The sequence below is a fragment of the Neolamprologus brichardi genome, chromosome 10 (genome assembly GCF_056152115.1).
Source record: "Neolamprologus brichardi isolate AB-2024 chromosome 10, ASM5615211v1, whole genome shotgun sequence".
Classification (NCBI taxonomy): Eukaryota; Metazoa; Chordata; class Actinopteri; order Cichliformes; family Cichlidae; genus Neolamprologus; species Neolamprologus brichardi.
The window spans coordinates 17,827,766-17,954,587 of record NC_142113.1 but is presented as its reverse complement, the minus strand read 5'-3'; the positions used below and the strand labels follow the sequence as shown (position 1 = coordinate 17,954,587).

Below are 126,822 nucleotides of genomic sequence, written 5' to 3'. Positions count from 1 at the left end.
CTGATTTTTCACCACAGAAACAGCCTATGAAAGAGTCCCTGGGAGCGGTGTAGCGCCCATACACACCGGGTTATAATCAAACACAGGAGCCACAGCATCCTGAGTCAGCTACTACTTCTACTGACAGCTGTGATGACTCAGGTTTTTCAAAGACATACTTGAATGTCATTTCCAGTAATGATTTATTATATATTGGGCACACTGGATTAGTCAGTTTCCCTGCTGAGTTTTTTAAAAGAGGGTTCGTCTTCATTAGCTATACCTGAATTAAGATTACAAAGACATAAAGGCAGGCCCATTGTGTATGGCATACACTGCTAGGTAAGTTTGTAATATCCTGTAATAGTATGTTATTATTTAGTATGGACCCAACTGTACAGTAAGTGTAATCAGTCTGACCAACAGTGGGCAAAATGGGGATCTCCAAGCAGAATTGTATTCTGTCGATGAGACAAACACTTAAATCAGAAGGGAAACAGTCTCGGCTACATTATTTAACCTCTTAAGCCCCAAGCCTACCTGATCTCCTGCCTTTTGCCCCCGTATCAGGGGGCGTTGGGGCTTAAGAAGTTAACATAGAAAAGTTAAGAGGGATAAACAGTTGAGTGTCCCACTTGCAAAAGGGACAGAACGGCCAGCTGTGCTGCAGGTCAGTCACCTTCTCTAGTATGCTGACAACCTCCACAGGGATCTGTGGGTCAGCCCAGCCTCAGCAGGCCAGCTCTGCCTCCCGACTGCAGCCTGTAGAAGGCCCTGGTCTACACAAAGAAACAGGAAAACAGTATTCAGCTGGATCTTGACTGTACGACTCAGAGGACCACAAAATAAGTGTCTGCTATGAAAGTATTGATTTTAATCTGAACAACCAGTCTAAACTGTATAACAGAACTGCAACGGGGAACCAGGAAAAGACCAGCCTGAGCACATCCATTCACTACTACTTAACAACACTTGTAAACATCTTGGAACTGAGGAGACCAGTTGCCTGGAGAGGAATCTTGTCCCATTCTTTTCTGATGTTGGAACCTAGCGGCTAAACAGTCCTGAGTTTTCTTTGTCATATATGTCATTTTGATACTATGCAAGCTAACACCATCCATCGATCTGTCCTCTTCCACTTATCAAAGTCAGGGTCACTGGAGGCTGAGAGGCAGGGAAACTGGTGATCTACCATGTATTCAACTGATATTTATGTTGTTTGAGTCTCTCTCTTAACTCTAAACTCAGTCATTTTGCAAAGGCCCATGATGTTGCTGTACATGTGTCTGTCATAATAAGTTTTGCTTGACTTGTAGTCAATTTATTTAAGTGCAAATGGTGTGGATATAAGCCCTGCTGCTTAGCAATACGTTCCTCCTCCAGCTTAATCTAAACAAAGCGTTGAGCAAGTTTTTCTGTGCCTAGAGTACTTAAGTGTTCCTGTGCTTTAAGCTGAAATGACAGGCAGTTGGCTTGTCTGAGTGATAAGTCCGATCCCCGTCTCTCCTTGGCTAAAATTCCCCCATACAACTGATCTCCCTCTTCCTATATTTTTCCTTAATTCCTTGTTTTTCTTCTCCACTTTGGACAGAATCCTCTAAAATGACATCTTGTATTAAGTGAAGAGAGAAAGACGCAACGGCTCTTCTCATTCAGCCATTAAAAAGTTTGCAGTAAGTTGCATTGAATATAAAATATAGCTTTTTTCTGGTTCAAGCACAGAAAGGACACTTGTGAGATGAATCTGCTAATAATCATTTTAAATTCTTAAAAAAAAAAAACAGCATCTTTGCTTTTTGATTGATACACAGAAATAATTTTATTTTGGAGAAACAAAAAAGGAAGTTTTCTAAAATCGTAAGTAACCTGTGTTCTGTGGAGAGAAACTAAACAATGGTCTGTCTTCCATCTAGACATGTCGTTTTGCTTTTCATTGTCAAAACATTGCACTCTATTCCAGCATTAAGCATAAAAATGCTTCTGCAGAATAGCTGCATATAAATGTAATTAATAGGAAGCGTGTTTTGAAGAAAGACAGGGTATTTGCTCTCACATTTAAACTCAGACTTGAATTGAAGAGAACCAGAAATGTCAGTGAAGCCACAGCCCTGCGGATGCTTGCATTTGACTGATTGGGGATTTCATTCTAGTTTTTCAATTTCAATTTTTGTTGATTAGAAATTTTTTTGTGAAAAAGTAAAGAACAATACAGGATGCAATGGTTTATTAAGCAAGCTAACTTTCCTTATCTTCAACATGCGTGGATATTTATCACACTTGTTAAATACGAGTACAGGATGGACAGTTCTGGTGAGCTACCTTTTTACTGTTTTTATCTAATTCCACTCATAAAATTCCACTCTGATTAGTCTCTCGGAGAGTGTCTGCTGATGGGTACATGTCCGCCAAGCAGAAAATTTACATGTTCAGAAGGACAGATGTTGTTTACAAATGCCAAGGAATAAAATTAAAATAATTGTAGGAAAGCCATAATAGACCAGGGCGAACAAAAGTTGCCACAAAAGAATTCTGAAGGCCGGTTAACTCAGTGGAAACTAATTATTTATGGCTTAAGTTCCTGAATAAATTTGTGTCAGATAATGGTCATGGGAGATTAGAATGAAAAGGGAATTTATTCAAAAGGGAACTTGCAGAAAACTCTGTGACTCTGTAAAAAAAACAAACACCTTCTGCAATTGTTTACACCGCATATGGCCAAAATGCAAAACAGCAAATGGGTGCACTGAGATCTGCTGTCCCCACTGATTTGCTCTGCTCTAATTGAATCCATTATGAAGATTTATATGCATGAGGTTTAGCTCAAGAGTTAGTATCGAAAATGCCTGAAAAGAAAAGTTTAAAAGTGAAACTAACTGTTTTGGATTTTATGGGGAAAATCTGTGGAGGACAATGCCTAACATTTCGTACAAAGAGAGGAATCACTGACTGTTATACCTCCGTGCAAAATCTGGGCTATCACAGAGCAGAATAAATAGCAGGTGTTCACGTGATCTGCAAAGCCGCTGGGAAATAAACCAACAACTGTGATGTTTTAACATGCTCTAAATATTCAATGCAGCAGTATAGACTGAATTTCTCCATGTAAGAAAAGGCTTGACCTGCAGTCTATCAATCTATCAATCATAAATCAGTATAATAGCTTGTAATGTGAAACATATTTTTGCTTCAACCATAATCGCAGTTTTTTCCTTTTATGGGACGGCGCGGGGCCTTTTTTGTTTGCGATACCAGAGAGAAGTGGTTTTGTTGTCCTCTTGCTTTGCCCCGCTGCCTATGGTGTTGGTTTAACCTTCATGATTGAGGGCCAAGAGTGTTTTCTTAAGTTCTGTATCTCTGTCAGACCTTTGGCTCACATCTTGCACGCAAAAAAGAAGGCAGAAAATAAATGGAGCTGTGAGAGAGAACAAGGGAGGAAGAAGGTAGTTTGACAGTGGAATAGATAGAGGAGAAGTAGATGGAGACTGCCACTTGACAATAGACTAAATGCAAGAAAAACTTTTGATAGGAAATTATACATGCATATATATGATTTTAGGAAAGCCCTTGTGGACTGACAGGGCTGTTAGCAGAAGAGCTAAAACCAGTATCAGTTCCCCTGCTGCTTTTAGGTGCTGTGGAAATATGCAGTCACGGACAGAGTGAAGACAATGAAGAGACAAGGTAGAGAGAGGTACGGAGCCCATTAGACCTTTTGCGAGAAAATAATCCCAGCAATCACTCAGCCAACCTCCCTCCCTTTTCCTCCGTGCTTTCCAACTGGAAGCCATCCACATTACCTTTGAACCCAGTCTAAGCAGCTGTGGCCTTTAATTCATGTAAATAAAGAATTACTAACCAAAAATGTACTCCACCCATAATGTCCTGGCCAGTGACACCAAATCATACGCATGTTCAAGTGTCCCTTTCTTGGTCAGAGCATGAGATCTTGAATATGTGCTTTATTCTTCATAATGAGTAAAAGCAGACAGAAGTCTTGGGGATAGTGTCAAATGATGAGTGTATTCTGACCTTCTGCTGTCTGGTGAGTGTCTCATTCAACTTGCATCACACCTCAGGTGGGAAAACCACAGGGAAATTTGTGAAACGTAAGTCAAAATGCTACCAGTTAAAAAATTATTAAAAGGATGGTTATTAGCAAAATATAAAAAGGGAGAATGGTTTGAAATAGCAAATTTATTTCGGTGTATTATATCATTACTAGGAAGTCTTGCAGTCATGCATAAGAAATGGTCAAAATCTAATAAGCTCATTGAGGGTTTTGCAGTATGTTACTGTATACTGTAATGTTGCATTTAAATATCCATCCATATGTACAACCAATTTAAAGTCACCTAACCCCATGCATATCTTTAGACTGTGGGAGGAAGCCAAAGTGCAAAAAGAGAACCAGTGCACAGCCCCAGCCAGCTGATTGATTAAAACCCTGGACCCTTTTTTTTGTGCGGCAACAGTGCTGATTACTGCACCACCACGCTGTCCTGCTTAACTTCAACTGTGTCTGCCAAATTTTAAATGCTTAATATGTTAGTTTTCCTACTTAAAGGTAAACTTGACATCTGAAACCTTTGATATGAAAAAACATCTTTGTTGAAGTAAAGAAGGGATTTGATTGGTTCAGCTTTGATGGCTCATGCTGGCAAACTTTAACTTGGTACAGATATGTGATGGAAATGGTCAATTTGCTGTCTTTATGACTACACTTTATGACACTTTATGGCTATAAAACACTTTCTATGAGGCACTAAAACACACTGTTACTACTCTCGTGCTTTAATCACGAGAACAGTAAAATTAAAATTGCATAAACTGTAAAAAAAACAAACAAAAAAAAGTGCTGTTTAAACAATGCGGTCTTGTTTTTTTGTTTTGTTTTTTCCAGGTTGACTATGGAGATTGTTAAACTTGGCTTGAATGGAAATCTTCCCATAACTGAGATCTACTCTTGCCTCGTTCCTTGTTTAGAAATGTGTGAAAGTGTTTCTGGAATCAGTGAACATGCAAATACATTTTTTTAAAGCTCACACATCATACGAGGAAAAAAAAATAGACTGTTAGGTTGTATTGTCACATAAATGTAACAGACATTTGCAAAGATTTCCTGGAACAGCTTGGCATAGTTCATGTATTATGCCTTGCTCAAGGTGCTTTCAGTCTTTTGAAAGCCAACAGATTGAATTACTAACCATAAAGGAAATGTTTGGACCCTCACCAGAATGTTTGACACCTGCACACTCTCACAAGGAAACATTCAGTTCAGGAGTTGGGGTGAAATGAGCTTTATTTCTCAGAAGCTCATTGTATTTTTCATACTTTATACTTTACAGACTGATTGCTCTACACTGCAATCTAGAGAAGAGTTTATTTTTTCAGCATTTAAAATTAATTATTGCTGCAATTTTAAAAATGTACAAACAACGTGCATTAAACACTCACTCAAAAATGTATTTAGAAAGGCTTGAACTGAACCCCAGTCTCTGTGGAATTATTCCCTTCAATCCTTGTAATTTCTTGCTAATTAAAAGAGTAGCAGAGTTCAATCGCTGGCTTGTTATTCTGACTCTGGAACACAAACTTTCATTTGGTTTTTATGACCAAACAGGTACTGTGAGGTTTTTTGTTTTTTGGACAGTCTCCCTTGCCATGTCCACAGCGCCCTCTCCTCCCCTCTACTTCACCCTCCTTTTTCCTGCAGTGTGAAGTGTGAGTGACACTAGTGAGGGAGTCCTGTAACACAAGGTCAGCACAAATGAGAACCAGGCTCACACTGACTCAGCTGGCTCATTTCTTCTGTCATTTTTCCTCTGCTTGACACCACAGAAAAAAAAAGTGGAAACTCACTATAAATAGCAATTTGGAGGCCAAGAGCCAAATAGCCCCGGCGACTGTTTTCCCTCCATGGATCCTGTTAGTCATGAAAGTGGCACGACATAAATAGGAGGGAGAAATGAACTCTGCATAAGCAACAGAAATGAGTTCAATGTTGGCAAATTTTGCACTTAAAGTTTCGAGAATTCTGCAACTGTTTGTGGCTAATGAAAACCAGGTGAGGCACAGCAACCGATCAAGCTGATATTTGAAAGTTGATCACATGACAATGTGCTCAGAGATGAAAAACTGGGAGACAAACATCCCAGCCTTTCAACACATATGGGCAGGACGCACATGCACAACGCTCCCTTACAGCAACAAGTGATGAACAGCATGAAACTGGATCTTGGAACCAAAGGAGCTCCTGTGAGGCTTCGAGTCACGAAACGTAGGGATGAGTGTGCGTTTACGGTAATTTCTCCAGGTCAGCCCTGACCTTGGAGTAAAAGCTGATTTAGCCAACTTCCACAACTCCTCTTTGTAGTTCTGGGACTGTGTTCAAAGAGATCTCTGGTTAGATTGGACAGAATCAATTGAGTTATTCTTATAAAACCTTACATGGGACGATCAAATTGTTGACTCCAGTGAAGTGAAATGGAAAATGATGAGCCGATTGTATTCTGAATGCATCTCTTTCAGTTCTATAAATGTCTTTTTAAACAGGATTTCTTTTAAAGGCCATTCCAATGAGGAGGAGAGGTTCCCAGTTTGGATTAAGCAGCAATAACATTTCCCACAATGCCATTAAAAAAAAGACTGCTTCTTATATAGTGCTTTTCTGCTGTTCACAAGCTCTCAAAGTGCTTATGTGCCCATTTACATGCATGGGCACATAGGCACATACAAACACTTTATTCTACATCTAAGTACTTTCTATCTAACATAGATACTCTAATGAATGCACTGGGAGAAACTCAGGGCTCAGTATTTGGCCCACACCCAAGGTACGCACACTGTACCACCAACCATCCTGCTCTACCTCCTGATCCACAGCCACAGTGGAGGTGTGAAGTTTGCTTCTTTCAAAACTCATGTTTCCATTTTATAATCTATGCTAAATTGTCCATGCAGAAATAATAAAAGCTTTGGCCTTAAAAAAAGCACAACATTACTCATTTAGACCTATGAAAGAAATCATAACTATGGTAAATGTTTTCATAGTCCGTCTGTTCACATTCGTGTTTCATGTGAAAAGTCGGCGCTGTGCTCCTTAAAATATCTGATCACCAAATATGTGAGTTGATTCACAATATAATAGGAAAGTAGTTTGTTACTTCTGGTCATAGGTTTTCATACTTTGCACTCATTTCCGAGTACAAGACAAAATAATTAATGTCTTTGAACTCTTCTCCCCCTTGGATGCCTGATTGGGGTAACCTGTGTTTTCACTATAATGCTCCACTTGAGCCACAGATGCCTTGTTTTGGTCTTAATTTTCATTTTTAATCTTTCTTTAGTAAATAATAGTTTATCCTGTAAATCCCTGAAAGAACTCAAAGCTAGTTAAAAGTTGCCCCTCTCTCTCTCTCTCTCTTTCTCTCTGCACTGACCTACATTCAAGAGTAATGCATCAACTGATAGAGTGCATTTATAGTGTCTCGTACTGTATACAGTACATCATCCTTACCAGCAGCATGCATATCTTATTTTGAGGTACCAGTACATTTAGGAACATGTACCGATTCATCACTTAATGAAACCGAACTGATCAAAGTCAAAATGAGAGCGCACCTGGGTTTTAACTACAGTGTGGGCCAAGTTTAATATGATGTTTACAGGCTTGATTCCCATTGAGTGCAGCTGCAGATTACCCAGACCCACTGGAAGGAAAACAAAGTCTTTAACAGTGTGTACTTTCTTGGAATGTAATGAGTGGAGAGAATAAGATTTATCAAAGTTCTCGTTCGCCAGAGCTTCCAAACACTTGGAAAACCTTATCTGGTAATTACAGTTTAATGTCAAAAAACCAGTCCAAATTTTCCTAAAACTTTTAGGCTTAAGCCTTAAGCTGGTCTCATTTTTTATGCATTGAATCTTAGAAGAAGAGATTAGGCAAGACTGTCTTTATAGACCATTAACTCACAGCGTGCCCAGTGTTCATTGTATACCTGTGAAGTTCTGAGGGGCCTTAAATCAATTTGAAGAGTAAATGTAAAGGAGGAAGTCAAATGGACATCAGTGATGATTCTGTGCATCTTTTAATTTTTATTTTCACGAGCTACTATTTCAGTTTTGATACTCTGAGATTTCTTGGGTTACAGGGCTTTCTTTTATCTAGTTTAAAGCATATTTAAATGCTGCATGTTGTTACGGCTACATAAAAGTCTAACAATATTTTATGACACAACAGTACTGTACCATGGATTTCAGACTTGGCTTACTTCTTGTCCTGCACTCGGCTCCGCGTAGATTTCTCCCAGATTTTGCAGCTTGAAGAACCAGCCAAGTATGTGCCTGTCGGAGCTGGATCGTAGCCAATATCAGCTGGGGCAGATTTGTTTTGGGCCATGCGTGTCACTGTGTAGTAGCCTCTAAGTACATGTGTGGTTGTGATTTTTTGAAGTTGTGTGGGGTTAGTGAAGGAGTCTTGGGAGAGCAGGCTGTACACACAGCTGTGTGTGGAGGTGAGCATGCAAGCTGGGGCAGCAAGCCCCTTTATTTTTCTGGCAAGGCCACAGTTTGGGTTATATGTTTCATTTGCAAAGCAGCCAGATGGGCTACAGTTGTCTGTTTAATATCAGAAGAATGCATTTATCTGTGTGTAATTGCCCCTGTGATATGTTCAAGTGATTATGAGCTGACTCTAAATTTAAGACTGCGTGTGTAATTCATCATCACCTCTCATTCGAGGCCTTGCATTTCTCTCCTACACTCAGGAGCTTCTGTCTCTGGCTCTTTCTCTTGGGCCTTGTCGTAATCCATGTCTAGCTCCTTCTGTACATAACAATAACAAAGAAATGCTGCGAGGCTGTGTGTGATGACCAAATGAGGCAGAAATCCCTAGCAGCTATGCAAACATGTCTATGCTTCATATGAAATAAACATTTTGCAATTATTCATTCAGATCAGTCGCTTCTCAGTTCTCCTCTCGCTGTCTTGACTCCTGAAAAAGATGAAGTACGACTCCAATTTGTCAAAAGAGATCAGTAGGAATTTATTATTTGCTTTAAAAAAAGAAATACAGCTTCTCCTTATTTTTGTCTTCCATTGCTCCACTGATCAGTCACTGGCAGTCATCTCAAACTGAACTCCAAACTGTGGTTCTCAAACAAAGAAATGTTTCTGAGACAGCCAAAGAGCATGTAGTGCTGGAGCTGGGCTCGTGACATGAGTCACTTTAAGCTGGACCAGTGCCAGCTTTGCATGATGGGGATTTGCACGGTTGAACACAGAACAGAGGTAGAAACCAAATCTTGAAAACATCAGGACATCCAATCACTGCAATTAAAATGATGAGTTTGATGATGAGTATATATAAAGAATGAAAAACAAAAACAACATTTTAAGATTGCTAAAACTGAGTCTGAGCGGTGGGTGTGGGTGGGGGGGGGGGGGGCTGGTGTAAAACACCTCATCATGCTACTGACATTCTCGATGTGTAAAGTCACAGACATAAAAAACAGCACTGGTGGCTAAATCCTTGTACATTCATTAGGGCTCATGTATTCAGCCTTTTGGTTGCCACTTGTCTGGTTCATGTGCTACATCTCTCCGGGTTTGGCCATTTGAGAATCTCATCCTGTTCATCGTTGTTTTCTTTGTACTGAGATGAACAACTTCACAGTAAAACGCATTCAGGTGAATGAGTGATGTAACTGATTTTAGGAAGCACTTTCTTTGAAAGACACAGAGGTGAACAGCAAACCGAGTTGTCCCTGAATAACAAAGGGAATCTTCTGTCACGGCGTGGCGCAAGTGCAAGTGCATGCCACGACAGTGCTGAACAGCTGCAAAGTGGAAATATAGACTGATCACAGATTTTTCTTCATCTGGTTTATATGTGTTTGATTTAGGATGATCAACAATTTGACAAAAAAAAACATCTCAACACAGCATAAAGTGAGCTGCTGATGGTTTCCAAAGCTTGTGGTTGAAATTCCTCTTTTCTTATAAATAATGCTAAAAACACAAACGCCTCCCTGTCACTCAATTCTGAACAATCACAAGTCTCTATAAACCTAGGAGACACACACAGTACACATAATGTAGCCCACATACATACAAATACACATATATTCAAATACTCAAAAACAATAACCTCTTCATGTGAAATAACGGATCTGAAATCATAAATTTATATAAAAATATAAAATAAAGGTTAAATCCAAACGAGTGTTGTCCGAAAGGTGAGAAAAATAATAATCTCAATTGTTTTTTCACTATGCGATGCATTGGCAAATCAATGAATCAGTGTCTCTGTGAACACACACCGTTTGTCTGTCCATGTGTTCCGACGGGTGTGTCCAGAGACCATTCTCAGAGTAGCCACTAGATGGGTTTAATACTGGAGGGTAAAAAAACAGAAGTCCACAGACACAAAGAGAGGAACGAGGTCCTTAGCTCTCTGGCCAGCCAGCGAGGTAACATGAAAACTACACATTTATCTATCTACACACTAAGGGATCTCTGACTGCAGGGCATGGTAAGTGCACATTTTCTATTTGGCTCTTAACCCCGATCAGTTCGTGGAGACCTGCGTCATTTTGTAGTGGATGGGTGGGCTGCTGCAGTCGAGCCCATCACACATATTCCTGCAAAGCTGCCGACACAATGGCAGTACAAATATTCTACCAGGAGACAGACGCTAAGTATTTTTTGTGGATATTGCCCACCAAATGTCACTAGCGGGGAATTTGAGAAACCTTGATTTCTTGTTGTGGAATAAGACAAATGTTTTTGAGAATGACAAAAAAACTGACACCATCACCGCTTGCTTTCTTTTGATCCATGCAAAAGAACATCCAAATGTTGGTCAGTCATGCTTTGTTCAGGTTGTCCGTCTTAGAGTTTCTCCTTAAATAGTAATGTCATGTTTCAAATGTTTCAATTATATTCTCATCTCATGATCGGGACTCTGTTCCAGTGAGGGCTCCCTGGTGCTGATCATGGACGCTGAGGGCCCTTGGTTGACTCCAAATGGAGAAACAGCTGGCGATCGAGCTGCCAGAGGGGACAGAGACGGGGAGAAGCTCGGTGACATCGCTGCTGATGAAATAGATCCCTCGTGACTGATGGGGGACCTGCGGAGTGAAGCCAAGTGGGGGAATGTCCGCCCAATTACAGGGACTTTGGGAGGAACTGACATGGCTCCTGGGTGAGCCACTGATGTGATGAGAGGTGGAGGGTCAATTCTAGGTTTAGGATCCATTTTGGGCTTGGGCTGGAAGGGCTGGCGAGGGTTCTGACTTTGCTGAGCAGTTTCATCTTTCAGCCTGGCAATCTCTGTGAAGACATTTGCAAGAGGCTGGAACTGAGGGCACCAGTTGAGTAGATAATCCCAGTTATAGCTTCCACGGAGCTCCTCATCACTGGCAACTATAGCTGTGAGGGAACCATCTACGGAAGGTTTACCATCCTCCGGAAAGGCATAATCCTTGGGGAGGGAAATATTGAGACCACGGCCTACTCCTAGGTAACCACCTCCCTCATCCCTGTAGACCGGGAGCTGTCCAGAGAGTAAGGTCCCACTGAGGCTGCCACCTAGCTTCTTTCCTTTGAACCAAGTGCTGCCCTCCAAAGCTGCAGGCTCACAGGAAATATCAGAAAGCTGGTCAGCATCCTGCTGGATTCCAGAGTCTGGTCCTCTGGCAGAGATGTGCTCTTGCATTGATGAGGTGATGGATGCAACGCGGGGATACTCATTTATCATCCTGATCTCATCATCCTCTGCTGCTTCAGCTGATCCTCTACCACTGGAGTGAGAAGGATCCAAAGACCCTCCTCTAGTGTAGGGGCCGCCACCAGCACCACCTTGGTCACCAGCATAGCCTGGCAAGGCCTGGTGGTAGATCCTTTCTCCCCCTGGCCCAGGGCTACAATCATCCAGTTTTTGCAAGGCAGTTCCCGAGGCAACAGTTCTGTTTCCCGTCTCCTGGCCTTTCTTTTTCCTGCGTGACTTGACCAGGAACACAACCACTGCCATGACCACAAGCAATATGATAAAACCAAGAGACACAGCAACTATGCTAATAACCAGGATGTTGACGTCAGCGGCCAGGCCAAAGTTGGTGTTTGTCACATCGATGGAGACCTCGGCTGTAGTAGTGCGAGATGTATCTAGAGGGCTGTGAGCTTGCACATCTAAAGTCATAACTCTGGTTTCCCGTTTACTCCGACCCGACCCACTGCTGCTACTGCTGCCTGAACTGTCCAGCTTGAGAAAGACCACCCCAGTGGTTTTGTTTACATCAAAATATGGAGAGCTGGCAGTAAGAGAATAAAGAACAATACCATCCACCCCTTCATCCTCATCACTTGCCTGGACCTGGCCAATGCTTTGTCCTTTCTTGGCTCCCTCTGGAACTTCAAAGGAGAAATCAGAGGATGTGAAGAGTGGGTCATACTCATCCTCACCTGTGACAAACACTTGTACAGTCACAGTGGCTGAATGGTTGCCTGAATCCGCTGCCACTGCGACAAAACTGAAGGTGTTGACCTTCTCGAAGTCAAATGGAATTTTGCTTCTGATTTCTCCTGAGTTCTGGTCCACAGCAAAGCTTTCTTTTCCTGCCCCAGACCGCTCCAACATGTAATACTTCAGCTGGCCAAAAACCCCCGTATCATGGTCTATTGCGTGCAGAACAGTCACCGCTGAGTTGGCTGGCTGGTTTTCTCTGATACTGGCTATCAGGACATCCACAGGGAAGAACGGATGGTTATCATTCACGTCTTTGACCTCAACAATGACTGGAGCTAGGGCGAAGTGACCCTGTCCATCTGTGGCTTGAACAATGACAACATGTGTGGGCTGGTGCTCGCGATCGAGTGCTCGCTGAAGCTTTAAGGCTCCACTCCACGGGTCCACGGTAAATAAGTTCACCTCATTCCCAGAGCTGATAGAATACTGGACTTCAGCATTAGGAGTTGAGTCAGGGTCTGTTAAAAAATACAACAACAGAGTTCAAGTATATAACTGAGAAACCAAACAAGACAGCGAGAAACATTTACAGGTGACTGGATGAAAGAAGGAACACCCACCTGTAGCAGTCAGTCGTATGATCTCAGTCCCAGCGGTAGCACCCTCAATCAGTGACACGGTGTATTCTGCTCTGGTGAACGCTGGAGGATTATCATTCACATCACCGATCGTTATCACCGCAGCAACACTAGAGCTCCTCTGTGGCACGCCGCGGTCTGACACTACCACAGTGAGGTTGTACAGTGACTTGGTTTCAAAGTCAACTCCCTCGGCCAACAGCAGAGTCCCAACCGTCTGAAAGCCCCGTCCCTCCAGGAAGCGCACGCTGCTTTCGATCTGGAATGCGTTTCCTTCGTTCCCGCTGGCAATGGCAAAGTCGAAGCCGCAGTTTTCTCGAGAGAGGTCGCTGTCGAAGGCTTCAAAAGTGAGAACTGTCGACCCTGGGATCGTGTCTTCAGAAACCGTGGCCCTGCAAACCAACCAAAGAGTATTATGTGAAGGCGGCTGTTCGGGTTGCACCTCAATATGTCCAAATTCTAATGAGCACAGACTGACCTGTACTCCGACTGGTGAAACACAGGAGCATTGTCGTTGACGTCGGATATTTGAACTTGGACTGTAGTAAGAGAGGAGAGCGGGGGCAGGCCTCTGTCGCGAGCTTCAATGACGATGCTGACTGATGGGCGCTCGGGGTCAAACTCAACTCTGTGATTGATGAACAGAGTTCCTGAAATCCGAAGGAAATGAGATGAACTTACTCATTGTGCCAAAAGTGTTATTAAAAATGAGTGCAGGGAAATAAAATAGAGCAGGAAGCAGCCAAGCTTATCTTTACCATTGCTCGGGTCAATGTAGAAACCCTCCTTGGTTGACGACATCACTTTATAGGTGATCCTGCCGTTCTCGCCGGAGTCCCTGTCAGTCGCTGTTACTGTGATAACTGCACTTCCTGGTGGTGTGTGCTCAGGAAGAGTAACCTAAGAGAAAAAGAGACATTAATTCTAACATTTGGATACAGGAAACAAACGCCCCAGCATTGGATCATATAAACCTATAACTCACTGTGTGGAGGGCAACAGGCACTGCCTTCACAGAGGGGAAAACACTTTTTATAATGTAGTTCCTTTATCCTGTGTGTGTTTTTCCTTATATTGAGGTCATTTCCTGAGACAGAGTAGTATATTTTTTACAGGCTCATCTCCACAATGGTCCCCAAGTTAATATTAGGCAGTTAAATTTTTATCACACCCACTGTGTGCAAGTTAGAAGTGTACAAATGTGTATTCAATGTGTTTCAAGCCCACGAGTGCATTTAATGTTGTCTACTAGAAATAAACTGTTTCTGAAAATAAATCACTTTGTTTTAAGATCTTATAATTTGTGAATACCTCAGACAAAAACACATTCAAGCAACTTTCTCTTTAGGTGCCTGTATGGATTGTTAGAAAATACCTGAGTCTGAGCAGTGGGTACCATACCTGATAAAGATCATGTGTAAATGCTGGTGCATTGTCATTAATATCTTCCACCAAAATTGTAATGTTGGCCTCAGTTTGGTGCTGGCTGTCAGTGGCTCTGACAGTCAGGGTGTACCACGTCTTCTCCTCAAAGTCCAGAGGGGCAGTGAGTGACACGCCTCCACTATAGCGGTGAATCCCAAACTTGCCTAGTGCTGTTGGGTCTAGCTGTAAAGAGTAGGAGAGGGCAGGACTGGAATCGACGTCGTTGCCCGTCACGAGAGTGATTTCAGTGCCTATCAAAGTATCTAACAGAGAAAGAAAGTGGAAATGAACTTATTAGTTGCATTCAAACACACCACATATATTGCACAGGCATGATTTGTTTGATGATGATCCTTACTGTTTGTAAATGTCAGCACTGGGTGTTAACCAGAAACTCCAACAATACCTTTTAAATTAAGCAAAACTTACTCTCTGGGATGCGGATTTCCTGGTGCATGGGAATAGTGGGACTGTTGTCATTCTGGTCAACAATAATGACCGTCAGTGTGGCTGAACCTGCGAGCCGTGGACTTCCTCTGTCAGTTGCTGTAACTACCAGCCTGTGGGTGAGAAGAGAAGGTGATAATCCAAACTGTCCTCTGTTATTACATTTTGGTGCTACATGAATAGAAATGAATTTAACTGAATTGAAAATTATGTGAATATTCTGTTTCAGACTGATCACATTTTGGTTACAAAAGCAAGAAAGTAAGTAAAAGTTGAACTTCTTACTTGGTTTGAGTAAAGATCTCACGGTCCATGATGGCTGCTGTGGTAATGCTTCCTGTCACAGGATCAATCTTGAAGAGGCCACTCATGCTTGATGACTGGATGGAGTAGGTCACCTGACCATTTTGGCCCTGATCCACATCCTCAGCAACAACCTGGAAAGAGAGGACAGAAAGGGAAACAAAGAGGAGGAAATTTATTTGTAGCCTTTGTAGAACTCCAATAGACCAAATATCTCTGTAACTCTGTATTATTATTATTATTATTTTAACATTTGTGAGCACCTGTATGATTGGCATTTCATATCCTTGCGCTTCCTTCATGTAGGCCACATAATTCTGCAGCTGGAAGCGAGGAAGGTTGTCATTGACATCCTGCAGGATCAAGTTGAAAGCCATGTAAGATGTAGAGGACACAGTTTCAGCCTTCACAACAAGACGGAGTCTTGGGGTGTCTTCAAAGTCTAGTTCATTGGAGGTCCGCACCCTTATTTCACCTGTGGAACAAACAGTAGGACGATTTGATTAAAAAATGAAGATCACAATATCCTCATACTAATTAAACATCTTGATAACACATTGCATGAGACATACTTTAAGAAACACTTAAAGGGTGAGGGTTACCTGTCGAAGTGCTGATACTGAAGGCTTGCTTTCTGTTCCCACTGAAGAGGCTATAGCTGATACCGTTACGAGAACCATCCGGGTACTGAGCTTGAGCCTGAGCCACAGTGGTGCCTGAATTTTTTCAGTGGAGCAGAGAAAAAAAAATTGTGTTTGTAATTGTTTTAAAAAATGATACAGGAGAATAAAAACCTGGTGCACTACTTGCTATTTCTGATAACACTGCCCAACCTTTTGCTGCGTTCTCCTGTATGCTGACATCTCTAGCATTCCTCGAGAAACGAATTCCGCTGTATTCCACCTCCTTCACATAAATGATCACAACACCCTGTGTCGACTGAGCTGGGCTGCCTTGGTCCATGGCCTCCACTATCAGGGTCCTTTGTGCTTGGGTGAGGTCCGCCAGTCGCTCAGTGGCCTGTATCTCCCCAGTTAGGGAGTTGATACTGAAGCCTTTCACTGGGGTGGCGAAACGGTAAAACACAGAACCATTTGCTCCAAAGTCCTTGTCCTCTGCCTTCATCGTAGCTAAAACCCGCTGGGAACGCCTGTTGGACACTTCAATGACCAGTGGATCTTGGATGAAGAAGGGGGTGTTGTCGTTGACATCCAGGACAGTTACCGTCACCTGTAAGGAAGACGTCATGTCTGAAATCAGATTTCAGATCAAAAATTCAAGCCCAATAAACACCTGAAACAGCTAACATCTCATTTACCTGAGCAGACGAGTTCCTAGGTGCAGCTGGTGAAAGGTCAACAGCAAAAACCTGGAAGCTGTATGACGCCAGTTTTTCGCGATCCAGAGGGGCTGACGTGGTGATGCGACCATTGTGCTCATCTACACTGAATGCACCATGCGCCTCTTGACTGAGGAAATACAGAACCTTCCCATTTAGGTCTTCATCAGCATCGGTGGCTGAAACCTAGATACATACAAAAAAAAGTTAGATTATTAACAACTTTTTTTCAAGTATTTCCAGTTTTTGAATATATTTATTTCCATTTTGATCCCACCTCAAGAACCTGTGCTCCCTCTGTAGCATCCTCTGAAATTTCCACCGAGTAGCTACTTTTGCTGAAGACGGGGTTGTTGTCATTGACGTCCAGCACGTTGACCTCCACTGCGACAGTAGCACTGAGAGCAGGGCTGCCTCGGTCTGTGGCCACCACCTCCAGAGTGTACTTTGCATGCGTCTCCCTGTCGAGCCCGCGAGACGTCGACAGGGCTCCTGTGCTGGCGTGGAGTTGAAAATCTCCATCAGGGTCCCCAGCTAGAAGAAGTGGATAGAAAAACCCCCCAAAAAAACCAACCTGAATTCAATGCTGAAAGATGGAGAGGAATGGAGACATCTGTGCCAGCTCTGCACTTAGTCCAGATTTTCTCTCTAGAGAGGTAGTAGTGCTTTTGATAAGACTATATCAGGAGCAAACATTTGGCCACTCTGTGCAGGTTTTATTTGAGATATGGGGGAAACAAGGTCTAGTAAAACACAATAGGGTCAATTAGTCTAAAATCTCTATACAACCTATCTCCAAGTCAGGACTAAACTCTTACAATAGAGTAGGTACAATATCAGCAAAAATGGGTCCAGGAGTCAATTTTAGTAACACATTAAAATCTCTAAATTCAAACTTTATGATTTTCTGGCCTCTAAAAAACACAACAAAAATGACAAAAATGTAATGTTTCTCCCAGTAAACAGCAATTACAGCAATTGTGGTGGCCTAAATCACTCTTTAAAATCTAATAAAATACTTGGATTGGACACACAATGCAGTTTCTCACCAGCAATTCTGTACTCCAGCTCTCCACCAGGACCTGAGTCAGGGTCTGTGGCCTTGAGGATGCAAAGCTCTACAGGAGCCTGGTTCTCTGGCACTTCAAGTCCATAAAACGGCTTTGCAAAGATTGGAGCGTTGTCATTCACGTCCTGCACCTCCACTCGGACTACAGTCTTGGCAAAGTTAGGAGGGAGGCCTCCATCCCTGGCATATACTAATATGAGACAGAAATAAAAGAGATGTTAGAGTGAGTAAAGCAAGTTTGAGCTGATGTATGCTTAAACGAACACATTAAGTAAAGCATTTAAATAAACTCGTAAGGGATTTAATACCTGTAAGAGTGTAGTGATCCTGTAGCTCTGTGTCCAGTTCCTTTGTGGTGGTGATGGCTCCTGTCACAGGGTTGATTATAAAGCCTTCCTCTGATACTCCTCCGTATGTTATTTGTCCATTAGAACCTTCATGAAAAAAACAAGACGCAAATAGAAATAAAGGCACAAAATGGATTTGGCTACATTAAATGTAATAAGGCAGTAATTTCAAAGAATTACAGCTGCAAGTGCCGGTGCCGTAAACTTATAAGGCTCTGGATGAAGATTGTGACCACACATTATCGTTAGCATCTGCATGTGATTGATTTAAAAAGATTTGGTTTCTCAAAACCATTTATGTGTGTGGTTCAGTTCTATGGTTTTGGGGGCTGATCGGCTTCCTTCTTACTCATTAAACCAGCACTGAAACTTGGAACCTTCTTTTCCTTCCATATCGTGACTTTCTTGGCATTATTGCTTTGGCCAAAAATAACAACTGTCTTCAATTTGTACAATTTGCTCTTCCTGAACTAAACGAGATCTTACTTTTTAAAGACGTTTTTGTCAAAGGAGCCATGTATTAGCAATCGGAAAATGGCTCATTTTTAGGACACATTTTATTTAATTTTAAAATACAATCCAAGCTGCAGCTGCACAGGTATCAAGCTAGTAGCTTACATAACACTCTGTCATATGTTAGTCACTGGGAGCCTTTGTTCCCATAGGTGGTCCCCTCAAATTCGCACCTCAAAGTTTAGAGTAGTTCATTTCAATACAAGCTCACTTAACATAAACACAGAGCACTTAAAAAAAAAGGTATAAAGATACGATACTCATGAAATATAAAGAAGAAGAAAATGATGAATTTCAGTGAATGTCTTTGTTTAGCAAGTTACTACTTCATGATTTTAGTTAGTGTTTAGTGTTTTAAAACATGATGATATAATAACTCGTATTTTACACAGTGTATATATTCTGTCATTAGAAATAGGTTTGTTGTTGTTATTGAGGTTTATATCAGTAAGGAAGCTGGATAAATACAAACTGATAACTTATGGAGAAGTGTCGAGATTAAAGAAAACCAATCAGAATAGATGGAGCAATATTGGGTGAATTTTACCTTATTTTTGTAAAGTATTTCTTTCTTTCTTTTTTTTACTAATTGATTTCTTTTTACTTTTACTAAATAAAACAAACTTTTTGCAGCTAATGCTTATGTTGGCTTATTTTAACATTCCTACTAGTCTAGTTCACTTAAAACATTAAACAGCAGTGAGAAAAATGTCACCCATCAGTCATGTGACTGAGATAAAGTGGTCTTGTCAAGTCATGATTGGTCTATCTTAGTCTCTTGCTCTCCAACTCAAGCACTTCTCCCACCTCTCAGCTCAGCAGTCATGACTGAGATTAAGCTGAGTCTCTTAAACTCTCATTTATTTGTTATAGGTTCATATGTTCTGTCTCAATTATTTAAAAGAAAATTCACTTTCATTATAACCTCATATATCCTGCTAGTGTTCACTTGCCATGTTTTTAGATGTCTAGCAAGTTGAGTGGACAAATTGAAGACATAAATTGCAGATATATTCTGCAGCAAACAGAACATATTTCTGCACATCCTCCCTGCCCTTTAAGCTCACTTCTTCTTATTGACTGCACATACTCTAAACTTAAAACTGTAATAAAACATTTAAACCAACCTTGGTCCCGGTCAGTGGCCGTTACTGTCAACACTGAGGCTCCTGGTCCTTGGTTTTCCATCACCTGTGCCTCGAACTCTGCCCGCAGGAACACTGGAGCCTCGTCATTCACGTCAATCACCTGCACGCACAGCACCTGAGAGGTGGAAAGCTGCGGTATTCCATGATCTTCTGCTACAATAGTGAGATTGAAGATTTCTTGCTCTTCACGGTCTAGGGATTTAAGGATGGAGAGAGAGCCTAGGAGGGAAAGAGAAGAATAATCAGAGAGTGCTGCATAACAGCTTTCGAAAACTTTCCCCCAAATACTTAAATTGAAACAGATACTCTACAACAGATTTTTTTTTTTGGCCTTTTTCTGTGTTTCTTGCTGTTTTTGTGTCTAAGTGTGTGTTTGGAGTATTTTTGTGAACGTGCAATTTTCTGTACCTGTGATTTTCTGTACCTTTTACGCCCAAAGGACTTGTAAAAGCAAAAACCTTCACAGCTTTGCTTTATGAGATTTTCCACTGAAAGCCCAGAAAGTACAGCTACTTCATACCAGCTATTCAATTCTGGCACTTTGAACATGCATTGAAATGTGTATCTACTTATTATCACTTAACGTGTATGATTACTGTAAACACTGTAAAACAGGCACACAGGTAAACACACGCTTCTGTTTGAGCTGCAATCCCAAATCAACTCATGGCCTTGCCTTAGGTCAATATGCTTTTTTTTAATGCAACACGATCATATGTTTGCATTTAAGTCTGCAAGCCATTAACCGAAATGTGTATATGGGTATTTTATGTAAATCATACCAGTTTACACAGCGTCTGTGATTCAGACTCTTACCTAGATGTCACAAACCAGTCATCACCCTGACGTTCAAGGCAAAGTAAGAGGCCATATGAAGTGTTTGTGTGTGTGTGTGTGTGTGTGTGTGTGTGTGTGTGTGTGTGTGTGTGTGTGTGTGCTTTTCTCAGGAGTCTACAAGCTTAGCCGGCATGCAGAAGCCTGAGAGACGTGTGTAATTTATAAATGTTACAGCTTGCCAAACATACACTGTGTGTAGAACTTTTTGTGAGGCTGAGGCTCTGATGTTTCTGTGAGGTCTCACTAGCTGCCCTGTTTTAGTTAAAAGAAAACAGATGCAAACCATCTAGCGAACTATTGCATTACACACTCGAGCCTATTTTGCTTTACTGATATAGTATCAACCATATGATAAAGGCGGTGTTACCCTTTATCATCAAATGCCATATTAAATTTAAGAAAATGTGCATTAAAGAAAATGCAGTGCTGTACAAAAGCCCTCATTTCTTTATATTTTGTTAGGAAAATGTGAAACAGGTGCAGCAATTTATTGAAACGTGTTGCCACACACAGAAACATATTATATAAGTAGGGCAAAAACAGTATATAAGGCAAAACTGTGTTTTCAACAGTTTTTATAGCTCTAACAAACTTGAAAGTTAATATTTGGTCTGACCACCTTTATTCTTCAACATAGCCTGAATTCACTTGGGCAAGCCTTCTTATAATTTCTTCAGTTAGTCTTGAATATTAGGCTTATTATCAGGCTTTAGAAAACACTAGTTTGATCAACTGAAGGGTCAGATGCAGGTCCTGTGTCAACTTTTTGTTGGATTTTTTCATATTGCTTTAAGACATGACTTTCATGTATTGTTCATATTCTATAACTAATTTTACAGGCCTGCCACATCTTTTTTATTTTATTCTTTAGGTTTTCACTGCACAGCATGGAAAGATATGGCAAGTTTTCAGCTAATAGCTCTTCGGGAGTCACATTGTTGTTGCAAAAATCTGATTTTATGTCTGTTGAAGTGTGTTATCTTTGGCATTTTTTGTAGATTCGACTAAAGAAATGGGGAAAAATATGTGTTATGTGACAGGCTGCTGGTAACAAAGCGCCTTAAGTTGTCTCATATGCTTAGACAAAAAACTACTTCAATCATGAGTTAGGTGCCTTTTGTGTGTTTGAATGATTCATAGGTCAGAGTTAAGTGTTTTAACAAAAACATTCCTTCGAAAATGCTCAGGCCCAAGACTTGGACTGAAAACGAGGGGGGAAAAAGCAGCCAGTGTCCAAAAATGAACTTTGAAAGACCCTCACAAACCCTGGAGAACTATTCCTCAACGCCACTTTAAAACGTTAGAAGAAAGTGGTGCTTCTTGGAAGCAAAATATAAAAAAATCAGGGGTGGCTCAAAAGTTTTGCAAAGTACTGTATACAGAATATTTAATCCACAGCGCATAAATCACCCAAGTATCCATTTATCCAAGCATATTACTTAAATCAGACCTTCTCAAAGCGTGGGGCGCTTTGAGAAGGGGGGAAAAAAACAAAACGCTTGGACACTGCTAGCACGGGCGCCTACAGAAACGCAAAGCAGAAGATGAAGCATAGCTGAATATGTTTCCAAACCAACTTCATTCTAAGCCAAAGACTAGAAAATATGGTGAAGCATATCTTCCCTTTGGCTTCACCTGCACGAGTGCCGAGGTAGGTCTCCACTGCAGAATTGGTTTTCCATTCATCCTACATTCGTGATTTTTAGTTCACAAACACTTGTTGTAATGAATAACTACTCCTGACATTTTGGAGATATACATACTATACTATACTTTATACAGTAACGTTACAGTGGGATACGAATATTATCAAGCTGATCCTGCCACAATTTGTTCCCCCGGTTCAAATCACAGACAAACAGTATCCCACAGTTGTTTATGTTTTTGAACCCCTTTTGCACAGAAAGGCATTTTTTGAAAAATGTATTGATAGCAATGTTGAATATTATTACACAGGAAAAAAAACAACTACACATAAAATAATCACATTGTGATGCCTCTGCCTTTCTGAATGGAGGGACATTAACTGCGTGTGTATGTAAGCGTGTAAAACCTGCAGATAGTCAGATTAACAGTATTTTGTCTCGATCTGTCATTCTGCAATTCATCTCATGTAAACAATAACGTGGCGCACAGCGTGACGTGAAGAAAGGCACATACCTTTGACGTTGCGTGACGAACTCTGTATTCCTCGTCCACACGTAAACGCAAAAAAGGAGCTTTAAAAAAATCTCAGTTTTCGGTGATTCGAAACGTCGTTTACGTGGACGAAACAGCTGCGTTTTCAAAAATACCCGTGTAGGTGTGGACGTAGCATAAAAGAGTTAGTAGTTTATTTTCTTACTACCTGTAATTTATTGCAGATTACTTGTATTTGCTTAATTGTTTACTAAATGTTTGAGGTGTGAAATAAACCACAATGGAGCAAAATATGGATGTGTGTGGTTGGAGGATGTGTGCGTGCGTGTGCGTGCGTGCAACATTTTTCTTGTAAAACAAAGGGGGGCCCAGCAAAAAAAGTTTGGGAACCACTGACTTAAATGATGCCCTAAATAGTCAGATATAGAACTTTATAGGCAATCAATAAAATGTAAATTGTAGTTCATAAAATAAAGTAATTGAAAATTAGAACAGCTTGCAGAGCAGATATATCACTTATAAGCAATAATAAATCTAGTGATACCCTTCACATTAGCCAGGGGGTTTGGTGCATGTCCTCACAATACATGCTAATGTGTCACTACAGCTATTAATAACCAAAAGCCTAACACCAACACGCCTGAGCAACAAACCAGAAGTGAAATCCCTCCCTGTTAAGGAGCCAGACACCGTAATGGCGTAAAGACTTTCTTCCATCTGGAAGCTACATTAAGTGTCTGTGTCGTAGTTGTTAATCTCATCCCAGAAAGCGCTGAGCACGCCCACACCACCACGCTCCAACAATGAAGAGATCACATATGAAGAAAAAAAATATCAAGAGCTATCCACATCTCGAGCCCAAATAAAGATTGGTTCCCATGAACAAATCCATCAAGAAAAGGACACCAAGTATGATTCCAAAGAAATATTACACAGCAGCACTTCAGTGTCTAATTATGATTTTCTGGAAAGTTTTGTTCATCCAGGCGGCTTCCATCAATCATTAAATCCCAAAGAAAAAGGCCACAGGCTAGTCCTGCTGTGTTAGATCACTTAAAGCACAAGAAACTATGTGGTGAATTTTACTCGTTTTTTGATGGAGTGTAAATTGGATAGTCGTGGAAAGTTCCCTACGTCTTGAGATATCGATTTCACATTACAGTATTTTCAAATGGTACGTCCCACCCTCAAAGCTCACCGGTGTCAGGGTTCAGGATGAAGCGACCAGCGCTGTTGCCCGCCTGAATTCTGTACGATACTCTGCCATTTTCTCCTTCGTCTGAATCTCGAGCCATGACGTACAAAATCACAAACCTGTCAACGAAGACACAAACCAAACATCATCACGGAAATGCACTTGAGGATTCCAAAGATATTTTATTACCGGCACTGCCGTGACACTCACCCTACAGGCTGGTCCTCCATGACGCTGACCGCAGATGGAGAGCTGAAGACCGGCGCGTTGTCGTTTTCGTCTGTCACGAACACTCGGGCGGTGACCGAACTCCAGCGTCTCTGAGAGATATCCACTGCCTGGTCTGTGGCTCGCACCACAAGGTAAAGGGACGGTGTGGACTCACGGTCTAACTTCTGCCCCAGGGTGAGGACTCCGCTTGAGGGGTCAAGGATGAGGAAGTCAGGAGTTTCAGGCCAGAAGTGCTCGATGGAATAGCGCAGCTCACTGTTGGGTCCACTGCCATCCTATAAAACAAAAAGAAAGAATGGATAAATTAGACAGGAAGTGGATAGATTATTCTCCTTCTACTTTTCTTCTGCAGGAAATTTAACAGCAACAACAATGATAATGAATTGATCATTAAATTAATAAAATACTTTATTAGGATAAAACGATCAATTTGAAGATGTCAGTTCTGTTAACAGATAACAGAATAACTGATATTTTAGGATTAAACAATGACAAAAAACAGTGAATACAAAGCTGAAAACAACATGAATAACAACACAACTCAGATTAACTGTGCTTTATTGAAAGCATATTGATCCCATACACTCTTTCCTACCTGATCCACAGCTTGGAAGGTGTATATGGAAGCCCCTGGTTCGATGTTCTCGTGGATCACAATGGTAACGGGGTCTTCAGTGAACTGAGGCGCATGGTCATTGCTGTCCTGCACGTTGATATCTAGTTTCACCAGGTGGCTGCTGGGAAATGCCTGAGAGAAGTCCGACACCTCGATGTTCAGGGTGTATCTTGAGCCCTTCTCATAGTCCAGCTCCCGGACCACGTACACATCGCCCTTTAAGTGGTCCACCATAAAGGTCCCATCGCGATCTGTCCCTCCCACGACCAGGTAGGTCACCTGGCCTTCATATAGAGCAGATTCATGCTGATCAGGTGGACGGAGTGAACCAATGACAGAGCCCGGAGCTGCCCCTTCGACTGTGTTCAGGGTCATAGAGAGAACGTTGGGCTTGGGGCTGGACCTGGAAGAGCTGAGAACCTAAAGAAAAGGAAACTAGGGTCAAACAAACATTTCCTGAGTATTTGTGGTAAAGTCTTTCCAATAATAATTGTGATTTAGATTGCAGTGTAATTCATCCTTGGATCTGTCCCAAAACAGACTGAAACAACACTTCTCAGTAACAAAAAGGAGGAAAGTGGCAAGAAGCTGTATACGTGTGTTAAAGGATCTGATTTCTTTTGATATTCTGCAGACAATGCATCTATATGGCTCTCACCCCAACTCATCCCTATACATAGCCTTGGGCTGTAGTCTGTTTCTGTTTTGTTGTTAATGCTATAATAACCTTCACAGGCACTCTCACTGTGCATGAAGGCATTACGTGTAATCCTTCCAGTAAATATCTTGAGACTGCCGCATTCTGGCTTCAACTTGAGAGTCAGGCTTTGTGACCTGTGACAAAATAATGAAGGGTGTGATAGTAGGGAAAACTGTAAGTGTTCCAGTTCAAATAATTCAGAGCAATAAGCAACCTCCACATATGCTACAGGCTGCTCCGATGGGAAACAAATACGAGCCAGAGGGCCTTTGACACTTTGAACCACCTCAGGGTTCAACACTGTTCTGGGACGGATCAAAGAGCTCTGAGGAAATATAAGCAGATTTTCTGGTTTCATCATCAAGAAATACACACACGGGCACACACACTCCTTTGTCCTCAATACCTATAGCGATTAGTGGAGGTTTTTCCTCCATTAATTGGACTCAAACTAAAACTAAAAGTGGAGGGACATGATGTGGTTAAGTCTGACCACTTTTTGCACGTATTTGCAGGTGAAATGCACTACTATCCACACATTATCAAGGTCCATTTGTTACTACCTCACCCCCACTCACTCACAACTTGACCCATGAGACCTTTACTAACAACCTTTTAACTCTTACTCGTAAGAGTTAAATTCTTGGGGACTTTCCATCAGTTTTTAGAACTGAAAAAGCCTCTATCCTCTATCCTTGAAGCCTCCGGTTTCTATAACTGAAGTGCCTATAGGAGTACATCACTACTTTTGATCACTTTTTATTAAAAAACAAAACAACAACAAAAAAAAAAAAACAGCAGTAGAAGCAGAAGTATGTTGCAGCTTTTCCTCCGTGCTTCATTGTAGTGCCGACACAAACAATAACTGATTGCACTGAAATTCTGGGCTCAAGCTCCAAATGGATGACTACAGCTGGTGAAAGTCTGTTTTTTAAGTAATTTGCTTAAATGCACTTCCTCAGATCACATAATTTAATGAGCTGGCAGCACTAACAAATGTGCTGCACTGCACTACTTATACTTTTTTGCCTCATTTGCCTTTTCTCTGTACAGGCTAACTATCATGTGTACTGTAGTACATGTGGTGTACAACGGTATCCGTGTGTCTGATTTTACGCGCAGCTAAGGGAAATGTTATCTCAAAATCATTAACTGGAAACGTTACCTCATGCAAGTGTTTGAACGTGTCATTACAGCGAGCGTGTCTCTGTGCGTGCATGTATCACTGCTTGCTACTGTACTGCGGTGTATTCCCTTTCTCTCTGTGTGATTTGATGCAGCTGGCTTTCATCAGATCTCATCTGGGAGCATTTGATTCCAAGGTGCCTGTTTCCCCTCTGTCTAATCTCAGAGCCGCACAAGCAGTGCACAGGCGAAATCTAAGGCAAGCACTCCCATCGTAATTAGCATCCTTTTCCTTTCTGAAACCACATCGCACAAAAACACTGAGCTCCTAAGCTTTTTTTTTCCTGCAGTTGAATTCCTGATATTGTATGTTGATATGGAGGACTGACCCTCCACCAGAAAGTTCACAGTATTAGCTCAGTCTTTCGCACCATGGGTTCTAGTTACCCCTCTAACCTTTGGATCAGGAAACACCCACTAGATTGGATAGAGCTCTTTGTTTATAAAGGCACAGGTTCAGTTTCTCTCTTTCTCATATTTACCTCTTTTCCAAATTCCTTTGACAGTCAAACTGCTCACTGTTTTCCTCAGATTGAGGAAATTACAGCTTGTGTTACAGAAAGAAACACAGAAGGACTGAGGTGAAGCACAGATGTTTAGGTTCGCTCACCAGACTTTGTGTCCAATCAGGAGACGTCACAGAATATTTTGGAAATTCAGTGCATATGAAGATGTTTGGCAGCTGGATGAGGATATGAAAATGTGCAGATTGTGTTTACTTGTATTCGTAGCTGGCAGGTGGAGCTGAGTGTCGGCGTGCCGTGGTCGGCAGCAGTCACAGTGAAGGCGTACTCGGCTCGCTCTGTCAATCTCAGAGGGGAAGCGCTTCTAAGCTCACCGGTGGTTGGATTGATGGAGAAACGCTCTGCTCTGGAGCCTGAAGTAAACGAAACAAACATTATCGATGTATGTTATGTGGATGCCGTGGCAGGTGGAAAAATCTGTAAATTTATGGCTATAAGACGAATTATGAGGCTCACCTGATAATGAGTAATAGATGGTGCCATTCTCTCCCTCGTCTGGATCTTTAGCTGCCAGCGTCCCTATGACTGTTCCTGATGGAAGCCCCTCAGTCACCTGCAAAGAAGTATTGTTACTCACCGGGAATGAACGCAACTGCAGATCCATTAAATCCTCACTTTTAGGGTAATTTGCTACGATACCACCTCTCTGTGGGTTTACGTCACACCCCACTAATAAAACCCCAGCATGCATAGAAGAAAATTTGATTCACTCATAGATAAAATTTATCCCCCAAAGCTGCTTGCTGATATAACTAATCTCCCCCTCCCTTCTCACCTGAAGCACCAGCTCCCTGTCAGGCCTGGCATGAATGAAACTGGGGGCGTGGTCATTTTCATCCAGCACAGTGATATGTGCCGTCCCTGTTGCACTGCGAGGGGGCGTACCCCCGTCCTGTACAACCACAATAACCTGATAGCTGGACTGCTGCTCTCTGTCCAGTGCAAGGCGGGTGCTAATCTCACCTAAAGCAAAAAAAAAAGACACGAGGGAAGCCGTTGAGTAATTACCGTGTTAATTTAATTTAATTGAGAAAGAGCAAATCATCAACTCCTCAAGGGAAATTATGCTGGTATTATCACTGCTTATGAAGTAACTACATTTCATGCTGTGCAGCACAGTTAAAAAAAAGTGTACTATTATCCCTATTTGTGTTATGGTTACGGTGTTTATTGTTACCTGTTTGCGAGTTAATCTGAAAATGCCTGTCTGTGTGCAGCAGCCTGTAGGTGAGTCGAGCATTTAGTCCTGCGTCTCTGTCCGTTGCAGAAACCCTGCCGAAGCCCGTTCCCGCGTGCAGGTTTTCTCTGACAGCCAGAAACACCCTCTCCTGGCTCAGTCGAGGGGAGTTGTCGTTTTCATCCGTCACTGTTACCCGGACGGTCGCGCTGCCGGTTCTTCCTGCACCTCCTGGGCCCGAGGTGGCAAGAACAGTCAACAGGAACATGTCTTTGACTTCTCGGTCCAAAGAGCTCCGAACAAACAGCCAACCGCTATCTGGCATGATGCCAAAACCTGCGGCATCACCATCAGGTCTGAGGCGGTAGGAAATAGAGGAGGAAGATGATGAGGAGGAGGAGCTTCCACCATTTCCAGAAGCTTCTCTGTTAAGTGCACGGACCTGAAGGAAACGCGTGTTTAGAGGGGTGTTTTCACGTAGCTCCACGCGGTACGTAAGGGTATCAAAGTTTGGGCCTTGTGCGTCTTGTGCTTGGATGTGGACCACAAGGGTGAAGGTGGAGCTAAGTTGAGGCGCTCCACCATCCTTGGCAACCACCTGAAGGTCATAGCGAGGGACACTTTCATATGATAAACTCCCAATTAGACGTACCTCCCCACTGCCCCTGTCAACGCCAAATGTCCTCTGGCCACTGCTGCCTGCAGCCCCAGCAGAGACTAGATCGAAGCTGAGCTGACCGTTATGGCCGGAGTCTTTGTCGGTGGCCTGAATACGGTAGATAATCGTCCCCATTTTGGTGATCTCGGGTAAAAGAAGGGACTCTGATGAGGATGGCAGGAAGGTAGGGGCATTGTCGTTGATGTCTGCAATGGTTATGTGTACCCGGCTGATTCCATATGCCGGAGGAGAGCCAAATCGTGCCTGGATCTCCAGGTCAAGACTGGGGCAGGTCTCGTGGTCCAGAGGAAGGGCTGTGCGAATGGTACCAGAGGCGCTGTCCACTGTAAAGTAGCCATGAGGGTCTCCAGATGAAATCGAGTAGAAAATATCCTTAGAGCCACCTGATGGAAGACAGAAGATGTAAGGAAATAGTGAGAAATTATGCCACAATGGAAATTGTGGGATTTTCAAATTAAAATACAATAAAACAGAAAACAACTGAGGTTGAAATATTAAATGTTTACTAAGAAATAATAATATGAAGACCAAGAATCTGATTCACTGAGAGCCTTGTATACCACCACAGCCATCTGTCCACTACACCACTGATTATTCTGACTCAAAATTACATCCCAATTAAAATCCATCATTAACCGTGAGCGAAAATAGGATTGCGAGTAGAAAATAATCGCCAGTAAATTGTGCACCGTGAGGCGGATGTGATTTCTTAATGGAGTGTGTACAATTGTTGCTTGGTTATTTCTACAACTACTCGAGAGATAAGGCATCATGCTGCAGCCCATTAGTGCATTTTTGTCCTGGTACTTGTCAGGAAGATGAAAATGGGCAAGCCGCACAGAACTGCTTCTCACTAGGGAAGTATGCAAGTGTTAAAAGCAAGCCTGAAATAACCAAAGCAGACCCAGGAATCCAATAAAGCATGTGAGCGTACAAGGGCCTCACCTGTCTTGGCAGAAGCACGAACCACGCCCACTGCCGTCCCCCTGAGAACATCCTCCGACACGGTAAAGAAGTACTGTGCCTGTTCAAACACCGGAGACGCCACTGAGCCCCCCACGATGCTCACGTTCACTCTGGCATTTACCGGTGCTGTAAGACCGCCCCCATCCTCAGCCGATATGACCATGGAGATTACCGTGTTGGCTTTGCCATGGAGTGAGCGAGAGAGAGAGATCACACCTGCAAAAAATAGATACATACAGACAACAAGTTCATTTTTATGTGAGTCATTTTCACATGTCTTGGTTACGGTCGTAACATACATGATTGTGCTGCACATGTAATAATAATAAAACACTACACACCGGTGTCCTTATTAAGGGTAAAGAAACTAGATCCTCCTCCAGGTACAGTGCGGTAGGTTACTCTTCCGTTTTCTCCGACATCAGGGTCATTGGCTGCTACCTTGACGACAGACGTTCCTGGAGCACTATGGGTACTGAGACTGACCGTGTACAGGACTGGATAGAAGATGGGCCGGTTATCATTGATGTCCACCACCGTGACCCTCACACGGGCTACTGAACTTAGACCACCCTGTAAAGGAAATGCTTGATCTAGTTTATTTGAATACAGAAAACTCTAAAGTATCAGCAAGCTAAGCCACCTTACATGAGGAGGCACAAAGAAGAAAAGGACAGTGCTAGACTGGATCAGCAGGAGGAATACTGTATTGTGCTGTGTAATCTGCTTTTTTAACCTGCTTTGCTGCTATCAACAGCCCGACAGCTCTAAAAGTTTCTGAAAGTTATTTACTGTAGGTTATCAGGATTATCCACACATCAGTTGGTGACATCACAGAAGCTACATCCATGTTTTATGTGCTGTCTTTAGCAGAAACCACAACTCGAATGATATATCAGAGCTCTGCTGACTTGACTATTGACCCATAACTGGATGCTAAACCATAAGAAGAGCTAGTTAAGTTAAACCAACGTCTCCCTGCCTTCTAGCACAGTGTAACAAGGAAAACAGCATTGACTCTGTGTATTACCCCCCAGTGAAAAGTAACAATGCAGGGCTTTTAAAGGTATTAAACTATTAGAACAGTTTTATCTCCATGCTGTTGAATGCATTAGTCAATGAATAGAGTTTGCACTCATTACACTATCTCTTTTTATGAGACCATTAAAAACAGAAACAGCTGAGACAAGGGGCAGACGCGAGCTGAGTATTTGGAAATGAGCAGGTAACACTACAGGACCACGATGACTAACAATAACAAATTTACAACAATTCTCGCGTTTCTATTACCTTATGTAAGCTAACAATGATCAAGAGATTCAATGGTATATTACATGTACTATCGAAATAGGAGTTTCAATTCCTATTTAACTCAATCCTTTGGGAATAACTGATAGTTTAACCTTATCCCTCTTGGAGTTCCCTCTGATTGTTTTGCCCAGCTGCCGAGGAACTGGATAGTGTCCTCATTAAACACGTCCTGTCACTTTGATCAGATTTACTCGAGTGCAGCTTTAGACTTCTTTAATTTGCTTTAACCCTGTCACTTTGATCAGGAGAAATATTACATATGCAACAGGCAACGTGTTTTGTCATGAAGCAACTTCAATCAGCTGAAATATCCCTCATCTAGCTACAGAACTAATGCCGTGACTTTCGTTGAAGTTCGAGCCTTTGACTTTTTCCATCTCCATCAGAAGTCTATTTCAGTTACAAATAATTAGGCTTTGATTGCAAAAACATGCAAAGCATGAGGGATTACTTCAGCATTTAATGTGCATTTGCTTTGATTCAAAGAGGTAGCTGAAATGCTCCATATGTAACTGTGGCTGGTTAGCTTAGCTTAGCACGAGGAACACATAAAAGCACATTTTATTTTCTCTGAAAACAGGAATTTCCAACGGAATCTCTAAGGATCACTAATTAACACATATGTCGTTACACTTTTTCTCACATTTAACATGCAGTTCTCACATCAGGAATGTAATTCTCACCAGTCTTAATGCAGTTCTTAAAACACCTACTGCTTCTTCTTCTTCCATCTGCTCCCTTTAAAGGATTATCTACCTTTGTTTTAACCTATCCCTAAGTCTCACTGCCATCCTATAAACTGATGTGAACATTGCATGAAAGCAATCGAGAAAAACTGGGATCTATCCAAATATAAGAAATACATATTGCAGTTTTGCAGGATGGTGCTACTAGTTTTCCCACATTAAAATTTATCATCCTGTCTCCTGTCTCTTTGCAAGAAAGTAATGAAGCATATTCCTCAAATGTCACTTGATGTTTCAAGGAGTATTCTGGTAAGATCTCAACCTTGCAGAGCTTACAACGATTTTCTGTAGTTACTTACTCCATCTATTGCTGTGACAGTCAGGTCAAACTTGTCCAGTCCCTCATCCCGGTCCAGAGCTGTGCTGGTGCAAAGTTGGCCAGTCTCCTTGTTGATGGTAAACTGGGTTGGCAATGTGTTTCCAGAGCTTGAACCCAGGTTGTAGCTTATAGTACCAAAAGAACCACGGTCCTCATCTGTGGCCGATACCTGAGGGGAAAAGAGACCAATGTAAGACAGATGCTTCGCCAGTGCCAACTAGCCTAAGAGACACATAAGGATTTCAAAAACCATCACATCCAGCAGGTCCCACAATCTGCATGAAATAAATCCTACATGTGTCATGACAAATATATACGAGCTAAGGGCCTTTCTGTTATCACAATAATGTCCCATAACACAATCACCTCATAGGCCCATACATCTGCGCTTGTCCAAATATCACACACCATAGCACTACTTGTTATGATTTCCAGACTACTATAAAAACGAGCATCTGTGAGAGCAATTCTTCTTTTATATACCGCAGATTGTGGTATGTAAAAAAAATAGATCTCCCCAATGGTGTGTTTGAAAAGCTGGCAAAGGAAACCATGCATATAGAGGGGAAGAGAAGAGAAGAGAAGAGAAGAGAAGAGAAGAGAAGAGAAGAGAAGAGAAGAGAAGAGAAGAGAAGAGAATGTGGATGTTTATGGCTTCAAACAAGGCACTAATGGATGTGAAAAAGTCAAGTGGCACACGATGGCTTTCATATCACACTGAACTATGATTCAGACTGATACACACACACCACGACTTGAAAACCACTTAGATACACCTCAGAAAATTTCTCTATTTCTTTCCTCTAAACAGGTCTGCATGGCCCAACCTCAGACCCATTTGCTCATATTTACCTAACATCCTTTTTGTTTCACCACACAAACTGAAAGGCACCCACCACATAAATATACATTAACCCGTATGTGCTGACAAATTCTATTAAAACATTTATAATACCACAAAGATTTCCTCACAAAAAGGAAACGGCCTGTGTTCTCTGGGGTGCTGCTTCTGACTGAAGTTCTGCACGGCTCCATAACTTTGTTTGGTGGCATTTATGGTCCTTGTTAAAAGTAACATTGTTGCTCAGATGTCCAAGCCTTGAAGGTGAGCCAAGATCCAGGAGGCCTCACGACATCGCTCCCTCTCAGTAGTACAGTTGCTTCTCTTACGGTAAATCAACAACAGTAACGTACAACATCTGAAATCTTGGATTTAGGCTTTTATTTTTTTCTGACAAAGGAAGCTTGTCTAAGACACAGTATTATATAGAAAAAAAACAGCTTTTATTTTCAGACTTGGAGAATATTGGATAGTTTCTGTTTAAGAAACAAACAGTAATTTTATAAGAAAACATTTTAGAAGTTACAGCCCTGGCTAACAGCTGGTCTTACCACACTCAGTGCAGCCAGCAGATTTTTGGGCTAACACTTCCTGTTCTATTCACTGCCTACTGATGAGGACAAAAAGCTATAAGAAAAAGCTAAACCAGTGTCAGATAATAGCTCATAATTTCAAAACTTAATTATGGTGGCTGCTATCATTCTTTTGTCTCCACACAGATCCAAGCAAATCCAGAACCCAGACTACAAACAGAAAACACACAGATTATCAAACATGGCTACAATGACCAGTCAATATACATGGTAAATGGATTGGTATTTATATAGTGCCTTTCAACTCAATTGCAGCACTCAAAGCACTTTCTACTACAAGTCTATTTCACCAGGTCCCACACATTCATACGGTGCTTTTTATCTTCACCTAAGGACTTTTATCTAACACTCACACACACACAAAACTCAGGAGTTCAGTATCTTGCCCAAGGATACAGCAACACGTGGACAGGAGGATCAATCCACCAAACTTCTGACTGGTGAACAGCCTGCTCTCCCATCTGAGCCACCACCATCCACAGCCATCAATTACAAATTTCATCGTATAAACATTTCTGCATTTTTTCAGATATGTATGTTTTTGTGTTGCCACAGGATTTTCCCTCCCTGCTAGCTTCTGAAAAGTCATTTCAAATCATAAAATATGCAAGTAAAAGACACGTTCCTTATGTCTGTGCTTGTTATTTAATGATTTTGTCACACATCTGAATCTTGCATTCTGGCCCAGAACCCCACAGAGGACAGGACCACCGTAGCAGACATCCGGCTCGTCTTCCTTCCAACTCAGCAACACATGTCTTCATCATTACACTTACCTATTAGCTACAGATGAACACTACCACCTTGACTCATACTGTTTCTCCTATAGGAAATTAAGACATGGTAATATTAGTAGAGCTCATTTACAGTTGCTGCATTACCATGGCGAGACAGTCGTGGATTTGAGGGGTTATAATGTGCCTCTTTTTTTGGGCTGTGTTTACACCTAAGGGGGATTTAGATCATCGCTGGGACTTCCTATTGAGTACAATGTTGAGACTATGCTATCTTCAGGATCTAGGTTCATGTCTGAATGTTCATCATATCTTCCCAGCTGTCTGTGATGGATTAGCCACCTGTGGTCACAATATTTGGGCCATTGTCCATGTGCTTGTATATATGATGACCCCAATTTTTTCACTAATTATAATTAAACATCCATGACCGCCCACTTGGACATGTCACCTCTATATTTACCCAAAAGGTATGTCTCCATAAAGACAGGGCAGAGGATGTTCTACCATAAGTGGGGCAACACAGGAGGTGTAATTAAATTTGCTGGGCTTATAAGACACACATGGGTTACAGTATTGAAATACTCTTTTTTTTTTTTTAATGGACTTGGACTGGGAAAAAAAAACCTGCACAGGGAGTCTGGGAAGAAAAAGAAGAGCAGCACATTGATTCTCCACGCACTAAAATGTAAAAACCCAAACAGTATGGTATGGATTCTTCATGCTGGAAAAATATGCAAGACAAAAACACAAGACTGTGGTAGAAAATGGCTCAAAAGCTCACTTTCACATAAACCACGGGAGCTATAAAACAAAGACAAAATGATTTGTGCTTTCATGATGCTACAAACCGTATACAGTACAGTGGCTGTGTTGTTCAAAAGCCAAAGTGCGACATAAAAAAAATGCAGAGTTAAAACTTTAAGAATGGAGCACATGACAATATCTTTAAAGGAGATGTGTAGCATCAAATCAACAATCCTGAAAACATGAGCTTACAGGGTCATCTAAATCAGTCATTTCTTCCTCTGTCAATCCATCTGACAGTATGGCACCAGTGTTTAGTTTACACTGCACAGGCCGGCAGGATGGATGCCATAAGATATCAGAAATTCCCCCTCCAATTTGTTGCCGTAACCTACAGCTCTTATCTCGACTTACAAAAAAAGTAGCACAGGTTTAAAGCCAATAAGGTAATCTTGTAAACACACACACTCGACATGTCTTCATAAATCAAGGGGTCTGGTAGGCCAGAAAAGGGTTGCTGCCAGGGACGAATCGCTCCAACGAGGGAGCCTGCTCTGTGCTCCATGAACAGCCTGCTTCGCCTCTGCTTAACTTCTCCTTATCGTACCTCCTGGAGGTAAACATGTAGCTACATAGTAACACAAAAACAGACACCCGTCTGTACCTTTTAACATCTGAGTCTCTCTGTGGGTTTGTGCATATTTATAGTCAAGTTATTAGAGAATCTGTTTTGTAAACAAAAAGTCCAAAAAGATTCATTTCCTTGTCCTCGATATGACATGAAAGGACAATAATAGTGGTTTTGCAAGTTGATCTTTTACATTTTAGTGGAGCAAAGAGAAACTAATGGCTGCCTGGAAGGTGGTAAATGCCTGAACTGTGGTTCACTTTGGCAGTAATGCTAAGTATACACAATTTGCAGTTAATGGGCTAAATCTTGCAAAACCACTAATGTGGTTACTTTCTTTGGGAACGCTGATATCACACCTGATGTATGAAAAGGCAGAAATTTTTAGAGAAAAGATCGATAAAAATAAGCCAGGAATGTACTGATAGCAGCGGGTTAAGATAACACAAATCAGCCATTAGTACGAGGAACCTCATACCAGGGCTCCGTGTGCAATAAAGCCATTTGGATGGAAATATTCAACTGAGTAAAAAAAGCAGGCAACATGGCTAAAATGTCATTTTATTGTAACTAACCTCTAGATCTTGTATGTGAAGTCCTAAATGCTTTCCAAAGTGCATCAACTGAAATTCCATATTTATAACTTCCTTTCTGGCTTAGCAGTGAAACACAAAATGACTTAAAAAAAAACAAAAGAAACAATGCTTCACTTAAGCATCTGAATTTGAAATGCATCAAACACTGTTACACATAAAAACACAGTTTTGATTTGCCTATGGTGCAGTCCATTGACTGACTGTATATCTGTTAAAAGGCACAGCTGAAGTTTGAAGTAAAAGCCTGCCGAGGGCAATGTGAAAAACAGTCGCGAAGAGCGTGCCGAGTATCAGATTCACCCAGGACTGAGGCTGGGAGTTTTTTTGTCCACAGAGAGCCATTCATCCTTGGCTGGGACAGTAGAAGAGCGATCACTCACCGGAGCATTAGCAAAGAGCCAGACCTCATCATTCATTTGCCTCACTCTTCTTCACAACTGTTCCCTTTTTTGTGTCCCCCGTCTCTCTACCTTTCCACTTAGCTTTTCTGTTATGTGCCTACTGTTACTCTAATTCTCTCTGAAAAAGACTGGATGTCTCACCAAGGGTCCACTTAGATGTCAGATACACGCCTCACGCTCTGCCATTCAGCGCAGGTCATGAGTGAAAGAGATTTATCTGTCAGTATTAGTTTGTGATGCAGAGACGGAGCGGTCTCCTGTCTAGGGTGTGGTGTAAGCTAACAGGTAATGTTTAATGATACCAGTGTCAAAGTCTTTTTCTTTAGAACTGCCCATACTTTACTTTCACGCCTCAATAGATACAAGTATTACATCAGCTGACCCCATTTCAGGTTTTATATGCTCTTACTTCTGTACTAGATTATGCTTTTCCTCTTTTCACCTTATTTTATGTCCTTTCTTTCATTATACTCATGACTTTATACCTTTTGCCATACTCTTTTTTTTTTTGCACTCTTTTCCAACCCATCTTTTTTCATCTTCTCCAGATGTGGGCGCAGGTCCAGATAGATCCTGCTGTTCTCTGCAGTTTGTCTCTGTAAAACATCAGCTAATGTCAAAGGGAGCTTGCGCACAGCTTCTCGGACACAGCTGCGGTTCTGCCGCAGCTCAGGTTCTTTTACAGCTTCTCATGAGAGAGACAGAGAGGGGGAGAGAGCATCTATAAGCTTTGATGGTAAAACCTGTAAAACACAGAGAGCTGTCCTGATCTAATCTACTTTTTTTTTCCTTCTGACTAGTGCCAGGCCTGAATGTTTATATAGCCATCATCAGTGGTTGAGTAAGACGGGCCAAGAAGAAGCCTAATATCGATGCTCTACGATGATATCACTACTACAGCTACAGTATAACTTATTAGCTTTGGCCACCATCTCCGTGGCATTTAACTGCCACTTATTCTTAGTCATGTTTACTTATTCTCTGACAGTTTTTTCCTCAGTTACATAAAAGAAAAACTGTTGTTCTTAAGATTGTTTTCTACTCTTCATTTTCTAGTTTGGCAAAAGTGAGATTTTATTTATTTAAAAAAAACAAAAAAAAAAACAGTTGACTGTTTACCATGACTTTCCATGGTCTTGCTCCTTTCCTTCATTAAACTTATTTTATGGATGTCACTGCACTGCCAGATTACAAAATTAGCTTTAATGAGCACGAGCATATTATAGTCACTTTAAATAATGGCCCCCACAAAAAACCCTCTAAAATTATACCCGTGCTTAATAAAATGGAATTTTTCTTTACATGAACAGCAGTGACCATAAAAGAGCATACTGGATCTGGAGCTAGCTAGTGAGCAGAATGCATCACTGCTGGGTAATTGCACATACGCCGAAGCTGTTTGATTTAAAAGTTATTTAAAGGTTACGGCGTGTCAGATGGAGAGAAAGCATTCATTTAACTTGTCTTGCTCTTTTTCCACTCGTACATTCCTTTGCTCGCTAGTGAGCTGCATTCCTCATATTAGGCATTCTCGAGTCTCAGAATCAATCTCTGACTTGCTGTTGCCAATGAGCTAAGGCACTATGGGTACAATTAAGATATATGGAAGGGAAGGAGCGCAAGGAGGGGAAGGTGGGAGAGGGAAATGAAGGAGGGGAAATATCCTGGCAGAAGAACAAAAGGCTGGGCTAACGATAACATGAGACCTTGAAATGGGAAAGAGGAGGATTGAGGCCTCATCTCCCTTCTCCTTCAATAGCTATTCCTCCCTTGACCTTTCCTTTTCCTTTATACAGTCTCGACTCTTTTCTGCCCTCTCTCTCTCTCTCCCTCTCTTTCACTCGTTCTTTCAGCACCCTATTACGCCAAGTACTTGTTGTCTTTCATGTGGAGTTCACGGCTGGAAATGATTAGGAACATCAAACCTCTGAAAGAAAGGAAAGGGGAGGGAGGTGAAAGAGACCGAGCAAGAGCGAGAGATTGATTTCTATATTTGGAAGAAAGAATGCTATTACTATTAATGAACATAATAAGGGGTGATGGTCACCAAAAACTCAGTTTTTCCTCTGTCTCCCACAAATGTGCATATACATACTTGTATACACGCACACAGCGAGGCACACAAGTGTAGCGTAGGTAGGGCTTTAGCCTGTGGAGTTTAACATGCGGACATGTGGTGTTTGTTAGGAAGTTTATCTTTGGGATGCTTCACATGTTAAAGGACACCAGGAACGCTTTACCAGTGTTGGTTTACCAACGTGCTGTCACTCCCTGCTCATATTTAAAGCTTAGCGGCAGATGGGTCAGAGCAGAAATCTGTTAATCTGAATGGGCGGCTCGCTTCAGCACTTTGAAACAACAGAATGGTGATAGGAGTGGCCATTTGGCTTCACTGAAGTGCAATTATACATTGCTTAAAATCGTGGAAAAGGCAGCGCAGCAGTAGGGTTCTGCTGACCAAAAGAGATCAAGACCACAGTAAGTGAAATGAGTTACGATCGAGCATATGATCACACCACTTTGTGGACATGATTACTCCAGATTTTCTTCAACTTCTCTTTCACTTAAGAAGCTAGAAACAAAGACTACTTACTATGATACATAAATTATAACAATCGGCAGTTAGTTCTGACTGCTCCGTTGACTATTTTTATATGAGGTTGTTTTTCCCCCTAAACACACTCAGAATATTACTTTAGATTTTGATTTTTAGTACCATATGACAACGTCAGCCATCAGAATCAAACTATCAGAATATGAGTCAAGAACAAATTCGCCATCTCTTTTCTGAAAAAAGGGTTGTGAATGGAGGTTAAAAGAGAGGTCAGCAGGAGATAAAAAGCTGTTTACAGGGATGGACAGTGATAGAGTGATAGAGGAGCCCAATGTGGGATGACATCACTTTACTGGGTTCTGTGGAGTGATAAGAAACGCAGGAGATTTAGATGGTAGCGATCCTATCTTGTGCAAAGCCCTGCAATCTGGCTACTCTTGTGCAATTTTACGTGCGCTGTGTATGTGTGTCTCTGTGCCTGCCTCTCCCCTCTTTTTCAAAGTGAATTCGCTGGGCTCTGACTGACAGCTGGCTTTATCAGACCTATTTTTTACTTATTGTTAAATATTTATAGCCGTTTAAACCCCATCTCAGGCCTCAGTGAACCGACTCTGACTGGTGCGGCAGCTGCTAGCAAAAGACCTGCATATCTGCGAAATACCAGACATTTTATTGTGGCTAGCTGCTAACAAGAAAGCTAATGAGGAGACCGAGGTCAGGTATTAAGATCAAAGAAGGAATGTTGTGTGTGCCACCCAGAGATAAAAAGTAACTTTAACTTTCAGGGATGTCACAGCCTCACACCAAAAATTCAGTAGTTAGTACCATAGAAAATATAAGAGATGGATGTAGCTACCATGACTTTACTCACTGGTTTCTAAAATCCATTATGAAGCCACTGGTTGCATTTTTAGCACATTTTTATACCACAGATAATCCTTAATTGTTGTTTGACTGATTGATGTTACTAGTCATTAAATTCATTTTGGCATTAAGGTACCATAACTATGGGTTCTGGTGACATCTGTTTTAACTTGTGGTCATTCAAATGAGCTTATTATGCTTTTTCTTTTTTTGTCATGTTTAAAACTGTGGATGCCCATATTAAGCCAGGACAGTGTTTTAAATAAAGAAGCCACCATATGTGCAAATAACCCATGTGCGCCAAAGGTTTAGGCTTCACATAGCTCTAAACCAGTGGTTCTTAACCTTGTTGGAGGTACCGAACCCCACCAGTTTCATATGCGAATTCACTGAACCCCTCCTTAGTGAAAAATAAAATGTGATTTTTTTCAAATTCAAAATGTAGATATGTTTTTTACTGGTGCACAAAACGAGCCGTGCATGTCACGGTGGAGGCTCTGCCCAAACCCCTGAGACCGACTCACCGAACCCCTAGGGTTCGATCAAACCCAGGTTAAGAACTACTGCTCTAAACATTTGATTTCTGATGTTGTCAGGTAGAGGAGATATTCTTAAGCAGCAACCTGCTGTTAAAGAGATTCTCTGTTTTTAGATGGTGAACTGAGGGGATGCACCAATACCTGCAGTAAAGAAGAAAAATAAGGATTATTGTGAACTGTGAATCATGCAACGCTACTGTAGTGGAGGCCATGAAGAAAAACATGAAGTTTAAAATAAGCATAATCGTTCCTATTTAAATGGTCCTAAGCCTGTGTACAATAGAAGCTGTATGTTCTGTAATTATCAAGAGTTTTCAATATTATAGCTGCTTTTAAGCATAATTAGGGAAATCAATATTGCACCCTTGCCAATAATCCTTATTCCACAATCAAATTCAGACATTTGTAAACTTAATGAGGCTGAGCACTGTTATGCTGCTGATCAACAGTGTAACTGTTCTGTTTTATCTCAAAGTTATCACACTACTGCACTCGAGTACACCCGATGCATGAAAGTAAATTCTTCAGGGCACCGTCTCTGATTTAAGCAGTAAGGTCTGTGATACAAAGCGACCAAAGATTGTCACTTGTTGTCTTTGAGTTGCAAGTTTGCTTCAAAGATGAGAAGAAAACAGTAATTAAAAAGTAGAGCACAAAGACGGATAGGCGCTGGACCGGCTCAGATGCGGGACTGCTGTCTGAGACTGTCTGAACTGTTGGGCTTTTGAATGAATGAAAGGATGAATGATTGAGAGTGAGCGGCTCACAGTTGCCTAAGGGACACCACTCTGGGTAATTTTAAATCCCCCAGCGATCAAAAACAGCAGTATGTGTTTAAGAGGATGCATCTGTGTTTCTGCTCCAGCCTTTGTCTCAGAATGGGAGCAGACGTGTGTGTATATATAAATTTTGGGCATTTCAGCGGTTTATCCAATAAAAACATGACAAAGAGAAAGATCTTGGAATTTCTTTCTTTCTTTTTTTTTCCTGAATTGCCACACCACAGGATTTTATTTTCTCGGGTGCTGAAGTCAGTGCCTGGAATTTGAGGTTTCGCATCTGCTTGTTGATTACTGTTTCCAATTTGTATTTTACATTCGTAGCGCATCTGCAAGGAAACAGAGAAACAGACAGAGGCACAGTAATAAAATTTGGAACTAGTCATATTACCACTTTCTTTACCCCTTTACGACATCTGCTATCATGTTAAAGTATATACACAGCAAAAAATAAAATCTATTATCAAGTGAAAACAGTATTTCGGTGCTTTGTGAGACTCCTAAAGTTATGTTAGTTCCACTCAGTAAAATCAGTTGTCTGTTCTGCTGGTCATTATTTCATTGTGTGGTTTTTGCAAACTAGAAGATGTGTATTCCTATATACAGTATTTTTGTGTGCCTGTGTTTTGTGGAAAGTCGCAGTGCACAGTGAGCAGTTCTGATTAAGGCTATTGATTAGTCCATCTGTGACAGCAAAAAGAAAGCACAGAAACGAGAAGATCAATAGGTGTGACTTGATCGATCTATCATGAAGACAGCTGCTGAGGGAGTAGAAAAGGATTTAAATCTTCTCCGGAGATCTAAAAACATTTCTAAATAAGACTCTGTCATCAACAAAGTGAAGACAAAACATCTGAAAAAAAAAATGTGGTACTAAGTCAGCCATGCTCTCTTGGAAGACCCATCTCCATGTTTATGTACTCCTGGTGAGCTTATCCTGACAAAGCTGATGTTTTACAGACTTAAAAAAAAATGTCTTTACCACCATCTTTTCATTAGTCTCAGATGTTTAGACAAACTTTTCTAATCTCGGGCCAGCAGGAAAAACTCCTGCCCTCTCAATAATACGGTTCAAGTTCATTCACAAATAGATACACACAATGACCTCTAAACACGCGACACAACGGTTCAGGCTTATCCTCGTTGATTGCACAGCTTCGCTCCACTTAACCAAAATAGTGTCTATAAGCCTCTGCAACCCTCCACCAATTTAGTCCAGCTTCCTGGATGTGATCCCTGTGGCCACTGGACAGATTCATCGTGGCCTCATCAGTCACGTGTCAACAGTGTTTCTGCAACACTAAGGACAATGGAGGTAAATTAATTAAGACCAGATGGCAGCCAAATAAGGCACAGTTTTGATTAAGGCAACTATATTTTAATCACAAGAGCACCTTACCGTCAACATTCATCCATCCTAATTAGGGCTGGGCCCTGATTCAATAGTGTCATGATGAATAAAACAATTTCCCATAAGTTTTCTTTACACACTGAAAAGCTTTGTCTGGTGAGAGACATCATTACAAAATGGTTTTTTGATTGTTTAACGCTGCATGTAACTTTGCATACATCTGACTGACTGTGAGATGAAGTATTAAAAAAAAACATGCCGTGTTAACGTTGTAATTTTTGACCACAGTGCCACAAACTTGCAAAACACTTATTTCAAAAAGGTTTTTTAAAATTTTAGAGCAACTTGGGAATTTTTGGATGTATCAACTGACTGTGACCACCCTATAAAAAAAATTGTGTTGTGAGCTTTTGTTTGAAAAGAGAACCCAAACATGACTCACTGAAACGCCACGCACGTCTTTCCACTGCTCCCCACTCTCCACCACAAAAAGAGTCAAAACAAGGCAGATAAAAATGGCTGGCCTCAAACAGCCACAGAGGTAAACTCCAAAAATCATTCATCACTGTCCCAGTGATTCCTAGTGTCACACGCCCACAGTGCCGCCTCATTGTCCCGCTTTGCCAGATGGAAGGCTTTAAAACAAAGGCTTACTACTACGCTATTTATCTATCACTATCTCCTGCCCGTGAGCTACGACTTGCTTAAATCTAGCCAAACTGGAGTTAAAGGATTCTATACTGACATGTTTCCAATTCAAACTAAATTGCGGGTGTGTAAAATAAATCTGATTGAACCCAAGTCCTCCCTTCGGTGGAGCAGCAGTCTTCGAATCCAGTCGAAGCCTGATTTTCTTCACATAAACATTTATGTTTCAGTGTCATTTTATTTCTCAATCTGTAAACCAACACGCAGCTATGTGGGAGGTTCGCTCTAATAAGGCGGAGTGTGTTTATCATTACAAGTGAGCTGGGTTTTATTGGGGACAGACTAAACCACCTCTGTTTGCCCTCCAGGAATGGTCGCTCATAGAGCCAATGCTCATTTGACAATATTAGTTTCAGAGACGAGGGTCATTACAAACTGTGCGCCTGTGCTCAAGTGTGCGCTAAGCGCTGTCTGTGATCAAATCAGCGAGCGTCTCAAGGGTCAAAGGTGAGACAGATTTCCAGCTGCGGCTCTCTTTTTTCTCTAACCTCCAGAGACCATGTGCATTCGTGTAACAGGTCAGCCGTAATGAGACTTGAATGTGTCACTGTCAAAACAGGGGAGAGAAACACCTGTTATCTTTGTACAAAAGGGGAAAAAATGGAGATTTGATTATATGGAAATATCAAATTGTGTCATATTGGGCAAAATAAGTGTGTAATCAAAAACACAGATGATGTAATTCTGTACAGTTAATCTCACTTTTATTTTTCATTTCTTTCTTTTATATTAGAGCCACACAAATCGCTCAAGAGTGCACATGCGGGTTCACTTTCCCTGAACCCCTCGTCTATGTCTGTGCTTTCTCCAAGTCGCTTCGTGTTTCCCTTGTTCTTCCTGAGGTCGGGCGGTTACTGACCTCCACCTCAGGGAGGTGATAATAGTAAAAGATAGCAGGAGCACCCCCTGAGCTTTGAGCTTACATCTGGTATTGGGTTACTCTGATAGTTGTTGACAGCAGAGAGAGATAGAGAGGGAGAGAAAATCAGAGGGTTTGTGCAAATGCTGTTGTGTGATTTTATACACAATTTTATACCAAGTATGCATAATTTATGTAGAAATCACAATAGAGAGGAAACATGTCTGTGCACGGGGTGATGTCACAGAACTGGGGACAATAAACATTGTTTAATATTATACAAAACAGCATTTAACAAAGGTGAAATCCAGGCCAGACATCAACTAACACTCCTGTATATGACAGCCACTGTAAAAGCTCACTCACGCTCTTCCTGTCTCTCTTTCACACACATACTATACGTACACCAGTATCCCTGTGCAGCCACAGGCAGAAATTAATACAAATCCTCTGATTTTTTTCCCATGTTCACATCAAGTTAAGTCCTGCATGGCATGCATGATAGTAAAAATTATGATTTATAAACCTTTTATAACACTTGTAGTTGCACACTACTAAAATATAAGCAATGTTCTCAGGTCTCATAAAGGCAATCTTGGAAACAACCAACAATGGGACTTTTGGGGGGGACACTGAAATACAACCAGATGTTCTGTAGTTGACAACATTAGTCACACATTTTACTGCACAGCTTAAACCTTGATGTCTTTTGTCCAATTTGGACATTTTCTGGCCACCTGGACCCAAAAACTACAAGTATTACTTCAGTTTTATTGCAATTCATCATTGCTCCTCAGGCTTCAAACAGATATCACCATATTGTTGAATTCTTACCGTGGTCGCTTGCCCGAAAATGTTTGTATTCTGAGGTCACGCAGACATCTGTTACTTGAGAGCTGATATGCAAAGAGGACGAGAACTTCACAAGCTAATAGTAAAATTGTGTAATGTGTGTGCATTCGTGCGGATCATTTCTGCAGCTAAATATAACCCTGACCTCGTGCAGTTACTGCCGTTACATTTGCATCATGCTTGTCAAACAACAGGCAGCAAAGGTCAACGGGTGTTAATACTGGACCTCAGACTGACAATGGAGCTAAGTTGATTGTGCAGTTAGTAGTAACAGACAGCTAGTATAACTGGATTAGCTTGTCAATGACCTAGCTTGAACCGCAGCCAGCATAAGAGATGGGTCACTTGCAGGTTACTATTGAGGGAAACAGAGACGTTCTTCTATCTTTGTTAATGCTCATCAGCATCTGAGTCTAAAGCTGAAACGAATCACGGTCTGCAAATTTAATACTGAGAAGGTTACACTATTTGGTCCCATGCAAGACTCCAAGGGTCACGGACTCTAACGACTGCAGATGGTGCTTGTTGGTCATTTAGAAAGTTAGACCCACAAGCACCCACACAAACACACAAACTGCTGAATGATCACCAAGCTATTACATCTTAATGAATTCTATTGATTAGCTTTTTTCTGCTGAAGGTTCAGGAGACAAACCCTGTCTGCTCTACACACACACCCACCCACACACACGCAGTTGTGCCTAATTGACCTGCAGAGACACAAGAAGCCTCCATGTGTCTGAGTAGACAGTATTAGACACCGCGATTACAAATTCATACACAGCCTGAGGGGGTGAAAAACTAGCTTATACTTGTTAAATTAATTTCCTGACTGTGCACGTGTGAGGTGAATATGAGGAAGTGGTGAGAAACACAGTCCTGATTCCTAAAGCACCTGTTAAACCACAGTTCGTGCAGAACCAAAGCCTGATCCGGCAGAAATGCCGTGCTTCGATGAGGCAGCCAAGTTACTCTTGGGATAAACTGTTCTGTCCAAAGGTATTTCAGCTGCTTAAATCTTCCTCGTCTTTCTGTTGTTTTCCCCTTGATTCAGTCCTCGTGTTTTTCATCTGTTCTCATGAGTTTCGTGAGAGGGGATTAAAGTTAATTGTTCCTTTGTGTCGGCAACTTTCTCTCTCATTTTTTTCTCAGTCCCTCTGATATTGCCGCTAACTAAAGACAGCCACTGATGACACTGATGGCTCTGTCAAGCAGCAGGGAACCTCGCAGACTGAAGCAAGCAGCAGAGGGCTTTTAATACCAAATCATACTCGGTAAACCAGGTTGTCAGTGCTGTAGAACATCTATCAAATGTGTAGAGGTGCACAAACATACATGTGGATGATGTTCCTCACAATTATCATCTCATCCTCCACGGTCAGCTCAGCCAACTCAAATTTCCAAGAAAAACAGGTTGGCTATGCATGATGCAGCCCTGGGGTCAGAGATGCAGCCAGCTCATGCTGGGAGCAAATCAGGCAAGAAAAGGGGGGGGTGGGGGGTTAGTACAGTACAGTAAATGGGGCTATTGCTGCACATCTACAGGCGTGCTGAAAGAAGACTTAAATCAGCTGCCATCCGCACTTCATCAATCAGCTCTCTGGGAAATAACTTCTCAACACAAAGACAGACCTGAAGCACAACACAGCAAAGCAGTAGCTTCAAACAAAAACACTGTGGACAAGAACTGGGGAGACGGAGTCTGAGCCACAGATTACTCCATTGTCTCCAATAAAACGCTATAAAAGCACACCACAGGTATTCAAAGGAATGCTGAATGCTTAGACAGTTACTTTATCTGAGTGTTGGGAAACTAAAAATCTTAATTGCTTGAACAGAAGTGTGGAAGCAAAGATAAGCGGGAATAAAGATTCATTTAAAGCTGACTAGTCTCTATACAGAGACACTTTGGCTTCAAACAAAGAAATAATAAGTCTCTGGCGACCGATAAGTTGAGGGGCTTTGTCTGTCTTCATCACTAAATCTTTCCTATTATTTGTATCTCAGCTGCTTTCATCCACAGCGCTAAATCATTTTCACGCCATCTCTGACATCATGATAAAAAAAACTTTGTTGATTACCTCATGTCTCAGGCTGAAAGTTTTAGCTAATTTACCCACACACAAGACGAAAAGAAAAAAGTCCTAATAGGAAACTAACTGATATGTTGTCATCTAAAAATCCCATATACCGGCCAATATTCTTTTCTTTCAGACACATAAACATAGATTTCCCTACCACTGTTATGAGTAGCTATTTATTTGAGTCCTTGAGAAGAAAATATGACAATACAGTTTAAAAACACTCTTCATTTGTGAACTTCTAGTCTGTTAATCAGCACTAACTGTCTCTGTATCTTGTATCCTTACAGTTTATGGAAGCAGCTTGCTAACCAAGCTTGTTAGCATTAGCTTATCACTTAGCACTCCGCTAATGCTAACCAAGCTTGTTAGCATTAGCTTATCACTTAGCACTCCTCCTTCTTGTTCACATGTGGCAACTTTTGTCTCTAAAAAGCCAACATTGTGCCAACCAGACTGGGTCATGATTTCTAAAGCAAGACATGTTTCTCAGATCTTTTTTGGCCTTTTAAATACCACAAAGCAACAGCAAGACTTTTTGTTTTCTTCATGCAGACAGTATGCTGTTTGAAACTAGGCGACTCACACCAATCTCAATGAATAAACAGCACTAAATGCCAGAAAAGCATGTGAACTTTTCCTTTGTGACTGTATAGAAAATGGTTTACATGGCTCATGGGTCAGGTAGGAGGGCCTCTACGCAGGAATTTGCTTAGCACTCCAGGGAGTTCGGGACAGGCTGAAGACCAAACAGAAATGTTGGACACGATCAGTTGCACTGTGCCGTATAAATCATAACGCACTCATCATTGCCATCCAAGATAGGAAGAAAGAAGGAGGTGTAAACAGAAGTCACTCAGGAGTTAAAGGGATGGAAGAGCGATTACACTAATGTATATGATGCTGAGAGATGAGGTGATGACGTGTAATGAAAGTGTCGGTGTCAGGATGCGTTCAGAGGAGTGGAAATTGTTACACTAAGTGTGCGTGAGGAAAAGTGCATAGGAAGGGAGGGAGAGAGAGAGATGAACTAATGTGGTGTTTTGAAGATATGAGACAGGGGGAAGAAAGACAAAGCAGCGGGGAAAGACCAGAAAGTCAAAAGAAACAGGAGAAAAGTTTGCCTAAGGAAAATGGTGGTAGGATAAACTGTTATCATTGTGTAGACTTTTATTTGAAATGTGCTTACTAAATGGGAAGACTTAACTCTTTCAGTTGTTCATTTCGGCATCAAGTTCACCCACAAAGGAGGCGATGAAGGTTAGGAGGTTTAGCTAAGAGTTAGAGGGGGGATTAGCTTCAAGTCACGGGGTAAACAGACCTCCAACACAGTGAGTCAAGGGGTTCAACGTAGGAGGCGCTGACTAAGATGCACTAAGCCACACAGTAATGGGAAATGACGGGGTCCCAGCTATCACATGGCTGGTCACACTAAAGCTGCCTAGGAGTGAGATGAGAGGGGGCGGCGGACTACGGGTGGCGCAGATTATTACCCAGATCAAAGCAAAGTTAGAGCAGATTTGGGTTTCAGTAATGAGAAAACAGAGCCAATATGTGAGACGAAGGCAGGATGAAGATGTAGAGATACAGTAAACAAGTTAACAGCTTAAATAATAACAACCTCTAGTCATTGCTCACCTCAGACTCCCACTTTTAGGTAAAGAAAACAGGTTTAAACAGGAAATGTGCATCTGCTGTGACAGATTTGCATCCCACTGCTCCCTACTTTCCCAACCCCCACTATACCATACTCCTGCCAAAAACAGCTTCTGCTCATGCTTCCTCTCTGTTAGCTCACCCTTAAGTGTATTTACTTGACCTCCAAAAGATATCAACATGATGATATTTTTCTCACTCCTAAACTCCCTCCCTACACACACGGCTCAGATAGCAGTATCGTGCCTTAGCCAGCAAAGCTTACCCTCGCCAGGGTCACATTTAGCTCAGCTCAGCACTTACAGAGGAGAACCACAGAGGGACAACTGATACAACTGCAGAAGAGAGACAGTGGCGAGAGCAGAATAAGATATAACAGCAGAAAGGTAAAAAAAAAAAAGACAGGGATGGAGGGGCGAAGCTTACAACAGGCTAGCTTTGGGCGAAAGGGGGATCTGTGTTATCTTAAAAGGCTTATTGGTTTTTCTCCTTTATTACACAGCACGCCCGCTCCCTGTATTAGCTGCAACACCTTAACCAACACATCCATGTATGAGGAATCATTAAGTGCTAGCATGCGCAAATGTATCTTTTTAGCGCGTTATGTAGCAGCTACATGTCCATGGGACGTTCTACTCAGCAGCAAAAGTCCAGCATGCAGCTTTATGCCCCCATGTGACAAAAGGCCATCTCTTGCAGGTATCAATGGAGCATGAAAGGAGGCTAATTTCAGTGACGGAAACGACGGCAGCTGCTTGAACATGTAGAAACAACATGCCACTGTAAATTTCCATCTCAAACACATTGCTCCCAAAGGGGCCAGTCAAAACAGACCCGTCAAACTCAGTTAGCAAGCCACTAAAGACACACAATGGCGCCTTGTGTGGAGGGCCAACCAAAACTTCTCCCAGGTTCCCCCTTTCTGGCCCATCTCTTCACTGACAGGGTATTCACCTTTTAAGCTGCTTCCTTTTATACCTCAGTTTCCCCTGTATTATATCCCACTCTCCTACTCGAGTCCATTTTTCGATCCTGGTCACCCCAGTCTTACTTTCATGGTCTCTCTGTCTTCTGACTCTCTTTTATTGGCAGCTTGTCTCCACTGCCTTGAGCTCTAAAGGCAGTGTGTGCAATATTCTTTGCTGCGAGTAAAACCCAGAAAGCCAGGGCAATTGCCTGTTAAACTACAAACTGATTTATTTTTCTTCACCCCATCCTTAAATCAATTTTATTTAAAGTGAATGCAATCCATCTGTATTTTTAAATCTTTACATTTCTGTCCAAGTCATCTTCATAGCAGTGTTTCAGGTTTTAACATTTTGTGCAATTTTTTTATTCTGTTTTCAGTTTTGGTTACAGTGACAGGGTGTGTCGCATTCATTTTTGGGTGGGTTTATTTTTTCAACTCTCATTTTGGTTTTGTCTGAGGAAGCGAACCCAAAAATATTTCTGGTTGAGTATTATTTTATTTTCAGGGTGCACTGTGTTTCCTCTGCTGTACATTCATCCAGCAGTGGCTGCACCACACTGCGGGAAAAAGTAAGCCAAGCTGTAAGGAAACCTGACAGATAAGATACTAATCATCATCACTGTCCTCCCACAAACACAGCACTTTTTATGATTTTCTGAACTCCTGTGTAGTTTCATTTTAATAAAACTTTAAGCTCGTTATGTTTCTGTACTGCAACAAGCTCTGAAAGCGAAAATGGGATTGTCATCTCATGTTTTTGTCTTAAACAGACCACAAGCTAAAATTGACTCCAACTCCTGCTGTTCCCAAAGACACAGCACACAACCACCGTGCACACATACTGTAAACAATGTTAGTGATGAACAGATGGGGATGTTCAGTTGTCCTCCTACAAAACACTAGTTAGAAAAACAGGAAAACAGCTTCAGAATTACAGTTACTTCTGAGAAGAATACTAAAATATTTAAAGCTTCTAACCATTAAATTATTCCCATGATAATAATTTTATTGTCATGATGGCACTAATATTATCTTTCAATCAATGTGACATTAACGAGGCCGTGAAAAGTCTAAGATTTAGCTTTTATGATGCACACAACTGTGCGCTGATGCCAACACTGATATGAATATTTGCATGTGACAGCATCTGGCCCTAACCCACAAAGGGACTGCCAGAAACCCTTAAAAGCAGGAAAAATCTATTAAAGCCTTCCTCAGTCATAACCTTGCCAGGTCTTTTCAACCCCCGGTAGTTTAAATCTTTGTTTTTATCTCTTCCATCTTCTGCATCCCACTCCCCTCCTCCTCCTCATTTTCTGCACACTTCAGTCAGTGCCAGCCTCTGCTCCCTTTGTTCTCTACTAGGTGTGGCCGATGACAGAAGGCTAGGGGGCAGTAGACTCAGGCACTGCTCGAACACCGCTTCACTGATTTGCTGCTTTGAAGCTTTCGCTAATCTCCAGCACTCGCTGTGGCACACACTGGCACAGAGATGTACAGCCCGTGAGTACATGCACGCAGGCCTTCAAACATCTTTGTGAACGTCTCTGAACAAAGTATGCAAATGGAGTTATGCTGTGGCGTGTACAATAAGAGTAAACATAGAGTTCTAAAGCAGACATCTGGAAAACTAAATCTGCAGGTGCACAATTAGGACTCATAATTAGGATTACAACAGCTTCCATTAAAGAAATAGCCCCATCATTGTGTTTTAGAAAAACGGCAAACTGAGCAGCGTCAGGTTCAGAAAACAAAGAAGGCTGAGTGAGGTCACACACACCCAAACTCAGCTGATTACTTCACTTAAAGGTATTCATCATTAACAGTGTCTCTGAATGGGCCAGCTAATAACAAAGCACAAAAATGAGGCATAATGGTTTGCTAAAGACTTCACTTTTCTCCTACACTTAACAAATCGCATGGATGGTGTAAGAAAGTTTTCTCCCAGATAAGCTGGGATTTCAGCAATTTCAAAATGTTTTCTGACAAAATTCTGAATAAAAATCTGAAGAATGGAAACTGACATCTCTTTTACTGGAACATGAGCAGAATTTACCACAGCCGAAAGCAAAATGCCAATCTGAAATAGAAACCATGAGCACCCTGTGAGTCACTGTTTCGGTATCCTTGGACACAAAAAGTGTTGCCTCGTGGCATTCTCACTTCAAAACCCGATGCTCTGATTTGCTCTTTGGCACTCAGCTGATGCAGATATCTGTCTGCAATCATCGCAGCAGTTAAATATAAATACTGTTTTTGGCTGTTTTTGTCTATGCTGACAGAAATAGACACATTCAATAAAATTCATACATATTTAGATTTGTGTCATATACAGAGCTATTTTGGTATCCGACATTCGAGTCTGATGAACCCATCCACGGTCAAGCCAACTGTTGTAATTAGAGTAAAGTCATTCTACATTTCTGCTATGCCAGACTTTTTGATTATATATGATAGGAGCTAAAATGAGCCCGAAAAGTTGCACTCAATCAATGCATCATTGCTGCATGGCACTGCACAGATTTTTCCATTACATATGTTTCCCAGGCTACGTAAAATGTATGACAAAAACAAAGTTCTGCAGAACAATGAGCCATTCCAGTTTCCTCCATAACCCTGACATGAATGTGAGTGGGTGTTGCATGAATTAAAGCACTAGATTAACTTGTCACCAATGTGCAAGCAAGATGATAACTGAATCTACAGAAAAATGGCGAAGATAATAGTTTGACAGGCATAAAATTGTAGCTTTTGCATCAACAAGATTGACATTTCTTTGCATGGTGTCCAGTGTATCCTTAAAACAATGAAGCACAACAAATTGGACAAGTGGAGGACAAAAAATAACAGATCTGAAATAAATTATCTACAGCTGATAAACAATATCAGAAAAAATATCTGACACAGGACCTGAGATTCATCTGGAGGTTCAGTCGATCCATCTGCTGTTCACTGAAGCCTCATCAGAAAAGGTCTCAGTGGAAGGTTTGCTGTCAAGAAGCCATACTTAAGGAAGGGAAACAGGCAGAAATGGACTGAAAATCAGTGGCAAACATGTCCTATAGAGTGATGAATTCAAAAATGTCTGAAGATTAGAGAGAGTTCAGGGTATGTTGACGAAACAAGTGATGTTTAGATGTGCTAGATATGCTGCTTGTAATGAGACCAAGAACAGGGAGTTCATGCTTTCCTGCAGGTTATTGGGTGAACTGAAAAAGTGATTTTTGGTGAATAAAATCATAATTCAAAAAGTTGGACTATCTTTCAAAGACCTTTCAGCTTTTGCCCTGGCCTTGATTCCTTTTTTGGGGTAGTGATGGATTTCCAGTTTCTTGGACCGGACACTGTGGTGTGAGGCTGTCTTAGAACTGAGACAGGAAATGATGCGATAACTCAGGAACTCGCCACTATTGTTAGGACCAAAAACCGGAAGCTCTGCTCAGGACGATATGCTCAAGAACTGGACGTCTGTGCTGAAATCACACAAGAAGCACATCCACATGGAGGCACCACAGAAAGAGAACAGACACACACCCTCAAATATTCTATGTGAACATAAAGATATGCTGCTGATGATATTTCCTCAAAAAATTATCAAGAAAGTCTTTTGCCAAACTGGATTTTGCACGTTTTCATCCCACAGACGTGCGGGGCGTCGTTGCTTTTCCTGAAACCTTGTGATTGAAGATGATAACCCCAGCAGTCACTTACTCGCTAGACTGACTCAACAATTGCAGTTTGCTGACATCCATTTCACACCTCTCCTGCACAGAATCAATTAAACCCTCTTACTGTATAGCCCCAGGAGAATATGCACAACCCTCCTTCTCTCATCCTTTCTGTCACATACACAATACGATTTCCAATGTCCAAGTCTCTGTGTTGCCCACAGCACTGGTTTACACATCTTAAACTCTTTATCAACATCCCAGATTCTCCAAATTTTCTCATACCAACCGAACATAGACGCGTAGGAAACAGAATTGGTAGACACAGCGTAGAGCCTTGAAATGGCCTCAAGGAAGCCAATGCTTAGCTACGTTGAGCATGCTCTCTTTGTATAGCTTTCTCTTTGCTCGTACAGATCTGCCATCTCCATTCACTCGGCGAGCCTCATTATAAACGAGAACAAAAAGATGCATGTCAGTCGGAACATGACGGAAAAAATGGAATTACTTCATGCTCCCCGCAGCTACAGAGACACTGTGTGCGTGCGTGAAAGTATAAATATGTGTACATAATTGAGCACCCAACAGTGACGGCGAGACTATATTAGGTCGTTAGGGATTACATGTGCAAACCAATCTCGCCCAGCCATGACCAGTGCTCTGTAAAATAATAAAGAATAAAATCTTTGCAGACAGAAGCTGAGGTGAAATGGACATATCGTTGGTTCATTATGGGAGTACACTCGCAGGAGGACACATCTGGATTCTTCATCCAGTCATATCAAGTGGTCTCTTTGCATTGGGACTTATATGCAGTTTGCAGTTTGTGTGTCCAAATCCATAATTTAAAAATGGTGACAATCAACTTTGAGATAGATAATAACTGACAAAGTTTTAATGGCCTTGCTGTGACATTAATAGGAATAATATTGTTATAATATTATTAGCACAAGGATTTAATAAACTGCCTTCCCATTGTTTGAATTAATCCATCTATCTTAATTAATGCAGCTGTTTTTCTATCCCCCGTTCCATCTTGGTCCTGTTATCCAAGTAAACAGTGGCGACAGCAGATAATATAAACCAAGCTTGTTGTTTGCTTGCGTCCATATCCCCATTGCGAAATGATTTGATTGCTCCCTTGATAAGGTAAAGCATAATATACAACAGCTCGTCGCTGTATGTGATATTCTCAGGCTCTCCAGTCACTGATTCAGAGAAGCTGGAAGGTTGCGCATAAGCTTTGAAAGTAAAACGAAAGAGCCTTGATCAACATGCTGCTCAGATATGACAGCATTAGACACAAAACAGAATTGTAAGGAAACTTTGATTTGATTCTGAAATATAAAGACCAGGTTTAGGGTACGGTCTGTTTCTGTTCCGTCAATACAACATCTAAAGTGTACCTCCTTCTGTCAGCTCAGGGAATGCACTGCCTGGAAGAAATGAATCCGTTGTCTTGACATTAGAGTGTAGGAGGGGGAAAAAAATCTCCGAAGGAATTCAACTCCAGAAAATTTTTTTCAGCATGGCAGAGTTCAGAAAGAGGGGGGATAACCCTGGTACTTGGCCAAAGTTAGAGCTAGGCGTGCTGTGATGTAGGTAAAGTCTGAACAGCACAGACAGACCGTACAGCAAGTGGACATGTAGTATAAACATCTAGGGCCAACGCTTTGATGCATTCTGTCTGGTTTTGGGAAAGTGGTCCTCTAAACAGCACCTTCATACCAGCACATGATCAATAGGCCTGTAAATGTTTTAGCACTGACGCTACAAGGGGCATAAAATATTGAGACGCAAGAGTGAAACACAATCTCCTGGGATATAGCATGGAGCAGGAGGGGGGTAACCCTAGAGAGCCAGGCAGCATTATAAACTACCCTCAGTTACTCTACACCAGCGTTTGAGGGAGGAGACAAAGACAGAGAACAGAGCCTGAGACTCTATCTCGATGATTTGATTGATCTTTAATTCAGTTTGTGATTGGTTCCCTGATATCATTTTCAGCACTTCATCAATAACACTTGTGACTGTCACGAGCAGTCGCTGGTAACATGATCTGTCCTCACAAGACAAAATACACATAAACAGACTCAAGGAGATTATGTGTAATTTGTTTACATATAAACCATTACATAGCTCGAACACTTCAACAACCGCTGACATGACAAATTACCTTTAAGCACTCCACTTCCTCTCACCCGCTTTCTTACAAACACTCTTCCCAACCCTGGCTCCACATGATTTACTTGCATGTATATACACCAAATGAAGTTGAACCCAATACACACTGTATGCACAATACATCTAGAGCATACACTTCAGGTAACTTCAAAATGCGGCCCATTGTGCAGTAGTGGAGCTGAACTCAGGTTACTGCGGGTGTTGAATGACAACTAGGCATGAATGAGCGAAAGTTAGGCCTGAATGCGAGTCCAGCTTTACGACACGAGTAACATGATAGGCTGTATTTACGACAAAGGAAGCTGACCTCTGCTCGGTAGGAAGCTGGGTCGAGGGAGAGGAGGCAATTCAAATATGACTGTTGGAATGAAGGTTATAGCTTGTTACAGCTTTAATCCAGTGTTTCGTATGTTTATGCAACTTTTTTTTGGTATGAAATAAACACAGAAACACTGATACAACAGGCAAGTTTCAATTTTTTTTAATTGGTTGAGAAGAGACAAACCTTCTGCCGCACATGTTCAACTCCAAATTACACCTTTCCTGATTTACGGACTTTGGAACTACACTATTAACCCGAATGACCCCGTGAGGATCTCCAGCAGAGACACAGAAAAACATGCTAATGATCATTTTCTCAAAGAAAGTGAGACCCTTCAATGAAAGTATCAAAACTTCAAAACCTATTCAACATGAGAATACAGTTTACCTTGTTACCTAATTTTAACTATTTTTGCTCTGTTTAGCAATTGACAGGTGTAGCATTTAATTTATCTTCCACTTCATCCCACTGATGACAAATAAAATTCAAAATCTTGTGTCTGTGGCAAATTTCACAGGTGCCAGTGTGTGACGTACTACAAAAGAAGTTTATGCAGGCCATCTAACCCAATCTAACAGTACATTTTAGCATTATGTGACAGGGGTTTTCGCTCAAGGCTTGAGTAGTTTCACTTCCTCTCTACATCTTCTTGGACATTGTGTGAGAGAGATGGGGCTGACAGATGGCTTAAGGTCCCAACTCACCACCTTGCATGAGTAGCAGGTCCCAGGCTCAGCTCTTATCCCCCTCCCCAATCTTTATATCAGCCCCCACTCTTAACCTAATCAGCGAGATGTATAAACCAGACAAGCATATGTGAATATTTACATACGACTGATACGTCTATCCCTAACGGTAAAAACGGCTAAGAGAAGGAGGCAGAATAAGAGTGAACTTAGTTGTGTAACACAGACAAAGAAAACGAGATAACAAAGCTCTCAAGATTTCTACCATCCTTTAGCCTAGTCAAAGTCTTCCTTGTGCCTTCTTTTATGCTACCAAGCCACTGCCATTGCAAATTCAAATCAGCAATTAGACTAATTTCCTCACAGCTGACTCACCCTGGAGGAGGTCAGCATTAAACTGTATGCCAGATGGAGAATACAGAGCTACAGTGCTGAGATCATTGTTGATAATTCACTTTTTCCCACCATTCAATATCTGAGCGGCAACACAAGGCGACGAAACATGTGAGAGTGTTCTTGTGACTGTGCCAGATGACTTCCAAGTGTGTGAGGGGAAAAAATGAAGAAGACGTGACAAAAGTCAGAAATTAGTTTTCAGTTAAAGAAATAAACCTCTGATGCGTAGAAAATGATTTTAATTTAAAGTGTGACGAGTGAAATCTGGATGCATGAAATACCAAACAGAAAAGTGATCATTGCGAAACCAGTGCACTGCAGATAGGCAGCGCCCCTACTTGATATGCTGCCTGTGTTAGGCTACACTTCTGTCCAGGCCCTCCATCACAGAAAAATTAGGCAAGCAACTGCGCTTTACCATGACTAAAACGATTTAGGCAATGAGGTGAGAAGGGAGCTGAGGAAAGGAGGCGCCTCGCGTATAGCTGTAAATGATCAGTTCTCTGGAGTTAGACTGAGAGGGTGCTGAAGTTTAAAACTGGGAGGGGTGGGTTACATGAGATTCTGACCTTAACCTCAGAGACCCTTAGGGGAAGTACTAGAGAAACCCATTTGTGTACACACATAGACTCAGAGGTTTATTGAATGTATAAACACGGCACATTCTCTGCTCTATAGGGTGGGTTAAGTATTGAACTCCTCCATGTGTGTCTGGCTCACTTCACAAGTAGAAAAAGACAAAGTGAAGAAGAGCAAAAAAAGAGGAAAAAGAACAGAGCCAAAGACACAGGCGGAGAGCTCGGACTATTTGAGAGCTGTCCACAGTAAATCACCGTAATAGTTCTCTTTGAAAATTCCCATAAGAGCAGACCAGCAGAGCGACGCCACCAGCCAACTTAATAGTGCAGATTAAATCTCTATAGCTGGACTATAAAATGACTTTTCTCTGTTTCCATAGGTCTTCTATAGCCTGCATCTCACATTACCTCTGTCCTGACTCTGTGGTCTGCTGACTAACCAAACCTGACTCCTTACTCCCAAACCTGACTCCTGTCTCTCTCAGGTGTCATTAAGCCTAATGCAGTGGTTTCCAAACTGGAGACAAGGCACCATAAGCTAGCTAGAGGGGCCACTAACGGGGTCTAAAGTAATATAAAAATAGTCTGGCACTCAGGTGCTGGAAATCATATTAATGATTCAATATGTCTACAAGAATTACTGTTTCAATTATTGCTTCACTTTACCTGCAGTTATCTATCCACCTGATTCCCAGCTTTCACATTCAAATCCATGTAAAACTGGCCTAAAAAACAAGTTCTCAGGTGAAGTCATCCTGGGAAACTGAATCTATGTCTCCATGATAAAGTCAATGACCAACACAAAACTGGAAAACAAATACAAAAGTATAGTTGCACTTCCTGTAGATAAATGGACTGGTTCTTACATGGTGCTTTACTCTACTTAAGCACTCAAAGCAGTTTTTGACAATATATCTCATGCACACACACATTCATGAGAGCACTTTTTCTATGTCTAAGTGCTTTCTACCCAACATTTATACACAATCACACTCAGGGTTCATTATCTTGCCTAGGGATACTTTAGCATGCAGACTGGAGCTGCCAAGGATCAAACCACCAACCTTCCAATTAGTAGATGACGTGCTTTAGCTCCTGAACCACAGCTACCTCTCACCCAGCAAAAATGAGTTCAGGTTGTGAACAAATAATCAATAGATGTAAAACTGTAATTTGAATATTAAAAATCAACCAGTTACCTTGTGCACGCAGAAGGAGTGAACTTATTTTAGGGCAATAAGCAAGTGATCTCCAGACTTTTCCTTTAAAGTAGAGCTTTCAGGAGAAGGCTTGAACTGAGAAAATATACAATTTAATCTTTGGCTAATATATTTAAAGCTGTTAACCAAACAGCCAGGATGCTGAATTATCTATTTCAGATAATAAATGCTGTGGATTCCTTCACATATTTCTTTTCACTGCAAAATAACCTTGTTCTTCTAATATGAATATGAATTTGTGTGGCAGTTGTGGTTACGCCCCACAAATGGAACTGCCAGCTGTAATTCTGTCGCAGATGTTAAGATGTAAATGTACCTTTGTCTCTCACGCCTGACAAACCTACAATATCTGACATATCCATCCTGTTCTGCCCAGCTGAGCCCAACCCACTGCTGAGTGTAGCACACAGGCAGAACCCAACATCTCTTCTTCTGTGGTTTCCAAAAAGGAGAAGCGAGCGACTGATGGCTTAACCAGAGAGTGTGTTTACATCTCTGATTCAGGACTGTGATACCTACAGTAGTCTTCCATTGTTCCACCCAACGGTGGCATCCAGACGAGTCTGCCTTGGGCTGGGGACGAACCAGACGAGTCTGCCTTGGGCTGGGGACGAACCAGACGCATGAGCTGTGGAATTTCAGTGTCATACTTACTGTAAGTCACTTCATAAGTTTGCAGTCAGACATGAAATAAGTGTGTGTGTTTTGTTTTACGTCCATACACTCCAGCCAAGGTGATCTCTGAATGAGTGTGATTATACAAGCCTCTACATTTGTGAGACTGTGTGCTTATGTGTTTCTGTATATGTGTAAATGTGTGTGTACAAGTCAGCAGTGACCAGCTTGGGGAGAGGGTGCACAGTGAGAGCACACATACAAAATGAGTGAATGACTGATTTATTAGGTGTATAATTGCCACAGCTCTCCTCTATCTTGGCTGTAGATTTCTGCGCGATGTCCAATGTGTGTGTGTGTGTGTGTGTGTGTATCGGAGTGGGCAATGTGCAGCAGAGTTGAATTAATGGAACACTCACCACGCTAACTCCATGCAGACCACCAGCATGGTGTTAACCTCATATAATGAGACGGAAAGGCCATGAAATTGTGTGTATAGCTGAATATGAGCCTGTTTGCTCCTCCACCTGCATGCTCGCCCGTTTATTCGGCATCTTCTTTTACTTTTATTTTTAACTCCTCATGCAGAGGCATAATTTTATCTGTAACACTGGTGACTCAGTGGATCTCATTTAGGATTTCAGCCAAATGCTCTCTGGTGTATGTCATGCCCCAGTGATGTTAAGTCAAAAGAGTGAGAGGGAGAGACGAAAAGCTCGCATGCATGCACTCTCAGATGCCCAAAAAGCTGTGCCAGACGAAGTCTTATTCATCAAATTTGACCTTGTGAAAATGAAGACTTGAGTGGAGTTCTCTAAATCACAGAGATGAAATGGCAGAGGGAAGAAGGAGCCAAATCACTTTATTACACAGTGCACAGGCTGGTTTGTATTCAAGCCATGCCTGAAACCAAAACAGATGATGTAAAAAAAAAAAAGGAAAAGAAAGAAAGAAAGAAGGTGGTTAGGAAAAATGTTCCTCCAAAAATAGGAGGACCTGTTTTGCTTTTGGAATAAATATAGATCTAACCAAGGGATACAGATTTCTCACTGACAAATTCTTTGCCAGATACTATGATTATTTGTCCATTTAAACCCAAAATTTCTCCTTAAAGCCCTGCAAAATATTCCCAGTAAGCCCTACCTATGCCTTTATTCAGAAGTACTGAATGAGCCACTGATTGGATTTCAAGCCAAGGTTCAAGTCCTCGCTCTTTTGAATGTTAAACCACTAAAAGAAGCCTCTGAATTCTAAGCTTTAATTATGTGTCTTCAGGGCTGTGCAGCAGGGGGACATTAATTAAGCTAAATGATCCTTCCTCTACAAAACACTTTGCAGCATTCAAGATGGAACAAGGAGCAGAATTGCTCCTGCAGCGTGAAATATAGGTGTGCTTTGTATGGAGCTGTGGGCAGCTCCATGGGGTTCACATCCACTCCACTGTGAAAGAGAAGCAGCTGCAAGAAAGGCCAAGCTAATTTGTAAAATGGTGGATGTGTGACTGGTCTGAGGACGGGAAATGAAAAAATACTACGAAACAATCGGCCACAAAAAAAGGCATAACAGAAAGAGTCCATTCTATAACATGTTTCAGTTTCCGTTTTCAAAGCCCATCCCTCCTTGCTCCGCCCTCATATTTCTCAGACACGGCTGGGATGGATGAAGCTCTTTAGTGGCACTCTGGGATTAGGCACACACATATAAACACATACAGACACGCATATGCATGCATGTCCTAAAATGTTTGCAAGTACTACACATGCTCGCACACACGCACAGGCAAGATACTGGAGGCAGCTTGTGAGGTGATTGTTACCAGATGAGGCGGGTTGTCCATCCGCCCTCGCTCAGAGATAGACAAAAGATTACGCTGACTTTTCCTCATCCCCGCCTGATTGTGCGTCCGTGTGCGCATGTGGATGCACAGATGTGTGTGTGAGACAGAAAAGGGGAATTTTCAAGCACCTTCAAGTTGTTTTTTTAGGGGGGAGGGGCCTTGTATCTTAATGAATGAATGCTAAACCCCCCTTTTTCCAATGGATGAGCTGGCAGCTGGCATATGTATGTCCCATTCAAATAGAGTGACATGTTTAATTTGACAATTAAGAAAACAAAGGAATCCATTTAGACACACAGTTGGAACACAGTTGGAGGCTGTGTATACTTCGTGTGTGTGCCTGTGTGTGTCCCTCATCAGTTCTTTACAGAATTGAAAAAGACAGAAGGGGAAGTATTGTGGATGCAGTAGCCTAAAAAGCTGCAGTAAACCTGGACTGTCAGTTTAGATAAGCAAGAAAAGAAAAGAATCCATGAGTAAAAGCAGGCAAGACCAAAAAGCTAATTTATTTTTCTAATTCAAACCACTGGGTCTGAGCTCCTGCTGCTCCACCAGTCAATGGGGTGCATGCATGGACTATTTATTGTTGTGGAAAGCAAAGTACTCATTACCTCAGTTTACCTCAAAGCAGCAGCAGACCACAGCGATTTAAAGGTGATGTAAATAACGCCAGCGTGTGGTGTTTCTTTACAGCTGGCTGAGAATCGTTAACCTCACATTATGTCACACTTCAGGTGCTGAGAAAGCAAGCTGGGGTTTTACTCATAGACACACATAGTCTGCCCAGCAAGTGTGCGGTGAAATTATGTTACCCATAATCGCACACAAAACACAGGAAAAGTCCTATGTAAGTAGTTTCCTACGAGCTAAATAAAAAAGACTTCTGCTATTTCTGAAGCGGCTCGAGTTAACTGTGAAGATTTAAGTACGTGTTTTTGCATATTCCAGGATATGAGGAACCACTAACTCATCTGAAGTGACTCCCCCCCCCCATTTTGGCTCAACGAGGCCCAAATTTACGACACCGCTTATCAGAAGATACAGACGGGTACCCCCCCCCATGCCTAATTCCTTCTGTCTCACCCTCTTTCTCCCCTTCCTCTACCACCTCCTCTCTTTTTCTTCCCTGTGGTCCTGAGAGTCCTGTTACCATGGTTACGGCTGAACGATGGCTCCAACCCTTTGAAAGCCACACACACATGCACACTTGCACATGCTATCTGTATGAAGTAATGGCAACCATCCTTCACGTGGCTGAGTGTTCGTACGAAGTCCGTCTGCCCGCTCCTCTCTGTGCCCAGTTACAATAACATGACCCCCTCTCCCCCTGACAGAGATGAAAAATATCACCGGGTGGAAGATTCATGTACACGCACAAGAGAGCCAATGCTACAGTCGTTCTCAGCTAGCTGTTAAAATTTGCAAAGACAAAGTCCTTTGCAGCTATTATCCTCTAATGATAACATCTAGTGCAGCCTTGTGCCATTTTGGGATACCACTCTCAGTTCAGAAGTGCAGTGGAAAAGATAATAAAGTGAGTGACAGTCTACTTGAACATGAACAAGACTGAGATTGAAATATTTGTCTTCTTTCACTTTCCCTGCATGGCTCCCCTATCCACTACCCGTCTGCTCCACATCCAATCCTCCACTGCGCTGCTCTGCTTCTTGATAAATATGTGCTTAAATGTGTCTGCAAGGAAGGTAGACCACAGACAAATAGCCTCCTTCAAGGGTACTGAGACAGATAGAGGTGAAATCATGCACACAAACACGCACGCACACACACAGATACGAGCAATGGTGATGAATCGCTTTGGCCCCACCTCCCCTGTCCTCTTTCTACTTCTCTCATTGTCATGGTAACCATCAGCACCTCTACTGCATCCTGCATTCATGCTTTCACACCAGCCATCCTTTTCATCAGATTTTTTTCCCTTATCCTCACTCCTTGTCTGAAATCTGCTGAGTTGCGTTCCTTTCAAAGCCTTTTATTTCTTTACTATGAATCATCCATCTTTTCATTAGGCGTTCACACAAAAACAGTAAATGTGTTGTATATTTCATATAATACTATAATAATGTTCCACAAAGACCTTTTGTGAAGCTTTTCTTGTATGCTTGGACCAACTAGAGTTGTGCAGTGAAAGGGCTTTTTTTTAACTTAATGGCTTTGCCATTGTACCTCTCAGCCATGCTCACACTACATCTGTCTTATGTAGCATCAATCAGCATCAAAGGCAGCTGAGCTGAAATTGTGATGTGACCTATTATGTCAGTTACTCCCTAATTTGCTTCATGATGATTCAATTCAAGGCCACTAGGCCCACATTAGGTTCTACAATGACGTATAACCAACCCTCATTGTCAGAGAGGGAAAACAGCTCCATTTTGACATAGAGTGTCTATATCGTGACACACCAGGCCTCCCTCCAAACTTGTCATATATGAGCATTTGCAAAGGAACTTTGCCTTCACAACAAAATGAACTGAGTAAGAATCGCTTTTTAGTGTGTTGGGTTAATGTTGTCAAGGGGCACATTTTTTATCAAAATCACAAATCTTTTCCAAAACCAACAACAAGCAGCTGTGAGTGCCTGAAGCTAAAGAGCTAGATAAAGGGAAAAGGGAAAAGCAAGCAAACCAGTGCCACCCTTTCAACCCAAAATGCAAATTTACTCTTTAAAAAAGGACCTTTGACATTTGCTGCCGCATTCAAACAAGGGAAACAGATAAAAAGGTGAAAAGGACAATTAAAAGGCTACAAAGGCTGAAATTTTGAATCTTCTCTTTTAATTTAGATTATTATTCAGCTTCAAGATTTTTTTTAACTCCCTTATGTGCACATTAGACACAAATAAAATTATCATATTGTAAGATAAGGTGCCAAATATTGCATTTTATCAGTGGGCTTCACCGAAATGTTTATATTGTGTTATGTGTTATCGCCAAAATAAACATCACCTGCACTGCACTTCCCGTGATCTTGGACTCTTGATCTGTATGACTTGAAAGAGCTGTTCTTTAGATAAGAAACAAAGACTTGAGAGAAGAAAATATCCTTTCAATGGATTCGCATTAGCCCTTGTATCCGGTATTAGAGGCGCAGATCTGGCACTCTGAGATCCTTGCAATCAAGCAGCTCCTCTGTAATCGTCCCCTGGAGCAGGGCACAAAATACTCTTTACAGCCTGCCAGCGGTCTGGGTGTTTACCAGAATGCACATGACTGCAGGGAAGCGTGTATGCATGGGTATACATAAAAGTGTGTGAGTCTGTATGTCGTTTGTGTATGTGAACACCACTTGACAGCATCAGAAATCACTTCCAGCTTTCTAAATTGATATTCCCCTACAGAGAGCTGGACGCCGGCCAAGAGACCAGCATCCCTGACTGCTGGGGACAGAGAAAGAGACTGCATCACCAACAGGAACGCTCTCCCTCCTTTACCAGTCTAGACTGGAAATAAATTATTTTTATAATGCAGACTTTCTGTATTTTCACGCCTTGTATGTTCTACAAACCACGTGATTTAAAATATCTGGCTCGCCTGCAGACCATGATTCAGTCTTTGCATTCAATTGCTCTGAATGATGTTTAAAAAGGGCTTTAAAATCTATTTCTTTGCATATGTTTTTTTTTTTTAAAGAGATGTACACTATTTCTGACATCTGGCTCTTTCATGGCTACAAACCAAAGCCATTTTTCTTCCTTTCTGTGTGAAAATGAATGAGTGGGATATCGAATTGAATAAAGCTATATCTCATTTCATCTTCCAACCATCCAACTGTTCCTGCCTGCCACAACAGTCCCGCTCTGCTGAGCCGTGATGTGAAAACATTACGCTGCGCTGAGTGACAGCAGCTAAGACACCAGATGTCGACATCTAAAGTCGGCCGATGAGACTCCAGTTCCTTTGATCATGAAACAGAAATTTCTTTAGCATATTGTGTAAAAATTCTAACTTTTCTGTCATTTAATTGTTTATCCATTACTTAATTACACTGGCGTAGTACGGGTGGGAGTGTTCAGAGTCCTTCACATTTATCAAAGCAGTCTGGTGTGCCAGATTGGAGTCTTTGTCAGGCCGAATTTGACCCCCAGGCCTAATGTTTGACATCCCTGGTTTACAGTAATACACACCTCATCTACCAGTTTTTTTTAGATAGTACAGTTTGGCTTGAAAACATCATCCAGAGGCACTTTTACTGCTAAATTCCAAATGACGGACATGTTATTTGAAAAAAGGGGGTGTTTTTTTTTCCAAGAACCTCCTAAACTGTACAACGCATACCAGGGTGTGTTAGGCCAGAGTAAATCTAATCCAAAACCACAAAACTGTATTTTGTCTACATGCAGCAGAAATTTTGGTTATTGTAAGTTGACATTTAATCTAACACATCCTTGCTTTAAAAGTTAAATCACTTACAGCAGCGAGACAAAACCTGGGCCAAAGCAGAGGATTTACCTAAGCTCAGCCAGCACCTAAGCCAAACGCCTGTAAATGTACTCGAGGTTAAAACATCACAGACCGACTACTGTTTCTTGTAAAAAAGATTCATCTCGGAGTCCTTACGCGATTCCAACACTAACACCTTATGCATCATCTAACTTCTGTCGTGGACTTTGTAATTGCTAGACTTTTTATAAATTGCAGCATGGGAATACTGACAGGCAAAGTGACAGGAGAGATGAAGGAACAATAGACCACCCTGAAGCAGCTAAAATGTGGGTTGAATTTTGAAATGCAGCCTGCAGAAGAAGATGTTTAAAGTTTTTAGACAAAGCGTGTCTCAACAAATCCTTCACATACCTTGGTTTCTATCACACAGCTGTTCCATCTGGTTGTTGACGGCCCAAAAACACTTCTGTTGTGTTTTGAGAGATTTTAGTTTTTTCTACTTCCAGTCTTTTCTTTTTTTTCTATTTCTGTTGTGTTTGATTTCACTTCTGTTGTACTTTTTTCTATTTGCTGTTGCTGTCTTTAGTTTGCACCGCAGTTATGCTGTACAATAAACCCATACATATGGCACAGTGAGTTTATATCTGCACATATGTTTTATATTTGTTAAAAGTATGTAATAACTAAGTAACAAAGTTCAAAGAGGAAGCTTAGTGTACATATATATACTTATCAGTCCCAACTAATCACAAATAGCTAGGAGAAACATCCCAAACAAGAGCTCAGAAGTCTTGTGGGGGTTAAAGATATTTTGTAAATGTTGATGTCTGAAGCTTTTTTTTTTTTAATATTCCATCGAGGGCTTATTCACAACAACACTGATTTGGTCTAAAACTATAAGACCACCATGAGGGATACATTTAGAGAGGGGACATTAAAGTCTGCCATAAGCACACTGTTGCCTTTGAAATAGTTTAATTCATGCCTCAGTACTTTTTTCATTTAAAAGGAAAAACGATAGGGAACATTATTCCTCATCTTAAGGCTGCGTTTTGAATTGAGGTTCTGCTCGTCCTACATTGACGGGTTCACAGAGTGCACTAGGCTGAAGTGCAGAAAAACATCACCAACTCTGAACTCTGAAGATGGGACGTCTTCTGATGATGGAGGAAAATCAATCATCAAACTCCATAAATCAAATTTCCTCGTGTTTACTGATTTTCTCTTCCAACCTTTCTGATCATTCCTCATTGAACCATTAGTCGTCATCACTCTTTCACTCATTCCTGTCCAATCGCGCTCGCAATTGAAGATTTGCACAGTTAATCCAAACAGATCACAGCAGTTGCCCATACAAACAGTAAAGCTATTTCCACTAGTGTAGTGCTTCCAGCCCTGTCTGACAGACCGCAGCCAGCAACCACAAACACTATGCATGTTCACATGTACAGAGGCCGACAGTGGAAATAACTCTTCCACTCACTGTGGTTTCTATCCTTAGAGCCCATGCTTTATGGTTTCATCATATGCTCCTTTTCTTTTTTCTTTTTTTTTTTTTTGCACATGCATTTTTCACTTAAAAAATCATTATTAGCTCTTTATCTAATCACAGCTATACAAAAGCAGCACAGAGTATGTGGATATAAAGTACTTCATTTCTGTATAGTTCAGGAACACCAGACAGGAGTTGAAAAAGAGGGAGAAAAAGCCAGTAACGGAGGTTAGTGTGGGCAGGTGAGAAATAGTAAAAGATCTCCTGTAAAAGATTCCACTATAGGGGAGTGGAAACTTTTTCCCACTCTTTTTGATGCTGCTCAAACCTTTAATAGTCATCTCATGGTGAGAGCCATCCTTATAAAAACTGAAATCGGATGAATAGACGATATAAGGTGCATGCATGACAGACGTGATGTGGACCATGCTGGATATAAAACCCATTTTACTGATGATTGCGATTTCCGTGCTATCACATAGACTAAGCAAAACCAGCCACGTTGTGTAATGTTGGTTTTTTGGTACCATTTCAAAGCACTATATCTGGAATACTAATGTTCCCCCTCTCTGCTACTCTGAGCATCTCTCCATATTTGAGCTCCTGAGGTGAGAAGGAAGTAGAAGAGGACAACAAATATCTACATATGTACACTATAACATATACGCAGACAACAAACTGCCCAACTAATGCGAAAAAGACAACAAAGCAAACTGGATTACACAAATTAAATTATCCATATATGACCCAAACGAAGCCCTCAGAGAGAAAAATCACGGTCACACCCAACTGGGACTTCAATCTAAAATCTATCCCTCTGTAAAGCCGACAGAAACTGATATACTGGGAAACAAGCACTCATACTGCCCTTCTCCCCTAACTTATTGACCACCTGCTGTTCCAAACTGCAGAACCCCCTCCCAAAGCAAATATGACATAAAGATACACAGGAAGCATGCTAATTTACACCAACTCTACTCAGTGTGTCATGAAATTAGATTAGTGTGACCTAATGAACCTGCTGCTCACGTGCGTTTGTGCCCTTTTCTGTCACTTTGTATATGTGTGTAGCTGGGTTTTTTCCCTTTCCCTCTCAAACTCCACTGTTGGGTAGAGAAAAGGCAGATTCAACCAATAACAGACAGGACAGCAACAAAATGCTCAGAGACAAAGTATGGACAAAAAATATTGCACAAAGGAAACGAGCTGCCCAGGAGAGCTGGAATAAGGAGATAGTCCTGAGAGAGATAAAGAAATCGTGCATCTGAGTGTGAGTGTGGCTGCAGTTTTCTCTGTGTTCTGTATGGAGGGTCCAGTGCCTGCAGATGTTTGATATCGGCCTGTTCACCAGACGACGGGAGCTATCTCGACTGTTTTCTTGCTAAAGCTGAATGCCTCTACCTTGTCTGTTTCAGACTGCTGATAGAAACCCTCTGCACTAAAGATAAGCTTCACATTTTACCATTGTGTCATGTATACCCCTTCATCCATTGCAGAGACGATAAAATGGTATATGTTCAAGAACCCCTCAGCCATTTAAAAGACGAGTCAAGTATTGTTGAAATATTTGAAACATTGGAAAACATCATAACAACCAGCTGACAGTGTGAGAGAAGCTGCCCTTTCTCACACGTCGCACACAGCAATCGATAGTCTGCTTTAATTGCGTTCTCGTTTCCCTGGAAAATACCCTTGCTGATTTAGGCCGAGAGCTAGATAGAGCATGCAGTATGCAGACAGTACACATGACACCCACTCACTAACTGTGAAGTCACCAGAGATATACCTGAGCTGTTCTCACATGAGCAAAACTGGACTTCAGACTGAACTTACACTGAGAAGCTGACAGGTTAAAGACTGTTTTAACTCCCAGATGGCTAATTCAGGAATTCACATTCTTGCATGCTCCTCTTTCGGGTAACCTCTAGAACAGTTCATGGCAGCAAGATGTGCGTGTTTGCGTGAAAACACCTTTTGGTTAGATCCACAGTGTATCCACGCCAGAAAAGAAAAGTGAAAGGAAGTAGTCACTACCAGATGAGATGAATGCAAGAAAGAGAAAGCAGTCAGATTGGAGAGAGACAGAAAAAAGGGGTGAAAGAAGAAAAGCCCTCACTGCCATATGGTACAGAGAATTGGGCTTAATGAGGCGTGAGGCCATCCCCTCCACAGAGGCACTGGCCAGTGAGATCACACATGAATGAATACTCTGATAGGTTTAAAACACAGCATATGCCAACAACTTGTGATATGGAATCAAACTAATGCTTGCATAAAAACAAAAAGAGAGAGAAAAATGAAAGCGTTCTGATAAGAGTTTAACATTTTCAATCTGATTACAACCGAAAATATTCCAGCAGAAAGAGGTACTGTCGAGATCAGAGGAAAATCTGAGGCTCTGAAGCTGTGCCACCATCAAATAGAGAACCACTTTAAATGGGCAGGGTTTACATTGTTAGGTTATATAGTGCAAGTCTTGTTATATGCATCACTTCCACTTCCTCTATATAACAGCAAGGGTGTTTTATGTAAATAGCTCCTGAAGTTCTTAGGAGGCTTAAGGTTGTCCATATCAAATCCCAGGAGCAGCATATATGCACTGTGAGGCCTCTCAGCTGTAAATGCAAGAGGAGGAAGAAGAAGAACAGCACTTATCCATGTATAGGACCAAATTTATGATGGACTTAAAAATGCTGCCTGCTCAGTTAACTGAAAATAGGGCCTTAAAAAACCTCACAGCTCACAGATTTGCTTCTGCGTGTAGTCCAATGCATCTATGCATTGAAAAGGTTAAATTGGACCATATCCCATCAAAGCTCAGCTCCACTTCCTGACATCCAAATCACACCCTGCTGGAACTGCTGGAGACATTTCCTTCATTACCACAGCACTACCAACTTGCACACATATCTTGAAATCTCCTTTTGGACACAATGTGGTCAGGATTCATTAAAAATGCCTCACCGAGTTGCTGAAAGGTACATAAAATGCACAAACGAGGAAAAATGAGATGCTTTCAACAGCAGCATCCTGCTTAGTTACATTTTCTTTTATACATCTGAATCAGAAATATCACTAATGCTGGGTAAAATGAAAGAATATCGTTTTGGGTAATATAATAAAATCACATAGAATCACATTAGATCTACTCTCCATTCAAGAAACAGTCGCTACAAAAAACGTCTGCAGAAATAACACCAGCTAAATAAAACCAGAACTCTTGGATTATGACACAAATTTTGCCTCTGTACACCTCCACAGTGTATTTTAAACTAAACAATCAAAGTGTGATTTAATTTTTTTGGGCAAAAAACAGCATCTAAGAGTGTCAGAACCATAATCAGCTCTTTTAACGCATCCAGAGGCTCTAAGGGGACACAACAGTACTGGCAATATGAAAGCTTGACCCAGTGATACCACTGTATGAAAAATCAAACCATCAAATCACAAACAGTTGATCCAACAAAGAACAAATTTCAAATGACATCTATTCCATGTTTTTTCATAGAAATAAATTCTCATTGTTGGGCTATAAAGCAAGCAACACCCACAGTCGTAGGGCTGATCTTTTAAATCACAACAACTAGAAGCTTTACATTTTAACGTAAAGACACAACAGTAACAGAAAGAAAACCCCAACAATCAGATGGCCCCCTATGAGCAAGCACTGATGACTGATTAGGGATGAGGGGAAGGAGAGGGGACAAAAGACACACTGTGGCAGTAATCGATCTAATATATTCTGCAAAAAGGTGTCCAACAAAAGAAACCCTTGGGGGTAGCATATAACATTTATAAAACCAGAGAACCTCCCCTGAGTTCAGACCTTAGAAAGTTATTACTACAATAATTTTAAGAAGTAAAGCCCACCTCTTTATGCCAACAGTTTACAGGCACAAGTCGAAAACCAAATTGGATTTTCTTCATGGTATCTGAGCCTCCAGTAGCAAACAGGTGACGAATTCCGAGTGAGTGTTGATGGATGTTATGAGAATAGTTCACATAGCAGACACACCATCCTGATCCCTCGTCACACACATCCTGTCAACAACGCCGGCAGCTGAGAGACGTGTGACTCGGAGAGAGAGAGGCCGAAAGAGGCAGAAATACTGTACCAGACAAAAAGCATATGAGAAGAGGGGCCAGCTGTTAACAGCATGAAACGATTCACCAACTTTTCAGTCTCGCTCGCGTCTTTGTGCAAAACCGAGCATTTGTTGTCGACTATCACCTGTTAAATGCAAATTGTGGCATGTGATGACAGTGAGCGCTGAAACCTCTTCTCTTTCTCCATTCAGCTATTGATCCAAGTCAATTCATCACACTGGCAGATTAATCAAAACGCCCAAGTCACGGGCGAGAGTTTCAACAGGCGCGGGCCTTATTAAAGACCAGCTACTGCTGTGCAAGAGCAAGAGTGAGGGAAGACGTCAAGCGGACAATAAATTTCATCTTCCTCACACTTTTTCAAGCTAAATAAAAAACTATAGTGTGTTTTGAGACTGGGCTGGAAAAGGGGAATGGGCTCCAAGTGGAAGCTGTGGTTTGTTCTGGCTCTGGTTTCCATGGGGGTTAGATTCAGCGCAACACCAGCAGGAGACTGGGAGACTGGTTTGGTGTTACAGGAAGCTTATGTTGAATACCTTCCTGCTTTCAGTGAGCCACAATCTTTCTCTGGAGCTATTGCTATTGGTTTATCAAATGTGATTAGTCTCAGTGTGCATGTGTGTAAGCGTTCCTTATAGAGGCTGAATAGAATTTAGCTGTGGGATCTCTGACTTTGGACTTCACACCAAAAGGGCTGATTGCTCTGACAGATAGACACGCTGTGTTTGCTTAAGTGGATTTCTGGTAGGTTCAGAAAGACTAACTCCACCTGTTAAAAGAAACCTCCCCCACCTATATGTTTTTCCCTTAGTTTCGGTTACCTTCAAAGGCATGCCCATATGTACTTATGTGAGATTCTGTGACAACACAGAAAAAAGACTCCAGCCAGCTGATGGATTTGAACTCAAGAACTTCTTGCTCTCAGGTGATGGTGCAACTACCGCACAACTATGCCTCAAACAATAACCCAAACTTCTCAAGTGTGATATGGCAATATTAAACGACAGTCACAGAGCCATATGGTGGAAACATTCAAATTACATTTTTAACAGTTTGGGGTACTGGATCCAGCTGACTGACCTGAGACATCTAAAATTTATTCGGGAAAGCCTTAAGGAGTTGGTGTTACATTATTTTGTAAACTAAGTTTTCATCACAGGGCGTTACCCTACCGGCGTGTTAAATTTCGATGTTTTGTCATGAAGCACGCAATTGCTGTAATTCAAAGATATATTGTCCAGTCTGCACAAAACTTAACAGGTTTGATGAGTCGTGCGATAGTAGTAAGAAACTTTTAGAGCGCCACCTAGTGGAAACAGGAAATGTCATGTTTTATATTGTACTGTACTCCTCCCAGGTTGACTGTATGCACCTCAAAGTGGTCTGAATGAACTTCAGAATATTTTGGTGTCTAAGCCTAACAAAAAGTGTCCAGTTAGGAGTGACAGTGTTTTGGATTAGTGAGACTGTCATAAAATCATCATGTTCTCAGTTGCCTGAAGCCAGCAGCTCTAATTTTATAACTCGAGTTTACTAAGCAGATTTGTGTATTTGGGCTGTGGTACTACAGCGCTTCACTGCTTTTGTAGAGCAATGCCAACAAGCCATTTCCCATCTCTTCATATAGTACATTTCCCAGAAGAGCACATCTGTGTGTCTGTCTGGATGAGTGTTTTTCAACAGCTCTGACCAGGAAACCACATGCTGAACATCACAGGGGAGATCACCTGCTGAAAGTGAGGTCACATACACATACACAGACATACTGGATGACATACGGACATGCGCATACTCGTATATACACGCACAAAAAAAACTTGCTTTCCGCTTTGTTGTTTTGTTTTTTAACTATCTAAGCTAATTTATCTTTTTGTTTTGAAATCATCATTTCACTTTTATTTAATTTGGACTTGATTTGCTTTATTCTTTAATCAAAGCAAAGCATCAATTTGTTGATGTCCGTTGGGGCTGTTTTGGAGCTACAACCAGAGTGTGCGTGCTACTGCTTGTGAGATTAACAGTGCCTTTCCAGCAGTCAGGTTATGCTGGAACTCAGCATGTCATTGGATTTGACAGAGGCTCTGCAAGGAACAACGCACACAAATGGGAAAACTCTGAAAAACACAAATTTTAAACGAGTAAGAAATCTGAAAGTAATCATCATATGCACTCAGTAGAAGTAGCAGTCATTCAGAAAGAATGATGACATGAGATCAGATGATTTCAGCGACCATCACATGCAAATTTTTAGTTTTTAAGGACTACCTTTGCTTGCTTTTCACCACCAGCTAAAATCTCCAACGTTCTCATGACCTTTACCTTCTCAGGTTGTGAACCCGATTCCGGCGAATGTGTATGCCACACACTCGCACACACACAAACACACACAGCCACTTTTTAACCTCTCCAGCCTGGGAAATACTTTAAGGAAGCGGAAGAAAAGGAAAGCGAGGAAACTGAGAAATAAATAACCCCTTTGTGCCGTGGCCATATAAACAGTGCAGCACATTACAGATTACTAGAGTGGCCAAACTGATAAGAAGCTTCCTACACACTGCATGTACTATATTTGTGTGTATGTGTAGGTGAAGAGTGAGCGAAAGCAAAATCAACCTATGGAGAAAGATGTAACGAGACAGAAACATGGGAAAAACTGGGAGAAAACAAATGACAATGAAAATAAAGATATAACAAAACAAAAAGCAAATTGTGGGACTCAGGAAAGACTGAAAGAAAAGCAGCATATAGAACGTTCTTCATACATGTCTCCTGATAACACATTTCCTTGTTTAGATATTAAACATTAGTTGATTTCCCCCCATTTTTAAGTGTCCGAAATCCAAACTTAGCCAGCCAGGCCAGCGTAGTAGTTCCAAACTCCAAACAGTGATTGCTAAATATTGTAAATATTTGTACAATTCTGCCATTGTCTTAACTGTGTGGAGCGTGACAAATCTCACAAACGGCTAATCTGTGCCAAATAACACCCTAAAAAAATATGTAAACTGAATCCAAGCAGGCCAGCTGACCCAAATCTCGACTTTCCCACTAGCTGACAGTGTAAAAAAATGATGCAAGTGAATTACAATAATTAAATGGCTCAAGAGTTGGGAGTTCGCCTTGTAATCGGAAGGTTGCCGGTTCGAGCCCCAGCTTGGACAGTCTCAGTCGTTGTGTCCTTGGGCAAGACACTTCACCTACCGCCTACTGGTGATGGCCAGAAGGGCCGATGGCGCGATATGGCAGCCTCGCTTCTGTCAGTCTGCCCCAGGGCAGCTGTGGCTACAACTGTAGCTTGCCTCCACCAGTGTGTGAATGTGTGTGTGAATGGGTGGATGACTGGGTGTGTAAAGCGCTTTGGGGTCCCTAGGCGGGACTAGTAAAAGCGCTATACAAATACAGGCCATTTACCATTTACCATTTAAATGATCAGTTCAAAACATATCTGGAACAGGATTCATTAAGCTATGATGTCAGGTCTCAGATTATTTTGTGCGCTTGTGTGTCCATGTTTCACTGGCCAAGAAAAAAGTTAACACCAGCTGCCATTATACTGAAAAACTGCAGCTCTTGTGGGGAGACTCTCGCCTGGAGTTTCTCGGCACAGATGAAGCAAGCACTGAGGAACGTGCCGGAATGACTAAATCAAACCTTATTCAATCTCTCTGGCACACTGGAAAACTACCCGTGATGTCTGGCATGGGATTAGCCTGCACCTAGTGCCAGAATAACTGCCGGCTAGGATTAGAAAGAAAAAAATCAGTAACAGTTGATTACAACTGTTGCAACAACTGGAATGAGGGTCTAGAGGGTTCATTATTAGTGAATAATAATGCAAAAGGGCAGGCTAATTGAGGACAAAGTACAGGGTTCAGACAAAATCACCGCCTGGATCTGACTGTGAAAACATTTAAAGGTTCCATCTGTGCATTTCTTGTTCTTTCTAGATATCAATCCCTCTCTCCTCTGCTGTTTTACTTCATTTACATCTTATAGTCCTCATTACATTTCATGTCTTCCCAAAGGAGCCAGCCCATATGCCAGCTTTTCCAATGCATGATAAGTGAACCTACAAGAACATGAAACTCTACTAGTCTTTCTGGTTTTAATATGGCACCAGAGCCTTTTATTAGAATCTCAGTGGTGTTTTAGGCCCAGCAGTGAGCTATCTTAAAAATTTTGAAAAAAGGGGGTTGGGGGGGGGGGGGGGGGGGGGGTTCTGCCTCATGTCAAAGCGTTTAAAACTGGCTTGTAAAATCTGCTGGTCTGATCTGTGCACGATGCCATGTTAAGACCTTTCTGGAAGACAATCTAGCTCTCCTAGAGGTCCGCCTCATATAAGAAAGCTGCTGAAATCATGACGAAAACAAGACAGTTAAGCTGAAGCGAGGTACTGCACCGATACCAAGGGCTCACCCCACATTTCTGGCTAAGTTACCATGGCAATCCTACGAGGTGAGAGAGAGGACACACCAGAAGAGAGTAAATCTCCTCAAAGGAGCTTCAGGAATTCAGGTAAAGACTCCCTCCCTGCTTTTCTTTTTCTTCTTTCTGTTAGATATAGTTTCCCTTTAAATGAGATCATTGAATATCCCAGACTTTATGAATCACATCACAATGTGTCAGTGCTTCCAAGTGCCCCATCCATTGTGAAGCAGGACTTTGAGACTGCTTTTCACTTCAGACGTGACTTTGATTTCCAGACCACTTTATATTGATGTATAAATCAGGCCTTTGCCAGGGGAGTAATCATAGTGGGTTTTACAGGGAGTGTGTTTGTGAAAAGAGAGAGGGAATAAAGAGATGAGAGGACTGGGAAGACAGTGAATACTAGGTTTTGGCTGCGTAAGTAGGACAATAGTTTTGTGTTCAACACACTGCAAGATAGAGCTCTCAAAGAATTAAAAATGTCAGTTCCTCTACAAAATGAAGACAAGTAGAGAGAAAAATAGATAAAAGATTTATAAGTTAGAAGGAGAAGCAAAAAGCTGAGGAGAAAACTTTCTCTGTCAGGGTTTCTCCTACCTCTAAGAAGCAAGTCCCCGCTGGGGTGTTTTCCTTGATGGAGGTATTGTAGAAGTTGCTGGAGAACACCGGCGTGTTGTCATTAACATCCTGCAGCACAATGTCCACTTTCGCTGTCGATGACAGCGGCGGGCGTCCGCTATCCATCGCAACCACAGTCACACTAGGCGCTGGCTCTGATTCAAAATCCAGAGCAGTTGCTGTGGTAATGATCCCAGTAACTGGATCGATCGAAAACCAATCAGAGTGAGAGTTTTTGCCCTTTAGCAGGCTATATCGCACATCCCCATTGGGGCCCTGGTCCTTGTCCCTGGCAGTAACCTGAAGAACAAAGGATCCAGGATACACAACCTCAGGAATGGTTTGTCTGTACGCCTGCTGGTCAAACAGAGGGGGGTTGTCATTGACATCAGTCACCTGGATGGTGAAAGAGGACTCTGCTCTGAGCGGGGGTGTGCCAGAATCTGTGGCCATCACCCTCAGGTCATATGAATCCCGCTCTTCTCTGTCCAAGACCTGGTCAACATATATAAGGTAAATGATACTGTCCTTGGTTGTAAGAGCAAACTTCCCATCACCACCCTCAAGGGACACATTGACGTTGGCGTACTCTCCATAATCTGGGTCGGTGACAGATATCCGAGCTACATATTGGCCGGGCTGGGCTCCTTCTGAGATTCTTGGAGAACCATCCTCACTGAGGAAGATGATGGTCATAGTAGGCTGATTATCATTGTAGTCACGGACATGAATAGTCACAAATGCATTGGTCACCTGTGAAAACAAGTTATAGGATTTAGATAATTCTTCTACTGGGAATTCATCAGCGCAGCACAAGTTCTTCACATTCATTATATTAGTCTGTACTGTTGGTATGCTTAAATTGGCTATTTAAGACTAATTTAGGCTAAACATGTTAGTGGTCAGGAAAACAAGCTCCAGCAACACTTCATCATGTCACCACGTGTTGACACTGATGAAGGCTACAGACTGAAATGTGTTGGTCAAGCAATAAAGTTGTTCTTCATACTAGAGGTGCTGCTAGGCCTACAGTCACTCTTCTAAACCAAAGTGATGGAAAAACAAATTAGCTTTGACTTGATGATGGTGATAGAGGAAACTCAGGGGATCACAAATCCTGAAACAGACTAGATAGCAATGCCATACAATATTTGTCTTAAAAATGGTGAAACCAACCACAATGTGTCACTGACATTCATCATCTGGGAACCACAAAATTTAATGGAACCAGCGAGCAATCCATGTCTAGATAATAATGAATTTGGACCATCAGTATCAATCAATAGGATTCGTGCTCTTTGCGGCTCATTAGCACTTTCTATCTAATATAAGTATATAATACGATATGCTACAAACCATTAAACACACTGTACGGCTTTGTTAATGCACTATAATGAAGGGGCCACAATGCAGTTACCTCAGGGTGGCTGGCATTATCCCTGGCCTGGACCACCAGTTCATGAACCCTCTTAAGCTCATAGTCCAGGGGTTTATTCAGAGTGATGACCCCAGACTTTACATCAATGACAAAGTAGCGTTCAGGGTCACTCTGACGTCGGTTGATTTCATAAAGCACCAGCCCATTATCACCTTCATCCTCATCTGTGGCAAACACCTGCACAGACAGCAAAAAAAAAATCCTGATGAATGTGGAGTCAAAAACATAATTTTAGAAACAAATTAGAGCACAAAAACTAACCTGGAGGATACTGCTTCCCTGTGGGAGACTTTCAGAGATAATAGAGTGGTATCTGCTTTGATTGAAGACTGGCGCGTGGTCATTTATGTCAGTCACAGTCACCTCCAGGGTCATAGATCCCATCTTCCTAGGTGAGCCCCCATCAAAAGCCTCTATTACCAGGGTGTACGATGAGCGTTTTTCCCTGTCAAGCAGTCCATTGACTACCAGGTCTAGATATAGCGCCTTGTTAGCACCTCTCTTGGTCTCAAGTTTGAATGTCTGGCCTACATTGCCCTCACGAATAGCATAGCCTTGGGTGGTCAACTGGTCCTTGTCTGCATCGGTCGCTGGCTCCAGAGAAAACCTTGTGCCCACAGCTGTGTGCTCAGGGATCTTAAGAACAGCACTCTTTTTTGGGAACACAGGTGCGTGGTCATTGATGTCGTTGACAGTGATTGACACTTCAATAGTGACCCCGGTCATTGTAACAGCAATGAAGTTATAGTGGTCCCTCTGTTCACGATCCAGACGGCGTGCAGTGGTAATGATGCCTGTGGTCTCGTCAATATTGAGGTCATGGCTGACACCTGTGCCTTCGTGGTCCGAGATGAAATAAAGACTTGCAGTTTCACCAGGCGGTAACCCAGCACTGATGTCCCCAACAATGGTCCCTGCCGGTTGCTCTTCATCCAGCTGGAGTTCTAGTGCACCGAGAACAGTTGTTGTCTGGACCAGAACAAGGATGACACAGAAATAAAAATAGACCTTCTGATGCCAAAGACGTGAGCGCACACAGGGTTCACTGACCCAAGACCTCCCTCTTGACCCTTTACTTGTTATCGGCATGGCTGGGTTCTAAAACTCCTGGAAGAAAAGAAGAGAGGGAAGAAAATATTAGCCACAAAAATATGACTTTTTAAAAGTGCAGGTATATTTTATTAAACCTGAATTGAGCAAGTGTACAGCGCTTTTCATTCTCTATTGAAAATTCCCTCTTGAAAATTCACTTTAGCTGTTTTGCATGAAACAAAAAGAGAATGTTCATTTCTTTTTTATTTTCACTGAGTATGTATCTTAAATCCCCACATGACAAGGTGCTAACACATTTATAGTGGTATAGAACAGATATTAAAGACACTGCCTGATGAATTTCAGCTTTTTTCCCATAAAATAGATATATATAACATTTTAGACAGAAGTTTCCAGCTGGATCTGGAAGCACTGAAAGAGCATGACAATGGACGTCTGAGTCTGTCCAGGATCCACAGTGGGTTGGACCAAACTGAGGACAGTCATAACTTATAATTATCCACAGGATAACAACTTTTATCCACTGGGTGACAATATCTTAAAGTGGGCAGAACATAACACACTGGGAATTAAGATCTGTTTGTCAAATGTTTTATCGATAACACAGATCAGAACAGCAAATGCTTACACGCATAAATGTACAATAACGCAGAAAGCCTGGGAAAGTATGCCTATAGCTTAGCCTCTTAACCTCTCTGGTTCCCCAAACTTTAAATCATGCACGCTTCCATAAAGTATCCTCCTCGTGCTAATGCCAAATCAATGGAAGTAATGATGAACAACTGTCCACAAACCCCTGCAGAGTCACACGCTTCTTGCTAGCAACTGTTTATGCTTAGCCTCTTGTGCCAGAAAGTGGTAAGGTACTGTAGGTCTACTCCAACACATGACATGTCGACAGCAGGAACCTTAATCACAAGATTTTCAAAGTCAAACTAAAACTCACCTGACAGTGTTTTAAGCTAACCTGCGGCATAACCACCATCTGGTTCTTCCAGCAAGTTAAAACAAACACCAATAATTATCTGCAAATGGAAACTGACCCAGTTTTGACACATACTTTTGCATACTAGCATAAAATCCTGGAAATACGCTCATAAATGTTCTGGCAAGTTTAACCGAACAAGTTTAACTGGACTCTCACGAGATAGATGCACGTTTTACCCCTTGGCGAAGTCTACAAATATTTAGATTACTTTCAAAATGAGACCAATTGTTTATGCACGTTCCACTCGTATTTATAAGGGAAGATTTATTGAGCATGTAACTCTTCAAAACATCCTGCAATGAGGAGAACCGTCCAGCCCTGACACAACTCATTCATCACACTTTTGAGACCAGAGAGATGATGCTTTAACAATATTCTACGGCGATCTGAACATTAATGCCTAAACTCTCTGGAATGTGAATGATTCCTGCCCCTGTTGCTGTTAAATTATCAAAACTATAAATGTGCGATGCAGGCAAAAGGCCAGTAGCAGACTGGAAACAAGTTTTCAATGGCGGGCGGTGGCCCTTGCTGGATGGCCATATTCACCAAAAAAAATCACTCCCACAGTGCATGTATAATCTGGACAGTTAACTTTAGGAATGTCTTTCACCTCTAGAGAAAAAGCCAGCCTGCTGCTGGCTGCAGATTTCGCACATACATTAAACTAAAGAATTCATAATCTCACACACAAAAGGACCATAGACTTACCCTTTTGAATGACTGCTATCTCATATACAATAATCAGAAGGAAATGAGTTTCTTGATAGTAGTTTAGATTTACAAGTCTCCTTAAAAACTTTTAAGTATGCATATGACACAAATAAAACACATAAACAATATTTTATGTGATGAATCCTCGTGCTATCATCCACTTTACCAGTCTTTCTACTGACTCTGACCTGCGGTCATTTATGAGGCCTCTGAGGAGGAAAGATTAATAAAGGCTATAGCTCCACGGGGACTGGGGAAGGGGACACTGATACTGGCCCCTCTGACTGACCCCTACATCTGGTACAGACGGCTGCTCTGGACAGTTGCTGCACTCCTACACAATGCTCAAGCTGAGCACATGTCTGCACACAAAGCCCTTCTTTTGTTGTCTCTGTGTTTCAAAGTAGTTGTCAGTGTTTGTGTCTGTCTGAAACAAGACAAAAAGAGAGGAGAGGGAGAAGTTGAAAGAGGTCTGGGAGACAATTAGGGGTGTGATGATAAAACAAAGCCTTTTAACTGCAGTGAGGGAAACTCAGAGTCATAGCTTGGGCCTTTTGAGATGTCGCTCTGATGAAATTAACTCAGTACCATAACACAGCCATTGAGCAGACCAAGGAGAACAGCATGAAAAGAACAAAGCAGAGACGTGGAAAAAGCAGATTTGGAACACAATAGCAAAAGTAACATTCATTGCAGTTTGCTTTGGCTTGGCAGGTCTGTTGCCTTTAGAGACCACTGGACTGTGCAGGCAGAACTTATGATGTCAGAAAGGGTGTATTCCAGTCTTTTTACGTCTTTTCTCTCTCACTGCTTCAGTTGAGTGTCAGTGAAAGGTAATATTGATGAACTGATCGCATGGCTGCAATCTGTCACTGTCAATGAGCAGTCTGTCCATGACATCATCTCCACCTTTGACATGGGCTGCAATACACTTGTGTTTGCTTTGGACAACACGAGCCGACGAGGGATGGAGAGTGCAGGGGCTAAAACAGAGCTCGTATTGAAAGTACTCTGGCTTTAACAAAGAGTCAGCGGAGTAAAAGATAATCACCTGATACACTCCCTCTAGTGGCTCTCTTTAAAATTATGATGAATTATGCACGGCCAATTTAAAGAGGTTTGGAATTTCTCCTAATCTTAAAAAAAAAAAAACAGAAAAATAAGACATAAACGGGTTCAAGCAGCACAACAAACAAGATTCAACCTGTCTGCAGGCTTTCATGTGTGCATGACATGTGCATGCAAGCAGTGACATCATCTGTGTGCGACCACATTGACAGACAGGGCAGACCCTTAGGGCTCCACGCAGTCTCAGCCACATTATATCTGGCATTGCACCCCCATAATCTCCTTCTGCTGTGTGCAGCCCTCAAAGCCTCAAATGCATGGGCCTCCGCTCCTAAGCGCTGCAGCCAAATAATAGAAAACCATAGCGTTTTCTATATGTGACCATTTAAAGCAGTACGGTATGTGCGCGAGGATGTGTGTAAATGTGTTTATACTATCGAAACTCAGTTGTCAGGAATAGCTTCTCCACGTGTGGTGCCATCTCCCAATCCCTTGCATGTTCTACTCCTCCTCCTCCTTCCCTCTGTCCATTCCCTCTAATGTATTTAGCAGATCTGGCTGGGCACGCCATAGTTACGCTCAGCCAAGCCAAACAGGACTCAAAGTCACAAAGTTCCAAGTAAAAATAGGCCGCTCTGTATCACCGATATCTATGCCATCTTTTGCTTTGATGGAACAGCAAAAGGGTTGCATTAAGCTGGTTTCTCAGTGGTTAAAGGGTAGGGCTTTGCCTATAGATACTTGTCACTCCTGGAACTGCTTCCGTGTCACTCAGAAAGCTGGCCAAACTTTGTGATTGACAGTCAAGACAGAAAGAGAAGAGAATAAAAGGAAAAGGTTTCATGCTGTGTCAAAAGTCAACAATAAAATGTGCCACAAAGACAGAACACTGGATACAACCATCTTTTTGCATTTTTAAAACCCCATCTGTTAAAATCTAGTGTATCATCAGGCACAAGACATGCATGCTTGATAACCCCAACATGGCAATGCTCTGGTTTGTAAAAGTGTGACAAAGCATTTTCTGTGCAAGTATACGGTTACATTTAAATGACTGAGAATGAAAGGTTAGGTCAGTTTGTAGTGAAACAGGCTGCAGCGGTCTACAGTGCCAAAAAAGCTTTGTGGGACGAGGGAAGGAGGGCTGAGTCTTGCAGGGGGTGTAGGATGGAGGAAAGCTTTGTTCTTCACTTTTTATGTCACTTGGGTTGTGTGTATGTGTGCGCATGTGTGTGTTTAGGAGCACAAAAACAATGACTGCTGTGTCCCCTTGAGTTGCCTTGCCATGCATATCTGGATATAGACGTCCTATTTCTAACCCCAGCTGTCACCAGCACTAGGCACATGTGCGTGTGAGCCGTCTGTGTGTCTTTGTGCATATTACGTGTAATTCCCTGGCTCCGCTTTTACTTTTCCTCAACTTAAGAACCTACACTAAAGGTGGATATCAATTTCAATTCATTTCCACAACTGAATCAACCCTCACCCAGTGATTCTGAAGGATAACAGCACCAGGCTCTCAGACAGCCAGACGGCCACTGTCTGGAAAGTTGCACACACACTGAAATATACATGTTTGTGCTACACCAAAATACAATCAATATTAATACTACTACTCATAGAGCGAGTTCATGACTGTGTCATATGACTGGAGTACATCACCCAAGGGATGCATGTAACTGTAAAAGCTCTCACAACCAGTGAAACGCAGCCTAATTCCAGTGTGAAGACTGGTAAGCCCTTAGTAAGTACATTTGAATTAATTATGATGGAATAAGAACCAGTTCCTTGGCACTCCTCTGCTTTAGACGTCAGTCCTAATCCATCCACAACCAGATAGTGTAAAAAAAGTGAAAGAGAATGTGCTAAAACTGGTCGGGCGTTGGTCTCCTGTGGATAGTGTTATAATTCATCTCACATATCTTATTATAATTTGAATAAAATTTCTGACTTTTAATTCTCTTCCTATCAAATTGTTACTAAGAGCTAAAAGCTCAATTACAAACTCTCTTATAAGGACTTATTTATCACACATTTATCTCAACTTTGTGAAAGATTTTGGTTTGTTTTTTTAAACTTTGTCCATAAAACGTAAAAGCTCTGGAGTTTGATTTTATCACCTTTTTCCTATGTCGAGTGACATGAGCATGGCTGCAGAGGGTGGGCAAGGGGAAGTGAGTTCACAGAGAGCACAGCAGTCTGTGCCAGGAACCTACTAAGAATAAGAATGAAGTCCATAATCTGTTTTCATTTGTGGCTTTCATGCCAAATCAAATAGAAAATGAAAAAAGTTAAAACAATAGGCTTTCTGATTGAGGATGTAAATATAAGAGAAAAAAACTGTCTAATCCAAAGGTATTTGAAAAGTTAGTTATTTGCCTCCACACTCTTATTTGGATATAAAACCATCTCATGACTTATTTAAAGGTGCAATCTGTAAGAACTTTAAAATAGATTTTGAAAAATGAAAACGCAGTTATTGTTATCGGCAGAATGTGAAGACTTAACAGCTATGAAGTTATGACAAACATGTGCAGTGCTGCAGAGATTTCTACTGAAGTTAGCATGTCAACAAGTTAGCATGTCAACAAGTTAGCATGTCAACAAGTTAGCATGTCAACCAGTTAGCGCTGGCCTACAGTAAGACTTTGAAAGTCCAGGTGGGCTAATGAGTCAATGTAGCACTCGGTCTGCTTTCAGTCCAAAATGAGAGAAAGGAGCGCCTTCAGACAAGGAGACTACATTTCCCTTTGCTAACACATGAATGTTTAAAAGGAGGCTACCCAGTCTTGCTTTTATACTTTGTCTTTCTTGAGTCTCACAGTGCACAGCCTACATTTGAGCCAAGAGAGAAAACAGCTCCATTCACACAAAAGATTGTCTGATTGTTGGCAATTTCTCTGTATTATTGTAGGGTTTTCACTTTACATTATCAAGTGCAATTTGGCGTGATATAAATAAAATTGAATTTAATTAAATTCACAGGTGACACTGGTGGATCGGAGATAGCGTTACTCAAAAAATGATTTCTTAAAGGGCTTATTCTCTTTACCAAATAGTAATAGTATCCAAATCTTAAAACTGAAAACTAAATTGGCAATAGTCTATCATTTGGATCTGGCTCTACATATATATACTTTCTATTTTGCTTTGTTGTCAATGTATCGGGTCACATCCCAAAAATACACTCCGCAACACACACACATTCTTCTATGAGCTGGGGCAGAATAAAACCAATAACAGCTCTTGGGAATCACTGCCTAGCTACATATTCTGAGCATTACTTAGACTTACTTATCTGTAATTGTGCTAAATTCCTAGAAGTCATTACTGGCTAAAGTTTCGAGTCCATTTAAATTTAGTATGCTGCTCCAAAAATAGACAAGTTACGCTTTAATTTTTGCAGATTACTACTTAAATTCTTACTTCAATGGGGATACCAGCTGAAGCAAAAAAATGACTGCAAAAGACAGAACTCTGCAGCACCAAGATGACAATTCAAAGCTAGTGTGATGACTCAAGATTTGTTTATTTACTCTCACAGAGGCTGTCAAGCCAGAATGCAGACACACGCAGTTACAAACTACACCAGGTCCCCCGTGACAAAACGTCCTAGATTTTACCGGCCGACAGAGAACGGCGCCGTGCAGATGGAAAGAGCAGAGAAAGAAAAGAAAATAGAGATGCAGCAGAAGAAAAGTTTGATTCAGAATAGGATTTTTTTTAAAGAAAACGAAACAAAAAAGTTAGTGTGAGCGAACGCACAAATGCAGACTGACATGTACACACATAAATAATGTACCCTGTGGACCATCTGTGAAGCCATGGAGCAAGTGAAAACACAGCCGGAGCTGCTTCGCTCACCTCTTAACCTTCAAGGCCAAGTGAACGTGCAGTGAGCTTAGCTCTTCTGATGAATATGTGTGTTTTTCTCAAGGTTTTAAAGGTTTTCTGAAAGGTTTTTGAAAAAAAGAGCAGCATAAGAGAGAATTCAGTATGAAAATAAGACAAAAGACAGAGGGGGAAAAAAGCAAACAAAAAAAAGATTATGTGGTGAAACGTTTAATAAAGTGAAGCAGCAGCTGCCACCTACATCACTCGCTGCCCCTCACCAGCAGAGCATGTTTAATATCCCATATGGGCAAGGTGTCGAGCTGAACCTTATCCATGACTATGTCAAACAATATTACACTGCAGGTGAAATGAAAAAAAAAATACCATGACAGGAGCTCATGCATTCCTCTTTTTTATTCGTGGTTTGCATTTTGAGCTCTGTACATGAGAAGAACATCTATTTTGTCCAGTGAAAAGAAAACACTGACTGGAAGCAATTAAACATTAGGAACTATTGTTGAATGTGGAAGACATTAAAATGTAACAACAGCGACTTAATGAGTCCATTACAGAAATATTGTTACACTGGAAGTTTTTATTCATAGTTTGTATGTTTTATTCATTATTTCTGGATGTTATTATTAAGTAAATCCATATAATTACCAATCACTGTACACTTTATTATGTTTAAATGAAAACCTGAACAAATAAATTCCATTGTTGATTTATATATATCTGTGTCTATCACTAACACCCACACATACTTGTGAGAACACTTCATTGACTTACTTTAATTCTCTAGAGGCTTATCCTAACCTTAAATGCCTAACCCCGACCTTTAACCCCTCTTCAACCCAGTCGTAATTCTCGGCCTAAAACTTTCAAATGAATCTTAAACCTTCTGAGGATTAAACCTGGTCCCTGTAAGGGAGGTGTACGAGGCAGACTTTTGTCCCAACAAGTGATGAAGCGCAGAGTGTTATATCAGAAGACTCACAGAATCAGCTAATGAAGAAAAAGAGGAAAAGTCCAAAGACAAAACACTCAGCTGGTAGCCAAAACATGGTTAGTAAAAGGGAAACGGCACACTGTCTTGCAACACATACACAATGAGATACACAAGCGAATGCACACTTTAATCTCCTTCTGTATTCCATCCAATGAAATAATCAGAGACATGGCCTAACGGCAAGCCAGGCACAAAGTCGTATCAGGTCATGTTATTGTTTCATAAAACACATAAATATTAATCATGGTGATAAAAATGTTTTGTTGAAAACCTCGCCAGCTATCAGAGCAATTTCTTAGGGTGAAGAAAGGTCAATAGCTTTGTTAAAAATAAAAAAATAAAAACCTAAAGAGAGACATTGAACTTTGGTTCTTGTCTGGCGACTTATCTGGGAAACTATCAAAATGTGTAATTACTCATCTGTAGCTGAGGACAGCGCCTTGGCCTATAAGTTATTAATTTCTCCATCAACTCTTGGGCTGGTGGTGCGCCGACAGCTGTTCTCCAAAGAAAATGCCTTTGTATCATGTTTCTCCATTATATTTCTTGTGGTAAGCCTGGGAATTAAAACTGTCTATCTTTTGTTTTCAATTTGTTCAACACAGTTGAACAGGCATCCAAACACATCAATTATGTGACGCTAATACGACAAAATTAAACACTGACAAAAAAGGCTGATGAGATAGACAGCCTGAGGCTTCAATAGAAAGCTTAATGCATGAAGCTCACTCTTTGACATAAAAGTTAACAACAGACAACATTTTTCACAACCTTCAAGGCTGCTTTTCAAATTTTTCAAACTTCATCAAATTCTCATTAACTGAGGTCAAAATCTTTTAAATGGTAAATGGACTGGTACTTATAAAGTGCTTTTCTAATTTAATTGAGCCCACAAAGCACTTTATGCTACCCTTTATTCACCCAATCACACACAGATTCGTGCAAGGTCCTTTTTCAGAGGTGTGTAAGTGTGTGCAAATGTCTAAAATTTGCACATGCACTCACACGGATGCTTCGGGGGCTGCTCAGGGTTCAGTATCTTGTCTAAGGATACGTTGATGCACAGACTAGACTAGACAGGGATCAAACCCCCGACCTGGTAGATGCCCCACTCAACCTCCACTCCCACACTCCTGCACCTTCTACCTAGGAATATCCACATCTACTGATGTGGATCCAGATTCCTTTTCACATAGTTCACATATAAAAAGTGTCTAAGTTATCAAGAGCCCCAAAAACTTTCTTCCCAGCCAACTTTTTTTTCTTCCCTCCTTTTCGTTCCACACCGCCCACACACACATCCAGCCATGAATCCCTTAGCTTGCATAACACATTGCTTCACCTGAGCTGCGATGCCCTACACAGCTCTCAGCTCGCCGCAAGTGTTTGAAGTTACCAGAAGCTCAGATCATCTCACTTACTTCATTAAAAACACATGAGACGCTACACAGACAGCTTCTCTCTTCTTCCCCGCTCGCCGTGCTTGACTGTGAGCGCAGACACTCCTTATCCATAAAGCGCTCACATGGGCAGGAGCCAGTTACCGCATTTCATTCATCTTTGTTCAGAGCCTAAATTCATCCCTTCGTGTGTCTAATGAAATGAATACATCACTTCATTCCAATACATGAGTAGAAGTGGAGCATTTGCCAGTACTAATCATCTCCTCACTGAGGGAGAATCAATAAAACAATCTCAGCAGAAATCTTTCTGCTATTATCTAAGGCTACAGTGCTGCAAAGATAACAAATTACCTAACTGCCACTAATAGTGTTATACACATATGTACATGAACGAAGTTTAAGTTTTGGACTGTTGAGTATTAGAATATTGAAAATTATAGAAGGGTTTTCTAGTAGTTTCTGACAGATTAAATGGTTACTGTGTTAGTTAAGAAAACAGCTGAGAGATTAATTGCTAATTGCAAATAGTGATTAGTTGCTCCCCTAATGAGAGATCTCAGCTATAGCCACACACTTACTTTCGTGCACACACGCATGCATTTATCCATTCATCTGCTACAACAACAAGGCACCCACATTTCCAGTGGTCTGGCCGCACTTCTGGAAGTCAGTGTCACACCAACTTGAAACTTGAGACAACATAAAGCTTTAGAGGTTTCCATCTGCAGCTTCAATCAGGAATATAGCAACCCATTCAAAGCAGTCAGTATTCTAGGTCTTAATCGTGAATCAGCTAAAAGCCTGATGTGCAGCCACTCAGTTTATGGGATAATGTTTGATGTTGAATTTTAGGATGAGAGTGTAGCAAGGTAATGCATTTCAAGCTTAGCGCATTGGTAAAGTAGGGAAACTGGTCCAAAAGCAATGCAGAAAGCCTCTTCTTTTTTTTCTCCCCATTTGTCTGTAATCTTTCATGTTCGGTTTATCATTACAGTAGGATCCCCACTGCCAGGACAAAGACCATGAATGAAGACAGCAGTTCAAAATATGGGTTTCAGAACAAACCAAAAGCTCAGCGTCTGACAGGAGAGTCAAGCCACTTCCTTTGAATGGTTGAGACTGTCCTACAGTAATATCTTCTCCAGTGCCACAGATAAATGGATTTTCATTCCATACATTGAAAGGTAAGATCTGTTTTTCCCAAACGGGGACAGACTACAGAGAACTCTGAAAATAGTTTTCAGTGTGAGCTCAAAGATGAGGCATGACTTTGGATGACTGACTAACGGGGGTTTGATTAAGTTTGCTAGTATATTCATAAGATAAGCAAGTCTATGACCACACAGTGGGAAGAATAATCTTGTACTTCATAACTCAAAAAATATCTTCCGCAGTTGCAGCAGCAAGAATGCGGCTGTTCTACACAGAACTGAGATTTTCATTTTGGGTAATCCATGCACATGTAAGCCAGGATTTAAAGTGGGAAAATTTCACAAATCATAATGATAACAAGATGACCAACTTGGCGATTGTAGCTGTTAATCAAGACGTGGGATTATAACAAAGAACAATCGAGGAGTAGTTAGCAGATGAGACTCCTGATCAGCAGAAATCTTTCTTCTAACTCTACTAGTAAAGCTATTAATAACAGTCTGGCTTTCCTGTGTGGATGGTGATGCAAACAAGAAGTGACTTTCCAGGAAAACAGAGCTACTCCCTCACACAGCACTGCAGCCTACAACTGCTTATGGTCTACACCCTCCGTAATAAATTAAGATGGCATTAAAGTCCCAAAATATTGGGTCTTTGGCTTGTGTTATGTCTACGATGGCAGACTGAGAGGTAAATAAAAACACCGACACAGACTCGAGGCAGCAGCAGCATGCAGTGAGTAAAAAGATGGAGGGTAAATATTTAACACACGAGCTACTCATCGTGGAGCCAGAGAGAATGGAAACAACCTTTGCTGTTTATGTTTGTGTTTGTGTTTTGCTGGCTGGTAGTGCGTCTGCATCATATTTGCATACCTGAGAGAACACGAGTCTAACTTGGCATTTATCACGTGTTAGGGTTTGTTGTGTATTTGTGTGTGAGTGTGCGTGCAAGAGGAAGAGTTAGATGGAGAGGAGTCTGTGAGTCACTTTCCGATATTTGTGCTCAGACACTGATTTCACATGCTTGAGAAACAAAAACACAGGAAAAAACAGTTCTGGGATACAATTAGATTTTTTTTTTTTTTTTTTTTTTGCTTCAGAGGCATCATTTGGATGGGGAAGATATTTTCAGTTTTTCTCACTTCGCTCTCCCTCATTGGCAGCACTTGGTGGTTTGAGATGATGAGCTGAAACACAAAAGATTTACCCGCTACAGTTTTCTCCGCAATACTGTATGTGTATTGTTTTCGCAATCTTTTTTTTTTTAAAATCAGACAGTGAGAAAAGAGTTATGGGATTAAATCACGCAAGTAATGAAACCTGACTGGGAAAAGAAGTATTTTTCTCTCTTATGTGGCTTTTGTGGGAGTTGCAAAGAGGACAATGGTGTATACAGTACTAACAGAATTTCAGTGTCAATGTGGGTGGCAAATGCACAATTTGATTACCCTGTGTATTTCAGGGTAAACTCCCAAACATTGCTTGAGATTTGCAAAAAAAGGAATAAAGCGGTAGCTTGGACATTCCCTTAAGGAAGAGCATTAGAATGAACAAGGAGTTTCCTTAAAGGAAGAAGAAAAAGAAATTGATGACAGCTCAAAAACCAAAATGGAACAATATTTGGCTGTATGTCAGTGTGATTCAGATGTAGGATTTCAAGATTGAAGAAACAGAATGAACCCCACCCAGCATCAAATTAAAATCTAATCCAGCCTCCAGATGTACTCCTCTTGCATCAGGGAGCATGAATTTACCAGGAGGAGATAAAAACAACTGTGAAAATAACCCGGGTTGTTTAAAATCCTTCTCCTGCGAAGAAGGATCAGTTCTGCCGAGCAGCTGATGTGAATAATTATAAGTTGTTAGTATAAACTGAGGCTCTGCTCAGTTGTAGCTACTAGTGGCACTAGATATGCATATGGTTCCTGTTAGAAAAATGTCTTGCTGCACGCCTCATCACTCTGCAAGAAACCAAACTCTTGCTGTTTTTATGCAGACCAGAGGCTGTCTCTGAGGTCAGTGTACTGCAAGGCTAGAGCACATGGGACGATGTAAGTGGATAGTGCAATAATGCAAACATCAGTATCCCCTGCATGCAGCAGAAAACCAAGTGCCGAGGAGCTCAGTGGACACCAGATATGACTGGAATAAGTATTGTGGTAAGGAGTTCAAATATGCCTGTGGGTTCCCATTTTTAGCTTTTGGCCATGTAAACATATACAGACAGAAATGGCTGAAATAACAACACTTTTATGTTAGAGGGGAAAAAGTTAGATTGAGTCAAAATCTGTTTGCCGCATAACAAAACTGTCATGAGCAGTCCAAACTAAACTAAAGTATACAGTCCATGTCTACTGAGAGAGTCCTGCTCCAGTCTGAGGTTCTGTTTTCATAATCAGAAAAGCAGAAATGAGGAACTACAGCAGCATTTGCAGAGCAGACCCTATGTGTGCCTTGCTCAGTGGTACACAGCAATATTTAAAATTCTTTCCGCTAGTGATGCCTTGCGGGCATTTTTCATTGTCACACCCGTTGGTCTCCCTGAGAAATACTTTTAACAAACGCTGACCCACTTTGTGCACTTCATGGTGTTTCCCATTGAGTGGTTCTGTCGTCCCTCCAAAATAAAAAGAGTAGCTACTCTGAGCCTGCCAACACTGTGGAAGAAACCACTGACTTGCCGTTACCAGCTCCATAAAGCGTAATTAGCTTGTGTGGTAGTCGACCGGATTGGCCGCTTTTTCATTTCAAATGGGGATGAATCACTCTTTTTTCCCATCCTCTCTGACTGGGAATCAATAATCAATATTAAGTTACAGTGCATCACTGTGATGCGCTGATCCTGTGCTACTTTTGTGTCTCTCTAGTATAGCCTTCCACAGCACAGTACAGAGATCAGCTATCAGCCCATGCACGCAAGGTGCAGATGCAGGGTGCATACCCCTCTGCATGGGAAACCACCAGCCTCCTCCCAGTAAGAGACTGTCTGCCTGCATTTATTCTTTATTCTTATTCCGTGAATGAGACATCACTGTTTAGATAAGTAAAAAGCGATCACTTACACTCATCGGACCCCCGCTGCTCTGGATGTGCACCCTGGATATCCCCTTCACAACCTGATTAGTATGCAAACGGGTTTTCCAATCCCTCACAAACGACAGACAATCCGCCAGGACAGAATCTTGAATGGAATCTTGCTGGCCAGCTGGACTAGGCTTTTTGATGTTCCATAATATCAACGCAAAACGCCAGTAGTGCTAATTCCACAGACGCTCTAATCCCGCTGACCGACAGGTTGGGTATTCCACAGGGAAGGGTTTTTATGCGTCTCCGTCCCCGAGTCAGGTGAGCGCGTTTGGATCAGCTGGGAAGCTGCACGGCTTCTTCACTATCTGCAGCAGAAAGGAGACGCTTGTGGTCCTCTGCACAGTCTCTCGTTGATCTTCAGTGTTTCACTTTTCGCTTCTCTCTCGCTCCCTGTCTCTCCCTCTCTCTCTCTCTCTCAGCATCCAGTCATTGAGACACGGTGCTTTTTGGATGTGTGTCTGTGCGTGTTGAGACAGAGTCGCTTCAGGGTACAGTGCACCTCACCAACCGAAAGCCGAATCGTCCGCCACAAGGCCCAGCCCCCTACTCAGCTCCATACCCTCCTCCACCTCTTCCTTCCTCCTTCACTTACTTGGATTGCTAATTTATTCGGGTAGCTACACAAAAGGGGGGACAGACGTGAGGGAGGCTGTGAAATACAGTAGGGAGAAAGACTGGAGAGCAGACTTTGGTGCCCCCCAGCTCCGTTCAGTGGAAGTGGCCAAGTCTTTGAAACAAAGAAGCGCACCATGCGCCATCAAAGCACCAGTCATTATGCAGGTCCCTGTATATATTTTTCCATTTTAACCTTTCTGATCCTTTTTATTAATGACGAAAAATTAGAATCATAGCCCATGTGATGGTGATTCGGGAATGCGGTGTTCTCATGAATATCTAATTGTACTAGCATTTAAATTCCAAGTTAAAATGGTAATAATAAAATGATTATAGTTTACAGTTAAATAAAATTACCAATTACTTATATTTATGCAATTGAATGACACTTTTACACTTCACAACAATGCCTTAAATCCTTTTTTTCATATGGGAGGAAATACTGTTACATATGTAACCAAATTTATTTTTTGAAGTTGTGTTTAGGGTAATTGATGAGATTTTACACGCATCTCAAAGCTTGTGACTATAACCTGCAGCAGATCAGGCCGGGCTGAGGTTCAGACACATATAGACCACACAAGCATGTGTGTGCATGTACACGCACACACACACTACTAGAGTCAGCAAGATGAGAGTCATTCATCACCCCAGATTTTAGGTCAAGCCTCTACCTGCATCACTGAAGCAGAGCAATGGAGGAGAGGTAGATGAGGGAGAGCTGTGTTGCAGGAGAATGTGTGAACAGGGGGCTTGTGGGAGTGGTGGTGGTGTCAAGGACAGCAATCAGTCAGTCCCCTCTTGGTTTAGGAGTCCACCAGAGATAGATGTGTTGTTGCAGTCAGTATAGGGGAAGTGGTACTTTAACATTTTTACCACTAAGTGTTATATTTAACCACAGCGAGTGGGACGTGATGGCCAGACACCATGGACTCAAACCCAGTGAACTCTACAACAGACCCAATTTACACTAAAAACTGTTTGGTTAATGGCTAAAGCAGGCAACAGTGATTTATGAAACACAAACAAGCATAATCTCCCCAAATTATGATGTTTGTCACTTTGTGATTGAACCATAAGTCATGGCAGTAGTGCAGTGTGCTAACGTTAAAGTATTATCTTATACCAGATGGAAGGAGAACAGGACGAGAACATAAGAAATTCACCTATCACATTTTATGATGTTGTTTGAGTGTTAGGTAAAAGAACCAGTTGATCCCGTGTAAAAAAGAAATGTATCCTGGCTGAATCCGAGGCCACAAAATCACTTGAACTGGATATGACACGGGATATAAAAATCTATAAAAACAGGCACAATTGTTGCCTGGAAGTTATGAGCTCAGTACTTACCATGCTGGGTTTGAAAAGCTCTGACAAGTTTAAAAGGTGCAAAGTCGTGATCGGTTCAGACAAAGGTTTGCTCTCTGAGAATTAACTTGAAACTGTTAGGAAAATGATACTGGTGGCTACTGGGCAGCATATATGTGGACACAAATATGTGGGTTATAAACCACTATTGACCAACCAAAGTCCAACTCTACTGTAACCATATTCTAGGTGTTTGTGAGTGAATTCATTTAGCATTGATTCTGTTGCGTGAACACTTGCCTCAGCCGAACAATTACACAGCTTTAACCAAGAGCAGATGGTTTGGGTGTGACACTTTTGGTGGGACTTACCACCATGGTGGAGACCACTGCGAGATTTACGTCATTGCCACACACGTTCATAAATGTAATATCTCAGTCAAATACTGACACCCACGTACGCACAGACACATACTCCTACATGCAAACATGCATCGTGACCATGGAATATTGTGAAAGGATTTATTTGGCTCCTGTGTCTATCCTGTCTGTCATTTCCTCCCTCTAACCACAAAATCGACATCCTGACTATGATAACCCCAATCAGCTGGAGTTCATCAATTTGGGTGTTATCAATTTATAGAACGTCAACACTTAGATAAGCTTTGTATTCATTCCAAGTCTGTATATCCATAGCAAAATGGATTAAACCAGCATCCACAGAAAGGAATAAATTCATATTTCTGTTATGTCTACTAATTTTCATTATCTGGGAATAAAAAAACCCCAATCTATAAACACACTACAGAAATAAATATAATGTGGTGGTTAGCTTATAACTACTTACTAGCTGTGAGTTCTTGCATCGTTAGGAGCTAATGGAGGGGCCTGTCTATATTGGCTGTACCACTGGGCTCATTGGCAGGGTACCTCTATCCTATACAAACACTCATGCACAGTTGACTGCAGCTCACTTAGTTTCTTTGAAACTTACTGGAACAAGCTGATGCTATCAGTAAGTAACGGATAACATAAATGTAACAACTTCAACACTATAAATTATTTTTTTCCCCTTTGTTTTGAGGTATGAGGTAAATGTGTCTGTTTCCATTTTATGTTATTCCCACTTTCACACACATCAAAATGTTTTCATTGCAGTCCTTATGTTGGTACCTAATATCTTCTGTGCCGTGCACAAGTTCACAAGTTCTTGTTTTTTGTCACTTCTCTCTGTGAGTCTCTCAGTCACACACACTGTGTCTCTGCAGGTGCCGACCCCGGCTATCTGATCCACCTTTCCTGTGCAACAGGATGGGATGAGGTCACCGCGTCACTCTGTGACTCTGTGCCAAAAGAGGAAAGAGCAGTGCTTTACTCAGACCTTCCTTTCCCATGGCCAAAACACCACTGATCCCCTTAATGGGGGACTTCTGTAATTCAAAAAGTTCCCTTTGGAGTATTTTGATTTCTTTAAAAAAGGCATAAAAATGCACTTGTCGACAAAGTCTATAAGATTAAAAACAAAAATCATATGTTTATTTTATTTTAAATAGATTCAGGGATTTCAACTGATTGTGTGTTTCTGCTCATAATTTGTCTGGACATCGCATATGACTAGGAATTTAAGGGAAACTACTTTTTGATCCAATTTCACAATAAAAATACTTAGAATCTCTTTTTTTTCTAGCTATGTTAATGACAGACACCTGTATATACTAACACATAGCGGAGATGACAAAGTTTACTTTGACTTTGACTATATGGCTTTGTTTGGGCCTGTTTATGTATTTTAGATGTATTTTAGATATCAGTGCCTAGACATCATAAAACGTCTTGCAGTCAGTTAAACAAATGTACCGCTTACTCCCATCAGTTAAAATCTGGTACCCGGTTGTTTTCAAAAATGACTCTCAATTCCTCTTACAGATGAATGAAAGTTCTATGACAAGGCTCAAAATAAATCAGATTGGAATCAGCGCTACAGATAACGCCGAGAAGTAGTGAATCATTGAGAAATGGCCAGTCTTTTCTTCATTTTGGGCTTTGTATTTGTCAAAAATTGGAAAAGAAATACAGACTAATGCTAGTGTTATCCTTTAAAATCTTTAATTAGCTTCCAAGCAAAATGTAGCCAGACTTTTAAAATCCTGGACATTACAAAATTTTACAGAATAAGTGCCCTTTCTTTTAACTCAAGCAAGACTTTCACTAATACTGTCTTTCTTCTGTTTTCCGAAGTATACCGACTAAAGTTGTCTTTGTCCGCATCTGTGCCTCTAGGGTATTCTTAGAGAGATTTTTATAGCTTACTTTGCTTTGAGGCCATTCTCCAAACCATGCAACCACACACCAGGCCGGTGGATTTCACTCTTCTTTCAAAACTTCTACATTGTCCATTTGTGCTGATCCCACTTAAAAGGAAGTAAAAGTTGAACTGAATATAAATTTAGTGGAGATGCTTTGTTTTTGAAGTTTTGCCATTTTGCTGGGTGTTGGCATCACACTTCCTGTTGGTTATGGGTGGTTTCCGCTTGCCTTTTTTTTTTAGGTTTAGTGATTTTTTTTTCTGTTGCATTGTTTAGGTGAGTTTTCCGCATGGACATGTGCAGCTTCAGGACTATTTTTAGGGAAAGACTGCGACGATAAATAGAATGATAAATGACAGAGCAGGAAAAGGGCATTGTTACTAGGAGATGTGAGAGATGGAGCTCCGCAGAACCAAATCATGTATAATGTCTTCCATCCAAAAGAAAATGATGTCTGAAATGAAATGTTTTGACTTGAGATATCACCGTGGCAGCTACTTACCCCTGAAGTATCTCCTATATTTAATTCAGTGCTTTCCAAAATCCATCACTAAATCCTCTTTTCATTTAGTGAAGATTTCCGCCAATTCTAAGCTTCATATTTTAGCCCTTATCTTGAACTACGTCACCACCATAACATGCTTACAGTTAAAAACAAATGTTAAAAACTTTATCATCTGTGTCTGAACTGTTATAACTGTGGAGACTCGATTCCTGGCCTTTTTTCACTTGGCAGGCCTCACCTCAACAAGACCTCCCAGCATTAACTAAACATTAACTTACACATTCACACATGATGATTGCATTTTTTTTATTGGTAATTTTTTTTATTCCTGACATAAAGAGTCCAAACAGGAAAGTGGCAGTTTAACTTTTGAACAGCTACAATGCCCCTGACACTTTGCATATCTTTACATGGAGGCTGATATCAGAGCAGTTCCTCTGACGAGCTTCCAGGTTTTGTTTAGCGAATAAAATGAATTGGGTGCAATCTATCTGAGGCTGTTGCATGCTGTTGGGAAGATCACCAGAATCACTTCTCTTATATCTCTCGAGGACTTCTCCCTTTTCCCTTATTATCTCCTGCTCCAGACATTATCTCAATCGACCTTTTTTGCACGACTTGAACATCACATCAACACAATACCTGCACGCTGCATCCTCCTCTCCTTCGAACTTGCCTCCCCCTCCTCATTAATTTATCTCTGCATGACACCTCCCTTCCTCCTTCTTCCTCCCACTATCAGAATGTTTTATTGTCACAAAACAAATGCACCAAGCAGGCTGATACAGTAAAAGTACGACAGCCTCAATTTAAGACCTAAAATTGTTTAGGTTTTGAGGAAACTATTTAACCTCTGGCTGACAGACATGCTATAAAACCTTGCCGACCATAAAGCATGGACTTAACAGTTTTATCATTGTTATGCTGATGAACATTAAACTTGTGCGTACAATAGCCGCAGTTGATTGGCTCCACCATGCCGTGTGGTCATAGGAAACTGTTTAGTTGGAGTAACTCAAGACACGTTCCATAGAAATAAAACGAGCAGAAGTTCTACTAAGAATGTTTAATGTGTGCATTTAGTAGAGACTGAGATACTGCTGCTGGAACAGTTGCTTCCACTGTCGCATGAAGGTTTGTTACACTTAGTGAATTGCTTCTGAAAAGCTCCTTCTACCACACAATGTGCTTCTAATACAAGCTCCTAGCAAACAGGAAGTAGCCAAAGCTGAGAACTTCCTGTATAAGCCCATTTAGGGCCCAGCTTATGCACTATGGGCACAGGTGGTTCCTGAATGTGTCTTAAGTGTGTATGTGTGTGTGTTGTATGTGTGTGTGTATTTTTGCCATTCAGTATTCCATCTCCTCTGCTTCCTCCCCCCCCTCCCCACTTCAGCCTGCTGATGCACGGCATCGTGGGAAAGAGTAAGTCGCACCTCCACACACCAAGCTGGCTCAGTCGCCACACACATAAAACAGCAGAGACGGGGGCAGATTTAGTGGGTGTTGTGAGCCAGATGTGATGCCATGTTGCACAAATGTAGTGACGTTTTGCTGTGAATGTGCCACCATGAGTCTATATATAGTGTTAATGACAGACAAGTCTGCGTGCTGGAGACTGAAAAAAAGAAAGAAAGAAAAAAAAGAGATGAAAAAAAGGCGCTAAGTTACCCGAAACTTTACATTGTTACATTCTTTGCAGGGTGGAGGAGAATGTTCTGGATCAAATTTATACCCCCCAGAAGGATAATGCTACACAGACACACACCATCCCCTCGCTTTGTTTCATCATCTATAGTTTTCCAAAATGAAATTTGCAGCTTCATGCGACAGCAGTGACTGCTTTGTTTATGTGTGTACGTGTCTTGCGCACGTGTTATGGGATTTCTGAACCTTGGCCTAGCCTGTGAGGTGTGTGCTGGACACTTCAGAGGAAGAGGAAGATGACAAGGTCAAGTGCGCCGGGGGAGATAAGTTGTCACTCAAGTGGGCCTTCTGGATCAGCTGCTTCCTGTTTACTGTGTTGTTCTACGAGGCTTTGGCCTTTGACTCCACTGGAACAGAAGCACATCCTGCGACGGATAGCCGTACTGGCCAGTGCACTGTCACGCCACATGACCACTCTGACCTGACGTTTACTCACAGGTTTGTGCGTCACAGTGGTTCATAGTGGAATTTTTAAATGGGTGTTAACTGTGATGTCGTTACTGTATTGATTAATTAATCATCATTTTGGCCCACCATTGATTGAATGCAGGATGCAAGTTTAGATTAGACATCTTTGGAAGCTAATGAGCAAAGATTATTGCATTTAATTAGGATTTTTGGATTGTTTTCTCACCCAAAAATAATCACTTTAATTGTTTGTTGTTTATTTGTTTGTTTGATCGGTTGCTTTGTTTAAGCTGTGTACGTTTATCCCGAGATAACAGAGTTGATAGATTATATTCACAGCTTTGCCTGTCTTCTTGGAATCATAAACCAGAAACCTAAGGCTACTTTGTGTCTGGAAGTTGATCAAGAAGAAGTCCAAAATCAGCGCTGTAACTCTCACAGCTGTCTGCGAATGGAGCCAGGGCAGGAGCTGGAGATTTCTTTTACGTCTCTCCTTGAGTGTGATTTATACGTCCAGTCCCGTCTTCTCCTCCTGTTCCAGCTTTCTTTGATTGTTTGTTTCTTTGGAAGCATTTAGATGTATTTTCCAAAAAAAATAGCCCTCCACAAAAGGACAATAATCAAGATAAGGTAATGCCGGTTTCCCAACTAGTGCCACACACAGTACAGGCCACAATATGTTTACATTATGGACTGCTGTCTGAGCTTTTAGAGGGATTAGGTCCAGGAGATGGAATGGCTCCAACAGAGTTCACATTTGTTCATAAAGATACTGGGGCTAGTCTGGCAAAATGACAGAACTACACAGAGGCTTGGAGAAAGATGGAAAGCAGTACTGAAGGTATGTAGAGGCGGTACCCACACGTGGGAAACAAACTAGAGTAGCTTAGGTTCTGCACATGAGTAAAAATGTAAGGAAGCTGAACGGTGTAGTTCAAAAGCTTATTTTATATCTTCTGGGCTGCTGTAACAGAATATGAGGATGATTGCGTGAGGATGTTGAAGAAATGGGAGTGAAAAAAATCCAGTTCAAATAACAAGCTGAGACTGATTTACTTGTAGTTCTTGAATCCCTCACAGCACCGCAGATCTTCTCTATTAGATCTACTCGGGAACATTCGAGGTATGTCAGCCTGCACAGAGGGATTTATTCATATCCTCGAGTCCATCTCTACCAATGTGGAGCCTCTCAACATGTGATCCAGATCTGCATCTCTCAAAGTCTTCTTAAAAAAAGTGGTTTGTGAAAAGCGGGTCTTGAGGAAAAGAGACAAATAATTTTTAAAACAAATTTAGACGGTGCAGAGTAAATATGGTAAACAAAGTTAAGTCTAGACTGCACACTGATAAGAGCTGGAGACAGGCACAAGGGTTCCTGATGATGTGGTAGTTTCTTATGACTGCATCGTTTCTTCCTAAGAGTACATTGCTAACGAAACGTAATTTTAAAGTAAGTGGTCTTGTCTCCTTGCTTTTTATTTTATTTAGCAGATTATTTACAGATAATCAAAGAAAGTTTTGTAATAAAAACTCAACAAGTACATTTAAAAGCAGGCTCACTTTTGAACATATCACAGTTTAAAGATTAGCTTTGTGATATCATGCCAATTAATATGACAATTAGCACTGAGTTCATGTTGTGTTTTGCCCTGTGAGCCAGTCCTTGTGTTCTCTTTTCCAATGGCAGCTGGGCAGTCTGTGAGACCCAAATATTTACAGTGCCTTGTCTGTCATCTAAACACCCTTTCTACATGACACATTTATTCAATTATGCTTTATTTCACTGAGACAAAAACGAGTCCCGGCCAAGTTGTGAGCATTTTTCCAGCAACAACTGTATAGTCCCAATGGTTTTGATTCAAAACAGGCCGAGAGAACTTCTGGACCCACGTATGACATTTGTTAAATCCTCCCTGTAAACCATTTTGACTGGTGAGGAAATCATAAACACTACTTTTGCACGATTCGAGGGCCAGGTACGGCGCTTGGAGCCCGCAATATGGTGAGGTGTTTTTTGGAAGCAGGCCTGTGGATTTTACAAAGAGCACTGTATGAGCTACCAGTGATTACCTACCACAAGGGAGGTATTCTCCAATTTACAGCCGTATTTCTCTGTTATTGGACTTTTTCTTTTTTTTTTTACCACGCATATATTTTAAAAGTTCAGCCCACAAGTACTGAGCATTCCTCCCTGCAGCATAAAAATGTAAAAATTCACCAAAATATTTATTTACAACCTTGGAATAGGTCCTCCGATCATTGCAAACGCTATTGGCTTTTACACCTCTTTTAAATACAGACAATTACAATGACTGGCCAAAAGCTCCAACATTGGAAAATGTTTCTTTCAGCCCCGGTGCCCTTTGATTATACATGTGCTGTAGGAAACTTATAGTGACTTTAGGTTCGTCTCTTTGCATATATCATCTGTTTACATCACAACAATGAGTGTGACTGTGTAGAATTACAGGAAGGTTCTGCTTAGTGTTGCACGTTGACTATTCAGATCAATAGGATGAAGTTGCTAGCTATGTTGGATGTTTGAAGCAGTTTTCTATTTTTTGTTAATCCTTCCAAGCTCTCGAGAATTGATTTTCCCCCTTTTGTGTCTTCCTGTGTGATTTCTATGAGGCTTATTTCACAAAACAACTACCACATTCTGTTTGTTTTTCAGTTCTTTGGAAGAAATCCAGCTGTTTCTCAAGCCCTTCCACGAAACATAATGACCCAGTCTTCATTTACCCGTTTTCTGTATTGCAACAATGGTGCCTATCAGGCAGACAGTGAGGTGCCAGGGACCTTTTAGTACAAGGTTGACATCATAATGATTTCATTTTTGCCTGCTCTCTGGTTTTCAAAGTCAGTCAAAGAGTTCTGTAAACCTGGATGCTCAGGGGTGCTGACATTTCATATACGACCCAATCTCAGCTGGCAAACTTCTCTTTTTGTCTCCCTTTCACTCATTCCCCTCCTTTCTTAACCTAATTGCTGCTTTTCTTTTTGAGTTTGCCTCAAAGGCAAGATTTAATACTTTCTTCTGAAATATCCGTGTGCCTGTTCAGAGGCTGGCTGTTTTATGTTGGTGGAGTGTGTCGGGTGCTGGGTGCAGGGATTTGGGGGATATTGAGGTTGTGGTAAGGGGTGGTGGGGGTGGACGGTACTGTTTTATTCCTAAATTTTCCATGCATTAGACTTATTGTTTTACTGCTTCAAGTATCGTTACACTCACACTCTATACACATGCACGTGCCATGGAAGCAGGTCTTAGCACAGGGACCAAATGGCCACTGTGTTTCCCATCACTTTGTGCGCACAGATAGCCATAAATTGAAAAGCAAGGTGGTGTGTGTGTCGGTGTGTGTATGTGTGCAGCCACAACCAGAAAATCTGCTACTCTGCTTAAGATGCCCACGGGCTGTCCACATCACAGTGACCACAGATTTTTGAGCTTTGTAATCATGATACACAGGACTATTTTAGTGCAATCTGACTATGGATTAGACAGCAATTTGCCAGGGATGGTAAATGTTTCCATGGAGAGGGTAGTAGTTGCTTGTAAGAAATAATAAACAGAGATTCAGATTGGACTTGACGATCTGAGAGCAGCAGCAGCTGGCGGAGGGCCTTTATTCCAAGGCATAAAAAGGAGAGCGAGAGGATTTTACATGGGACACAAGATTAGAAAACAGAGCAAAGAAAAAACATTTCAGTATTATACTAAATCATCCCCATTTGTGCATGTCTAACTTGTGACTTCTTCCTTATAAACTATTAATCAGTTGGGCGTAATGACAAGCCGACATAGCCGTAAATGTTTATACTCTGTCAAGCTTACACATATGTGCCCAAGGTCCACAAACTTGTCACAAGTCTTCTCAAAGCTGTATTCATTACAGAGTTTGTGGTTGCAGCTGTCAGGAAAGTCAACTTGACCCAGCAATTATCCCCTTTAATGAATAAAAACCCCAAAACTCTGTCAGAATCCCTCCAGTCTTAAACACTCAATCATGTTGCTGAGAGACCAGCATGCGACTCAGCCACACATGCAAACACAACAGCTATAGATGGCATCGGAATATCATGAAAAGAAACTATATATCCCGGTTAGACAAAAAAGTTTTTGCATTTTGAACTAGAAGCATGGTTTCTTTGGACATTGCAGTATGTCCTCACAGTTGTTTCCTATTGACTAAAAAGACTCCTCTCTCACAAATCACATCAACATGTTTCAGCGGGAACAATTGAAGAAGACGCACATCTTTTTCTATTTTTAAGTAGAATTTTTTCTAAAGTGGTGATGAAATTTTGTGCTATTTTGCTCTCAAATTTATATAAAGGCATGTCAGAGCTCATTTTCAAGACAAAGCATCCAGAGCACTTGTAGAAAATGTGTGAAAAGCACATATGCAGATGGTATGTAAATCGTGCCAAAGAAGACAAATCTGCACTGGCTCTATCAGTGATAGTGGTGTAAATCACTAAAGTTATAACATCACTGTACAATAATTCATCTCAGCAGCAGCAGCGCTGAAAAAGCCAATACGTTACGTTTCTCTCATGAGGTCATTCAGAGAGTTTGTTTTTGTTACTCATCAGTGTCCCAAAAAAACACGCACACACACAAAGAAACCGTTTTATCAAATGAAATGCAAGAGTTCATTCCTCCTTTATTAAGTGTTGGAAACTAAAGTAGAACACTGACACTTACTAAACCCCAAATCCCACCATTCATCTTTTTATAGTTCACTTAAACTGGTCATGAAGCAGCGATGCTGTACAAAAGTCTTGAGTCGCTCTTCATGTATTATGCTTGCAAGGAGCCAGGCTTTCTTGTAATTTTTTAAAAGTGGTCTTGAGAAATAGTTCTCTGGGCTTTCTGAAGGTCTTTCAAATTTTTTCTTTGGACATTGTCTGTTTTTTCACTTTTTTTTTTAGTCCAGTCCATTTTCAGAGGAAGGTTTTCTTCTTTGTTTAGCCATTTAACACTGACCTATGAATCATTCAAGCACAAAAAGGCATCTCTCTCACGGGATCAATCAGTATCTACAAATGACAGCTTGTCAACGAAACTGTATTTTTGCACCAACAAGGTGAATCCTAAAGGGCTATTAGCTAAAATATTGGCACACAATGGAATGGTGTGCAGTTTAACCTTGAAAAAATTTTGAGGAAACTGGATAAGTGGAGGACAAAAGAATAATAATGATTTGCATTTATATAGCGCTTTTTCTAGGCACCCAAAGTGCTTTACAATTCCACTATTCATTCACTCTCACACACTGGTGCAGGCAAACCACAGTTAGAGTCACAGCTGCCCTGGAGCAGACTGACAGAAGTGAGGCTGCCATATCGTGCCATCAGCCCCTCTGGCCAACACCAGTAGGCGATAGGGTAATGTGTCTTGCCCAAGGACACAACGACCAGGACAGAGAGAGCTGGGGGATCGAACCGGAAACCTTCTGGTTACAGATGAGCTTCCCAACCTACTGAACCACGGTCACCCCCAGAAGCAGAATCCTTAAATGTAGCCTCATCAATGGTCTCAGTGGACAGCTGGGTGGGAAACTGAGAGAAAAGACTGAGGTACACCAAATTACACAAGAACTGGACTGAAAATAAATGGCAACGTCAAAATTTGTATACATCACTCCATACAGAGAGGCAGCCAAGAGAAAGGTACAACAGTGAGTGCCTCCATCTGTAAAACACAGCAGCGGCTCTGTAAAGGCTTGGGACTGCATTGCATTTCAGCCAGTGGTATTGGGAATCGGGCAAGTACCATCAGATCTTGATCCACCATGCAATACTATCAGGAAAGCATCTGATTAACTGCACACATCCCAAACGTATGGAATGCATGGAATAAAAGCATACATGGATAGACAAACACAAAATCTATCATGGTTTGGCCTCCCCAGCGCCCGGACCTCAATTTTATTTAAGTAGCCAGGGATCATTTTTAGAAGAAAGCTTCAAATACCAAATATTGTCTTTCAAGCTCGTTAGAATAATACAAACTATGTTCACACATGGAAAAAAAAGGTTGCACCATGTCCCATTTTCCTAGAAAAATACAAAAAATAAATGAGGCGTGGCTCAAGACTTTTGCACGTCATTGTACATGTTAATAATTATGACCGCTGCCTTAGATGAGTGTTTCTTTTAGTTTTTGATCACATTTCCCAACAGCCAGCTTGGCTTCGAAACACTTCTAAAGCCTAAGCTGCGCACGCTCTCACCTGCGCTCCAAATGGTTAATTTCCTGAACATCAGAGAGAGTTGGCAACAAAGACAGGAAAGAGTCTGAAAAACTGGGGGGCTTTGATAGTTACGAGGTTATTGTGCTTTGCTAAGCACTCTTTCTGTGTGTGCGTGTATGTGAAATATGGGTGCCATGTGGGGTTGAAGGTGTAAGAGGAAGCCTAGCAGTCCTTCTCATTAGATCCACTGGCACATGCTGCTTTGATGACTGTTTGTGAACTTCACAGCGAGTTCCAGGTGTTCAGGGTGTGACCATAAAAAGACAGTGAACACAGTAGTGCTTGTTCACACCACGAGAATATCTCAATAATATTTCATTTTGCAATATTTCAATTAGTCCCACAGATTTCCTGTGAAGATTTACCAGGCTACTATTTATTTTCACAGTTGCTATGATGATTGCATTTCAGGGAGCTGAGATTTTTATGAGAGCCTTCACATGGCTTGTGGCTCTTCTTGTTCTTTCTTTCATTCCATCCATCTTTCAACATGCTGTATATGCCAGCATTGTTCAGTTCTGGGTTACAGTAAAGGCTGGCGCCCACTGATGTGGGAGTTGTGTGACGAGATCTGGACTGGGGGAACAAGTACGATTTCTGATTGTTCTCGGTAGGAGGAAAGTAAACAGTGACTTTAAGGGATTTTATCAGAAATGTACACTAAGACCCGGAGTAATTCCTGTGTTCTTTGCATGTCCTGCTGTCGTGTGAATGTTAATATACAGCAGTTTTAGTTTTGCACAGTTCCCCTTCTCTGCTGTGTAGCTATCGGTTAGTGTGAGAGAGCCTAATTTGAAGCCGATTCCCTATAGTAAACATGAGCCACCCGGGGACACTGTGATCAGTTCCAGGCTACAGCAAAGATTTGGGGTTGCTTCAGTGATCCTTATTTGCAGGTGGTTTTCATTTAAGTGACAGTATCATCTTTAGATTCTTGTCCTTAAGTTCTCTTCACATGGCCCCACCCTCTTTTTCCATGTGCCTTAACTCTTGTGTCCCAACTTGACCTCACCAAACTTCTTTTTTTTTGTTTTGTTTTGTTTTGTTTGTTTTTTTATCCATTTTTGCAAGTCTCTTCCTAAGTCTCTGGCACGGCAGTAAAAGAAGACAGCACTCTTTAGAAGGCAGTCGTGAGTCATCCCAAATAAAAACACATTCAAAAGCTTTATCACCTAATTGATGCCAAATGTAGCATTTTTACACACGATTATTCTTTAAATGCTTTCTAAAATTACAGCAATTAGAAATACAGCACAATTATTTTAGTCCTGCTGACTGAGACACTGGCAGTATATATCAGGCCACTGAATGTGAATTTGCTTGCTAATCCTCAGCCTATCCTGGGAGTGCAAATTTTCAGAACGAATCTAAATAAATAAATAAAATAAAAACTGTGAGCAACTAAAAAGCTTTGTTCCCAGTTTTTCCTAGCAAGCTCCTTTACCTTTATTATTTCCTTATTTTGATTCAAAGGGATCTTAAAAGGCACCAACTCTGTCCAGGTGCAATAAATGCATAGAGATTACAATTTGTATAGTAAATAAAACGAATATGATCATCTCTAACATCAGTGTATGGAAGAGAATGATTATAGCAGGAAGGCAGTTTGTGAAGTCAGCCACATAAAACTTCTTCGTTATTGGTTCAAGGACCTCTTATCTCATGCAGAGCTTCACTTTTAACCAGATAACGAGGAGATTTTAGCGTAATTAGCTTTTGGTTTTTCAGTGGTTTTTACATCTGCACGGATTAGACACTTTTGGTGAAAACGGCTGAGAGAACACTGAGGAAATCTACCAAGTGATGGGCGTGGGTCTTTTTCAACTGTGTGTCCCAGAGTCAAACTTTCCTTTAAAATGTAATGTGTAAGGCATTTTAATTTGCAGCTTTTCTGATGCCACTGATTACCAACACATCAGGATCACAGTAGTGTTTAGCTGCTCCAGATGTCTCTGCCCTCTTTAAACACCACCACCATCGTTTGAATGATATCAGCAGGATATTATACACCAACACTGATGATCTCAACAAACCTCAGTGCACTTCATATGTAGCCTACGTGTGTGTGTGTGTGTGTGGCAGTGGACAGAGCTGTGTGCGCCTGCTATCCATTACACTGCATCAGAGAAAGTGTTAGCTTTTTAAAGCGCTCTAAGCACAGGCTGTAATTTGCAAAATCTGTGTTTAGGATGTGTGCTTGAAGCTGGCTCTGTGCATGTGCTGGTAGACTGTTTGGCACACTGGGTTTTTTTCCCCCTCCTAAAGTACAGAGGGCCGTAGCAGACCTCATCAAAGCTGGTCTACTGTTTAAAACTTGCTGCCTGCTAAAGTATTTCAAAGGTCACATACAACTTTTGGTTAAAGCACAAATTTAACAGTATGGATCTTCCCATTTAACTTTAGGCAAATAAACATATTTTCTACATGTTAAGAAAGAAATTTGCTCAGTTATGCTAAAGATGTCTAACACCGGTTAATAAAAGTTCAGCCCCAGTGAGAGAGGTCACTCGAGCCCGGTCACTAAGTGGAAGGAAATATTTCTGTTGACATTTTGTCCATAAATCAGACAGAACAATAGCACAGAGGACCCTTGGTAGATCTGGCTTGGAGACCAGAAGGTACTTGGCTCCAAATATTTCATGGGTTTTTCTTTGCAAAGATTAGGAGTGCTGATTTTAGGAAACCGTAACCATTGTGGAGAAGAGGGAATGGAAAAAACCAGTAGCATAAAACACTTTTCTTTTCTATTGCAAAACTGAACTTCCCTTCCCTTATAAAGGTTTTGGCACGACAAAGAGATCAAATGATTAAAACGGGCTGGTCAGTGTGTTTCACATGGCATTTAATAGCATTTTTTTTCTCCCTTCAGAAATTCCTCCTCTCTTAAATTTACGCTTTGCTGAAATGTCAGCATTCGTTTTACTGCAATTCTCCACTGCAAACTAAAACTAAACAATAGACATGAGGAAGCCAGTCTTGTAAAGAGATAATCAATAAGGTCAAATGATGGTTAACCACCCCTCTCTGCCTCATTTACTAAACATCACAGTCAGCACCACGCAAGCTGTATCACAAATACTGCATCTGGTACTGGTAAAATGATTGAGCCCACAGCCAGATAATATGGGTCACACAAGTTCACATTTCAAAATGGCACCACGTGTAAAGTCTAAAGCTGACAAGCCGCCAGCTTTTTGTCAAGCAAAATATTTCATGGCGAATGGAAGAAAACAAACAGTTGTTTCTTTTTCCCTTTTTTTATTAACAAATACATATGCTACTACTGGACATTTCTTATGCATGTAATGTATTGTTTTAGGACTTCTTAGGTATAGTTTTTGATTCGTGTCTCTTAACTTAATCCAGTGTCGTAGTTTCCATTTTATCAGCAAGATTGGTTAAAAAGAAAATTATCAAATTGTCTTTGCTTATGCTCCCTAGCATGGCAGTTACCATAAAACCGCAACTTGACAGAGGCTGCACATTTCCAGTGGCGTGGAAGTGGTAAGACGAAGTCTTGCAGGGAAAGAAACACACCGTCTTCAAATGCAACATTAAAGGTTACAAGAGTAAGTGAGGCAGAATGTGAAAACGATGGAGTGTAAATGTGTTTGCATGCAAGCTTTTATATATCCATCTTGGTTCTCTTGTACGTGAGGCTGTGTGTGTGTTTATGGACTGTGAGTATACTTGGAACTTTTGTCTGGCCATGCTTGAAGACTGACACAAATTGGTATTTAACCGGTGCTTTCCTCTTAGTGAAATGTCGGCTGCATCTGTTTAGCTTGGCACAAGGCAAACTTAATGCTATTTATACATGAAGCTGAAGCACTAGAACAGCTTGCATTAAGCGGCAACCGCATGAATACATGCACTTATTGGCCACTTCATTAGGTACACCTTTCGAGCACCAGGTTGAATCCCCTCTTGTCTTTACTTCTTCATGGCATAGATTTAACAAGGTGCTGGAAACATTTCTCAGAGATTCTGGTCCATATTTACATGATAGCATCACACAGCTGTTGCAGATTTGTCAGCTGCACATCCATGATGCAGATGGCTTGTTATCCTGCTGAAAACAGTCATCAGATGACACGATGATCCAAAAAGGATGGACATGGTCGGCAACTATACGCATCTTGGCTGTGGTGTATAAATGATCCTCAACTGGTACCGAGGGCCTCAACGTTTGCCAATAGTATATCCTCTACACTATTACAGCAGCCTGAATCACTGATACAGAGTCGAATGGATCCACGTTTGTCACAGCAGATGTTGAGACTCATAGGAAAATCGAACCTTTCCTCAATCTTTGGAAAAAGTCTGTGGGTAAATGATAGCCTCAGTTTCCTGCTCGTAGCTGACCCAGCGTGGTTCTTCTGCTGCTGTAGCCCATCTGCTTTAAGGTTGCACACTTTGTGCATTCAGAATCATTTTTACAAGTTATTTTAGCTTTGACTATGAAAAATAAGATTTGGGCAGGGCAAGCAGCAAGTCTTACAAATATGGTTAATCAGAAAGTAAGAAGCCTAAAAAGATCCATTTTCATATGTTTTTTGGTTTATTTTTTTTAACAGTAATAAATCAAAATTCTCATAATCTCCATAAGAACTGTTGAGGAAGGGGAACTGAATATTTACTTCATTTTTTACAGTTTTACTGTTGCCAAAGAAAAATGTTTAATGCACTCAAATGATTAGAACAATGATCCCCTAGGTCATCCTGCCTTTAAATGCACGTTTCACATGAAAATGTAAATATCAGTTTATCAACTCTAAATTTCTCGCATGATCTTTTGACACTACTGAAATGAGCCCATCTCATTAGACTACGAACAGTCACAGTGGTGATAGTGTAAAGGGTGGTGTAAGGCTAGCTTATGATTACATTTCAGCAAGCAAAATAACTTTGAGGCAAATTTTGATTAGACAACTTGAAGAGCTTTATTTAAGGTTAGGGGTGAGGTCACTCCCTTGTTTGGGCAAGTAAAACAATAAAAATAATTTGAAATAATTTGAAATTTGAGAGTCTTGGCTTTCGATTTTGAGTAAAGTGAAAAAATATTAGAAAAATATATACAGTATCGTATAATTCATTCTCAGTTTACCAGCTGCAGTCTTATATTTGTCCTGTGGCCTACACAGCATCGGACAAAATCCTTTGTCTTGTCATTTTAGTCCTACTAATGATGTACAAATACAGATGTGCAAGATGACTTAAATGGCTGCAGCCAATAACGTTATCATGCACACATGTTTGGTTGTCTGCGTGTGCATAGGCGGATGTGTTTTCTGTACTGTAAATGCATATGTTCATGTTCATGTGTGTTTGTGTGTGTGTGAGATGCTGACATCAGTCACATGGCTGACATGTGAGCGCAGATGTTAGCAGTGTTCCAGTAGACTCAAATAATTCTGGAATAACAGCTGGCAGAAGAAACCTCTGAAACCAAGATAAAGGCAAAACGGCCTCTGGGGCATTATCTGTGTCCTGAGACTTTCCATGTTAGTTGGAAGAGTATCTGCATCTGCAAATACTTCAGCTACATGGCCTCACACACACACTCCAGGAGGTTTATGTCACAGTCATTCTCTACTGGTGATGACACTCAGAACAAAGAAAGCCTCAAGGACATCTCAGTGGTTTCACTCCGGCTGTGAGAAATCTCTCATTGTTGGAGAGGAAGAGAGCACAAAGGGAGGACACCATCGGGGTTGCATGGACAATAAATTTTTAATTATATCCTGCTTTTCCCCTTCATCTAAACTCCAACAGATACTGTCATCTACTACTGTACCGAAGGTGACTGAGACTTCCTCTCACTTATGTTTGGGTTCACAACAGAGGCCTTATAGACAAAATAAAAGCCATCTCAAATAACTGCCTTCATTAAAACTGTCCAGATGGATCATTTGACTCCACTGTTAAACATCGAGGGATTTGCTAAGTCAAACAGATGAAAACAAAACAGTAATATTTTAAGGGTCAGTGACAAGGTTGATCCAACAATGTTGGTTTTATGGTTTTATGGAGAATACACCACTTACAGAAACTCTCTTAGCATGCTTTTTATGAATTGGGTTTCCATGTATAAAAGGACACTGTCAACAGTGAATTTGTCTGCTTAGCCAAAATTTCATATTATTTGTTCTTCAGTGCCATAAAGCTCAGTCGCTGTCTAAATGCCATTAAAATAAGCCACATAAGTTCCACAGAGTGGCATGTTTTCTCATTACCATTAACACAGCCATTTTAGTTTATTGTGTCTAACCCCCTCAAACACAATCCCACATTTGAAAAAACCCCACTAGAGCATGTGCTTTACTCTATCCATAATGATCGTTCACGCAGATAGTTCTATAAATAGTAATAAAGACACTGTATTAAGTCAAATAAACTCAAAAGTACTTTGTCACTTCTTTGTTTACGTTTTTCTCTCGACTAAAAAGACTATATAAAGAGGAGCTACTGAAATCCATTTTTGCAGGAGCACTGCAAAGTTCTTTACAATGTTTGTTATTGCTCAGTGAACACTGAGCATAGTGTAGCACTGAAGCCTCGGATGGGGATGAAAGCAGCAACCCAGCAATTGATTGACAATCTTCCAACCACCTGAGGTTACAGTCACACTGGGGAAAACAGTGGCTGGTGGCGCTGCTCCAGCGAAAGTATTGCAACACTGAGCAATCAAAATGTGATCGCCTTGCCTTTGAAATGGTCGCTTCAGACGTGGACCAAGTCCGAGTCCGGTTGCAGCCAACTGCCATCTTGCTACAACTTTAGTGGGCTAAGACAGCGGTAAAATAGCAATCGTAGTCGGTGTGCAATCAGTTTTCAATTGGACAGAGTCCATTTGGATATGACCTGAAATCTGATTGCGATCACAATTGTGGTAAATCTCAAATCTACTACCGTCTACATCAGACCTGAAGTGCTGTCCCGGAGCCAGGGGCAGACTCCCTCCCTCCAACGCTCCATTAAGTTCAGTTCAGTCCTGGTCTCTTTCAGTAAAATACCAGTATTATTGTGGAGCAGGAATATGTGGGGCTCAGCTCTGCTCAGTGCTCACTCTGTGCTTTTTAAAGAGTTACAGGATAGAGCCAAAGTTTTGGCACTGCGCTCACAGCTTTGAGCCATCGAGCCGTGCCAATTGCACACTCGTTCTGATCACATCTCGCTCTCTTGTTCCAATTACACGAACACTTCTAGTGGCAACTTTCACACACATATTTGGTGCAAACGAGTCATGCTTTTCGATGCGAGTTTAGTGCAATTTATAGGAAACCGCCTGCCACAAACCTCTGTAAATTGGGTTTGTGTTTTTCATTATTTTAAGAGCAGGCGCTCATCGGTGCAGACAGACTCCGACTGATTACAACATGTTGGCAATTTGTCTGCAATTACAAATGAGATTGTGATTAATTGCAAACCTCAACCATTCTGTTTGAGAGTGATTGCGGCCTGTCCGAGTCAGACCAGGTGACCTGAACAGTTGTCTTGCAACAAAAAGTGTTCACCCACTGTCCTTCAGGCTCAATTTGTGGGTTGCCTCACCTGCATGCAATGGATTCCAACAAGCAAAAAATTAATTATTTCCTTAAATTGAATCTGATTTAATAATCAGTGCAGTCAATTGCCAACCATTGGTTTCTCCTGGTTGCATGGAGGTGCCAGCCTATTTTTACTCTAGTGTGATTGAGGCCTAAGCTACCACTGCTCTGCTCATTGTATGTATTAGATTTGATTTAAAGCAATTTTTTGCTTTTTATTTATTTTTTCTAAAACACGGTCACCTGAAATTTAAAACAAAAGAAATGAGCAGTCAACAAGTTCTCTATCAATGAAAATATATTGACATTTACCCTAATAAAATCTAATGTTTCAAAGAACTAGATAAAGCACCCCAGTCATACAATTCATGTTTAAAATGGTTGCTTTATTGCTGTAGAAGAAATAAAGTTTGGCATCTAACTTCTAAGGTCATCAGTTTATCAAAAACGATTGAAACGTGAGAATAATGTAAAAAGATCCACCAGGGTCTATAGGTGGAATTCAGGGTTGTGGAGGTCAGGCATCGATGTAGGAAAGCAGTGGGAAATATGTTGGCTGAAATACCACCTTATGTTTGGTACACAAGGTGGTCAGGTTGGCTACCTAAACTAGCTGTCGGACAATCCAGCATAAAGATAGCTGACTAGATTTTTAGTCAAAATAAAAGATTATTAAATTTTCAGAATCAGTATACTTTATTAATCCCTAGGGAAATTATGTGGCTTACACTTGCTCCAGTACAGTAACATTAACAAAAACAGACTATTTAACAATACAATATGTTAAGATATAAGGAATAGCACAATATATACAAATCACCAAATAATAAATATATACAAGATTGACAGATGTAATTATAAATAAATCTCAAGAAAATGACAGCACCATTACCGAGTAAGAAAAGAGTGTGTGCAAAAAGGATGTAACTATTGCAGTCTTTACAGTGTATTAGATGGAGTTGTACAGGGAGATGGCCACAGGCAGGAATGATTTCCTGTGTCATTCAGTGTTGCTTTTTGGTAATCTCAGTCTCTCACTGAACATGCTCCTGTGGCTAGTCAGTATGTCATGGAGTGGGTGGGAGGTATTAGCCAACATTGTCTTTATCTTGGAAAACATTTGCCTCTCCAACACCACCTTAGGAGAGTCCAGCTCCATACCCACAACATTACTGGCCTTGGATCAGTTTATTGAGTCTGTTGGCATCAGCAACCCTCGACCTGCTGCCCCAGCATGCAACAGCATAAGGATAGTACTTTATTGTCTGTGTAATCCAAGGTATTTATAGTCCTTAGCTCTTCAGTTTTTTCAAGCATGTTTATTTTGAATACAGTTAATTTTTAAAAAGCATTTAGATTTTTAAAAAATATTTAGCCTCAATAACTGGTTTTGGTATTTTGAATGAAATTGCTCAGTTATAGAAAACTATGACTTGTACATTTGGTTTTATTTGTTTCTGTTCTGAGACCAAACGCAAGGGCCAACTAAAATACTGCAAAGACAGAACAAAGTAGCATTATGTATCAAGTGATTCTGAACTTTCCACACTGAGGCCATAACACTGATAGTCCTGTGGAAACTGTAATGCAAAGTTAAAATGAGAAACACTCTGTTAATAGACCAACAAAAAGCCAATAAGGCCAAATGGAGGCTGTAAAAATGAATCTGCTGCAAAGAACAGGAGCAGAGGCTGGCTGAGAGAAAATCTGATAAATACAGATGTGACTGTGTGCTCTCACATCACTCCACACATAGCATGCCGGTTAACTGTTTTGCCCGTGTGGCTAAACCAGAGACTGTATATACAGCTAAACAGAGGGTTTACAGGCTGTGGTTTCTGTAATGTTAGAGTGAAACTGAAGAGCTTCTGTTTTGACCAGAGATACCTCTCAGTTTGTGTGCTAATGTCTTTGTGTCTTTAAGAGCACAGTCTAACCAACTGCAGTGAGTGTGAGCACACTTAAGACCCATGTGCACATTAATAAACCCAAAGAGATAATAAAATCTTCACAAGGAAAACTGAGGCCAGACAAAGGTCTGTCTGGATTCACTAAATGTGATTTTTTTCTTCTTCTCATGGCTAGGATAATTATAAGAATTTATGGGAATTTCAGGAGGGTCTGCAATGCTGATCCCTTCAAAATATATTAAGTGTGTGCCCAGTCTTTCACTGGTAGCTTTCTTCTTCTTCCTCCATCTTTCCATTTATCAGGTCCTGAGATCTCCCCCACCTCGGGTAGCAGGCTGATTAGTCTGATGCACTGAAGCAGAACCAGGCAGAGTATTGATTGTCACAGTGACCTTTCCTTTGCCACTCTTCTAGAGATGTGGGGGGTTGCATTCTTTAAGACTACATGGCTAAAGACAGGAACCTTGCTCTGCACAAATGACATTCATGGCTTCCAAGACACTGGATAGTAATCACTGTGCTCTCAGCAGGATGACACAGCCAATCAACGGTCTTCAGTCTGGTCCTCCTGCACAGGGCCTCAACTGGAGCTTTAACAGTGTGGCTGCAATAAGTTTATTGGGATAATTGTGAAAATTGGAATTTTCTTCGTCTTACATTTTATATCCATCAACACCATGATGTTATTTTAATTTTACTCCAGCAATAAAAATTAAAACCTGAAGGGAAACCCCTAAACTGCAGCTTTTTAAAGCGATACTTTGAAAAAGACACATAAGAATGAACATTTACAGAAATATTTATGCTAATCATTATCTTCAACGATTAAATATGACCCTATTTAATTATTGAGCCTATTTTTATATCATAGCACCTCAATACGAAACAAGTAGCTTGCATTTGAATTTTGTGTGAAAGGGATATGAAACATACAAGATATCCACCGTAAATTGGACCTTAAACAAGTCTAGAGTCAAAGGTAGAAGCTAGGAAAGGCAAAGGGGAGATGAGGGGTCTGTGGTTAAAGCATGTGTCAGTAATAGTGGTTAAAGATCTATTTTTGAAACCTCTTTAAAAAAAACAACAACAACTTAATTCTCTTATGTGAAGTAGTGCAGAGCAAATAAGAATGATGAGAAGGGAGGGAGGGGAATACAGGAAATAGTCATTATTGGCAGCTAAGACAGAAGACATCTGTGGAAGCAGTGGCAACCACATGAAGCCGTGGGATCCAGATGTGACAGAAAAAGGTGGGCAAATGTGATTATCTCAGCAATACGAGATGAATCAGAGAACAAACAATCATGCAATACTAAAAATTGGGGGAGCCGAAAATCCAGAACTTGATGTGGATATCGGTTTACCTTCAAGGGACTAGAAGCCTCACAGAAAAAGGAGTAATTACTGCAGAGGCACAGAACTCAAACAAACATCCATCTAAACACACACACAGATAACATGTGTTGAGCATTGAATGGCCACAGCAATGAGGGGGAAAAAAATCACCACCACTCATCCACAGCTCGTGGCAGGGCTGCCAGCAGGAGGAAACCAACACAGTTGAGTGACCTTTGTAGAGAGAAAAGGGGTTGGAAGAAAACAAAGGATAAACGTCATACCAGCTGAGAGTTTAGATAACAATAGTGAAAAAGATGTGCTGGTATAACTTCTGCTGTCACCTTCATCAAAGGAATAAACAGAGACTGCAAATATTGAGCTATCAACATGCTTTGTCTCCCTCCCCTCACCCCCAGGCGGTCGGAGCAGATGTCTGCTCCTCCCTGAGCCCAGTACTGCCAGGAGTTTCTTTTTGTTAGAAGGGAGTTTTTCCATCCCACTGTCGCCAAGTGCTTGCTCATTGGGCAGGGGTGTCTAACATAAAGCCCCAGGTTCCAGAATCGGCCTGGCAAAGACACCAATCTGTCCCACTGGACAGCTTTGGAAAAAATGAATTGCCTTCATAAGTTTTATAGCTTTTCCTAATGATAAAGATCTCCACCATGTCCATTTATACGACATCAAAGTGTTTACCCAACATACAAGAAAATTTCTGTTTTTGTCTATTACAGAATTTTTAATTTTACACATTTATTTCTTACAATTTAAGTCTAAAAAGTTGTCCTGATAGCCTTCTCTTATTATAGAAATTGTACTTTTCTTATTTTAGGATCTCTCAGGGATTCAATGTGTAGTTATTCTTCTTTACACTGCCTTTTTGGTGTAATTTCCAGTGCTATACTGAGCATGTGCAGTGGATCATGGTGTGAAAAAATCATTCTCAGATCATCAAATTGATCTCGACTGAGAAGCCAGGCTGTCCCGCCACCTCTTCGTTTAAATCACGCAAACCACCTCAAATGGGTTTTCATATTATTGTCAATTATCTCCTCCGGGCGAGCAGAAGGTTGAGATAAAGAGAGGTCTGCTTGCAACTTTCTGGATCAACATCTGAGATTAGGCTCTTGATCTGATGTGATGTGGTGCGCTGCACATGAGCGTAACTGCTGACTAAGCTACTTTAGAAACCAGAAACCAAAGACCCCGATTCCCTGCCTCCAATCTCAACCAGACTCTGTCAAACTTCCCTTTAATCGTCAGCGACCCCATGCATGCCAGACAGGCTCGAGCCACTACCACGACTGTCTCCCCTTGAGCCGCTTACCCCTGGGAATTCTGCGCAAACCAGTGTTACTCTTCACCACACCTCCGTCTCTAATTTAACCAGAAACCTCATGTTTGGTGCCAAGAAAGCCCTGCCTCAGAAGATTCCCTTTGTAACCTCCGGCACCGACCTAATTCATACGCAGTGTCAACATTACCGTACAATCAAGCTGCAGTCACGGACCTCAAGTCTTGAGGATGGAAATCAAATAACTGCGCATTAAGGTCAGACGTCATTTGGGTTTCCACGGATCAAGCCAATTTAAACCGACGTGCCTTGTAGACCAATAGCGAAGATATTGAAAAAAAGAAGGAAAAAGTATATTGAGGACACTTCCACTGTCATGTTTTACGTCTGCAATTTCAAAAAGCAACAAGATTGTGTTTCTCTTAAGTGCAAGGTGGTCCTCTATATTAAAGGCAGAAATAGCCTGGCCACCACACTGAACATGAACCTCGGTTGTAACATTTCCTGCTCATGTGTAAGTCCCATCTCTCAACACAGCTGCAATCAAAACACCCCAACAGCACAAAGGTCCAGTTTAAACTTTACCTAAACCATCTATGTGAAGCATCATGATTAGGTTAATTAGATTTACATGGAAAACTCTGATAATTGAATTGAGATTCAAGTGTAAGACAAACTGTTTCATATACATGTCCACTGAGTAAAGTCTTTCTGTACAGAAGGCAAAGAGGGATAGAAATACCGCAGGAAAACCAAGTAATGTTTGTTATTATCGTCACACTTATTAGAATATTCTCCACATCACTTTGGGAGCATTGGTTGCATTAAATGTATCCCAAGACATGATGTGGCTCTTAACAGGTTATCAGATCATTCAATTAAACCTTGGCTGGACTAACAAGGTAATGAAGTCCATAGTAATACATTCAGCATATATACCGTAAATGAACAGTTTAAACGTATGAGAAGTTCAAAAGAGTTGTTTTTCTTTATTTTTGAAGACAATGCATGGAAAAAGAAAAAAAGAAAACAGAGGAACCACACAGTAGTACTGAGATTAATACTCCAAGTTTCAAGCCTGGACCAAGAGTGGCATCTAGTGGTCGATATACAAAAGACATGACACCACATCACCATTCTTCTGTTGTGGCCCAGAATATTTTTCCAAATGAGTGAGGTGTTGCAGTAACTTCTGTGTGATGAGAAAGGGCTGGTTTGATAGTGATGTTTACTGGACCTCTGCTGCTTTCTGGGCTCTGGATACCCCTGATAAGAGCAAGGATTGCGCTTTAAATTTACACCGAAAATCATTACCACAAAGATTATTCAGCTTTTCTCCAAATATTGCACATGCAGGTAAATTAGATCAGATTAGTTTCAATGGGAGGCTGTTGAATATACTAGAGATTTTAGGAAGGCCAAGAACATGTTACTCTTTTATTCAAGTTTGTTAAAATGCTATTAATGACTTTCCTTCCTTATAGTTATTCATACAATATTAACACTAAGAACCATGAACTTTTTAAAAATATTTTATTTAAGAGAAAATAAAGATTTCCTCAAAAATCCTTTCTGGCTTATGAGCAGAACTTGCTCCACTTGTTTCCAGGTGTTTTCATGTATACTGTAAATTCTGCTGACAGCTTTGATAAACAAACAATGCGCATCTGGTGGATTACATAAATGATTGAGGAGTTCTAGATAGACACAAACTTGATAGTCACGATTTTTATTTAACATGTATCAAAATACAGTACTAACATTAAATCTGAAGAATTTTATGCATTTTTGTGAGTTTGTCTTGGTCTTCACCTAGTTCAAATATATTTTATGGTGCACATTAATATTAAATATTAACACAAGTTCATTGTAACTTAAGTTAACTCAACGGCAATCTACATTAGCAACACATGAAGCCAGAAAACAACAACGGATCCAAGAAAAATCTTAGACCAAGAGTCTCAGTTAAGGAGAACTCTTCTGACTAGGACCTTCAAGAGGGTTCTCCTCCTCTAAGATCAAAGGATTTGTCATTTGGGCTTCTTGGGTAACATCTACCGTCATCAGAACCACCACCCTGAAATGAGGACAAACAGGTGTTAAGCAGAAAAAGGATATGGTACTATATTAGCAGTTCCATCCAACTGTGCATCCATTTTTCCATATCATCATGCTTTCTTAATACATATGTCCATTAGCCTTCTGACAGGCACATGCCCAACATAGCTCCAAGAAACTACCAAAGTACATTTTTCCAATGTTACAGTAAGACATACATACGAAAAAGAACATGTATCAAATCTATCATCGGTATATACACAGTGCTGTACACAGTTCACAGGGAACTACAGCAGACAGTTCCATATGTTTGATTTGGCAGATTTTTTTGTGGCAGTTGCTCTGGTTGATGCCTTTTATATAAAGCAGTTCGTCTTTTTCTTAAAAGATGCAATAAAAGCGTGTTTTTCATTTGGTTTTTTTTAAGTTATATTAAATAACAAAGCAATTGGTTCAACAAAGCTCGAGATATATATTAACATGCAAAAGAGGAACTCGACCGGTGAGAAAAAGTTGGATTAGTAAGAGGAACCGAGTCCTCTAATTTCCAAGTGCCCAGTCAAGCAGAAATACTTTTCTAGTCAAGTTAGACAGCTTAAAACATTTCTGCCAAGTCGCTCTTAACAAGGAAACTGCCCCTTTTTTGGTTTACTGAATAAATATGCCCCGATTAAAATTCAGCAAACACCTTCAGGTACTTTACCTCAATGACATACTTCTATTGACAAATAATAATGTCACATGAAAGCAGCCTTGAAAGTACCACAGAGTTTTGAGGATGCTACATGATTGTAAAATGCTAAAACATACAGCGACACAGACATACTGTTTAAAGTTTACGGTGATTACAGCCTGTTTTTATATGTCAATCATATACATTTCACCTCTGTAATATTCTTGATATTTAAAATTGAGCCATTTCTTATATTTTGAACTTTGAAATATATTGTATTATTTAATTAGTTCACTCCGTTACTGTTATTGTCTTATAATAATAAATCATTTTGTCACAACTCATGTACATCATCTCTGGTTTTTAGTCAAACTTGCAAAGGCAGTGGTATGATCCTTTGAAACTTTGTTACACTTAAGGCATAATTATTAGCTTACCCAATAACAGACAAAGGGATCACACAGAGTCCTGCAGACAACAGGAACACAAAGCCAGGGCACCATGACACCGTAGCAGCATAAATACTGTTAAAGACTCCAGTCGATACATTGTTGCTTAAAATCTCCAGAAAGTACATAAAGCCAAACAGGGCTCCTGTAAAATAAATAACAATCATAACAGTAACAACGCCACCACCACCATGCTCAGAAGGTGAAAGGGTTACACAAACCCTAAAGATTAAGAGTTTAATTCTGTCAAATCCAACAGAAACTTAAAGTGCTTTGTTTTTAAGTGCACCCACAAGCTTCTGGAATGTGCCATCCTTCAATGGACTGACTCCACAAACACTCTCAGACATGGTTTTGTGGTTCTTGTAAAGCACTAAACTCACTCACCCTGCTCAGACTTTGAGATGATCTCTGACATCATGGAGCGCAGAACAGGGAAAGGCATTTTAGACAGAAGCATTGATGCAATTGCTGGAGGAGAAAATGCATAACAGACAATTACTTTTATATTGTGCAAAATACTTCAGCATTGTAATATAACTACATTGAAATCTGGGACAATTAACATTTTAAATTTGTTTAATGTTAATTTCCTGTTCATTGATAAAGATGCACATCTCTTAGACGGCATTAGATTCAAGAGGATTATGCAAAACAGTGGTAACTGAGGATTAAATTGGACAAAAACCCATTGGTTGCTTCAAGTTAGTAATGCAGATTATTTATAGTGTTTGATTGAGTCTATAAATCTACACTGTAGGCAAAGACAATTCAGACCTGTGCAGCTATGTGTCTGCAGTTGTAATCGCATTGACCTCACTCATTGTGCAAATAGAACAATATTCTACTGGTGTTGACATTAATGCAGTGTTCCTCTTTTTGTAGCTCTGACAAAATGTGTATTGACTTGAGAGCTAATAGATTTTGAACAGGTTTACTAAAAAACTAAGATGGCAGAGTCTTCAAACCAGCCTCTGAGTCCAGCATGATCAGCTTACTTTTACTCATCATGGCAGAGCAGCACAAACACATCTTGCTCAATATGGCAGGGTTTTATGGATATAAATTACTTAAGCAATTTGCAGAGTTCCAGTATTCTGATTGCCTAGTTAAGAGTGCTAAAATGTAAAGCCGCTCCCCCTCACCTATAAACATAAATGAAGTGGTCTTAGCAAACGCTGTCATCACCATGCTTGTCGCCAGAGACAGGATCCCCAACAGGACAATGAGCAGCTGGGGCACACCACAGCATGTAAGTATGGACACTCCCACAAAGCTAGTCAGGAAAACAGAGGTGAACAGCGCTGAGCCATAGCCAATCAAAATCTCAGTCCAGCACAGGGGCTTATTGAGCTCATACAGCATTATCATAGAGACCCCACCAATATATGCAAAGGAAAAGCTGATAAAGATGACAATGAGGAGGGCCAAAGCAATTTTACAACTATGACTAGCCCCTGCAAGCATCTGGTAGACCCCACAGACCATCTGTTTTATGGCTGAGCGCTGAGGTGACAAATCCACAATAACGACATCGGTTGGAGGCTTCATTGTCTCCTCAAGGACAAATACTGCATAGATTAGGCTCAAACACAGTGTCAATGCAGATATTAGGAAAGGCCAGTTAAATCCTGCAGTTTTCAGGAAGTAGCCTGTTGATATTGAAGCCCCGCCAGCCAACACGCCAATCATCATGTCTACTCCAGCCATGTGCAGAGTCTTCTGGCGACGGGTGTCACACAGGTCTGCTATGTAGGCAAAACAGCCACCCAGAAATGTGCCCAAGCCGCCACACAAAGCGCTGAGGATTGAGGAGCCAATGAGAAGGTAAATGTTGAGCTCAAAATAGGATACAGTCAGGTAGACCAAGGTATTGATCAACATGCCAATCACAGGCATGATGATTGTGATTTTGCGCCCTGCTCGGTCGCTGTAGGTCACCAGCAAGAGAATGACCACCAAAGATGGGATTGTGCAGAGGACATCTGTGTAAAGGGAGAAGAGAGATGCCTGCTTCTGTACACCCTAGAAATGCAGAGAGAGAGAGACAGACACACACAAAACAGACTTAATTTTAACTGTAAAAGCAAACTCACCAAAATACAGCTTGGTAACTGTGTTTTTGGACACAGACATTTTTGAAGTTTTGTCTCTGTATAACCCCAGAGTGGATTTTAAAAATAAAAACACAAAGATTGGTAAGTAAAGTCCAACTTTTAAGATTCAAATCATCTTAGAACTTAATCAATTTAATAACAATACTACATTCAACTGTTTTGAAATTACAGCCATTTTTATATACCGTCCCATTAACAGAGGGTCAAAAGTAATAACACAACTGACTGAAAAGCAGCTTCACAGCCAGTATTCAAAGGGATGTTCCCTGCAGTTGATTCCAAGTGTTTCAAAGCCATGCAGATGGATAATGACCCAAAGCATACTGAAAAAACAACCCAAGAGTTTCTTAATACCAAGAAATACTGTCCTGAGATATTCTTCAGTCACCTGATCCCTGAGGTCAGACACCCAAAAACAAGCAACAATTGAAGGTGGCTGCAGTAAGGGGCAGTAAGTGGCTGCAGTAAGAAGAGCATCCGAAAGTGAGAAGAAACTGTATTTGTATAGAGCTCTGTGCTCTACAGTTCTGTCATTCATCATATTATTCTCAGTGAAGTATTAGGAATAATCCTTATATTTAAAATTTTTATTGTTCAGTTATTTCAAAGTCTCTGAAAATGGAGGACTATAGAAATGGTTGTAATTCCTAAATAGTTCATGCAAAAAAACATTAAATTAAAGCCAAAAACAACTTCAATCACAGTTGAAGAAACTTTCACATGCACTTGTAAATTTCTAAGTAATGCTAGATCTTAACTGAAATAAGCATCAAATATGAATTTTCCTGCTACAGTATTAATGACAGTATTCAGTGCAACAGTTTTAAGAAAAGTATAATGCAAATGCAGCTAATGCTGATTTATGTATTACGCCACTTAACTGATAGCTGTAACTGTGCATGCCTTTATTTTATAGTAGGTCCTTCCATTTTTGGTACCCATGAATCCTACCTTGGAGCCAGAGATTAATGACAAACCTCATAACTGCTTGAGCTGTTGCTTGTTGTACATCTGGATGTGTCAGAGATGAGATAGGTGGTGTTTGTCATCTGCACCCAGAGTCTCCGGTAAACATATTGCTGCATAAGTGGAACATTGAGAAAATAGGAAAAAGCGCACAGGGCCATCACAGGCTCCAGAAGCAAGAGATGCTTCATTCTGAGGAGGGCTGGAAAATGTCCTGAACAAGAAACAAGGACAATGATTAGATTTGAACTCAAGTGACAACTAAAACTTGATCACTCCACATGCCTGAAGAAGGCATGGCCATTCTTGTACTATAGTTTAAGAAAAGAAAGCAATCTAAAACAGGTGAAACCAGTTCGCCAGTGATTTTATAGTGTTGCAACTGTACAAGACATAGGATTTAACAAAAAAAAAAAAAAAAAAAAAAAAAAAACCACAAACCCCACAACAGTTACTCTACTCCACTAAAAACTACAGTTCTGATTCAATGTATAAGAAACTGTCTGCATGGGCAATATTTGTTTGATTGGGTTTGTATTTTATTTATTCAAGAAAACTGCATTACATTACTAATCAATTGTATACTGTATCAAACATTCTGTGGTATTCTACTCCAACTGTGGTACTTTAGTGTATATAGCCAGCATTCAGGTTTGTGTGATATTTGGAGATTATATCAAAAAGACTGTCACAGACTCACTGGTATATCATCTAACCAGAGAGCCTGGAGTAATATACCAACATGGTATAAAATACTGATTAAATATCGAAATCTTTAAATTATTGCTCTGTAAAAAGGTACTTAGCAGTCATATGTTGTGCTTATCTATGTGTGTGTGTGTAAATATAGGCACAATCTGAGTGTAAAAACAGTTCTTGACTTTTTTCAGTACAAAACACAGAAATAAAACGGTTAAATACATTTCCCCCCTAATCATAGAATGCCGTTTTGACTCAGCTTTTCCCCTCAACTTGTGACAAGGCATACACCACACACATCATGCACCAGTGCCATATCAGGGAAACTGAAGAAGCTGAAACAGAACCACAAGAAAGTAAAAGTTCACAACAAAAGGTTGTGAACTTACCTAATGCTGGCTTCCTATAAGCAGCGTGAATGCAAACAGAAAGCAGCCTTAACATGGTGTTCTTGGAGGAGTACCCCAGTGTGCAGTTGCCACCAGCTAATCCCCAGAACTGACTGGTTTGATGTTAAACAACCAGACTTTAGAGACTAAGAGGACTGGAATGTGCAAAAATTCAATCGTATCTATAACACAACCTCAAACTAGTCCTTCATGAAATACAAGCGGGATATAAAACTAAACAAGGGCAAACATTAACAATTTGTACTATGTATTATCTGCAATATTAAAAGCAATGAAAGATATTACTGAGGAAAAGACAGACAATTTTTTCCTTCTGTAAAACAAGACAGATTTATACGAGTTTTTCCCCTCCCAGTAGGAGTTTGCATTTTTCACATTAAGAAAGCCAGTTTTCCAACATGACATCTGGGCTAGTGATCATCCCAAAAATGACACTAATAGTTTGTGAAAGAGGAAGGAAGCTCTAAATCGCTTCATTCGTTGATTTCACAGGTGTTCAATCAAGCAGAGGGAAGCACAAAATAAGTAAATAAAGTAGATCCAGAACGCAGGTTTAACAACCTGAATCAAACTTCAATCCAACATGAGAAACTCATTTTCCAGAAAATCTGAGTTTCTTCAGTCTGCCCCGAGTATGTTTAGTTTGTGCTCAGAGTGCATGAGTAATGAAACAAAGTAGTCATCGGTGGAGCTCCAATACGAGGATTCACCATGGCAACAAGAAAATAAAGGGCAGAGCTTCTACTGCAATCCAGTCTACAGAGAAATAATAATACAAACCAGTGTGGATCATGACATTTATCTCAAAAAGACCAGGAGGGGAGGAGAGTGATTTTAATTAGTGAGATCCACTTGATTTTTAAATCTAATCATTCCACTATAACCTGAAGGGATAAAACTCACACAGTAAGTGCAGATGAGGTAGTTTAATTATGGACATAAATTTGCTTCGGGTCCTTTGCAGTTGAGGTTCAGTCTTTACATGTTTGGACATTTATAGTGAGAGTGGGGGAGCAGCTAGATGAGAGCCTGCAGAGGTGGAACTATGCTCTGGAGAGAAGAGGAATTAATGTCTCTCAAACCAAGTCAGAATGTGCGTGAACGAATGAGGAGGAGACCGGTTTAACAGTAAATATGAAAACAGTAGAGGTAGAGAAGGAGGACATACAGAGGGCACTTTGAAAGAAAACGCATGAATGAGGAAATGAAACAGCATTTGAGGCAGCTGCTTCATATCAGTTCGTCAAGTATGTGACACATTGACTTAATTTCATGAACTGAGAGAACTCTCAGGAGCGGCAATAGTGAGCAGGTAGGCACCAGCCTGGGAGCGCATTAGGTGTATAGTCTGCTGCCCCGATAAGTGACTCAGTTTAAGATGCCCCCCTCTGGAGTACAAAGCTCATTTCCCCTCATCTCGGTATGAACATACTCATACTTGTACGCTAAACAGGCTTTTTGGACGAGGTCAAGGATCAATAAAGTCAATAGAAGTTGTTCCGTTTGCTCGGACTGAAGAAAAAAAAAATAAAAGGTCAAACTAATATTGTTAACACCATCAATAAAAGGTCGGGAGTACTAGCCTTGGATATATTTTCCAATATGACTAAAAAACTAAGACACTAATTCGCACGCTGTTGTCATGGGGACATAGCAGCTGACGTCAGTGTACTTGCAGATATTTAGCTGTGAGCGGAGTGATTTGTCTGGCTTACTTTATCTAAAGACCGTCAAGCCAAGTGCTGCAAAATTCAGGTTACTTACCTTACCCTGAGGTCAACGATATGAATTAAACATGGAGTAACTAAAGCACGCGGAAACTCACCCTGTCTAATTTCTAGTAAATATGGCACAGAAGCACAGAGAATGGTGGTAAATCCGTGGCGTTAGGTATCATTAGGT

At 41.1% G+C, this 126,822-nt stretch overlaps 2 protein-coding genes across 2 annotated transcripts; both read right to left on the bottom strand.

Annotated features, from left to right (window-relative positions):
• Nucleotides 1-8,997: 8,997 nt before the first annotated feature.
• On the bottom strand, nucleotides 8,998-92,856 carry dchs1b (dachsous cadherin-related 1b). Its single transcript, XM_087847326.1, has 29 exons — nucleotides 92,327-92,856; nucleotides 78,303-79,148; nucleotides 78,021-78,218; nucleotides 76,583-77,356; nucleotides 32,280-32,468; nucleotides 30,265-30,496; nucleotides 29,903-30,139; nucleotides 28,279-29,340; nucleotides 27,877-28,064; nucleotides 27,558-27,654; nucleotides 27,297-27,454; nucleotides 24,672-25,112; nucleotides 24,056-24,351; nucleotides 23,849-23,964; nucleotides 19,654-19,893; nucleotides 17,975-18,100; nucleotides 17,647-17,856; nucleotides 16,875-17,131; nucleotides 16,577-16,783; nucleotides 16,092-16,488; nucleotides 15,861-15,974; nucleotides 15,522-15,733; nucleotides 15,241-15,392; nucleotides 14,938-15,068; nucleotides 14,485-14,771; nucleotides 13,842-13,983; nucleotides 13,562-13,733; nucleotides 13,066-13,475; nucleotides 8,998-12,963 (listed from the first exon to the last, which is right to left on the bottom strand). Exons 2-29 carry the CDS (start codon nucleotides 79,128-79,130, stop codon nucleotides 10,916-10,918), a joined length of 9,921 nt encoding a protein of 3,306 aa, XP_087703452.1. The 5' UTR covers nucleotides 79,131-79,148; nucleotides 92,327-92,856; the 3' UTR covers nucleotides 8,998-10,915.
• A 26,657-nt stretch (nucleotides 92,857-119,513) lies between these two features.
• On the bottom strand, nucleotides 119,514-124,954 carry LOC102781192 (lysosomal proton-coupled steroid conjugate and bile acid symporter SLC46A3-like). The gene is made up of 6 exons (XM_035911686.2): nucleotides 124,900-124,954; nucleotides 123,823-124,025; nucleotides 121,874-122,753; nucleotides 121,116-121,199; nucleotides 120,717-120,873; nucleotides 119,514-119,625 (listed from the first exon to the last, which is right to left on the bottom strand). Exons 1-6 carry the CDS (start codon nucleotides 124,952-124,954, stop codon nucleotides 119,514-119,516), a joined length of 1,491 nt encoding a protein of 496 aa, XP_035767579.2.
• Nucleotides 124,955-126,822: the final 1,868 nt, after the last annotated feature.

Coding starts and splice junctions, on each gene's coding strand:
- LOC102781192 (XM_035911686.2), bottom strand. CDS start 124,954: ATGTTAAGGCTGCTTTCTGTTTGCATTCACGCTGCTTATAGGAAGCCA. Junction 120,874..121,115: donor CATCTCAAAGTCTGAGCAGG/GTGAGTGAGTTT, acceptor TTTATTTTACAG/GAGCCCTGTTTGGCTTTATG. Junction 119,626..120,716: donor ATCCCTTTGTCTGTTATTGG/GTAAGCTAATAA, acceptor TCCTCATTTCAG/GGTGGTGGTTCTGATGACGG.
- dchs1b (XM_087847326.1), bottom strand. CDS start 79,130: ATGCCGATAACAAGTAAAGGGTCAAGAGGGAGGTCTTGGGTCAGTGAA. Junction 78,219..78,302: donor AGGGAAGCAGTATCCTCCAG/GTTAGTTTTTGT, acceptor CTGTCTGTGCAG/GTGTTTGCCACAGATGAGGA. Junction 14,772..14,937: donor GGAAATCCGCATCCCAGAGA/GTAAGTTTTGCT, acceptor TTTCTCTGTTAG/ATACTTTGATAGGCACTGAA.